At 43.0% G+C, this 144,179-nt stretch overlaps 2 protein-coding genes across 4 annotated transcripts; both read right to left on the reverse strand.

The window, feature by feature from the left end:
- Window positions 1-839: 839 nt before the first annotated feature.
- APM1 (aminopeptidase M1) lies at window positions 840-53,709 on the reverse strand. The gene is made up of 19 exons (XM_087376648.1): window positions 52,970-53,709; window positions 27,988-28,133; window positions 27,719-27,821; window positions 26,874-27,060; window positions 26,635-26,728; window positions 16,397-16,550; window positions 16,179-16,283; window positions 15,720-15,836; window positions 13,719-13,832; window positions 13,425-13,607; window positions 13,033-13,345; window positions 12,804-12,925; window positions 12,595-12,692; window positions 12,165-12,342; window positions 11,916-12,030; window positions 11,729-11,796; window positions 11,556-11,633; window positions 1,497-1,574; window positions 840-1,390 (listed from the first exon to the last, which is right to left on the reverse strand). The coding sequence occupies exons 1-19, from the start codon at window positions 53,282-53,284 to the stop codon at window positions 1,205-1,207; spliced, it is 2,754 nt and encodes a 917-aa protein (XP_087232774.1). The 5' UTR covers window positions 53,285-53,709; the 3' UTR covers window positions 840-1,204.
- Window positions 53,710-111,413: 57,704 nt separating this feature from the next.
- On the reverse strand, window positions 111,414-139,859 carry LOC147906143 (spermidine copper dependent amine oxidase 2-like). Of its 3 annotated transcripts, none has more exons than XR_015541284.1 (13): window positions 139,417-139,859; window positions 139,167-139,276; window positions 138,782-139,087; window positions 138,445-138,557; window positions 137,991-138,321; window positions 137,661-137,876; window positions 137,208-137,444; window positions 136,807-136,992; window positions 136,580-136,720; window positions 136,221-136,489; window positions 112,423-112,504; window positions 111,832-112,022; window positions 111,414-111,699 (listed from the first exon to the last, which is right to left on the reverse strand). XR_015541284.1 is itself a non-coding variant. In XM_087376658.1 (12 exons), exons 1-12 carry the CDS (start codon window positions 139,658-139,660, stop codon window positions 111,682-111,684), a joined length of 2,256 nt encoding a protein of 751 aa, XP_087232784.1. In that variant the 5' UTR covers window positions 139,661-139,859; the 3' UTR covers window positions 111,414-111,681. The 3 variants fall into 3 exon arrangements, 1 of the variants encoding a protein (XP_087232784.1); XR_015541283.1 differs by having other exon boundaries at window positions 136,580-136,723; XM_087376658.1 differs by lacking the exon at window positions 111,832-112,022 and having other exon boundaries at window positions 136,580-136,723.
- Between the last annotated feature and the right edge of the window lie 4,320 nt (window positions 139,860-144,179).

Raw genomic sequence — 144,179 nt, forward strand, 5'->3', positions numbered from 1 at the left:
CTTAACATATCTTTTTTCTTTACTACTTTTCTCAAAATATGCATTGTGTTCACTCAAGCCTCCAACCATGCAACTTTCTCTTAGTAGCTGTCCCACCATGTATACCTCATAATCAGTTGATAGGAAAAAATACTTTAAAAACACCCAGCTCGATTTAAATACCGAAAGTAGTAATTTGAGTAGGAGCTTTTGGACTTCACTTGTGCATTGCAGCTGGCTCATTCTAAACATTATTATATTGCAAAAACAAATAGCTGTTATGATCTGCGGTTTTGACAATAGTAATACATAACAAAGAGCCAAACAGCACCATTATAACACGAAAGATGAGAATTATATCAACTACCCAGTGATCAATAAAAAGCAGCCCAACTTGTCATCATGGTTAGTGTACAAAGTTAAAAAACTACAATGTCACTTTATCTTCCTAGATTTGCATGGCAATTATGATGTTTACATTGGATTCAACATACCACATCATCACCTCCTAATATTCAGCCAAAGATCTGGACACACAAGGACAACATATCGAGCAAAACTCTGGAAATCACTCATCCTACGCAACATTAGTACAGATACTCATGCGCGTGCACAGTTTTTTTTGTTTGTTTTGGAAGATTGTTTTGCTTTATATTACACAGTAGCTTCCCCCGAAAGGAGAGCTCAAAAGTACATCAATTATGCACACACACACACACACACAAACACACATCCAGTTGCTCAAGCACAGAGTAAATCTATAGAGACACTAATTGACCCATATCCTTACTCTCCCCACCCATTTGCTCGCTCCAAAACTTACATCTCAAATCCTCTAACCCAGTTTTTTCTCGAACACTCCATATAACTCACAACCATGAAACCAACATCTTGTTCAATGGTCTGAAGCATAACAAAACTAACGGCATCCCACATCAGTCATATGACCTGCTGCATCGTCTTGCAAGAACTCACCATCGATAATTGAAATTACTACAGAACACAAGCAATCGTACACTAGTTTAAAAAATAATTTAGTCAGGCATTATCACTGTGCCCAAGCTTGATTTTATTTTATTTTACTTAGGAGACTACGTCAGCAAGGAAGTATTTTAAATTTTTTTTTAAATATTAAAGCGTATTGACACTTGAAGGGACTTCCGACAGTCCACACAAAATTTACTTCCATATGCTTTATACCTCAGTTGAGCTTCCCCCAACAGACTCAATAACAACGATACGATAGCTCTCTGATAAATTCCAGTAAGCCATTCTCTTCTCGTATATGTTTAGCCCACTGTGCATTGATACGCACCCGTTCTACACTTTGATTAACAGTACGTTCTATGGAAGGATTGCTCCGGGCAGTAAAGAAAGCCTCTATCTCCTCTGCTTTCTCGTCACTTGAAAACTGCAGTTTACATTTTGTTAGAAGTGAAAGATTCTTGTTAGTGTTTGGGATTAATTTTGGAAAGAAAATTGGAACATGCTAAGGCCTCTTTAAACTTAACACATACCTGTAAGGTAGTAGACGAAATAAAACTAGTTATAAGAAAACCTTCACCCCAGTTCTTCCATACATAATTCCAGTTTTCCTGCAGACGGTAGAGGAAAAGTCAGCTTTTAAAATCCAGCACCCAACTCAATGCTACTAGTGCACCATCTATATACAGGTGCTCCCTAAGAATCCGGGCTTTCCAAAGGTCTAAAAATTCTTAAAACCCGATGGCCTATTGTAATATCTTCAGCACCAGCAAGGTGGCATCAACGACCCAGCTTTGAAACTCCGTAACAACCAAGCAAAGGATCACAAGGGACTACATAATGAATACACTGCATATGGACTAAGTACTATGGTCCCAATCTTAGAGGCTTTTCAACTAAATGGTTTGCCCTGGTTTTCCCCACGCCTAGACCCATAACACCACCACTCCCATTCACAACACAGGAGATCCCATGAGCTTGAAAAACTATAGGTTGGGCATATCATGTCCACGATCTATGCATCACTGCCTGACACACAGCTCAGCCAGTTTGCAAAGCTTCAAGGACTCAGAGCTGAAGGACAAGCCGGCTTCCGGCCTGATCATATGACTCTAGATCATATCCTCACACTCAAAGGTGTCATTGAGAAGGCCAAAGCATGGAGACAAAGGCTTTACTGCTGCTTTGTCGAGAGCTCGCCTCATCAAACACTTGCAGGATCTAGGATATGGTCAAGAGACCATTTGGGCAATCATGGCACTCTATGAGAGGGTCTGGACGGCAATAGGGTGAACAGAGGAGATCAAGCGCACTATCGGGGTCATACAAGATTGTTCAGTATCATCAACCCCGTTTGGCCTATACATCGACGAGCTTGAGACGTTCATTAGGACACTTGGGGGTCAGGCTGGTCGCTCCATCTCCTTGATTCGAATTCTATTCTATGCATTACTCTCCTCTTCAGTTGAGGACCTCTAGCGAAATTTAGATGCACTCCATACATTCTGGAAGACAAATGATCTGAAGGTCAACCTTGGTAAAACCAAGGTTTATGATATTTAATGCATCTCAGGCAGCCACGCTCAGAGAGCACTTCACACTCGACGGATTACTCGTGGAGGTTGTCGCATCCTACACATGTTTGGGGGTCCTTGTCTCTAGCTCAATTTTCATGATACAACAAGCGATGCACGCCCGACTAAGTAGGGGATACACCGCACTTGCTACACTTGAGCAGCAGTGCTTTCACTCTCAATTACAAGATCCCACTTGCTACACTTGTGGATTTCAGCAAAGCTTTTGATACAATGCCGAGAGCTCAGTTTATCATTCGTTTGCAAGAGTTGGGGTATGATCAAGAGATCATATCGGCAGTCATGGCACTTCATGAGAGAGTCTCGGGCAAGGTTCGGAGAAGTGGAGGGTGGACAAAGCAGATTATGAGTACTATTGGGGTCAAACACGGTTGTCCACTATCACCAACCTTGTTTGGCCTCTACATAGACAAGCTTGAGACTTTCATTGGGATTCTTGGGGGGCTGGCTGCTTTCTAGCCAAAACCTTCTCCTATATGCGGATGACGTGGTCCTACTGTCGTCAACAGAGGGGCTCCAATGCCTAAAGGTCAACAAACCAAGGTCATGATCTTCAATACATCCGTGCAGCCATGCACAGAGAGCAATTCACACTAGATGAGTTATCCATTCTTGAGAGTTCTTTTCTTTGGCCCGATCTTCACAATGCGTCCAGCATTGTAGGCCCGACTGAGCAGGAGATACACCGCACTTGCTAACATCATTTTCACTCTCATTCCAAGATCCCTGGACCAAGACTTTTCTCTTTGACTCTTTGGTCGACCAGCAAGTATGTATGGCAGCCCTTGTTGGGGACTAGACCTTTCAAATACAAATTGAGTTCAGGCTTTAGGTTACCATGCTCTCCATGGTAAGCCTTCAGCCCCACATCAAATAGTCCTAGCTGAGTTCGTGACATCCCCACTACAGCTTAATGAGTAATCTCATATCTCTACCGCATCAGGCAGTATGGGATCTTGCACTATGAGGTGATGCAAGCTACTATGGTTGGCCATTTCCTCATCATGGCTTTGGCAGCTAAGGGTGTCCAGAGATGCTGGTATGCGCATACATGCAGAGCCTATGGCTCCACATAGACAGATTATCCCTCTTCCAGTATAGCATGGAGGCCCCCTCAGTCCTCCTCAGGTATCACGAAGTGAACCAAGTTATTCAAGAGGATCTCTTACAGCTAGAAACATTCTAGACCTGATTGGCACCCCGTGACTGTGAAGCTCAACTTTTATAGACCATTGCTTGCGAATCTCAGCAGAGAGCTCCGTCGATCCACGCAGATACACACGGATCCATCTCCCCTAACATCGTATTGAGAGTGGACAGGCAGAGGGCATACCCAAAGAGGGTCGCATCTGCACTTATATGACCATGAGATCGAGTCTGAGGAAATTTTCAATTTCATAGGACACTATCACTATCTTTCAGGGATAGCTTCAGACCCTTACATATTCTCTCGTCCTACCCAAATCAGAGATGCCTGGTGGCCTCTATCCATAAGGCTGTCTGAACAAGGAGCATTTGCACAAGACACATAGACGAGATCCGTGCGTACAACCAAACTCCTCTCAGAGCATGACCACAGAGTTCTTTTAGCAAGATAACACTAACCATCAGGGCTCAAAGAGACTGCGGATCCAAGGACCAGGGCAAGAAACATGGCAGACCCGCTGATGGGCCTATTTTTGGAGCCAAGAAATCATTGTAACTATTATATCACACATAGGAGCACCAATAGGTAGGTGGGATTAGCACTGCTAAGCATAAATCCAAACTAGTGTGGATTCACTATAGGCATGGGAGCTAGGAAGCAACAAAAGAGAACTTATAAGAGTTTTTTGTTTTTCTTTTGTAAATAATCGTAATTTTCTTAATATGATTTTGTGGGGAGACCCTAGGGATGATGAAAATAATGGGCATACCCATAGACCTCTGTCGGTGGACCTTGGGAAACTGGCAGTAGAATGCATGTGTAGGAGAGATGCGGACAATGGAGACTAAGAGTAAAATTGGAGGTCTAGAGTCTACATGGGTGCTTTTCAGCTAAAAGTAGAGGTATAGGTCGTTTTTTGCATGTAGAAGCCACTTTTAGAGGTGTCTAGCGCCGAGTTCGTTTTTTGCAAGTGGACACTGATTGGGATTTGTTTTTGAGAGCTAGCTTGCGCCAGAGCGCTGTGAGAGCCAAGGCAGCTTATACATGCAGTTTCAAAGGCTGACGAGGGGTGCAGTGATCATATCTGGAGTTAAACACCGAATTTCGACCTATTATCTTAAAGGAAGTTGTAGAGAAATTCAAGGGCTACAACTTCGGTTTTTAATGTGTATCAATCCGACTTCAGAAGCAAAAGTTATCACTTCTACCAGGACTGGCAAGTGTTGTTGAGATTTTGTAGCACAAGATTCTAGAGGTTGTTATGGAGCAGCCAAGAGCTCTCCATTGTTTCTGCAAGCTACTGACTTGCAAGTTGTTGCCAGATATTTCATGCATTGATCCGCAAACATGAATGCAGCATCCTGCCAATTCTTGATTAAGCATGTGATTTCCAACTGTTCCATGAACTTTGTAGCATCCCCACTGGGTGTCCTATGAAACAAGGGAAAATCCTGAGACATAACACCTCTGTGGATTGTCGTAAGCAATAGTCACGCTAATTGTAAACTAAAGGTCCGGTGAAACCCATCCTCTGTGGAGGCACCAAAAACATAATGGGACAGGTAGAGCAACAAGAAGACTGCCTTTATAGCTACATACACATGTCCCGTTTCATATATTTCTTGGCTATAGAGCACACATCAACCTTTTACACACCACAAAACCCATGAACATCCAAGCAGAGGACGTGATACTCTAAAGGAAAACACACAACCTTGGAGAAAACCCCACAGGATCAGGTAAGGCTTTTATCCTCCCTACCAAGGCCAAGAGTACACTGCATAAAGACCAAGTAAAGGGCCAGGTTTTGAAGGTACAAGTCCAAGGAGAGGAGCTTTTCCAAGGCGATATGAACCGTATCAGTGTTTCAATTGCCGAGACTGGGGTCATACTAGTTCCAATTGTGACAAGCCACTTCGAAGAGGTGGGAATATGTTCCCATTGCCAAACAATCTAACCAATCAGGCTAATGATTTTGGGATAGAGATTAGAGATAAGCGTAGTTCAAATGGGATGAAGTGGGAATGTTGGTTTTAGAGAAGGTGGAGGAAGAGGAGGGTTATGTGGGGCACTTGGAGACTAAGAGAAGAGAAGTATGGAGGAAATGGAGACTTTTTGCGGAGCCAAATGAAGACAAGCTTTGTATATCTGATTCCAACAATGGGAGTTCCAACGACAGTGATGATGACTATACATGTAATACCGATGTCTTTGTGTGTGAAGAGAAGGGTTTTGAGCTTGAATTGGAGGAGTCCTTGACCAACGCGACCGTTCACAGTAGACTCTTCAAGCATCTTGATGAAGAAGGGAAAAATCATGGAACAAAGCGAGGAGGATTCAAGGTTGAACTTAATACAACTGGTAGAAGAAGTTGAGGTAGAGCATAGGCAAGGTGTTCAAGAGCACAACAATCGTCAAAAGGATGGCATCGAAAAGACGGAAGCAAATGTAGCTGATGAAGAGGGGGACCTTGATGTTTTTGGAGTTCAGGAATAGGAGGGTACAAATGTTTGTCCAATCCATTCCATACATATAACGATGAGTATGACTCTTTCCAATTCAATCTAGCTATAGAACAAGAGAATGCTTTGGGCAACAGGACTCTAATCCTTCTCCTAATGCAATGCATTATATAAATCTATATGAATCCCGGAACATGACAAACTCATCCTCTAAAAACACAACAATGTAGTTTCAATCTCATGATAGTCACTCATGACGTTGAAAACCATAAACTCCATCACGCATAATAGGGACTAGCTACTATGACATCCCCACTAACGTCATCAACACCCAACAAAGGGTGTAGACCATAGTATGCAGAGAGAGATTTGACAATCAAACCTTGGGAAGACCAAGTTTATGATCTTCAATACCTTACGTGCAGTGCTCCACTGACATAGCTTCACTTACAGAGGTAAGCCAGTGGAGATTGTGCGATCTTATACATACTTGGGGGCAGTCTTCATAGGCCTAGTTTTCACAATGACCCAAGCAGCCAGGGCACAACTCACACAAGGAGAGGGAGCTTTGGCTTGACAGGAGAGGCAGTACTTTGAAGCACACTTTCAGGATCCACCAACGAAGGGCTGGCTTTTCGACACTCTAGTGAGGCCACTGCCATGCACGCAGCCACCTTTTCCGGGGAATGATCTATGGACAATAAAGTGAGCAGCTACAAGTGATTATGTGGTCCAAGATGATTTGATGTAAGCCCTCAATTCCCCATCAGATAGTACAGGTGGAGTTCATCATGATACCTCTTCATGTGGATGCCATCTTTCACAAAGTGACATTTAGTATCAAGTCATAGCCTAGAGGCCCTCACTTATAACTATTTTCTAAGATATTGTATGGGATTGAGAGTTTGGGCCTTACAACATTGAAGCTACCGAGGCTGGCACTAGAGTCATCCAAACTACTAGCAGAGAGCGAGGTCGGCACAGTATGGTATGCACACGTATCCACATGGTTTGCCATGGTATTCAAATGGATCGGCTTTCCCCCTTTCAATACAGTATGGATGCACTACCTGAGTTGATCCCAGGAGATGAGATTAACCGTATCGTACGGTTAAATCTCGTCCAACTCATACGTCTTGAGCAGGGGGGGAAGGGGGAAACCAAGAGTTCCCCACCAAGATCCAGTTCTGTCATGACCACTTCCTAAGAGTATTGGAGGACCGCCTATTCATCAGACCCCAATACCTCGAGATCAGAGGAGTCTCACATGCACTAAGGATTGCCATTGGACAAATGCGAGTCTCTTCCCATAACTAAGGATTGCTACAAGAATACCCAAAGAGCAACAGATCTTGCAGGCTATGCACATTGGGGGGTCAAGCTAGAGGAGCATTTCTTATGTGCCTACCCAACCTACTATGAGATTTGAGGACAATACCATTGCCTCTTTCAAGACGGACACGGTTTTGACCCACTCGCACAACTGATCCACCTCCATGACTAGGTCTGCATTGGGCTCTATCTGATTGAGATGCAACGACACAAAGAGACACTATTGCGACAAATCAAAGAGCAGCAGGTGATGACCGAGCCGCAAGATGTCATGGTAGACCGAGCACAACGACATGTCATGGACTTCTATGCATTTGAGTCAGCTCTAGGACATGGTGGATTGGAGGAGGAGGAGCTAGCTGACATGAGGACATTATGGATCAGCGGGGAGAGAAGACGCAACGCTGTCGTGCAAGGGATGCAAAGACCACACGTGACACGGAGAGTGACTAGAGCACGCACGATGAGGTCCGGCCTATTTGGCTCTCCTCAGAGGAGACCGTCGGAGACGAGGTGGCGTACAGAGGTTCAGGAGACCACATCCACAACCACAACGAGAGACAGCCCAACAAACGCAAGATATTTTTGCAGCTCATCGGAGAGCCACCACCGTGCCAAGCTTCAGCTTTTGAGTCTCAGGGTTCAGTTTTTCAGTTTTGTTTGAATTTTTGTTTTGAGCTCGTGAGCTCTTAAGTTTAGAATAGCATTCAGCAAGGGCCCTAGCACACCTTTTGCTTCAGCACACCGAGGCTTGTATGGGTTCCCCTTTTTTGGTGTACTTTGTCCCATAGGCCCATGAGGCCTCCCTGGGACATTAATCTCTCTCTCTCTCTCTCTCTCTCTCTCTCTCTCTCTCTCTCCACTTTATTTAATCTTTATTAATCCGTACACATTCTCCATGTATTATCCTTTTTCTTTCTTAATAAAACAGGTGCACCCTAGGATGATTTACTAGGGCATATATACCCCATCTTTAGGTAGTCCTGAAGTTGCTTAGCCAACTCATCCTCCTCTAACTGGCTCATCCTATAAGATGGAATATGTTTTGATTGGAAAAATACACAGTTTGGAAGCCACAAATGTGGCATTGGTGAGCGAGAAGACACACGTGGACAAAACCCTTGCTGAGGTGAAGAAGCAAGGGGGAAGGATACAAGAGGAGTGGAAGAAGGAGAAAATAAGAGAGAAGAGTGGCAAAAAGAGAAGGCTGAGTGGGAGCTAGAAAAGACCAGCAGCAAAGAAAAGACGCAAACCATGGAAACGGAGCTGCAACAGCTCAAAGAAATGAAGGGGTCACCCAAGCTGCCATGCAGGTAATGGAGGAGCTAAAATTAGAGAATGCAAAGCTAAGGAAGGAAATGGCAGCCATGCAGGCTACTATGCAAGGGAAGCACGAGGAAATTGTGAAAAGGATGGCAGACAAGCATGCTGAATTCTCGCAGCAGATAACTAAGCAAAGGGTAGAGAGGCTAGAATAGAAGGAAGAAAAATTTAACCTCTAAGGCAGTGGCCAATGCAATAAAAGACTAGTGGCACTTTTTCCCTTTATAAGGCTTATCCCCAAACCTCTGTTAAAGGTTGAGTCTATGGGTGAGTTAGTCACCACACATGATTTGACCCTAGTTAGGGTCCATCCTAGAGTTTTGTCTCTATGACTACACTGTGTTCTGGTTGCTGCAATCTCATTTCACAGGCCTATTCCACGGTGAAGAGAGAAAAGAAATCTCTCGTCTTGCCATGAATATAGGAGCCAAGTCATGGCCTTCCTGGAACCGTCTGGATGCCACCTCATCCTTCCAACCGTAGCCAATGCATGTGAAGCACCCAGAGAACACAGCGCCAGAACTACTCGGGATTTTCCACCCCCTTCAAACCTCTGCCTAGACCAAGCCCCCCCATGAGAGGATTCCCAATAGAAATAATTAGCAACAAAGGAGGGAAAAGGAAGCTAGAGAACTGCAATGCAGGAAAAGGAAGGCTTAGGTGATAGCTACAATCCTTTCTGCACGATTTAGTTGGAGCTCTCTCTTGATCCATAGTTCAAAGCTTCACCAAGCCAGTGAGAAACTCAGAAACAAAGAAACATTGCAAAACAAAGAAATGCAAGTACATAGGCAAAGTTCTAGAGAGCTCTAGTGGTCTAGTAGATGGTAGAAGGCATGATAGACGATGCTCAAAGTGTTGTAGAACAACAAGAGACAAAGCAGAAGGTAGCAAGGTATAAGGTAGAAAATCCAACAAAGCAAGTAAAGGGACTAAGAAAATCACAAGATCCTTCCAAGTTAAACTCTGGTACCAATGATGTGGCCTCACAAGCACTCTAAAACACTTCCAAATAACTCATAGAAGCACTCCATGCTCAGATATGAACTTGAATGCAGACTTCATTACTCATAGAAAAAGATGAAAGGCAGAAGAGCTTGTACAACAGTGAGGCTAGGTGGCCATGAAAGGCTCAACAAATTAGCTAGAATGGAAAAGATGTGTATATACCAAGAAACTAGCTAGTATAAAGATGTGTATAGACTAAGAACCCTTTTCTGCAAAATGATGTTTTTCTGAATACTTGCTCTAGGTGAGCAAGACCCTCAAATAAGGCGCTTAGTAGGTCTACGTAGCTCCTGAATCTACTGCCAGTCTAGCTGTAATCTGCTGAAATCTAGGATCTGGAGTAGGTCTACGTAGCTCCTGCATCTACTGCCAGTCTAGCTGTAATCTCCTGAAATCTAGGATCTGGAGTAAATCTCAAGTGTAAAAAGTTTTCAACGTATGTACCAACACAATCCCTGAGGTAAGGTACCAAAACAAGGCTCTGTGTGCTGCACCCTCTGAAGGAGACTCCTATTCTGCCAAGTGCCTCTGTGATAGGCTTCGGTAGCTCAGCACTCAGGCAAAGATATGCTCCAATGTGTACTGCAGACAAAGCTCCCTTTGTTGCATCCCCTATGCTCTCCTACTGTGAGCAGGTCCGCACCTAGCTGTGTTGTAGATGTCTGGATTTCTGCCCTGCAAGATTCATCCTCTGCTTCTCACCCAAGATAGTGACCTGCAGGTGAGACTCCAAGAATGACTGGACCCCTGCTAATGGGACCCTATTCTTTGACTTCACCTCCAAGCGCAGAGTGGTCCAGACGGCATCGATATTGAGGGTCATGCTGGAACCAGCCAACTGGCTGGCTGGTTTGGCCGATCACAGACTGTAGCCAACCATGTGCCCACTGACCAGCCAACCAGGTCCATGGGTCTATCACTCAGAGAACCTTGACGTATACCAATTGACAATGTTACTGCTTGGCTGCCCACTGCAGTCCTGTGATGGGTCACTACTTCCAGCAACACTAGTGGCCATCTGATTCAGCATTTATTTATGTATCTAGATGAACCAGGAACATGCCCAAACTCATCCTCTAAAAACACAACATAGTGCAGTTTCAATCTCATGATAGTCACTCATAAGGTTGAAAACCATAAACTCCATCACACATAGTATAGACTAGCTACTTTGACATCCCCACTGACATCATCAGTGCCCAACAGAGTGTGTAGACCATAGTATAAACATATGCTCTCACACATACAAATCCACACACCCACACATACTTGAGCATCCATTTATACAAAGTCTTTGTCTTAGTTCATTCAAGCTACAACTTCTTGTGAAGAAGATAAGTATCGCAATACCAGCAGGCCGCAACATGGACACTTGCATTCTAGCTGGAGTTCTATCTGAAGCAAGATCAAGAGGGATCTCGCAAGGCATCTGCACATCGAGAGCGCTTTCATGATACCTGACCTGCAAGCCTCTTTTTCTATTGTATATGAATACACGTATCTGTCGGTCAGCCTGGAACAAGCTGGTCCGCAAAGTGCCCTTGTGAACAGGTGAGTTTTATCCATTTTTCAAAGCTTAATCAGAAGTTCCTATTTCGCAACCCACCCATAAAAAAACAACTTCCAGCATCTAAAATGGATAGTCATAAAATTCAACTAGTCCATGGCATCCTACACATTACTAAAGGCCAGATACAGTTCTTTGATTCAAAGTAAGAAAGATACCATAAGCCATTGCCAAGCAGTTTCCCGCCCCTCTATACTGATTCCAGCAAAAACAGACATGGTATCCTGGTTGCGAACCTGTACAACAATATATGAAGCAAACATGTCACTGAAGAGACACTTATAAGATGTCTGCATAACTGCCAGCTGACAGTAAGGAGCGTCGTATATACCTCTGTCGAAATAGAGAAATCCAGTGCTTCACGAACAAGAGCTGGATCTGGAGAGGCAGCCATGTTCCCTGCATTGATGATTCAAATTTGTCTAAAGTGTAAGGTTCACAATCAATAGTCCACTCAGTAAAATTATGCAAAATCATAAACCGTTTCTCAGAAATGTTCTAGTTGTAGCAAACATTACTTAATATTCGAGCTCTTTCTTGGCTGAGGTCTGTCTCTCTGTAGACTTTTAGTAAAGAATCGTAGCCAAATTTGGTAGAGGAAGTAGACTTTCTGATGATAGCTTTGTATGCCGCCTGCAATCCATGTTAACCGACAATCAGAAAAAGAACAGACAGCTGGCACAAAAGAAAATTACTACAAATCAGCATCCATGCAGCTGTTCCAAACCAAGGACTTAAAATGAAACAAGATCCTAATTCGGCCATACACTTCTTATGTCTGCCGGTAGCAAAGGTGTTTCTCTATCTTGCAAGAAAGCTTCAAAACGATGGCTTGCTTCTGTTATCACATCTTCATAATCAAATGATACCAAAGCTCCCCAAATCTCTCCTCTCAACATTGTGTCCAAATGGTTCTCCTCTTCTTTCACCTCCCAGCCCAATTTCCTGCACGATACGTAACACAATGATAAATGTATTCTTCCCTTCAAGGCAAATGATGCAATCTGTAAGATAGATACACAAGATTTAAGAAAAATTCCCTGCAGCTGGCCTTCAACACTTATAATGTCATCTAATTTTGAATATCATACCATGTAAACCAGTACAGCTAATGTGCAATGCAATCAGCAGCACATCAAAGAAACATAATGGTGAGAACTCCAGAAAAACAAAATACCACATGCCAGGAAAACTTACTCAGCAGCATAATGAAGAAGCTTCCCACAGAACCTCTTGATGTCAGGTGTTGCTTCCGGAAGAGCATCACTAATCATTAATGTTACCTTGTATGCCATCTGCGATACCACACAGAAAGACAGATTCAGGATTTGGCAATTGACCAAACAAATCACTGTCATCTATACATTTTTTGAATATTACACAATTGAAAGAATGTATGAGTTTACATTGATCAGGGTTGTCAACACACTGTAATTCGTTTCTTCTCTGAAGACATCCATTAAAGATAGTAAGGCAGCAAGTGGCAGTTTGCATGCACTACACAAAGCAAATGTATCATCGAGAATCCCTACAGTGAAAGCCCAGCATATGTTCAGTAATAGAATGATAAAACAGCATCAGAAAAAGACCAACAATGTACCAAAACAAGATGCCAGTTTAAAATATAGGTCTCACCAAACCTATCTGTAGCATCCAAAGAGCCGGAAACTATTGCTGCTCGAAGTCCTTTAGCAAGACCTTCATCATACTGAACACGGTAGAAGCCAGTCTGCCCAACATTAAGCTTGACCCAGGAAGATGAAGGTGGCCTTTGATCGTGCATCTCCTTAAAACTTGAGATGGTCTCATTGACAGGATTTGGCAATGTCACACTGCAAACCCTGCCTCTGACCAGGGATCTTGTGACTGCCAAATAAGAGCCGTAGCAGAGTGTAACTGGGACAACCCACTCCCCACTTCCAGGAAGCCCGCTTGAGAGAAATTGAGACTGCAAAAAGCAATTATATCAGCTGTTTAAAGATTTCTAATAAATATTTTAAAAGCACGAAAGGTAAGAGTCTTGCAACCTGTTCCACTTCCAAAGAAGAACCTTTCATGGTTACTGCAAGTACAGGATATCCCTTCTGTTTTGTCCATGAGTCCATTAGCTCTTTTACAGGTTCCCCAGACACCTCCGCAAGCGACATCCAAAGATCATTTGTGCTTGCATTTTGGTATGCGTATCTCTTGATGTAAGACACCAAACCTTTCTGACATACAAGAAACCTATTTTAAACTTGAATCCCTCAGCATGATATAACACTGAAGTACTGGTATCACACCTCCAAACCCAATGTCTGTCAGCGTGAATGAATACTTACTTGGAAAACTTCAGCACCTAGGTATTTTTGTAGCATCTGTATGATGGAAGCTCCTTTACTGTAGCTGATTGCATCAAATATCTCGTCAATTTCTCGTGCATGCCCTACTTCAACCTGAAAGGCATGATAAGAAATAACATTAAGTGCAGAAATGTAACTATCTGTTTTTGCAAAGTGTCTTGGGAACCAACCAAAAACCTTACATCTCGACGGAGATAGAAGACTGTTCCATTCAATATAATTCAGAAAAGTATTCATCACAAAAAATCTACAAAATGTCCCTTAAGTGGTAGCATATTTAAAAGCAACTACCTGCTACAGCCTGGGCATCAATCCCTATGCCTACAAAATGGGTTCCAAGCAGCTCAATAAATCCATACATAATGGCTATACCTCCTGGATCATGAAAATAATAAAAATCATGTCTGGATGTCCTACATATTGTGATCATCTTGCAAACACTCAGGCAGAGGAGGGCAGGGAAAAACAAGAAAAAAGAACACATGAATAATTGTTGTAGTGACTACGATGTTGTAGGTTTCTTTCCAGCTGGCTTTCTGTGATCTAAACCTTGCTTATATATACTGCCCCTTGCATCTCTCCTCCCACTTTTCAGTGATGTCACATTGATTGAAGATAAAGACATATAGACAAAGAAGTAGCAACTAGAATTCACAGGCATCATCACATAGGCAACCTGGATTAGGAAGCACATAAAATTTCCTTATCCAAAACTAAGTTTTCTATTTTAAGTCTTTTGCAGAGACTCACAAGAGAAACTGACTATCCCATATGTTCCCTTCCAAAGCCCTTTCCTTGAAGGGATTCAAGAACTCCGAATAACGACTTGAGAAACATTATTTAAGAGGAAAGCTGAACCTTGCACACCTATGCCAGTAACTTTTGCGGAAAGAGAGACTTCAATAATTGGGTTTTCCAAAGAGAAGTAAATCCTTTCAAAATAAACTCAATTACGTAGACGTCACACATCAGCCATAACAATCTGATGTAAATAAGGAAAACGAAGAAGAAACACCTTCCATGGTTGCTCCAACCTTGAACATGGCAGTCAAAGCAGGCTACCCAAGTGGCAAAAGCTAAATGAAAAGGACAATAAAATATACCCTTACTAGGCAATGAAAAGCAAGCCTCAAGGGGGATAATGTCATGTCATGCCTTGCTGGCCCATGGAGAACATGAAGTCTTGTGATTAATGACACAGAGAGGAGATCAAAAGGCTCAGCCAGACGCCACTCACACGATGATCACCGATTGTTTCTAGTCAGATAGCACGGACCGGCAGTCCCCAGGGACCACAGACCCACCAACATGTTCATACAGAGATGGGCCTGCATCAGGTAGGAACTCGAAGATATTCGAGTTCTCTTTGCCACAAGCTCCAGGCTCTACCTTTCCTCTTCACAATTTTCCCCTCTTACACTCCTGCCTCAAAACCTCTGTTCCCCTCCTCATGCAAGACCTTGCCATCTCCTGCCCACTCTGAGCCCCAGCAGATTTCTTCTTTGCCTTCTCAAAGCCTGTTCCAAGACTAATTCGAAGCATTAATACAGTTGAGGCTAACAGAACGAAGATGATTTCAAAAGGTCTCCATTTCATCCTAGAGCCAACCCCCTCCCCCTTTTCCCTCTCTTCTGGCACGGAAATATTTATAGCTTTCATGATTTCAGCATGATCAATTGCAGAATTCAATGAACATGATCGTAATATCTCACCTATACAGAAAGACAACGTTGCAGCTAGTAGACCTAGCAGTTCCAGCATAAATTGTTACACAGTCCAAGGACCATAAATTGATCAGCAACCTTACCCCAAGAATAATAAAAAATAGCATAATCTGGCCAATTGGGCTAAGCTTCTCTCTTTCCCTTGAAGTATTACAGGATTTACAGACATTATCCTTACCAATCAAGCGTGGCATCTACATAGGCCCTTACATCTTCTCACAACAGAAATACAGGGAAATAAAGGAAAAAAAGCAACCTCGATAGGATGAGATTCGACAAGCCCATCGAGTCTGAATGCAGACCCTGTTTGTTGAATGAATTGTGTCCAGATTTTCCAATCAGGAAACAAGTGGTCTACAGCCAAAAAGCTCACCTGCAAGGAAAAGAGACTTGATAAATATGCCAGCATCGCATTTGTCATGGAACCCACACTAGGAAAGGGAACACCAATTCAAGACAGAAGTCTGGAAACTACAAACCCCCTTCACTACAACTTTTCTGCTCCAAACCTGACAGGCAAGCTATCTTTGCTAGCTTGTCTACATTCCACAAAAGATCATAATCACTAAGCCTTTTATACCTTATTCGCTCACCAACTTCTAGCATGGAAATCTTGAAGTACAAAACATACTCTTCGAGAAAGAAATATTGACCAACTCCCACAAGAATGAGAGGCTATCAAGCTCGCGAAACCAGGACAAATAATATAGCATACCCATGTAGCAAAACCTTCATTGAGCCAAAGATGAGTCCACCAATCCATTGTCACAAGGTTTCCAAACCATTGATGTGCTAGTTCATGTGTAACAACAATTGCAACCTGGGTAAAATCCACAATAAAGAAACCATCATTGAGACAATAGTGTTCGTTCATAGTCCAGATTGTGAAAGAAGGAAACACATCAGGAGACAAAAAAGTGCTTCTTGTCTTACTCTTTGTTTATTTGCCGCTGCAGAATTTTTATCATCATACAGTAAGGCAGACTCACGGTAAGTCACAAGACCATAATTTTCCATTGCTCCAGCTGCAAAGTCTGGAATAGCCACCATGTCCATTTTTGGAAGAGGATATGCAGTTCCAAAGTATCTGTCCAAACAAAATAAACCGTTGAAGCAGGCTCATGATCAAATCCAGAGAGCCAGACACATTCAACTGATCAGACCATAACTTTAACAACAAGAAATCCACAGACCTACCCAAGTTAAGGTTATTGTCCAAACAGGAAAATTATGCTACTGCTAAGTTCATACTTCCAATCTACTCAGCTATATGTACTCCAAGACAATGGTAATAAAGACTCTATCATTCGCCAAACCCTACCAGGGGAGCACTCAGCAATCTCCCATGATGGACTAGACCTCAGGCTCAAGGGTGGATCGCATATGGCTGGGTGGTGAGCCACTACCTCCTGTCCATATGGATTGCTCATGATCAAGTGCATGGAATCCCATGCTTTGACATGGAATGGACACATTCTCACAATGCAAGTTATACCATGGAGTGGACGGATTATTACTTAAGATGGTCACCCCAAGTATGGGACTTAAAAATTGGTATCAAAGCCAACCTTGAGTCGTTTTGCAATCATCATTGATCTTTTGTTTGGGCACCTTGTTATTTCAAAACTTGATTAATTCTGTTTTTCTTTGTATGGCCCCAGCCATGTCCCTCCTGAAAGAGACAGTGGTATCGTCCTCAAATCTCGTAGTAGGCAGCGCAAGTACATAGAAAATCCTCCTCTCTGTCTCCATCTCTGCCAGCATGCATAACCTGCAGATCTGTTGCTCTCTAGGTGTACCTATGGCTCTCCCTGCCTGGATCCTCAATTGATGGGACGAGACCAACATCCGTCGTGTGAGGCTCATCTGTTCTCTAGATACTGGGGTATAATCAATCAATCCCCTGACACCGTCACGAAGTGGTCGCGGTAGAACTGGATCTTGGTGGTGAACTCTTGGTCCCCCCCCAAAAAAAAGTCAAGACATATAGAGCTGGAGTAGGTCCAACCATATGATACAGTTGATCTCATCATGTGGGACCATGGGATTAGGGGCATCCAAGCTATACTGAAAGCAAGAGAGACATTCCATCTGAATACCCTGACTGGCAAACCATCTGGATATGCGTGCATACCAGGCCGTCCTAACCCCACTCTCGGCTACTTGTATAAATGACTCCGATTTCCTAAGGCAGTGGCCAATGTTATGTAATAAGGGACTAGGGTCACTTTTTCTCTTTATTAAGATTTTGTACCCCAACCTCCATTAGAGGTTGAGTTTGCGGGTGAGTTAGTCACCACACATCTTCTGATCCCAGTTAGGACTCATTCTAGTGTCTAGTCTCTATCCCTACTACAAGTCCAAGGCTGGGCCTCTTTTTGAGCACTCTGGGAGCTTCTTCTGGGCAGGCGCCCTCATTTCGGACCTGTTTTCAACAAAAACAGACGGCCAGCTGAACCTGTTTTTTGTGAGATTTGTTGCTGATTTTCGAACGCAGCATCATTCCCAGACTAGGCGGCTATTTCTTGAAGGTTGGACATGCTTTTTGAGATGTAATTCCAAGCTGCTTTGCTGATTTGAGGACGGACTATTTTGGGGCTTCCGATGCCTTGTACTTGCTGTTTTCAACCAATTTCAGGTCATTTTTGTGCAAGGACAGCCACTCTGAGTACATTTTCGGTCCGCATAGTTGGGGACTTGTTCTTCTTTTTTTTAACAGAGAGAAAAATCAATCATTTATTGCTTGCTAATGCAAGCATACTCGAAGGAAAGCACGTATACTTTGTGGGAGATCTTTTTCAATTCATCTTAGAGCTCTTTTTGGAGGCATTTTGCAGCCATTTGCTTGGGTTTTGCACTGGTAAGCTTTTAGTTTTGTTAGAGCTTGCATTAGAATTCTTTTCCCGTTCAATTTCTTGCGCTTGTTGGCCCTCGGGCCTCGTGCCTCTAGGTTTGCCTTTGCAAGTACAATCAAGCATTCAGTTGGATTTATGCCTTGTTGAGCCAAGCTTTGGCTGGTTTTTAAGGGAAAATTCTGAGATTGCAGCACATATCCCAACAGGGATCTTTCTGGTATATTTGAGGAGCATCCTCAAGCGTAGTATAGGCTTTGGCAAGGATATCTATTACTTGAGCAAGGCGTTCACAGCACGTGAGCTTTGTTGAGATTTCTTTGCCTCATTTTGTTTGCTCAACTTGGATAGCACCAATTACCCTCTTTGTTGTTTTTTGATTCGCAATCTATTGGTTGCCAAGGGCGTTTGGGATTATGTTACAGGCGATGAGGTCGGCGGTCTTGGTCCTAGCTTGCCCAACTGGGGCAGCTGCTTGTCCCTATTGCACAAGACCTACATCACCACCACACCCCCCCCCTATAGGTATTACTCTGAGCAAAGGGGTGGGATACACGTAATACTCAAGCCTTGTCTTTGATTTCATTGAATATCAAGAGGTTTATTGTCCCTCACTTCACATCCTACTGGACTGCTAAAGATGACTAGGATATTTTGAAAAACATGTATCAAGCTCTTAGGCGAGACACTCATATTTGCATGGAGATCTTGATAGCGTGCACATGGATGAGGGTGACCCTACGCAAAGAACATGTCACCAGGATTCAAGATTTGCGATAGCAACTCTTGAACATTTGATGAGATCATTGCAGACTCAAAGCTTGTTAACATTACTTTGAACTCCTTGCCACAGTCTTTTCTTTCTTTTTATACGTCTATCAACAAACGATGCAAGGGAATTAAATCACCTTACTTTTCAATAGTTGGTAGCCCTCTTATTGCAAGAGGAGCAGATGCGAAAGAATATGGCTTCACGTTCTTGTAGTGGGGAGCATGCTTTTTCAGCAAAGATTAAGGGAAAAAATAAAGTTCAGCCATGTCATGCCTCTAGCAATGGTTCTGGACATGCAAATGCAGATGGGAAAGATAAACAGGATGCCTCAAAGCCTTTCAAAAAAGGCAAGTGCCATTATTGCAAAAAGCCTGGTCATCACATCAATGAATGCCCCAAGACGCTTACAAAAGAGAAGAAGAAAGAGTCCGATATGGCAATTTCAGGCTCAGCTCATCATGCAGGTTCAAACGATACTTTTGCTCATTTTGTTGAGCATGTTGGGCCTTCTTTACTTGCAATTATGATGTTTCTTGGGAGTCACGCATTTTTAGAGTGGCTGAGACATGGTATTGTTTGAAAGCAGTGCTTGCCGCCATATTACCTCACATAAATGTTTCTTTGATGAGTTATCCAATGCTAGTTGACAAGTCAATTTCTTCTGCCAACAATTCTTCTTATCCACTTAAAGGGATTAGAGAACTTTTACTCACAATCGCGGATGGTTCAGATTTTTGCCTCCAGGATGTTTTGTACGTCCCTAGGATTAAGAAGAGTTTACTTTCTGTCTTTTTCTCTTAAAGAGGTTCAGGCTATCTTTGAGGATGAAAGGAGAGAGATCACCGGCACATTATGTCACGAGTTATTCCAGCATGATGCTTGTGAGAAAAGAGCATATTCAACTTTTGTGGCTTCTAACTCTGCCATGCAAGATGTAGATTTATGGCATACCAGATTTGGGCATGTAAATTATGGCAGCCTTATGTTATTGCAAAAGCTTAATATGCTTGATGCCTCGCCTCGATTGGAGACTCCTCCAAACAAAATATGTGAGGGCTGTAATTTGGGTAAAATGCATCATTTTCCCTTTCCCAAGAATGGTGCAATCCAAGCTACACGAAAATTACAGCTCATCCATACTGATGTTTGTGGACCCATGCGCACTTCGTCTCTTGGACGCAATCATAGATGACTTCACATGTTTTACTTGGGTATTTGCTCTTCAGCACAAGTCTGAAGTTTGCAATGTCATCAAACACTTTGTGGCTTTGGCTGAAAATCAATCAAAATGCCGGTTGCAAACCCTCCATTTAGATCGAGGGAAATAATATCTATCCAAAGCATTGCAACAATTTTTTGCTAAGGAGGGCTTACACATCAATTTACGATGAGGTATACTCCTCCACAAGATGGGAAGGGTGAAAGGAAAAGTCGTGTTAGAAACATGGTGTGAGTGAGAGAGAAAGATAGGCTAGGGAGTGAGGAAATGGTAGGCAAATGAATCCATGGAGGCTTTCATTCATTACATGAGACAAGTGCAGTACAAGCCTTATAGGCTACACACACACACACACACACACTTGCACCAAGTGCATATGGAATAAACACCTCCCATGTGATAGTGACTTCTTAATCAACTTGCGACCACCAAGGACGAACCATCACTCATCACCCCCCCTTACTCTGAACTGGGTGGTCAATATCATCAAACCAAAGTAAAAGACAATACATTCATTTTTGGGGGATAACCCATGGAAGAGTACCTCTTATTGACTCCAAATACATTCAATTTAGAGAGACAACTCAAGGTTGAGAACCTTTATTTGACTCAACACAAACACACATAGCATAGAGGGCCTAGAAATCCCAATCCGTGTCGTAGGGGTCCTCGTCCTCAAGATTGGCATGGTGCTTCTCTTATTCTTGCATATAATACAACTGCAGGAATCTAAAATCAAAAAAGCCCTAATTTTTGAAATTAGGAATTCTCAAAATTAGGGTTTCTGAAATTTTCTCAGAAACATGCCGAGACTGTAAACCCTAGTGCAGCAGAGGCCAAATATGCCAAAATCCCCAGAAAAAACTGAAATCTTGAGCTGAAGTTGCAAAAGTCAAAAATCACAGTTTTAAGTGTTTTTCGCAGATTTCAGTACCAAATGAACCTAGATTTTCTGTTCAGGGTGTCGACCAGTAGTAATAGATGTGGGCAACAGTAGAGATGAAGGTGTCAGCTGAAAACGGCCTGAACCAAACCCTAAATTGGCAAAAAAACAATGTTTCAGCAGGGGCGGCTTGTTGAATACTTGCTGATGGTCAAATTCTGCTGTAGCAGCCTGCAAACCCTAAAAACCGGAATGGAACAGCTCTGAATTCAGCTTGTGTGCAGGCATCTCTTGGAAAACGAGCCAACCAGCCCATAGAAAAGGATAGATTGCACCGACTTCAGCTCCAAGAGGCCTAGATGCTGCTCCACAAGCTCTGAATAGAGTCGGCTATGTTATGGAGAGGCCAGGCGGGCAGAAAGGAGCACAACAAAGGCCGCAAAACAGAGAAAAAATGAGGGCAGCAAGGATGGCAGCGGTGCAGAAACCCAAAAGGGTAGAAAGGAGCTGAAAGGAGACGAAAATGAGGCAGAATCTGAGGCAGAAATGAGCAGGGATAAGGCGGCTGCCAGAAGAAGAGCTTGAGCAAAATTAGGGTTTTGGGTTAGAGTTAAGTCTGGGATGATGTGGCAGCTATGGCAGGGTGGACCTAATCTGATACCATGTTAGAAACATGGTGTGAGTGAGAGAGAGAGATAGGCCAAGGAGTGAGGAAATGGTAGACAAATGTAGAATCCATGAAGGCTTTCATTCATTCATCACCATCATCACTAAATGAGACAAGTGCAATACAAGCCTTATAGGCTACACACACACACACACTTGCACCAAGTGCATATATAAGTCCCATAGTGGCACATGGTACTCACACAATGACTAGTACTAGATCTCCTAGTACTACACACCAACACATCACATCTCCCACACACTCTTTGGCTATGATATCTCCAACAAATCGGTCACTTTTGGAGATGGGATGATGTATGCTAAAAGCAAAAGGGTTGCCACACAAATTTTGGATGAAAGCCATCATGTGCTCGAATCATATTCTGAACAAGTGTCCCACGAAGGCCCTTAAGGTCAAGACACCTTATCAAGCATGGTTGGTCGTAAACCCGACGTTGGGCTATCTCAATACATTTGGTTGTGTTGCATATGCACATTTGCCTCAAGAATTGCATGGCAAACTTGATGACAAGGCAAAAAAGTGCATCTTTATTGGCTACAATAGTGAAACCAATAGACTTTATAATCATGTGACCAAGAAGGTTCTCAATAGTCGTGATGTCAGGGCCTTATATACAATACCACCACTTCTACATATAGCTTTATGGGATTAATTTCCCCATAGACATGTGTCATGCTGCGCCAAAGAGCTCCATTAACCCATAATTCACACAAGGGGCACCCAAGGGGGTTAGCCCATATTCAACAACCCACGTGGGCTAAGCACCTTCAAAGGTAGGCTTGACCAAATCAAAGGCCAGCCCAACCATGTAAACTAGGGTGACGTGACAAACGCATGGTATGACAAACCAAAATCGTCCATATCTCAAAGTCCACGTCACACCAAAGAACCGACAGCAGACAGCCGCCGGTGCAAGCAACCACCATCGGGATAAGTCAAACTGAATGCATGTCACCGCAGATCCCGACACCTCTGTAGCCGCAGTCCACCACCAAACACTCCCGCACGGGTCACCACTTCTCATGCCAGACCAGACGCCAGACCACTGTAGAAGCCCAAACGACAGTTGCACAATCCACAAGTTCTTGCTCTGATACCATGTCGAAGCTCCAAAAGGCGCCACGGGGCCAAATGTGCCGGGTGCGGGTCCCAAACTACCCCATAGCCACGCCTCCTCAACACCCCAAAAGGGTCGACCAGGGATGATGTGAGGTCTTCATCCAGGGCCTTATATACAAGGCCACCACTTCTACATATAGCTTTATGAGATTAATTTCCCCATAGACATGTGTCACGATGTGAAGAGCTCTATTAACCCATAATCCATACAAGCCACACAAGGGGCACCCAAGGGGGTTAGCCCATATCCAACAAAAAGGGCAAGGCAAATAGAGGCGACCAGGTGGGGGAAGGTAGGAGCAGCAACAGAAGAAATGCTTGGCACAATGAGTCGCGTGGCTCTACTTTGACTGACCATGGTTTTTGACATTTTGCTAGAGCCGTGTTTTGTCAGACTGTTCTACTTCGAAACATTACTTCATGTTTTTCCCCAAGAAAACGCGTTTTACAATGAGACTGCCAAGACCACATTGTTTTTTTGTTGAATATTTTGAGTCTTCCACGTTTGAACCACAGTAACAGTAAACTCAAATGAACACTTCTCCTTATAGTCAAATTTAAAATATATCGTGAGGATATTCACTGACACACCAAAGCCGTGAGACCGAACTCACTATGAAAATTTGAGAAATTATGTCCAACAGGTTAACACGTATTGAATAAATCTTCATGTGGGGCAATTGTCTTAGGCCACATGTGATAATGGAGTGGCCTTGCCCTAAGGTTTGGAGGGATGACTAGATTATGTGACGTGATGACTCTTCAGTTGCAAAGTTTGTAGGTCCATATGGTCCACAGCTTCTAAGTCTATGTCAACTCTCATGTTGAAAGTCAATAAACACAGTAGTGGTGCGCCACCTCAGACAAATGTAATACAAGGAGTTTTAATTATTTTCCTGTGTCAACCATATTTTGCTCTCTTTTCATTTCATGTATTAATCGAAAGAGTGAGCTGCGTGTTTATTGCAGATTGTGACAAAGAGCATTGAGTAGTGTGTGAAAAACGTGTTTATACTCAGACCATTCTCTCATATATGCACACATATATACATACTCATACAAGAGCATAAATGAGTTGAGGTCAGACTAGTTCATAATGTAGGCTACCATGTGGATGCAAGGCTTCAATCTCGAGGAATGTATATACCTAGATGAATCCATGAACATTCCCAAACTCATCCTCTAAAAACACAACATAGTGCAGATTCAGTCTCACGATAGTCACTCATAAGATTGAAAACCATAAACTCCATCACGCATAGCAGGGACTAGCTACTAACGTCATCAGTGACCAACAATGGGTGTAGACCATAGTATAAAAAAATGCTCTCACACATACACACCCACACATACCTGAGCATCCATTTATACAAAGTCTTCGTACTGAGTTTTTGTTGGCACTCCGGAGGTGAAGGGCAAACTCAGCCATGACGAAGGCTAGCACTAAAGAAGAAGGCTAATCAAAAAGTAGTCCAAAAACTCTTCATTCAAGCTACAACTGCTTGTGAAGTCTAAACGATTTCATTTTAGTCTCTCCCAAACGAGCATCTAAATCTAGCTGATAGGACAACGCACCATTTAAGATAGAAAGAATTATCGCAATACCAGCAGGCCGCAACTTGGATGAAAACTTCACAAGGCGAAATTTGCATGTCCGCTAATACGGCAGAAGCATATACCTAGATGAATCCAAGAACTTTCCCAAACTCATCCTCTAAAAACACAACATAGTGCAGTTTCAATCTCACGATAGTCACTCATAAGATTGAAAACCATAAACTCCATCACGCATAGCAGGGATTAGCTACCATGACATCCCCACTGACGTCATCAGCGCCCAAGAGTGGGTGTAGACCATAGTATAAAAATATGCTCTCACACATACACATCCACATCCACACACCCACATATACTTGAGCATCCATTTATACAAAGTCTTCGTACTGAGTTTCTGTCGGCACTCCAGAGGTGAAGGGCAGACTCAGCCATGACGAAGGCTAGCACTAAAGGAAAACGCTAATTAAAAAGTAGTCCAAAAACTCTTCATTCAAGCTACAACTGCTTGTGAAGTCTAAACGATTTCATGTTAGTCTCTCCCAAACGAGCACTTAACTCTAGCTGATAGGGCAGCGCACCATTTAAGATAGAAAGAATTATCGCAATACCAGCAGGCCGCAACTTGGACATAAACTTCACAAGGTGAAATTTGCATGTCCACTAATACGGCAGAAGCATGTACCTAGATGAATCCAGGAACATTCCCAAAGTCATCCTCTAAAAACACAACATAGTGCAGTTTCAATCTCACGATAGTCACTCATAAGCAGGGACTAGCTACTATGACATCCCCACTGACGTCATCAGCGCCCAATAGTGGGTGTAGACCATAGTATAAAAATATGCTTTCACACATACACATCCACACACCCACACATACTTGAGCATCCATTTATACAAAGTCTTCATACTGAGAATCTGTCGGCACTCCGCAGGTGAAGGGCAGACTCAACCATGACAAAGGCTAGCACTAAAGGAGAAGGCTAATCAAAAAGTAGTCCAAAAACTCTTCAATCAAGCTACAACTGCTTGTGAAGTCTAAACGATTTCATTTTAGTCTCTCCCAAACGAGCATCTAGATTTAGCTGATAGAGCAACGCACCATTTAAGATAGAAGGAATTATCACAATACCAACAAGCCGCAACTTGGACGAAAACTTCACAAGGTGAAATTTGGATGTCCGCTAATACGGCAGAAGCATATAACTAGATGAATCCAGGAACATTCCAAAACTCATCCTCTAAAAACACAACATAGTGCAGTTTCAATCTCACGATAGTCACTCATAAGATTGAAAACCATAAACTCCATCACGCATAACAAGGACTAGCTACTATGACATCCCCACCATTGACGTCATCAGTGCCCAACAGTAGGTGTAGACCATAGTATAAAAATATGCTCTCACACATACACATCCACACACCCACACATACTTGAGCATCCATTTATACAAAGTCTTTGTACTGAGTTTCTATCGACAGTCCGCAGGTGAAGGGCAGACTCAGCCATGACGAAGGCTAGCACTAAAGGAGAAGGCTAATCAAAAAGTAGTCCCAAAACTCTTCAATCAAACTACAACTACTTGTGAAGTCTAAACGATTTCATTTTAGTCTCTCCCAAACGAGCATCTAAATCTAGCTGATAGGGCAACGTTGTTCTCTTTATAAAAAACCGGGAATGCACATTTGCCTTGGTCAATCTGTCCACCTCCTTTCTAAAGCGGTGGAGGAAAAGTTGTGCCCAGGCCAATGCTCTTCATGCCGGATCCACCCGTAGGTGCTTGCTCAAATATTTAAGGTTTTATTCTGGAGCCAGATGAGCTCCAGAAAAAATGGTAACAAGGCACCAACCTGGGATCGGCCTGAAATCCATGAAATATTTGCGCAATAGTTCACAATCTCTTTCCAACACCAAGTTATTAATAAACGATAAAACAGCACAAATACAATCAAATTTGTTGACACATTGATGATGGCATACAGTAATATGTGCTATTATAACTGCAAATACCAAACTGAGGTAAAAGCTCTAAAGATGCAAACACGAAATCAAGGCATAAATGACAAGGCAAGCTTACTGTTCATAGAATGGCAATGTCTTCGTAGCAAGATCCAGAGCAAATTTTCCCTGCTCCGTTTTACCAGCTTCACAATAAACCCTCACCTTGTTTCCTAGTGTCCAAAAAAATATGTCTTATGAAATGGTGACTCATTGATAGCTCTAGATGATGAGAAAATCATCCACTTTGTACTTCCAAAAAAAAAGTCTTAACTCAAGTTTTCAGTAAAAGTCTTAAGTTTTCAACAAACTATTTACCAGTTGGTGTCTCGCTTTCTACATATTCCAGCTCCCCAACAACAAGAGCCACCAAATAAGTTGACATCTTTGGGGATTCTTGAAACGATACAACCTTGGTATTTCCAGCCACTTTTTCTGCTTCCACTGGCATGTTGGACAAGACAACCCGGTCTGCGGGAACTTGCACAGTCAACTTGAAGGTAGCCTGTAAAAATGCAATAATGGATGTAAACACTCGTTCTTATGAGGGTGTTAAATAAAATGTAGTAGCTATTTCAGTCCATGGATAGAGTAACCTCTTAGGAATTTTGTCACTCCTCTTTAACTAAAACATACTTATATCCCACTCAAATATACTTATACTCCTATCCATATAGTTTATATGATTGCCTCTCCTCGTTCAAATACACCATATCTATGTACATTTGCATGTGTGCGCATGGGAAGGTGCCTGATCCCATGTGAAGCTGTTGAGAGCCTAAGCGCACATGCGCACTGGGTGTCGCATGGGCATGCAACTGCCCATGAGTGTGCACAGAGCATACAGCATACAAAATTCAAACGAAAAATGCAGTTTTAAACAATGAGCTGCACCAGGCATAGAAGAAGCTAACTAATACAACACCTTCACAAGCATTAAGTAGGATCAAATACAGATCCACCTAAAAATACAAATTTCCACACCTAAAAATACAGATCGACCTATCCAAAACCGTATGTCCACATTCTCAGAGATTTATAATTGAGTTCCATAGAAAGCTTTGGAGATGAAGGGCAGAAATCATGATGTCGACTGGCACTTTCTATGTGTAAACACAGTAAAATGTGATAATCTTGCACAACGATCAGGCAAAGGCATTGACCTTAAAGGCAGGCTCATCCCAACATGGAAAGCAGCGCCGAGCATCTGCAGGCTCAAACTGTGTAACTGCCATCCATCTCTTCTCTCCGTCCTTCATATACGAGCTGCACAATACTTGAAAACCAACGGGCTCAACCACCACCAATAAACATTGCTATGACAATTCTAGCCTTGATATCAGAACCTCCTTGAGAAACTGGTAACCCCATGTCATTCATACATCAAGACATTGACAAGCCTACATAATTGTGAACACTTTTCATTTCATACCTTCGATACAAACCCTTCATAGAATCATTCACATTTCCTTGATAGTCCATGCAAAGGATTGCCTCCCCTACTGGTAAAGGTTGCTCAAATGAAAGCACCAATATTTCATCCTCCTTGTCTATCTCAACTGAGATTGGCCATAGCACCTGGCACACAGGAACCTTGTTGGATGCATGCTTCTATTTGAATTTTCTTCCCACAATAAAGAAGCAAGCTAAAACATCAAAAATATAATAAATAAAAGTCAATGAGTTTGGTCAGCACTTGGAAACTAAGCCCAAAATAGCTAAACAGGAAACTGCAGCTAACACATAAAAGCCAAAAGGTAACATTCGCCAATGCATGTATTGGCCAGCCTCACCAAGACCAGAAATACTGGCCCATAATGTGAACTAATAAAACAATATCTACTCTCATTTGTTAAATTCAAAGTCAACCTTACTTTCTTATATTTGCAAACTTGTAAAAAAACTTCACATTTATTCAATAAATATGTAGAGTGCGAGTAGTTGATAGGACTTGGACCTACGAGGACATATATAAAGCCAGTACTCCTACTATGTGTTACGCTCAAGTCGAGGTAACATGACCTCGGAAGGGTCAGTCGGCATTTTCCTTTAAAGGATCAATGTTTGTATTATATTTGTTTGGGCTTCATGTAAATGATCAAAAAGGAATAAAGGTCAAGGTCCTTGGTGAGGGTGATATGGCACTAGACTAGGTGGATCTAAGACTAAAGGGACCTAAATGCATTAAATGTGCCTAGGGGCAAATGGTTTCAATGATATCCCAAGAGAGGGGTAAATGATGCATTAAGGAAGGACCCTAAAATAAAGACATGTGGCATACTAGATCCATCTAGGGGATTTTGGGGAAAGGTGGAATTTAGTAGGCAGGAGCTTCACGTAACTGTTGATTTTGCTGAGAGCTTGCTACCACCGAGGTTGGCTGGGAGGAAAATTGAGGTGCCTATGCCCATGAATCAAGAATCAGTTAGGAGCAAACAAATTAAGTTGTGTCATTTGGTATCAAAGGTTCAGGTTGATCACAAGAAGTGGGGCGGAACTGGCTGGAAGAGCTATGACCATATGGTCGTTGTAACCAGACGCTGTCGTAGGAGTTGGAACTCTGGCTTTTAATATCCACGTTACGTGATGAGGAGTAGTGCTGATGAGCAACGCACGACCAAAGTTATTGTGTGGTCACGGAACTAGCTGTTGTGATTTACGGCATTAATTGTTCACGGACTTCATCGCGGCACTGGTCACTGTTTGGTGCTCCTTGACATCGCGTGAGGAATTTCGTTAGTTCTGAAGACTGGGCTCCTTGGCGTCGCAGGGGCTAGCTGTTGTCATATTTACGTAGTAACTGGCTGGCGAAGCAAAATACCAAGGTGCGCTCCAGCTGCGGAACATAGAGCCACTATACGGCTTTGCTGCGGGAGGGCCGTTACGATTCAAGAGAGCCCTGGGCCACACCGATTTGTTCTACGTCGATGATCGCGATATCAATTTCAAAGATGTTATTGAGTCTCCTTTGCCAAAAGCACCTATTGATACTTCTGTGGTCACACATTGGCTAGCAATTGAAGGAGTACAGCCGGTTATACCTGAAAATGTCACTTATGAAATATTTTCATCTTCATTGAACTCCAAAAAGGCAGATACTATACCTTCAAAAATAAAAGACGAAGACTTTCCAGTTGAAGTCAAACTTCCTATCAGACATGGTCTATCCAGAGAACTGCAGCTTTATTTCGACAAAATAACGGAGCTTATAACGACTGGGGCTGATTCTGTGCTATTTAAGGATGCTTTGAGAAGTTTGGCAACTGATTCTGATCTCCATCCTCTGGTCCCATATTTCATACAATTTATTGCAGATGAGGTTACTCGGAGTTTGGATGACTTAACACTTCTCTTTTCACTTATGCGAGTTGCACACAGCCTCTTGCTCAACCCTCATGTACATATTGAGCCCTATATTTGGAGTGGACTACAGGGACTAGTTGATCTCGTCATGCAGCAAGAATTATAACCAGGGAGCTCTCTAAGCCTTCTAAGCTTTGTTGGAGCATATGCTTGTTTATTTGCCTCCGTGTTTGAGTCAATTTAGATTGCAGGAGTTTTCCCTAGTACAAGGAAAAGTGGTTTTGGTTACAGTGTGATATATGCTTGGTTAGCTGTAAATTTGGAAGTTGGACTTTCGAATTGTAATTACAGTTTCAAGCGGTGTTTTATTGTTTTTTTTTTTTTAAATAAACACCCATTGACCTAAATGAAAGTAGAAGAAGAAGCTTCTAGGATGGATCCCGTAGAGTCGGGAGTCCGGCCGACCCCACAGGTGTTGCGCCCAGCAGGTCATACACTGTCTGGCTGTTAGAGGATGCCTTGCAACAGATTTTAGCACACCAGTTACAAACAAATGTAGGGCCGTCTGAGCTCAAGAAAATGGTGCATAGTATGTCTGCCAGACCATCTCGTGAGGAGAAAGGTAAATCTCCGATGGAACCGGAGTCCAGTGTTCGTACGGTCGAGCCTAGGAGGGCTAAGGTGCCTAATATTGCCAATTATAGGCCAGAAAAGTATTCTGGTCGGATGTCTGACCGTAGTTTTGATATCATTGAGACCTGGCTACACAAATGGGACGAGGCATTCGCCATTTGTGAAATCATGAATGATATGAAGAAAATCCGCGAGGCCACCCATATGTTTAACGAGGCAGCGGATAGGTGGTGGATAAAACAACCAAAAGATGGAGTAGCATCCACTACTCGGGAGGGGTTTAAAAAGGAATTTAGAAAACACTTCTTGCCTCCTGACGAAGCATCCCGAGCTTGGGATCAGTATCGAAACCTTCGTCAGAGAAATTTATCAGTGACGGAATACACTGATAAGTTCAGAGAAAGTGTAATGAAGGTTGATGAACCCCTACCTCAGTCAATCCAAGTAAAAGATTTTATCTTTGGATTGAATGATCGGATAAAGATGGAAGTTTGGGCTAAGTATGCGAACACGCTAGATGAAGCAATTGCCATAGCCCTGAACTATGAGGATGCAAAAGGGAACAGACCAAGTGGGTTTGTGCAGGTTGGGACTCAGTATGGATCCCCGAAGAAAACTGGGTTTAAGAAGAAGTGCATTAGCAAAGGGAGTGCCTCACAGCCTAGTGGTCAAGCCAAGCAGGCGAAACCAATTGAGACCCCAAAATCAAGTACCACCATTGGAATGAAGAGAAAAGTAACACCAATGGCAGCCTAGGCTTAATCGAAGTCTTCTTTGAACCTAGAGCAAAGGAAAAAAGCGAGGAGAGAAGGCTTGTGTTTTGGTTGCCTTCAGCCTCATCAGTGGAAAGATTGTCCACGAAACAAAGATCGTCGGATGGCTGAGATGGTGGTCTCAGAATGCGACGTGGAAATGGAGGGAAGTCCCAGAGCAGAACAGATGCAGATTCAGCTAGCAGGATCTTCTCAAAGGTTAGTACCTTTTTTGTTATGTGTGTCTGTTGCTAAGTTAGTAACTAGTGCACCTGATAATATCCTGTCAAAGCCCGCAGCAACGGTATATACAGCCTTTAATGATACGGAGTTAATTAAGATGAAAGGGCAAGTAGCTAATCATGATGTCATTGTGTTGTTTGACTCAGCGTCAACGCACAATGTAATTAACTCCAAGCTTATAAAGAGGCTGAAACTAAAGACTGGCCCATCTGACTATGCATATACAGTCAGGATGGCAGACGGAAGTTCAACTCAAGTATGGGACCAAAGGGTTACCCAGTTGGAGCTTCGAATTCATGACTATGCTGAGAAGCTTGATTTTGAAATGACTAAGCTTGCTCATGCAGACATAGCCCTGGGTAAGGCTTGGCATTCTAGGAAGAATCCAACCATAGATTGAAAAAAGCACATTTATCAATTCAAGATGAATGATGTGATGTATGTCTTACGAGGTAAAAAGGATATACCTCAAGGACCATTGGTTTCCGTGATGGAAATTCGAAAAGCTCAAGAAGAGTTTTTGTTTCTTTGTACAGCATCGGTAGAGCCGGTTGATGATTCTTCCGTTGACACAGATGTTGTCCAAAATGGAGAGATGGCCAAGCTGGCTGACCAAATAACAAAGGAGTTCTTTGATTGTTTTAGGGATGAGCTACCTTATGGGTTACCTCCAGAGCGGAATGTTCAGCATAAGATTGAACTAATCCCGGGGGCAGAACCTCCCTATAGGTTGAGTTTTACTGAAGAGGCGGAGGTGCAAAGACAACTGGAAGAATACCTCAAGTTGGGACAGATTCAACCAAGTTTCTCACCTTTTGCTTCGCCAGTGATATTAAAGAAGAAGAAAGATGATACTTTTCGCCTCTATATAGATTACAGAGCATTGAATAATATCACTATTAAGCACAGGTATCCGATGGCTCGCATCGATGATTTGCTAGATGCATTACATGGGGCCATAATTTTCAGTAAGATAGATCTTAAGTGTGGCTACCATCAGATCCGTATTAGAGCCGAGGATGTGCATAAAACCGCTTTTAGAAGCAGGTTTGGACATTATGAGTTTTTGGTAATGCCCTTTGGACTTACCAATGCTCCAGCTACATTCGTCATGCTTATGAACGATTTACTACGTCCGTATATCGAAAAGTTTATAGTACATTTTATTGACGATATTCTGGTATTCAGTAAGAGTATTACTGAGCATTATGAACACTTAAGAATAGTGTTCAGTACTTTGAGGAAAGCCAGTCTTTATGTAAATAAAAAGAAAACTATACTGTATATGGTAAGACTTGAATATTTAGGATTCATAATTACTCCTGAGGGGGTAGAAATGGATCCAAAGAAACTGGCTGCGACACTGACTTGGCCAATCCCTCAGAGTTTGACCGCTTTGCGATCATTCTTGGGATTTGTCCAATTTTATCGAAGGCATATCAAAGGATATTCCAAAATAGTATTGCCATTGACTGATCTGACCTCAGATAAAGTACCTTTTATATGGGGACACAATCAACAGGAAAGTTTTAACAGCATAAAACAAGCTGTGGTCTCAGGACCAGTGTTAAAAATAGTTGATCCCCAGAACCCGTTTTTCCTTGAAACCGATGCAAGTGGCATTGCGGTAGGAGCAGTTCTTCTCCAAGAGGGAAGGCCAGTAGCTTTGAAAGCAAGAAGCTTTCTCCCTCTCAACGAAATTGGCCAACTCATGAGTTAGAGTTGTATGCTGTTGTCCATGCTCTGAAAACATGGAGACATTATTTGTATGGATCAGAGTTTTATGTTGATGTTGATCACGATACTCTGAAACATTTTTGTAAGCAACCTGACTTGAGAGGCCGCCAAGCTAGGTGGGCAGAACTCATGCAAGAGTTTAATTTGACGATTCGGTACCGAAGAGGGAAGGATAATAAAGTTGCTGATGCGTTGTCACGCATTATGCATAATATGAGTTTCACGGTATTAGACAGTGCTCTAATGACCGAGATTAGAGAAACTCAAAAGGTGGACGAGTTCGTCCAAAGCCTTTGGCCTAAGGCTCATGTATTAAAACCCGGGGAAAAGGATGACCTAGCATCCAGAAAAGGCCAAACTTATGCAAGATATGCCATAAGGGATGGTATGCTGAAAAGAAACGGCAAGGTAGTAGTACCTAATCAGAATGATCTCAGGCAGAGAGTCATTCAACAATGCCATGATAACCCATGTGCGGGACATCCAGGAGTCGAGAAGACATATGATCTCGTGAGACGAGATTTCTTTTGGCCAAAGATGAAAAAGCATATTCATGAATATGTGACACATTGTTTTTCGTGTCAGGTAAGTAAGGCAGAGCAGGTGAAGCCACCCAGAGTTTTACAACCTTTGGAAATACCACTAGGTAAGTGGAAGAGCATTTCCATGGACTTTATTGTAGGTCTACCTACGACACAAGGTGGATATGATTCTATCCTTGTGGTGGTTGATCGTCTTACCAAGATGGCTCACTTCATTTCAACTAGAGAGTCTGTTAGTGCCCCGCAAGTGGCAGATTTGTTTATTAGACATATATTTCGTTTGCATGGATTACCCAAATCCATAGTGTCAGACAGAGATGTCAAATTTACTGGTCATTTTTGGACTGCGGTATTTGAGACACTAAGGACTGAGTTGGGAATGAGTAGTGGGGATCATCCAGAAACGGATGGTCAGACGGAAAGAATCAACCAAATTTTAGAGGATATGCTTAGAGCATATGTGTCATTGAGGCAACATACATGGGCCAAGTGGTTGCCATTGTTAGAATTTGCCTACAATGATAGAAAACATTCCTCTACAGGGTTCAGTCCTTTTGAGCTGAACTATGGTTATAGGCCAACGAATCCAACTATAGTTGGAATACCTCAGAAAGTGCCTAGTGCCGCGAACTTTGTGGTTCAGATGCGGGAGATACTAGCACTTGCGAGAGCGAACATCCGCCAAGCTATGGATAGAGCTAAGGCGTATGCGGATGAAAACCGATCCACTAGAGAATTTAAGGAAGGAGAAAAAGTTTTTCTCAGAGTTCCTTCGCACTCTAAGTCTTTGACTGCAGGAGAGTGTGCTAAGTTATCACCTCGATATTGTGGGCCATGGTTAATTCTAAAAAGAATAGGCAAGGTAGCCTATAAATTAGAATTGCCACAGGGTTGTAAGGTGCACCCAGTGTTTCATGTTTCTCGTTTAAAGAAATTTTTGCATATAGGTGACTCACTAATCGAGGGTGTTGTTTTGTTTCAGGAGATAGAGGATAATGCAAGATGCAAACCAACAGGAATCCTGGACCGAGGAACAATGCAAGTACGCAATCGGAAGATACCCACGGTGTTGGTTGCATGGCATGGTCTACCTCTATCAAAAGCTACCTGGGAATCCGTATACCAGTTGCGGAGAGTGTTCCCAGACTTTATCATCGAGGACGTTGATGCCTAAAGAGGGAAGGAATGTTACGCTCAAATCGAGGTAACATGACCTCGGAAGGGTCAGTCGGCATTTTCCTTTAAAGGATCAATGTTTGTATTATATTTGTTTGGGATTCATGTAAATGATCAAAAAGGAATAAAGGTCAAGGTCCTTGGTGAGGGTGATATGGCACTAGACTAGGTGGATCTAAGACTAAAGGGACCTAAATGCATTAAATGTGCCTAGGGGCAAATGGTTTCAATGATATCCCAAGAGAGGGGTAAATGATGCATTAAGGAAGGACCCTAAAATGAAGACATGTGGCATACTAGATCCATCTAGGGAATTTTGGGACTTGATGGAATTTAGTAGGCAGGAGCTTCACGTAACTGTTGATTTTGCTGAGAGCTTGCTACCACCGAGGTTGGCTGGGAGGAAAATTGAGGTGCCTATGCCCGTGAATCAAGAATCAGTTAGGAGCAAACACATTAAGTTGTGTCACTATGCAACCCAACTTGATTCACAAAGAACGGTCCTAGGACTGCCCCTGCGCCACCGCCAATTGCACCTTCCACTTGTAACCCTTTTTTAATTTTTGAACAAACGGCAACACACGGTTCTCACATGGCAATACATGGTTCTCCCTCCCCAATCCTGGCGGTTTTCTTATCAAATCCATGGTATTCCTTCGACTTCCACTTTTCAAATTGAAACCACCTATGGACTTAGGCATAGTAAATGCACATGCCACCTCAACATGGCTTGGGACCACAAAATGGAGCATCTCGTTGGTGTACCTCAAATCCCTCACTACTTCCTTACAATTAGAAAAGACTAATTCGGAGCCTTTTTAAGACTCCAAACCTTCCCTAATAACCCTTTTCCCATTTAAAAATATACACAAAGATCTATGGGAGCCAGAGTGTTTTAGGGGGGCTGCACGAAGTCTTTGTTAGAAATATGGTTTCCCCAAGAGAGCACACAAATGAAATCCATGTATTGCATAATGATGAAAACTGAAAACAAACTGACTTTTATAGGTTAGGACTGCTGAACTCTAACCCTAAAAATTAGGGCTTGGGACATAAACCCTAAAATGACAAAACCTCACTTAAACTCACATAAACCCCTAGACTGACACCTAAAACTCCGTATTTCCAACATTCCCTCCTACGGAGTGAGGGCGGAAGGTATGTGAGACATCTTCAATAGCCATGGTGATGTACGCTATAAGGACTCAAATAGTACATGGTCTTGAAACAATCTCAGAGGCAAGTAAGCATAGCGCAGAGGCTGGTGAGCATGGTACAAAAGACTCAGAGGCTCACCAAGTGTGGCTCAGAGGCTTATCATGCATGGATGTACAAAGACTCGGTGGTCTAGTGATAACATGCCTGACCAACATACATCAATGAACTCACATGCCCCCCCCCCTCTTGCTATAACCAATCGATCCTACAGTGGTATCAGAGCCCGGATCTACTTCCTGTCCCCATATAGTTCTGTACAACTACCCGTACATTTTTCGTACCAGCTGCCCCCGTACATCTACCTGTACCTGCGATCCGTACACTCGCCGTACATTGCTGTACATGTGATGTCGTACAACGTACATGCGTCGTACGTCCGTACCTGCATACAGTACTGTGCTTCATTGCGCTGCACTTCCCGTATAGACGTACGCTGTGTTCCGTACATGCCTCGTACCTGTATCCGTACAATAGTACTGTGCCGTACAATTTTCGTACAACATACCAACACTGTACCTGTTCAATACACCGTACTTACCTCGTAACTGCATCCATACATCCATACGTTGGATTCAGTTATCTGCTTCGTATTGCATTCAGTACATCGTACTTGTCCAATACCTGCCTCCGTACAGGCATCGTACAGCCTCCGTACAAGCATCGTACATGTTTCCATAGTGGCATCCATACAGTTGTATTTGCTCCGGGATTTGGTACAGCATTTGGCACGTGTGAAATTTCTTGCAGTCTTACTGTTTTTTGACAGTTTTTACTGTCAAACCCTAATTTCCAACAGAAAAATTTAGGGCTTTTGACATCTGGACCTTCAACCTGTCAATACAATACTTTGGACAAGGTTGACAACTGAAATCCTTCCAAAAATTTAAGTTTTCAGTTAATTTCAGGTTCAGGACTGTCACATTGTGCCACGTCATCACTCAGGTCAACAAAATTTGGGGCTTTTGTGTTGGAAGCTCAATTTCAACTGGTGTTTGGGACAGTAACTCATACTTTTGCAGTTTCAAGCCTTGAGGCTATACATTGGGTCAGATTATCATACATTGGGTCACATTTGCAAAACAATTCAGCAAAATTTGGGGCTTTTCTGCATTTGCCCTCTTTTTGGCCTATTTGCCCTCATTAAATTTGGGGCTTTTGCCAGATTTGCTGTTTTTGCAGTGAACATGTCACCTACAGATATATCGGGGTTGTCGTTTGTAGTATATGTGTAGCTTAGGACTTCGAGTCGTGTTCCGATGAGAGACGTAGGCTTTTTCTGCAGTGATAGCCTTGAGGCTTTTGGGTTTTCAGGTCTTTTTCAGGGTATCACATTTGCTATGGTTGGGAACAATCAAGATCTATTTGGCGTTCTTCGTGAAGATGATAAGTTGGATGGCACCAACTATCCGATGTGGTCTTATCTCATGAAACATATTCTTGTTGCAAAGCATTTGTAGAATATTGTTTTTGGGGTTGATCTGAGGCCAGCCAATGCTCTACAGTGGTTGCCTCTACTGCTGGTCCCTCTGCAGGGGGTACTCCTCCTGATGCCTCATATTCTAGCACTCCTGCTGCTGCTCTTCCAACTCAGGAACAGTCAAGATGGGATGAAAGAGATGCAAATGCACATTCATGTATTGCTTTATCATGCAAGAGAATCATTATTCCACACATCCGGTCTTGCAGGACAGCAAAGGATGCTTGGGATAAATTGGCTTCTCTCTATCAGATTCGCAATGAGGCACGTGTTGCATATTTAAGAAGGCAATTCCAGGAAGTCAACATGAATGAAGGTGACTCTATGGATGCATACCTAACAAAGGTCAAGGACCTCATGGAACAACTTGCCAACATTGATAAGGTGGTGCCAAATTCACAGCTTGTCAGCACCACTACTGGCAATTGTTTTTTGCTTGGCAATTCATGTATCTCTTGGCTCAGCAAGAAGCAACCAACAGTTGCCACATCTAGCTGTGAGGCTGAGTACAGGGCAGCTTTCACCGCTACAATAGAGTGTGTTTGGCTTCGACAGTTACTTACAAATCTTGGTATTCGCCAGACATCCTTCACTATTGTCTACACTAACAGCCAGAGTGCTTTGGCCATTGCGCGTAACCCAGTGTTTCATGCGCATACCAAGCATATTGAAGTTCATTATCATTATGTTCGGGAGCAGTTGTCAGCAGGAGACATAGAGTTGTCCTATCTTCCCACAGAGGACAACATAGCAGATATGTTTACAAAGCCACTTCCTCGTCCCAAGTTCGAAGTCTTTCGACAGGCTTTACACTTGGTTCCCTTTGTTACATGATTTGACATCCCTTGTACATTCATAGGTGGCTATATCCTTTTGGATAAACATGTGCCACCATGACCAAAAAATACAAGGTATTGTTGAGAGAGTGGTATTTTACGACACAAGTTAGAGTCAGAGCCCGTCCCAGGATCTCATGCGCATGTACGAGGTTCCCTCGAGACCCCTTTCACATCCCCGTCGCACAATACCTTCCTTTGTTGCTATGCGGAGCGTCCTTTTAGACACCCCTCCCAGTACAGCCTCGTCCTCGCAGCTTTTCACTCCTAGTTTATCCAGATCTTTTGCGAATGCCGTCATAGATTTTGCTCAGTACCCAGACAGGCGTGAGGATTGGGAGATCCTAGCAGACGAGATCGAGCGAGAGTATCAGTCACCCACGCGGACAGGCACCTCGTCGCAGATTCTTCCTCTCCCTCTCACCTATTCCAGGAGCAGAGTCAGGACGGCTCAGCCCCTTTCAGCTCTTCTGACTCCTAGACCTCACCCCAGGATGGTTGACAGAGATCTGCCCGTTGAGTTTTGGCCCTTTTTGGCTCGGGGGGTTATCACAGACTCCCTCACTCGATTGGAACTTCTACCGGTGTTTTGCCGACGGTCAGAGGAGGTAGAGGAGTACTTGGGATCTGTTACTCTCTCCAGAGAGGGGCACGTTCTTCGTTTCTCTGCAGGTAGCTTTCGATCTCGGGGGAGCGAAAGCTGGTCAGCTGAGTTACTTGACAGCGAGATTGCTAGACAGCTTATGAGCATGACTCAGTTTTCATCGGTTCACCGTATTGTCGGCTCGCAGATTCATTCTTGCCCTAGGACTCTTCGACCTGGCTTCAGTGGCAGGGCCTTTCTGTTTCTGTTCTTTGGGATTCAGGGAGACTTTGACGAGACGTTTCCAAAGTACTTCAGCCCATCCCATGGAGGGGGGTTTGTAGGCCATCTCCTGGTGGTTCTAGTAATGCCCTATAGTCCATGGTATGTGCCTTGTAGGCATAAATATAGGCACTTGTAGTGTTAGTGCCTTTTAGGCCACATAGGACACTTAGTCCTAGGTCTAGGTACAAGTACCTTGTACTCCTTTTTTTCACTATCCTAGTTTGACGTGACGGCTAATCCATCGACTCTTTTGCAACCTGCACTCTCTCTTTTCAATCGATCCTACAGTTAGTAGAGTCATTTTATGTTTGTAATAGGCCAATAAACTCAATAGAGTTGAGGCAGAAGTTTGGTGGAGAATCTACGTTCATTTTGAGTCAGTTTTGACATCTTTCGTCGTGAGTAATATATCCAATTGTTAAAAGCTTCTTTCAGCGTTTATGTGAGGAGTGGATCTTACGATATAGAGCTGTGCATTCATTTGATATCCAACATTTGGTATTAGAGCAGGTGAGAGAGCTATTTTTTAGTTCGTCTAAGATTTCGAGCGTGTCCTGTATGTCGAGACGATTCGCCAGAAGAGTCGCTACTGAGCTGGTTGTATTTCCACAAATAGTTAAGAGACCAAGGAGCAAGAGAGTTCAACAACGAAGGAGATCTGCCTTGGATATTTTGGATGAAGTTTGTTTTCAAGACCAACTGGGTATAGTCACACAAATCTATGGAGTCGGTGAAGAAGACCAAGACTTTGGGGTCGACTGTCAAATTCAAAAGAAGGAACTTTGCAAGCTGGCAACTCTCCACCAAGCTCTGGTTCATGCAGAAGGGTCTTTGGGACGTGGTGTCTGGCAAGGAGAAAGAACCAACGTCAGGAGAAGCTGAGAAACGGGCTTGGAGGAAGCAGAATGATAAAGCCATGGGAATGATGGACCACGCTTTGGGAGAAGAATACTTTCATCACCTGGAAATGACGAAGTCTACTGCAGCCAATTGGGTAATACTTGAGGCACTATTCAGGGTGAAGATGCGCCATTCCAAAGCCAATTTAAAGCAACAATTGTATGACCTGCATATGAATGATAATGAGGATCTCGCCACCTTTTTGAATCGCATGCAGTCAGTGTTGAAGCAGCTCCAGGATCTTGGATCGAAGACCGAAGATGATGATTAGAAAAGCAATTCTCTTAAAAAGCCTTCCTTCCAGATATTTCGAAATAGCACACATTCTAAGGCTAGATGATGAAGCTGATTTTATCGATTGCGTTGGCTTGCTTATGGCTAAGGAGAACACATACACCGGAGATACTGCATATGCAGTAAAAGATAAAAGAGTTTCAACGAAAGATAAGCGGGCCTGCTACTATTGTGGTAAACCGGGACACATCGAGAGGTTCTGTATCAAGAAGCAAAAGGACGAAGAAATGAAAAGAGAGAAGACTAATGCGTGTCTAGCAAAGGAATCGACATCTGAAGAAACTGCAGGAATGGTCATTGATAATCTACCTAATCAAGATTGGGCATTCTGAGCTATGGATGTTTGGGATTGATTGGCTATGATGCCAAATATTTCCAAGCTTTGATGCTTGGAAGATACTGTGTCTGAGGAGCTACGATGCTCCAGAATATTACGTGTTTTTGAGTCTTGTTGTATTGGCAACAAGCCTGGTAAGGATGCGCCATTTTTTATTGTGTTTATTTCTCCCTATTCGGATCAATAACTCAACCAACCCAAGCAGGGTTAAATCTATTATATCTAAGGCTCTATGGATAAAGGCTACTATAGCAATGGAGGTTAAAGAAGAGGCCTCAAGGGTGGATCCCATAAAATCGGAGGTCAAGCCGATCTAGCAAGTGTCGCGTCCAACGGTGCACACACTATCAGGTAGGATTGCTCTATTAGAGGATGCCTTACAACAGATTCTACCTCAGCAACTACAAGCAAACTTAGCACAATCCGAACTTCAAAAAATGGTTTACAGAATGTCTACTAGACCATCCCATGAGGATAAAGAAAAACCTCGAATGGAGAATGAAAGCAGTGTTCATACGGCGAAGTCTAGAAGGACTAAGATACCTAATATTGCCAATTATAGGCTACAAAAGTATATGGTCGGGTGACTGACCCTAGCTCTGATGTCATAAAAACCTGGTTGCACAAATGGGAAGAGGCTTTCGTCATTTGTGAAATCAAGAATGACATGAAGAAAATCCGTGAGGCCACGCATATGTCTAATGAGGCAGCGGATAGATGGTGGATTAATCAGCACAAGGATGGATTGGCATCCACTACTTGGGGGGTTCAAGAAAGAATGTAGAAAACATTTCTTACCATCTGACGAAGGATCCCAAGCTTGGGATCAATATACAAGCCTTCATCAGAGAAAGTTCTCAGTGGCTCAATACACTGATAAATTTAGAGAATGTTTAATGAAGGTTTATGAACCTCTTCCTCAGTCGGCACAAGTAAAGAATTTTATTTTTGGAGTGAATGATAGGATCAAGATGGAAATTCGGGCTAAGTACGCAAACTCTCTAGATGAAGCAATTGCCGAGAATGTGCATAAAACTGCTTTTAGAAGCAAGTATGGACATTATGAGTTTTAGGTAATGCCGTTTAAACTTACCAATGCTCTAGCTATATTCATCATGCTTATGAATGATTTTTACTACACCCATATATCGGGCAGTTTGTAGTACATTTATTGACGATATCCTTATTTTCAACGAAAGTATTGCTGAGCATGGTAAATACTTAAGAATAGTGTTCGGTACTTTGAGGAAAGCCAGTCTGTATGTAAGTAAAAAGAAAGCTGTATTCTGCATGGTAAAACTTGAATATCTAGGACTCATTATTACCCCTGATGGGGTGGAAATGGATCCAAAGAAAGTGGCTTCGATACTGACTTGGCCTATCCCTCAGAGTTTAGCCGCCTTGCAATCATTCTTGGGAATATCAAAGAATATTCCAAGATAGCATCGCCATTGACTGATCTGACCTCAGATAAAGTACCTTTTATATGGGGACAAAATCAACAAGAAAGTTTTACGCCATAAAACAAGTTGTGGTCTTAGGGCAAGTGTTTAAAATTGTTGATCCACAAAAACCATTTTTCATAGAAATTGATGCAAGTGGCATTGCGGTAGGAGCAGTTCTCCTCCAAGAGGGAAGGCCAGTAGCTTTTGAAAGCAAGAAGCTTTCTCCCTCTCAACGAAATTGGCCAACTCATGAATTAGAGTTGTACGTTGTTGTCCATGCTTTGACAACATGGAGGCATTTTTTGTATGGTTCAGAATTCTACATAGATGTACATCATGATACTCTAAAACATTTTTGTAAACAGCCTAACTTGAGAGACTGCCAAGCTAACATGACCATTCGGTACCGAAGGGGGAAGGAAAATAAAGTTGCCGATGCGTTGTCGAGCATTATGCATAATATGAGTTTCAAGCTATTAGAGAGTGCTCTAATGACCGAGATTAGAGAAACTCAGAAAGTAGACGAGTTCGTCTGGCCTAAGGCTTATGTGCTTGAACCCCGGGAAAAGGATGACATGGCATCCAAAAAAGGCCAAACCTATGCAAGATATACCATAGCGGATTGTATGCTGAAACGAAATGGCAAGCTAGTAGTACCTAATCAAAGTGACCTCCATCAGAGGGTCATTCAACAATACCGTGTACAGGACATCTAGGTGTCAAGCTCGTGAAGCGAGACATAAATATGTGACGCTGTTTTTAGTGTCAAGTGAGCAGGTGAAGCCACCTGGCCTTTTACAGCCCTTGGAAATACCATTAGATAGATGAGAGAGCATTTTCATGGACTTTACAGTTGGTCTGCCTACAACACAAGGGGGATATGACTCTATCCTTGTGGTGGTTGATCGTCTTACCAAGATTGCTCACTTCATTTGAGTTGTCCCTCTAAACTGAATGTATTTGGAGTCAATAAGAGGTACTATGCCCTGGGTTGTCCCCCAAAAATGAATGTATTGTCTTTTACTTTGGTTTGATGGTATTGACCCCACCCAATTCAGAGTAAGGGGGGGGTGACGAGTGATGCTCTACCCTTGCCGGTCACAAGCTGACTGAGAAGTCACTATCACACGGGAGGTGTTGGATAGTTGGACTGAATGTATTTGGAGTCAATAAGAGGTACTATGCCTTGGGTTGTCCCCACCCAATTACTTTGGTTTGATGGTATTGACCCCACCCAATTCAGAGTAAGGGGGGGTGACGAGTGATGCTCTACCCTTGCCGGTCACAAGCTGACTGAGAAGTCACTATCACACGGGAGGTGTTGGATAGTTGGACTTGCTCTTTGCAGTATTGCGGTGGAGGGGGGATCGGTCTACTCTTTGCGTGTTAGGTCTCACACTCTTTGCTCTAAAGGGGGGTGTTGGAAATATCATAGCCAAAGAGTGTGGTGATGTGATGTGTTAGTGTGTAGTACTAGGTGATCTAGTACTAGTTCATGTGTGTGAGTCATGTGTGAGTGCCACGTGTCATTATGGGACTTATCCCATATGCACGAGGTGCTAGTGTGTGAGTGAGTAGCCTATATAAGGCTTGTACTTCTCATGATTATGTATAAGATAACCTTTCATTATATTTTCATTCATGTATCATTTCCTCACACCCTAACCTTCTCTCCCTCTCCCTCCACCATATTTCTAACACAACTAGGGAATCCGTTATGCCTGCAAGTGGCAATACATATATTTCGTCTACATAGATTACCCAGATCCATAGTGTCAAACAGGTACGTTAAATTTACTGGTCATTTTTGGACTGCAGTGTTTGAGGCACTAGGGACTGAGTTGGGAATGAGTAGTGGGGATCATATTGAAACGAATGGTCAGATGGAAATAGTCAACCAGACTTAGAGGATATGCTTACAGCATAAGTTTCATTGAGGCAACATACATGGGACACGTGGTTACTACTATTGGAATTTGTCTCAAATGATAGAAAACATGAATGAGTCCGTTTAAGCTGAGCTATGGTTATAGACTAGCAAATCCAACTAAGGTTGGAATACCCCAGAAAGTACCTAGTACCACAAACTATGTTGTTTAGATGCGGGAGATGCTCGCACTTGCGAGAGTTAAACCAAGCTATTGGTAGAGCTAAAGCATATGCAGATGAAAATAGATCTTTTAGGGAATTTAAGGAAGGAGAAAAAGTTTTTCTTAGAATTCCTTCACACTCCAAGTCTTTGACTGCAAGAGAGTGTGCTAAGTTATCACCCCAATATTGTGGGCCATGGTTAATTCTTAAAAGAATAGGCAAGGTGGCCTATAAATTGAAATTACCACAAGGTTGTAAGGTGGACCCAGTGTTTCATGTTTCTCATTTAAAGAATTTTTTGCACCGAGGAGACTCATTAATCGAGGGTGTTGCCTTGTTTCAGGAGATAGAGGATATTGCACGACACAAACCAATAAGAATCCTAGACCGAGGAGCAATGCAAGTACGCAATCGGAAGATACCCAAGGTGTTGATTTCATGGCATGGTCTACCTCTATCTTAGGCTACCTTGGGAATCCGTGTACCAGATGTGGAGAGCATTCCCAAATTTTGTCATCGAGGACACTGATACCTAAAGGAATGTTATGCTCAAGCCGAGATAACATGACCTCGAAAGGATCGGTGGACATTTTAGAGGACCAACTTTCGTATTATATTTCATTGTGCTTCAAATATATGGTTAAAGGAATCAATGTCAAGGTCCTCGGTGAGGGCGAATTAGCACTGACTAGATGGTTCTAAAGGTCATGGTCCTAGGTGCACCAAAATGTGTAAAGCCAAGGGGCAAATGTAATAAACGTACTCCAAGAGGGGTAAAATGGTGTAGCAAGAAAGGAACCAAGAATATTGACATGTGGCATGTAGAATCATCTAGGAAACTGAGGGCTTTGTGTATAGCATGCAGGAAGAGCACACGTGATTTTCATTTGAGCTTGCTAACACAGAGGTTGGATGGGTGGAACAAAAGCGTGCCATTGCCCATGATTGGTTTAGGTTTTGTTGTTGTCCATTTCAAGTAGACGAACAGCACGAACTGAAGATAGTGGTATGAAACTGCAATGGCACCTATGGTCCAATCCAAGCAGTTTTCAGGGACTTGCACCGACAAAGAGATGATATTCTATACTGAGACACATGAGAGTCCAGAGAGAGGACTAGCCATGGTCCACAAGATACACTTAGGAGTCAACCCACAAACAGGACATAAGGAGAGAGAGTGGATTACAAGGTTCTAGAGGGATGGTAGCTCTTTTCCAATCACTTGAGACCATTTATCCCTGTGATGTGGAAGGACGAGCACCCACAGCATATGTCAGTGTGGTTTCAGCCACCTAATACAAAACCACTCTTTATTGCAATATATACCTAGATGAATCCAGAAAATTCCCAAACTCATCCTCTAAAAACACAACATAGTGCAGTTTCAATCTCACGATAGTCACTCATAAGATTGAAAACCATAAACTCCATCACGCATAGCAGGGACTAGCTACTATGACAGGGAACCACTCTTTATTGCAGTATGCTACTTCCCCCCGAACACATCATACGCGCATGAGGTCACTACACATGGTCATAGCCTGTATGAGACGATATTTGAGGATATCATGGAGTTCTCCAAGACGGGAGAGGTTCTCCTCCTAGGTGACTTCAATGCACGCACATGAAACAAACAAGTGGAACTGCTTGATTTTGAGTCACACCCCCTCAGAGTGCCAAAGATGGATGCAGAAGAGCTCGGGATAGTGAGATACTCGAAGGATGCACCGCATGTGACAAGATATGGGAGACACCTACTAGAGATGCGAGTAGTACAGGATCTGGGCATATATGACGGTCTTCAACGACGGCCATTGTCTAGAGGGTTTACTTGCTTCCCACACGGAGGGGGCACTAGCACTGTGGACTACGTATTGGGCTCCTCGGCTTTTGTGACACGGGTACATGACTTTGTAGTCCCCCCCCCAAACCACATACCTGTCATTTAGCATCTCGACTACACTACCAGCAGATGCAGGGCTTGATCCCCCACCCACGTCCAAGTACGCTTCGATCATGCTCCTGATGTAATAGTATACATGAGCCACTTATCCCATGGTCTAGACCACACCTAACAGTGATCATACGAGAAGTAAAAGCAAAGTTCTCATCATAATCTACGCCTTTCTTCTTAGCACGTCCTTTTGCAACGAGAGGGGCTTTGTACCTGTCTATGGAACCATTTGACTTCGTTCCAACTTGCATACCCATTTTGTTCAAATCGCTTCCTTGCCAGTAGACAGATCCAGTAACTCCCAAGTGCGGTTTTAAGTTGCATTAAGTATGTGAACACAGCGAGCTTCACTAAGATCGAGTCTAATCTTAGTTTTTCCTTTAGAGACATACATGTTCATGATCATTATTTCAGCCATATTTGGTATGAGGTACAAGTAGGGGCACGCCCTGATGAGCCAAGTGGTCTTTTTTCAATTAAGATGAAGCAAGTGGTTTAAGCTCCGAAGGAAAAGAAATTCAAGAACAGTTATTTGTTTGGAACGGTTTTTTAATTGGAAAAGGTAATGTTTGCGTGCCAGAATGTGATGACATTATTTGTGCAAGACATCGTGATGTCATGACATCCTTGTGTCCGGAAATTCCAAATAAGAAACAGGTAAGTATCTCCATACCTCATCTTTGCTGGATAAGAGGTCACTAGGACAACTGGAGTGGCCATCTCCTCGTGGAGCTTCTTGCATTGCGAGCAGTCTTGCTTCCTATGACCTTGGCACATGCCTTGGCATCCAAGAAACCTTCATAGCCATTGCTGTCTTCTTTTGCCCACTTCTTACTAGACCACGGTCGTTTCCCAGGCTTCTTTCTGGCTAGAGCTGTTGTCTCCAGAGAAAGTCGAGTCTTGATACTTAAATCACCTTGCTGATTTTTGACTACCAGAGCAGTCTCTGTGCTGTTTGAGAGCTCCAAAACGAATTCGTTTTTGTGCCAGGAGCCTCCAAAAGAATTCAATTTTGTGCCAAAGAGCCTCCAGAAGAATTCATTTTTGGGCCAGGGAGAATCGAGGATTGAATCGCCATCAACCAGGGAGCTACCATGTGAATTCGCCTTCAACCAGGAGTAGCCAGATTGACTCGCATGCCTCCCAGGAACCTCCAAATTCATTCATTTTCTTCTGGAAGCAACTCTGGACAGCAGAGAGTTGCTTCCAGAATTCCCTATCAGACAAGAGTCAACTTCGTCTCTCTGTCAGCTAGAGTATCCCCAGGAGGGCAGCAAAGGTTTGGCACTAGTGACAGACTGTGAGAGCTGCGTGGCTGAGTCGGGCTGCTAGTAACAGCTCCGGGCTGTGCGTAAACCTTGTGTGTCTGAGGGATTGATGCTTGGACAGCCAGGAGGGTGATTCTGCCTTGTAGGTGTTGATGGGATTTTGGAACTGTTGGCCGGATTATGCACTTCCCAAAGGGCTGAGGAAGAGAGCTGTAGGTTAAAGGAGATCCCACCCTGTATGTTTAGGTGAACAGAGGCAGACTGCTGCTCTTTTCCTTTCCCCTATCTGCTGCTGAAGGCCTGCTGGTGCTGCTGGAGCTGCGTGCTGCAGAGGGCTGTACTGAGGCTGCAAGCGCTGATGAATAATGGTAAACAGATCCTGGAGAGGAGATCTCTGCTAGAGCTAGCATCCTCTCGCTATCCTTGTCCCTTGGCTGGCAGCTGATATTCAACCTGTTAAACCTGTCTTTCATGCGAATTATGCATCAAGTCGACTGTTGGATCAGCTTCCTTCTGCTCTGCTGTCTAGGCAGCCTGCTGGATGTCAACCTCTGCTTCACTACACTACACCTTCTCTCACTGTCTACACCAACCAATTAGCCATGCTCCTAGTAAGCTTGCTTCCAAGGGATTGCTAAGGGTCGGTGACGTCTCTTACCGCTGGAGAACAGGTGAGGGCTGGGCCAGTCGTTGCTTCAGAAGGAATCACAGATGAAGTTGTACGGCAGAAAGAAGGATGACGATGGCAACAAGAGCAAGAGTGGAGTTCCTGACAGTGAAAACAAGAAGAACAAAAAGAACCAGCAGAAATGCTTCTATTGTGACATGCCTAGATATTTTGCCAAAGATTGAAAAGGAAAAAGGTGGACCAAGCAAAGATGGAGGACCAAAGACCCGGTATCAGCCAATGTGGTAAGAAAAGAACTTTTCTTTGATGCAACACCATGTCCCATTGAGATAGAGTTTGCAGACCCAGGTGTGACAATGTTCATGAGAGACATCTAGGAGTAGAGTACAGAGCTAGACTTTGTGGTGGAGGATGGAAGGTGTTGCTCACGCCTCTCTATAGTCGCCCTGGAGCTTGGAGTCCCATGCTCCCAAGTGGACCATAGAGTGTAAATGATATCCTGCCAGATGGCAACTAGGGTAGCCGAGGGTGGAACCGGGTGCTCACCCATCACAAGACTGCAACAAGCCACCCAAATGTTCCAAGCCATGATGCTGGCTACCACCTCCCAAACATTGTCCTCCCTAGGAGGAGGAGCTAGGCTGTCAGGAGGGACTGCCTCGTGGAGTGCTATCCTCAGGATGCTCTGAACCTGTATCCGCCGGTAGGCTGGGGAGATCTCATCAATTTGAAACGCGTGTCCTCCCTCTATCAACAAAGCCACCATCCCCAAGGTGTAGTCTCTCTCAAGACTCTGCATACGTGTCATGATCCTCAGGGTTCCCATCCAAATCCTCGCTGCGCTACGACAGCTCCACAGGCAGTGCGGGATACTCTCCAGGACACCATCGGAGCAGCAATGGCACTGCCCCTCCACTCGCATCTGCTCCAACCACGGTCCGATGGGCACACCTCCGTGGGCAGCCAGCCAGAAGAAGTATGAAATCTTCCTAGGCCGCAAACTGGACTACAACCGCGTCCAAAACCTGGAGCGAACGTCCCGAGGCACTCTCTGGGTCACCCAATGCCTCTCCCTGGAGGAAGTCCACCTCGACGAGTCCATTTGAAGCCTCCTGCCAATCCGTAAAAGAAGGGCACCTCATCCACCTGCTCGGCTAGGCCGCCCCTGGAAGGCCAGAACCACTCTCACGGATCCCACTGGACCTCCCTCAGGGATCTACCCTCCCACAGCCAAAGGCGCCATCTAGAGGCGTCCTACTCTGAGATACTGGGAGGATCAATGTGCCACTCCTTCCCCAAATGTCCCACCACTCTGATCATCTGCCAGTGAATCCCATCAAGACTCCCATCCATCTCAGGGTCTCTCTCAGTGAGTGGCTAGAGTAGGCCTCCAGGTCATACACGGAAGAAGCCAGGGTGTGTGCTGCCTCGCAGCATCAACATCCTCAAGGGAACACCAGTACGAGAAAATTGCCCCAACCATCTGCTGTCTCTTCAAACGCGAAGTCCTTCCCACCAGGACTCAGGAATGGCTAAGTCAATCTCGCCCATCCGCTGCCCTGCCCCTCGCAGATGCGCTGGGGCGTCAAGCCTCGCCTCTACCTCCATGGGTAATCTGCTCCAACGGCCAAAGGACCCTGCTGGACCACTATCCCATTGTGCCCAACCAATGTGAGTCTGCTATCCGAGCATATGTCCCTCCTGATCTCTAATCTCTGGGTGCCATATAAGGGGCTAGCGCTCAAACTCCTCTCTGCATCTCGGCGGAGCACGGATGAGCCCCCCTGCCAGTCTCTACCAGACCCTGTGAAGGCTCCTCATCAAGGGGTTGGCGCATACATTCCCACCTCAGAGTGGCCACGACCTAAAGTTTATAATAATTCTTGGTGAGAGCTTTCATTGACGAGAGCATCCCATCACCAATGAAAAGGTTTGCCTTACTTAAGCGCATCGCTCAATGGGACTTACTGTCAAATTGATCATCACAAAGGGTGAATACACATTGCTAATCAAGAACATTATCGTCTCTTTCCTCTGCTATTCATCACAAACTATTATTTTAATAGTAGTCTCCTAGGAACACATGATAAAATAACACTTGCGATAATTGATTGCAATATGTTCAAGAGACATGGCTTAAAATATCAAGACAAGACTGCACTTTCTTTCCTTCCTCATTTTTCTTTCACTTGCAATTTAATTACACATTACATGTGACTATCTATTCATATGGGAAAGACTTTCTACATCAAGTCGTCCAAGTTGTGCCCTTGCACTCACAGACCCCTCCACTCCGTCCTACTACGAGGGACCACTCCTCTGGACCTCTCCCTAGAAGAAGGTGATGACGTCGTCTAATGTCTGCAGCTGAAAACATGTGCTCCTGAATCATAAGGATGTCCACTGCCCACCCTACCATTGCCCTCTGCAATTCCTACCGGAGTATCAGGTACTGCGGCTGGCTACGAACATGGTCGTGGAGCCCGTGTACGTTCCAACTCACTATGGTCCAGCTCATGAGGACAGGGGTGTCGAGCACAAGGCTCTCCTGTGAGTGTGCATGTCCCAGCAAGATTGCCTTGTGTGATTTTGCCGGGGGTTTGGAGGGCAATTAATCGGTGTCTGTGCAGCGACGTACTAGGGTGGATACCGGCTAAATACCGATCTTCCATGCCCACTTCATCATGAAGAAGGCTTCCACCCCTAACAGCTCCGCACACTTCTGGAGGGACCAGAGGCATACATAATCCACCTTTGCCGCCAACAGCAATCTGATAACTCATGTCACCAAACCACACACCGGCTCCTCGTGCGTGAAGCTCAGCTGAAAGTTCACCTTTGCGCCATGGGCGTGCCAAAGGTCCAATCCCTGTGGCCCCATCCACTCGTCCATCATGCATGTACATCAGCATCAATGAGTCTCCTCTCCTTCATACCCTATCACTTTTATCCTTCCCAAAAATGGCCGCCAATGTGCTGCCCATAGTTGCAGCCTCTTTCTCTCTCATCAATCCCCCTACACACAAACAAGAATCACTCCCCGCTCTCATCGGTCCCCAAAACATAAACAAGCGTAACCCCCCGCTCTCTCCTCACATGGGGGCTTGTATGTGAGGAGTTAATTACACACTTCTTTTTTTGTAGATACTTTAAATTACTGTGTGCAAAATCTCAAACGAGATCAAAACCCACCATAAAGGACAAAACGGGAAAGTACAAAAGCAATGCCTGTCGAAAGAGAACAAGTTACACACACACACACACACAGTAGAGGCAGTTAGATGCACCATTTTCTTTTGACAGGCTAGAGGCAGCAATCGAAGTTATGGCTGATGGGACAACCGCAAGAGAGATGGTTTCGGCTACAAGTTCTACGAGACATTTTGGGACTGCATAGTCCAAAATAACTCACCGCTTGGCAAGAAGCTTTTGAGCTTGGTTGCTTTTCAGAAAAAGCTTAATGGTGGGATTATTCAATTAATTCCAAAGGATGGGTCCAAACACGAACTTAAAAATTGGCACATTCTGAGGTGGGTCCAAACACGAACTTCAGAATTGACCATGCTTGACTGCAGCTATAAGATTTTTGCCAAGCTCTAGCTTTGAGGTTGAGTGACAAAATGAAATTTTGAAAAGGAGCAGCACAAGGGATTTACTCATGGCAGACACGTTTTAGATCGTCTCTTTGTGGAGGGTATTGGGTTTGCCAAAGGAACTGATCCATATGTTTGCTTCATTAAGGTTGATTTTGACAGGGCATATGACAACTCTCATTGGCAATTCATTCTGCAGTCCCTTTCTGATATAGAATGTGGAAGAGGATTTATGGGATGCATGTCTCTCTTTTGCTCTAATGCTAATGCTGAGGTGTGTTTAAATAGAGAACTCTTTGGATCTTTTCTATTAAAACAGTCAATCAGATAGGCATGTCCCATTTTCCCCTCCTTTTTGCCGTAGCAGCTAACAACAAATGGGTTGCAAAAAATAATAATGACACGTTTTTAGGCTACCGGGATACTAATGGGGTTCGATGTTTCTATGAAGCAAAAATGGCATTGGGTGTCTACCAAAATCCGATTAAAGTTCAAAAGAGGGATGAGTCACCAGTTGAATCTTGTCAGCATGTCGCATCACCTCTTTATCGTGTTGCAAACTTTTACTGATGTTGATAGCTTCCCACCAAACAAGGTAATCAGATGAGGGTTCTCCCTAGTGAAAAAATTTGGCCAGTTCACATGATTTCCACAGTAAAGATCAACGTCTCTATTACCGGTTAAGTTGGAGCTCTAGCAGACTTTAAAATGAAATGCCAGTTCCACGATGAGCATGCGTGTGACGAAATCATTTATCGTCGACACGAACACAAGATACTTATTCTGGATCTCAGTATATCTAGGCATTGCAGACTTCCCATCCTCAAATTGTAACAGCCAGGACAGAAAAAGCTCTCATTCTGCAATCCAAGACTTCAACTCTTCTCATCTCCTTGGATCGTTTTCTTTGCTTCGATAATCGATGAATCACGCAAATCTGTGATGAAACGCTATCGAGCCATATTCTGATTCTCATCTGTGAACGCAATGTCGTGTGCGTTGGTGCTTACTTAGACTATGATTTGCATGGGCTCAAATTTTATATTGCTTCTATTCTCGTCCGCTAGAACATCTCAAAGCTCAAGGCTTGGAACGCATTGATCAAATTTAAAGCCTCACCTGACGGGTTTCATTGCATCGAAGCCACACGGTACCCTCCCGGATCGTCAAGTCGAAGACGTTAAGAACTAAGTGAGATGTTTCCTTCAAAATGTCCAATGTGATTGCCACTTTTCCATCGAATTTAAACGCAGTCAAGTCTGGTTGGAGCTCCAGGTCGTAGCGCCGGGGCAACACGAAGGTAGGTAGCCTGGGAGAACCCTTGAACAAGCCTGAGTAGTTTCTTGGTTTTTTCCCTCGATTGCGGAAATAGGAGACGAGTGCGTAGGAAGTGGCCAAGACCAAAGCTGCGGCTAACGCCACTCGGGACGCCATAATTGTGATCGAGGACGGCAAGCCTGATGCGAAAGCTAGAGAAGCGATTGGAACGGAATTCTACAGCAACCACACAGGATGGCACCGGCGCACAGAAGCGATCGGATCGTGTGGATAAGCAGGGACAAATAAGGCGAAACCCAGGCCCTGATCCGAGAGACTCGGAAATGTGATAGAGCTGTGAAGAGGGAGGGGTGTGTCAAGGTGCGAAGAAGTGGACCATGTAGTGAACGAACTTGAAGCAGGCACAAGAGAGGGAAAGGAAGAGGATGGAGTAAAGGATGCGAAAAGCCATGGAAAGAGGAGGGGAAGGGAGGGTTAAAGAGGAATGAGGCAAAGATAGGGTTTGGCTATGGCGGGAGCTCGAGGTCTGCGGCTATGGCGGACGAACCTGCACACACACACACGCACACACAATCCCCCCCCTCCCCCCCCAAAAAAAAAAAAAAACTCTGCCTTTGACGTCCGACCCGTTTTGGCCTTTTTGCCAACCCCTTTTTCGTCGAATACAGAATATATATTTATCCGTGCCCTTCCACGTGGCATCCCCTCGCCCTGCCACGTGCCTCGCCTTGCCACGTGGCCGTCATCGCCCCCCCTTAGCTCCGGCGTTGGTAGCCTTGCCACCGATTTCCCCTGCCACGTGGCACCCCTTCCTTTTTGTTGAACCCCACCCAACGTTGTTGCGCTCCCATTGGCTAGCCTTAAACCCATTCTCTTCTTCGTTACTTTTTTTAAACAGCGGGAAGATTCCCTCTAATCCATTATTTCCTAGGCTCCTTTTGGACTTTAGTGCCACGCTTTTGACTAAATTCCCACTTTCCCACACAAACTCATCTCTAACCAAACACCTACTCAACAAGAAACCTTTAAAAAAAGCCAAGGTAGGATTGGTTGCATCAACAGAGTAGCCCCAAAATACGCACTAGGAGACTCAATTTTTATGTCTCCTACAAGGTGGTGCTTCATTGCCAATTGCCACATTGTGGAACCTAGATTATAGGGGCAGCTTGTGGGAATGCTCTTGGCGTAGAGATAAATTGCCAGATAGCCCACCCAGGAGTGAGCTTTTAGTATTTGCAAATCACTTAGCATTGGATTCATGACCCACCTAGTGCCCACCTATATTGTAAGCACCAACCTAATGCAAGGCATGGCATCTTTACATGAGGTGCTTTGTATCCATGATAGGGCCACTATGGGCAACAACTATATCAATATTGGGGAGTTTACAACTATGTCCACCCATGCCCATCTAGGTCACACACAACACCCTAATGGGCCATCCTCATACTCAAAAAGATTCGCAAGGCTAGGGATTGGGTCCCCCATTGTTATACCTAAAATTCCTACATTAGGACCCATTGTTCACTTTCTCTTTTTCTTTGTGGATTGTCCTCTTTCTCCACAACTCCTGAACATTTTCACTAATAGAACAATTGCATATGTTCCCATGTTGCCTAATAGCATTCAAGCCACAAGTTAACCCTCTCCTTTGCCCTCCCATCTCGCTTCGTCTTTCCTTCCAACATCTCCTCACTTCACTCTTTGTTGTATATTGTGTACACTCTTTAAAGATTGACTTAATATGATAGATTGTGTACACTCATTCACTCACATGACTTTTGTGATAAATTGTGTACACACATTCACTCACATCACTTTGAGATAGATTGTGTACACTCATTCACTCACATGACTTTGAGATAGATTGTGTTCACTCATTCAAACTTGTCCTACCTAACCTCTTTGCTTCTTGATAATCCTATTGACTGAGGCGTAGAATAACCACCTTTACGTAGATACCTTTAAGGATCCTACTTGCTTAAAGATTTAGGTGTGCATCATTGGCATTGGATGCACAATTTTTCCTAGCACTCCATGTTCAAAGTCACCCGATTTAGTTGCTTTTTGTGTGATGGCAATTGTGAGTCATAATCAAATATAAAAACTACAAGCTACTCAATCAAAGGAATGTGCGCATTTCTTATGTTGTTCCCTTTCACAACTAGGTGTTACGCATCACAACACGAAGATGGATGTAAGCATATTCCAGGCCAAGAACAAAAATGGAATCAAATATTTGGTATTGTTTAATTGAGCTAAAGTTCAAAGTCTTGTAGAATTTATTTAAATGGGGCACTTCTATCCAAAAGTGGGTACACATGCAAAAACTTTCTCGAGCATTCACACTCAATGTTTCATATTCCACAATATAGTATTTGTATTTAAAGCTCTACATAACTTTCATCGCCAAGAAATACAATATTTTGAAGGATGAAGAACTACATCTTTTGTCAATTCAACTAGTAGTTGAATTTGTTAATTGTTTACTAATGAAAATCGTGTTTTCAAAGTTGCAATCTAAAAATCATGATTGAGTGATGGGATGTTTTAGGACTTACTTCATTCTCCCCTATGCATAACTAGTATGAAACGTGGTAAAACATATGGCAACAATTGATCAAAATCATGGGGTCAAGGTTCTATGATTAAATGCATATTTTTTCAAGGGGTGACAAGCCTCAACATTTAAGAGGAGATGACATATATGACTTACTAAAGTTTAAGTGAATGTGATGTCTCAATCTTGACAATGTGAACATATCATGTTTTCAAAGATCTCTAAAATCGCTCTACAAACTTTCACAAATATTAAATGTGTGTTGAAAAAGAATGGGTATTAAATGTAGTGTAAAAAATTGTGTGCTTTCATGCATCTTTTTGGAAGTTGTATGAGGCTTTAAAAAGTCCCATTACTCTGTCAAAAAATCTAGGTTGTTTCAATGGATTCCTTTTAATGGATCAAATCTCGATGCTCAATACAAAAAAGTGCCAAATTATGACAACGGTGAGCTTTTATTCCAAATGGTGGCACTCTATTCGTCACCAACATTTGTGGCTAGGTCTTGTTTTCTTTTTTTCATGAATGTTGCGCTTCTATTTAGACTTTGGAATTTGCATGAAACAATTTTCATTCATCACACAATTTTCTCCCCACATAATCACTCCTTGATAGAGATCACAAAATTTCTCCATTAGTTTTTCTATATGTACTTCCCATCTACCTCTACCTATTCTAAAGGCCCTTAATCTCGACAAATTTTTGAAGGCCTTTATTTTTCAATTGAGAAATTCAATGGATTTCTTAGGTGAAAAGGTGCAGTACCCTAATGAAGCTCACCATAAACAAGCCATAGGCTTCCATGATTTTGGCTGACGCAACATTCCCTTCCCCTTAAGAATGATTTATGTCCTGAAAAACAAGATTATGAAACCTTCTCTAGAGATTGCTTACTCTTTCCCATGTCAAACTCTCTTCAGGCATGTCTTTCCACTTAACCAAACGTTTTTTATATATTTCCTATCTTATTCTTTTTTCTTGTCTATCTATATTTTTTTGGGTTCATCTGGTAAGGATGCAGGTCCAATGAATTTAACTAGGACTTCATTTCCAATGAGAATGTGATTGTCTCCTAACTTCCTTTTTAGCCTACTTACGTGAAAAATTGGTTGTACTTTACATCCTTCAAGTAAGGATAACTTGTAAGCAAGTTTCCAATTCTCTGAATTATGAACCATTCTTTGGAGATAACTTTGGACATTTACCCATCTTTAGGGTTTTCAAAGATTAAGATAGATTTTCTCCTATGGTAGTCATTGATTACTGGATTGTCAAATGAAAACGTATTAATGTGTAGTGGGTACCCTGAATTGTGCCTTAGAGCTCTCTTGGTGAAACTTGGGTAGAGGAATTGATATTTGAGTCCTTCGGGAGCTCGAATGAGCACCTTCCTCTCTATGCCCAGGATGCCATTGGGGTTGGAATATCATCCTTTTTTGGTGTGGCTGCGGTGGTAACAACTCATGGAACCATAGGGTCAGTCGATTGCTCATCGCCGGCCTTCATCTCTTCACAGGATGGTGTAATTGAAATTTTGGCATTGATCGGAACCACCAAGGTGCAGCCATCATAGCCGTTCATTCTCGCTAGTCAATCTAGCAACTGACTATCCAACACCATGTCCTCTGTCTAATTATCTTTTCATCCATGGAACCTACCTGCATAACATAAAATCAACTCGCCACACAATGGTTGTTAACTGACAAAGGAATTTCAGCATAAATGATAGCGGGGGAAATCTCACCATTTACATTATGAACGATAATAGTTGTGGGTTCTAGGGTTACCTTGAAGGTCAAGAGCTAAGTGCATAATTGAAAGTCAGCTCACACCCTTGTGGGAGACCCTGTCAAGTCTTCCATGGGGTGTAATCCTTCCATGAATACTTTAAAAATAGATATAAGTCTTGAATTCTTCACCTTGGCCTGACGGTCGCTTCATACATTCAACCTCTAATCTTAGCTCCTTTTCCTGATGGATGGCTTGTAAGGTCTATAATGTCAAGGGATCGTAGTAGTACTTAAGCTTACTACCATTATTGTAGCCGTCCATCTCCGTGCCATCAAGAGTTGCAATTCTGCAGGACCCTTGTGGTGTCATTTCTACCACTCAATAGGGACCCATGCCGCGATACTTGAGCTTGTGCTTGGTGTTTCTAATGCTATATAGAAGAGCGAGATCACCTTCATTAAAGTTCTTATTGTGCAAGCTGTGATCAAACCATTTTTCCCGGTGCAACTTCTCCATTGCATGCCATAGGCGGGCCTTAGCCTTGTCTCATCAAACTTTTCAAGCTCGATTAACCGCTTGGGAATGGCTTCATCGGATATGTGATTTCTAATAGCCACTCTAAGGTTGGGCACGATAAATTCCATGGGCATTACTACTTCCACCCCAAACGCGAGGCTAAAGGGTGCATACTTTGTTGCCACCTTGTAGGCCGTTTGATAGGCCCATAGTGCGGTAGTGAGTTTATGCTCCCAATCATTGCGGTGGCTGGCCTCAACCATACATGTCATGATTTGGCACAAGAATTTGTTTGAGCTCTTGGCATGTCCATTTGCTTGGGGGTAGTAGGTTGTAGATTTCCTATGCACTATAAGGAAGCCACTCATTAGTATCCTAATTGTATCATTCACAAAGTGTGGCCCTCTATCGCTCACAATCTCAAGTGGGAGGCTGAAGCGGGATATCACATTCTCATATAAGAACTTCACAGTGGCCCTTGTATCTGCTTTCCTAGTGGCCTTGGCCTCTACCCATTTAGTGAAATAATCTATGGCCACAACAATATAACGGGCACGAGTTCCCTTTGTGGCAAGACTGATAGGACCAACAATTGAGTCCCCACTTTTCAAAGGGATGATCAGTGAGGACTTTGTTCAATGGCATGTAGTCTTGGTTATGAGGTATGGAGATGCATTGGTAAGGCTCATAGAGCTTGATAAACTCAGCGGCATCCACGAAGAGTGTTGGCCACCATAATTTGGTTGTAATACCTTGCGGGTTGTAAGTCCTGTAGTGAAGTGGCCACCAATGATGCCAGAGTTAGCTTCCTCTAGGACTTCCACAAATTCATCTTCCTGGATGCATCAGTGCATACCTCATTTGGTAGAGTTGTCTAGCTGTCAATTGGTATGGGGCTGCATCCTTGCTAAGCTTTCTAGCCCTATCCTTATTGAGTGCTTTGTCTTAGGGGAACCCATTTATTAAGAAGTGTCTAATTTCCTGTGCCCATTCATGAACTAGATCTACTAAGCACCTGGGAGATCATCTTCCACTCATGTAGCAAGCTCACCATTAGGGATCCGAGACATGTGATCTACCATGAAGTGTGTAGGTCCCTTTTTGACTGCTTCTGTAAAATCAAATTCCAAAACGATAAGCATCCATCAGGTGATGCAACCTATCATGCATGGTTTATTGACCAAGTAAAGGAGGGCCGGATAATCAACGAAAAAGACAAACTTCTTTCCTAACAAGTAAAGCCTAAACCTTTTAACTGCATATACCATGGCCAAGCCTTCACGTTCAATGGTGGTGTAATTCATTTCAGCATCGTTCAACTGGCGACTAGCAAAGTATATGGGATAATCCAAATTAAACTTACTCGATTGTGCAAGCGCACACCCTATCACCAATTTTGAGGCATTGATGTGCACATGAAACTCTAAATACCAATTGGGTGCAAATAGGGGCTGATGATGCCAAGACCAACTTAAGGGTCTCATAAGACAATTGACATTCTTCTATCCAATGGAATATAATCAACAATTTGTACATGGGGCGAGCAATCTCTACATAATTGTAAATAAATTAGCGGTAGTAGCCCATATACCCAATGAATTGATGTACGACCTTTGCATTTGTGGGTGGGGGTAATTCTAGAATTAGTCTGATTTTGTTGTAATCAATGGTGGAGATCCCATTCTTGGACACTATGTGTTTAAGTATTACCCCACATTTTACTAGAATCGACACTTTAAGGGATTGAGGAGGATTCTATAGAGATGACATCTTTTGAATACCAATATCAATACTTAGGATGACCATCCCAATTAGAGTGAACACATAGATCATCCAAGAAAACTTCTAAAAAATCCCTTGAGTATTCCTTGAACACAATGATCATTAGCCGTTGGAATGTTGGGTGTGCATTAGTGAGTCTAAATATCATCAATTTTGAAGCATAGACTCCCCATTCCATGGCAAGTGGCCATTTTATACTGATCTTGGGGTGCTATGGACACCTGGTTATACCTTGACAATCCATCCAAAAATCTATAAGCTTCTTTGCCTATGACGCTTTCTAGGACGTGCTCAGTAAAGGTCAATAGGTAATGATCCTTATGGGCTGCGGCATTTACCTTCTTGAGATCAACACATACTCTAAACTTTCCATTCTTTTTTAGCACTATAACAATGGGAGAAACCCAATCTGTATGCTCGATCTCATATATGAACCCGTGGTGATCTGCTTTTGTATTTCCTCTCGAATGATCATTGCATATTTCGAGTTCCTGGGGTAGGGTCATTGCTGTACTGGTCTAATGTCGTCCATCATAGGGATGGTATATTGCACTATTTCCAGCGACACGCCCTTCAAGTATGTGTACTTCCAAGCAAAACAATCTTGAAATCAATGCAAGAAGGCAAGCAAGGCACGTTCTTGCTCGAAAGTTATATCGTTAGCTATGTAAATCAGCTTAGGATCCTTTGATTCCCCTCCCACAACTAACACTCTTCCATATTTCTCCCCCATGTCCCTAGATTCTCTCCCTGCCCTGCCATCACCTCCGACACTACTTGTGCTGCCATCAACAAAAAATCACCAATTATTTGATTTTGAATATCAAGATCCAGATAATCCAATTCACACTCCCATGCTAAATTCCATTGATGGGTATGATTTTGATGTCGTATCAGTTTCCAGTAACCCCATCAAGGATTTCTGGAGAAATGATCCTAATCTAAAAACTCAAGGTGGTGGTGGACAACTTCCCTACTAACTTTTGTCAGCATCAAGTTAGTGAAGCTTGGGTCAACAAATTGGATCCCCAACCTGATTGGTGCCACCCGAAGCTCTTTGATGTAATCTTCTTTAAAGAGTACCTGTGTGCACCTCCATGTCTTAGAACCCATCGTAAGTTCTATGCAGTTCCATGACATCACAAATGGGTGGCCAACATACACACTTTGGGTGAAGATCGCACTATTGGCCAAAGATCGAGCCATACTTTAGTGTAATATGGAATATCCAAGGCACACTCATTCGAGCATTCAATAGCATGAGCAATAAATGCGCAGCAACATTGATCGCATCCTTCGCCAAAGTGCTATCTTCTATAAAACATTAGAATACATTCTGGCGGGGTCCCCAGCCACATCAACTGCCATTTGCCTCCACGCAATTTCAATCCCAATGAACAGATGGATTGATGCTCAAACTACAAGCCGACTCTATCAAAGAGTCATCTTCTTAGAAGCATGTCACATATCTTTGTTTGAACAAATGGCAGATACAGGCTACCTGGAAATAGAGCAAAAATTATATGACGATAAGGCTTTACAGCAAGATCCACTGGCGTGCCACAAGTTCCATAGCCACAGGATTACACACATGGCATCCCAACTCCATGATCACAATCAGCCATAACCCGAGGACGGGGAATAAAATGGATCCAAGAGTATGTTGTCTCTGTGCTAACGTGGACTTAGGTAGCACAGAATGTGTGTGTAGAGTAGTGGCAAAGCTCTACTTGTACTTGCATAAGGCTAAGAATAATCTCTCTTAGGAATCCTCAACATGCAAGTTCTACTTGCAATTCCTACATGCATGTTCTACATGCAAGTCCTACATGTGATTCCGACATGCATGTTCTACATGTGATTCCTACATGCATGTTCTACCTGCAAGTCCTACATGCGATTCCTACATGATCTATATGCTAGTTCTACATGCAACCTGCAACTACTACATGCAAATTCTACATGTAGAGAGAGAATGTCTTACAATTCCTACATGCAAAGAGAGAAGCTCTCTAACTTGTATAAATACCTCATAATGGAATGAAGCCCAAACTCTTTGGGGCATTGTGTTGAGTTCTACTTTGGTATTCCAAAAAAAATTCTCCAACTATCCATGCATCCTTGTACTCCACGTCCAAAAGCATGTCCTGACCTTGCAACTCCTCCTCCCCTCTCCTCTGACCTTGCAACCCATCCTCTCCCTTCTCCTCCCTCTCCTCCTTCCTTCTCCTCCCTCCTCCTCCTCCCTTGCCAGTAGATAGTGCCAAAATTTATTAACACTATACACCATTCCTAGGGCTTCTCTTTTGGTGGTAGTATACTTGATTTCTGCATCATTGAGTTGTCCGACTGGCGAAGTAGAATGGGTAGTCTTTCTTATGTTCACTTGGTTGACAAAGCACACTCCCAATTGCATACTTGGATCCATTAATATGAACATGAAAATCAATATCCTAATTGGGAGATATAAGGATGGGTGCTATGATTAGGCACCACTTTAAAGGCTCAAAGGCTTGGTCGCACTCTTCTGTCCATAAGAACTCCACTAATAATTTGTACAGTTGTCTGGCTACGATGGCATACTGCAATATAAATCTTCTATAATAGCCGGCATGTCCCATAAAGACTTGTACATCTTTGAAATTTGTAGGAGGAGGCAATTCCATGATGATTTTGATTTTGTCCATGTCTGTTGCAATCCCATGTTGAGAAACGATGTGTCCCAAAACAACTCTGTGGGTGACCATGAACTGGCATCTTGTTGGCTTTAGGGAGATGCCATACTCCCTGCATTTGATTAGTACTACTTCAAGCCATTTAAAGTGGTCTTTTAAGTTCGAGTGGATGCACAAATCATCCAAGAACACCTGTAAAAGCTTATTCAAAAATGACTTGAAAGCTGTGAACATGACTCGCTAGAATGTGGCCAAGGCATTACAAAGGCCGAATGGCATGACTCTATATGCAAAAATACCCCATTCTATAGCAAATACTATTTTTTATTGGTCTTGAGGAGCAATTTGCACTTGGTTATAGCCACTGAAGCCATCCAAGAAGCGATATATCTCAGAATTTGCCACTTTTCCAACACTATTTTCATTAAGGGTAGGGGATAGTGATCCCTAATTATGGCAACATTCACATTCTTTAAGTTTATGCATATTATGAGCTTCTTGTTACATTTAGGCACAATGATGATGGGTGAAACCCAATCAGTGTGCTCTATCTCGTAGATGAATCTGGCATCTAGGAGCTTTTCCAGCCATCATAAACCATGGTGCCATACTTAGGATTTGTTTGATAAGGTCCACATACCTTAGGGTGTGCACGTTCCCTTATAGGTATCGTGTGTACTGCCACATCTAGTGAAATTCCTTTCATCTCTTTGTATGACCATGCTATGCAATGTTATGGATAAATTTGACCAATGAAAAAGGCATAAATATGTGTGTGTGCTTGTATGTGTGGCAATAGTATAATAAAATATGGAGTGCATAGGGCCCAAGGTTGAGGTGGCAGGGCATGACCATGTGCCACCCTTCCACATAAGAGGACCCATAAGGTGTGTTGTACATAATCCATGGTAGTAATATCATAAAATGTTAAGGTGGCATGGCTCCTCCATGTGCCACCCCTCCACCTAGGCTACCTTTAGTGAGATATGGCTCAAAGTCCATGGGAGAAGTAATATAAAATAGGTGGAGATGGATATTATATTGGGTTATTCCCTCCATATAGGATAGGCCCATGTGGGGAAGGTATAGATAGTCCAAGGATGCAAGTTAAATAATGGGGAAAGTAGGATGAGGTGGCAAGATTCCTTGTGCCAACCCTCCACTTGTCCTCCTAGATGTTTGAACTTATTATAAAATTGGGAAGAGACCAAGGGAGTATCATAGACTTGGGATATGGGAGTTGATATTTGTGGAAAAATGTGGCCAAGAATTATCGCACACAATTGAGAGTGCGTAACCGCCTAGCCCACATGGGAAAATCTTCCACACACACCATGCATGTGGGAGGATGCATTTATTAGGAGAGACTCCCTGTCTTGGCTATAAAAGGAGGGGGTTATTCCTTGATGGGACACGCTCATTCTTGTAAAGCCACCTAGCTAGTACTTTGATTTCTCCCTTCCCTTTCTTTCAAAATAAAGCATGGTCCTCTTCCCTTGATGTCTCCATCTTTACATTCCTCCTCCCATCATGTACATGCTTCTCTTCCCCCTCTCCCTTTCCCCTTGTGTCATAGTCTCCCTCTTCATTCTCTCCCCTTCTAATTCCTTTTCCCCTCCCATGATAACGTTTTGCCCTCACGTTCTCCTTTCCCCCATTGCCCTTGAGCGTCGCCATCTTAGCCTCTAGCCTCTGGTCCTGATTTCTTTTCCAACTTATAGAATGGTGTGGCTAGTGGGATCGAAATCTCCATGGCTAGTGGTATAAAATCTGTTACTCCTATGACTGGGTGCGATACTACGGCCTCTTCCTTGCACAGTTCTCTTCTTTTGCACCTCCAAACTGTGTGCCTTCCCTGTCTCTATAGTTGCAAAACTGCCCTGCTTCTACGCTTCCAGTCGGCCTGCTTTCCACTTGCGGTTTCCACGTGTATTTTGGTGGCGAATCTTTTGCTCGTGTCGATCGCAGCTACAGAATTGCAACATCTGTGCTCCCGCGCATGCATTTTGCGCATCCATTGTGTACACCCATGCGCATCGCGAATAGATCGCGATGTTTTTCTGGGCTCCTGCGTCTTCTGGTCGCAGACTATTTTTTCGGGTTTCTACAAAACTGTAACAGATCCCGCGCCCCCCCTCTCTTCTCTTTCTCTTCTCCTTCTCCTCTCCTCTCCTCTCTTTTTATTAAAGAGTGGGATTTGAACCCAAGACCTCCCCCTTCATAAAAGGGAGACTAACCATTGGGCTAGCAGATAAGAAGTGATGAAAATGTAATGATTCTTGCTTATATATTGAAATTTCAAAAACTGTAACTCTCTAACCATAGGGAGTCTTCACATGCTGTAAAAAGCAAAAGTACTTCACTTCACGTGATCTACTCATATCTCCTACTAGATCGCAACTCTGAACTTTTTCAAGTTCGCTTCACAGACGCACACCACACGAAGAGGGTGGATATTTATGTCACTTCTCGACGAGTTCAAGGATTTGGTGCCTGGTCCTCCATGCCTTACGACTACCAATGGGCGAGATCTCTTTCTTGATCTTCATGTTGATCTAAAACAACTGATTGTATAGTGCATTACTCAAGGAGACGACAGGTGGGATGATACACCGTGGATGATTCAAGGTGAAGAACTACTGATACACTGGGAGAACTTTGATTTCAATTTTACTCATTGTACAGTGATCGAGCTACTTGCTATTTCGGAGGTAATTAAAAGGGTGTCCTTCTTCAAAGGGTGGGATGCTCCCCAAGCTTGGGGGGAGATTTGGCGCATCTGCTTATTAATTCCTGTGGATAAGCTCATCTTGAATGGTTTATTCTCAATCTCACTACAAAGGTTTCTAGGCCTCGGCTATGGTTGGTAATGTTTCGACCAAGGAATCCATTTGTACCTAATCAATCCTTTGTGCCTCATTTTGAGCTTCAAGTTGTAATTCTTTTTGGTCCAAAGATAAACTATCAACAAAGGATTGCCAGTTTATTTGGTGCTGAATGTTTGGCTCAAGTATTGAATTCTCCCCACCCTCTCCTTCTACCTATCTTGGACTACCGAGAAACTTGGGATGCCTGGATTTTAGTCTTGGTGTGATGACATCTTGGATCCTTCAATTTGATGGAGCTTACAAACCTTCGACCAAGGCTGCTGGCATGAGTGTGAAGCTTACTTCACCGGGTGGTGAGGAGTATTGTTATAGCAAGTGTGCACCTGCAAGTACATGCAACCAAGCTGAGTACTCGACACTCACTCTTGGGCTACAAAAGGCACAAGAGGATCGCATCAAGCAACTTGAGGTGCAAGGAGATTCTCAACTAGTGTGTGAACAAGTTAGTGGAAGGTGGAAGGTGCGGAGCAAAGGCTTGGTTCCACGACATCAACAAGCATTGGAAATGTGCCAACAATTTGAAGAGGTAAAAATTCAACATATCCCTCAAGCTCAAAATATAGTTGCTAATTTCTTGGCACGTGAAGCTTGTACTTCAATCACGCATGACACGAGTGGAAGCACCACCCCAACAAAGCTGCAAGCCACGAAGGAGGGTGATCATTTGTAAGGAATGCAAAGGTTGTGGTCATCACGAAACTAAGTGTTGGGCATATTTGATACGAGTTTACCAACTTCGGAAGATCATTAGAAAGGTCCTCAAGGACATTGCTCAAAAGAAGGATGCCAGACCGCACACCCCTTGAAGAAATAGCATGGCGACTACGAGAACTGGAAGAAGTTGAAGGTGATGTGCAAGCTCTCCAATTGTTGACATTTGTCATGGCATTGTTGTTTGCCTTGATGAACAACCTCATGCAGCGCCGCGTCTCTAACTCTCGCTTGTAAAGATGGCTACGATATCATGAGAGTTGGTCCTTTTAATATTGTCTATGAGCTATTCTATGCTGAAAATTCTTCCCATGTAGTATTTCACAATACACTAGTCACACCCTACCTTGCCTATGTGTGCTTTGTGGATGTATCTTAACGTGATTTTCAGTTCAAGCTACCTCTTTCCATTGTTTGCCCATAGATAAGCCTCATTTTGTCTCTCTCTTTTCCATTTTCCGAGCATGGTTCACATTCCCATGTTTTGTGAGCAGGTTGAAGAAAATCCAAGTGAGTATCTTGTGGCCTTTAAGCGCTGTTGTGTTTCTCTCAACTTTCTTACTGAAGATAGATGGTTGTTGGTTCTTCCCACATTCTTAGATGATTTTGCCAAGATGTGGTACAAGAGGCAGACTGATGAAGTTCAAGAAAGTTGGCCCCATTTGATTGTAGTATTGGTCGAGTATTTCGACAAAGAAGAGGAGCTCGAGAATGTTCATTTGTTGATAGTGAGGTTGAGGCAAGAAGAAGGAGAGACATATGGATCCTCAAGTGCATCTCATGGAGAATTCCAGATCAGTTATTGGGGAGTCAGATAATGATGAGATTGAATGTGGTAATGATAGTGAATCAATTCCCTTTGAAAGCTGTAGTGAATCCGTAGATGATAATGAGCCATATGGACTTCACATACCCTACCAATTGCATTGAATCCTTCAGGTTCTCTTTCTCCTCCTTTGGATTTTTCTTATGATAAAGAATTCGAGGGTCTTGATGGACTGTTCAATGATGAAAGCATCAATGAGCTCGAAGTCTTGATAGTAGGGGCCGACAACGGTGAAATCCTCACCCCTTCTTCTCCCCTTGATGTTGTGAGTCTCTTGGAACCTGATGTGATTATATGTGGTGACAGCATGGTAGAGATGTTTGAAATGTGCTCAAAAGATGCTTTGATGGATATTGAAGAACAATGTAACCAACTATGGGCTGAGCTTATTGATGAGAAAGTCATGGTGTTAGATGAAGTGTTGAGCAGTAAGGATGAAGTTGAGGCCAAGAAGTTGATGGATGTGATGCATGTTGAAAAGGTCTTGATGGTATCTCTTGATGATTTCACAAGTTATGATCCCATGATTGATTTGGAAAGGAGCTCCAAACTATTCTTGCAAGAGTCAATGTGGGATGGCGTTTTCTATCAAATGATAGATTTCCCTCCATATGGGGGGGGGTATGTTTTGGAGGTCCTTCCATCCCAAACTGGGGGGAGTGACCTGCTCTTGTGTGCTTTGATGTAGTATTCGGGCTTTGTGGCCCTTTTGAGTAGTAACCGATTTGTATTTGATCCAGGGCGTGAGGAGATGGCAGTGACACCACAGATTGTTTTTGATCGAGGAAATTATAACGGTAAAGGAACACAGACTCTTGGATTTGTTGAGGTCCAAGATCATTTCCAAAAACCACATGAGAGGAAGGTGTTCAACAAAAGGGATCTCAAGCTTTTCCTTGTTGTGTTTTTTTCCCCAGGCATGAAATGCTGTGCATTCCCTGCCTGGGGGGGGAACTGTTATGGATAAATTTGACCAATGAAAAAGGCATAAATATGTGTGTGTGCTTGTATGTGTGGCAATAGTATTATAACATATGGAGTGCATAGGGGCCAAGGTTGAGGTGGCAGGGCATGATCATATGCCACCCTTCCACGTAAGAGGACCCATAAGGTGTGTTGTACATAATATCCATGGTAGTAATGTTATAAAATGTTAAGGTGGCATGGCTCCTCCATGTGCCACCCCTCCACCTAGACTGCATTTAGTGAGATATGGCTCAAAGTCCATGGGAGAAGTAATATAAAATAGGTGAAGATGGATATTATATTGGGTTATTCCCTCCATATAGGATAGGCCCGTGTGGGGGAGGTATAGATAGTCCAAGGATGCAAGTTAAATAATGGGGAAAGTAGGATGAGGTGGCAAGGTTCCTTGTGCCAACCCTCCACTTGTCCTCCTAGAGGTTTGAACATATTATAAAATTGGGAAGAGACCAAGGGAGTATCATAGACTTGGGATATGGGAGTTGATATATGTGGAAAAATGTGGCCAAGCATTATCGCACACAATTGAGAGTGCGTAACCGCCTAGCCCACATGGGAGACTCTTCCACGCACACCATGCATGTGGGAGGATGCATTTATTAAGAGAGCCCCCCTCTCTTAGCTATAGAAGGAGGGGGCTATTCCTTGATGGGACACGCTCATTCTTGTAAAGCCACCTAGCTAGTACTTTGATTTCTCCCTTCCCTTCCTTTCAAAATAAAGCATGGTCCTCTTCCCTTGATGTCTCCATCTTTACATTCCTCCTCCCATCATGTACACGCTTCTCTTCCCCGTCTCCCTTTCCCCTTGTGTCATAGTCTCCCTCTTCATTCCCTCCCCTTCTAATTCCTTTTCCCCTCCCATGATAACGTTTTGCCCTCATGTTCTCCTTTCATCTATGGCCCTCGAGTGTCACCATGCTTAGCCTATAGCCTCTGGTCTTGATTTCTTTTCTGGCTAATAGCAGCCATGGTATTCCATTAGGAGTGCTTTGAGTTTGGTTTCATCTTCTTGTCGAAGTTGTTTCCCAATAAAAACCAGTTTTTCTTCCTCCCCTTCAAGGGCAAGGTTTATTGTGCTAGTTTTTGCCGGTCCCACATAGATTGGAGTTTCTCCAATGCTATCGGTTTCTTGATTTTCAGATTCTCTTAGTGGTCTTGCATTGCTATGGGGACACTGCCACCACTTCTGTAATTATTGAAGTATTCTGACACTTGTCGAAGATCAAAGGCTCTGATGGTGTTGAACTAGCCTGACATGTGCTATGGGTACTGGGTGGTATAGTATCAGTAACCAATTTGGTTAGGCTCTTGGTGACTTTCTTTTTTTGAAGTCTCTTGATCAAGCTTCATCCGCACATGTGGCTTATACTTTCGAAACTTCTTATGTTGGGAACTGTGGAGTAACTTTTCCATTGGTAAGGTGTTCCCAACTAAGGGTTCATTTGCTGCGCCTGCTCCTTCCAGTCCCTTAGGGGACCATTCAAGAGGAGGTGGCTGAGATTTTGAGGGAGCTGGCTTTGCAAGATACAATTTGACCATCCTTGTTTGGACTCATTCAAATTCATTGAAATGTTCGGCCTTGGCTTTTCTACGATTTCCTCCTTCAGCTTTCTTGTGAGATCTTATGCTATTATTCAACTTTGGAGGTTCAATTTTTGGAAGCTTGACTACCATTAGGGTATGCAGAATGGCTGTGTCATTGTCATAGACTTGATCTTCAATTTGAGAATTCTCAGCCTTAGTTTTGAGGTCCCAAGGAAAATCTGAGTCATCATTGGTATGGGTACCTTCTTTAGGTTCATTATCCCACTTGAGGTCAGCCATAAAGAATGGAACCTCTAGATCGATTGGTTATTCATGTGTGAGTTGAGGATCTACTTGTATCACCTTAGCATCTATCTGCGAGAAGATGGGGTCTAATGAATGGTAGTTGTCAATGGTTGCCAATGTTTGTATCCAGTTATTAACATTGCTTTGTGAATCGCTCGGAAGAAACAAGTCGGTGCAACCTAGGTCATACAGATCTAGGTCATGTGGAGTGGTTCGCGTCTCTTTCCTTGATAAAAAAGTTACACTACCTTTGATAGTAACTACAAAGATTGCTGCCATAGTGCCGTAGAGTAGCCCCTAGGTTGCACCATCATCCTTTTTTGCTTTTGAGCCATTAAGTTTGATCCACTAATTTTATGTAGAATTATTCTACTATATGTTCACATGTCCTTAATAGGATCTTGATATAATCCCTTCCATTGTAAGTACTTTTACTTTAAGTTTCACATATCCTTAACAAACCACTAGGCTTCAACACAAATTCATTCTTATGTTTCAAGCCTCAAACTCAAACATCCTTGTAAAAGGGATAATGTAGTAAAGCTACATTCAATCCATCAAATCTTTTGAATAACAATTCTATTGAAAATTCATGTATCATCAATAGGATTTCATCCATTATATGTTCATTTGTCTTTAATAGTATGTCTAAAAATTCATGTATCTTCAATATTATTTCTCTCATGTGTTCCAATATCTTCAAAAGGATACCTTTATTTATGTCCAAACTTGAGCATTGATTTGTATTTATGAAACACAATTTCACTCCACCTATTCTTTAGAATGAAAATTTTTCGCCAAATGTAAGGTCTTTCCACATATTCTTAAGAATGAAAATTTTGGCCTTACGTTGGCAAGTCTATGGAATGAGGGTAAGGCCAAAGTCTCTGGTACGGTGCATTAGGTCTTGATTAATTCTTCTTTAGGCTTGAATATTTAATGCATTAACTTCACAACTATTATTTATGCTTGAACTTGTAATGTATTAATTTCATGACTTAGGATTTTATGATGTTATATCTAACATGTCCCAAATTTAATGGAAATTAATATTTATCCTATATAACACAACAAAGTATCATCATATCCCTTCCCAAAATCAATGCTACCTAGCAACTCTCCTGGCATTTTCATTGCCTTGCAGTTGAGTTAGCTATGATGAAGAATGTTGCCTGCCTTTGGAACCTCTTAGAGTTACTGTTAGCATGATCTAATTTCATGTACCCCAAAACTTGAGACTTGGAGATTCCTATATCGGGCCTATATCACACTAGCGGTAGCTATTTTGTCCATTCTCAATGCTAGTAAGAGCTAGGCCCCATAGACCGGTAAAAGAAGTCTTTTTGGAGGTTCAATTTTTTCCCTCCGTCTTCTATAGGCCCCATGATGAAATAGGATATATTCATCACCCTACATTTAATGCAAGAATTGACACAACTTTTTTGGACCTGACTATGTAGTTTACATCCCAAAATTGGTGCCAAAATTGTAGACTGGGAGATTCCCATATCACACCAATGGTAGCTATCTTCTCCACTCTCAACACTAGTAAGAGCCGATACCCATAGACCAGTAAAAGAAGTCTTTTTGGAGGTTCAATTTTTTGCCTCCGTCTTCTCCGGCCCCATGACGGAATAGGATATATTCACCACCCTGCATTTAATGCAAGAATTGACAACTTTTTTTGGACATGACTGTGCAGCTTACATCCCAAAATTGGTGCTAAAATTGCATACTGGGCATCTCCATTTGCCAGGGTGTGTCCCTTTGGACTTGCTCTATTTGTCTAGTTGTGTCTCTCCACAAAAATCGGAGTGGGGCCTATTTTCCCCATTTAGTAAAACTATATGCATCAATATGTATGTATGTATGTATGTATATATATGTGTATGTACATACATACATACATACATATATATATGTGTGTGTGTGTATATATATATATATATAATATGTGTGTGTGTGTGTGTGTGTGTGTGTCTATATATATATGTGTGTGTGTGTGTGTGTGTGTGTGTGTGTGTGTGTGTGTGTGTGTGTATGTATGTATGTATGTATGTATGTATGTGTGTGTGTATGTATGTATGTATGTATGTATGTATGTATATATATATATGTATATGTATATGTTGATGCATATATGTATATGTTGATGCATACAATTTTGATATATGGAGAAAATGGACATGAAAACCATCTAAATTGGTTCTTGTCATTCGATTTGATATATGACATGATCCTATTTGGATTTATAAGTCCAAAGATATGGGGTCCTACTTTTAGGGCTTGAATGCCTAAAATAGGCAGCGCGTTAACACACTACCTATTTCATGCATTTAGGCCTCAAAAGTAGGACCCCATTGGCAACACAATGGGGTCCTACTTTTGAGGCCTAAATGCATGAAATAGACAGCGCGTTAACGCGCTGCCTATTTTAGGCATTCAGGCCCTAAAAGTAGTACCCCGTATCTTTGGACTTGCATATCCAAATGGGGTCATGTCATATATCAAATCGAATGGCAAGATCCAATTTAGATGGTTTTTATGTCCATTTTCTCCATCAACTAAAACTATATTCATCAAATAATGTTGTTGATCAATTTTTGGCATACCCCCCCAAAATCAAGACCCCCATTGCAAAGAAAGGTAAAGAACACAAGTGCTTGTTCATATGCTCATGAGACAAGGAAATGCATGACATGGGAAACCAATGGGGTCTTACTTTTGATGTTTGTATGTATGTATGTATGTATGTATATGCATGTACATACATACATGAGAGTGCTCTCAACGGAAGCAAGAATGGAAGAAGGAGAGAGAGAGAGAGAGAGGGAGACAAGTTTGGTGGGTGCAGAACCACCCTAATCTTCTTTTTTCATTCATTTATATATGTGTTTGAGTATTGTACATAACTGGGGTTAAGGCACAGTGACCTTTAACCCCCACAACCTCCCACTTAAAGGACAATGTGCCTTTAAGAGAGAACAACTAGTGAGCATACTATCCAATGCCCATCAATACACGACAATACTCAAACCGCTGACTAGGTAGACTCTTCGTCAGCATATCTGTAGGGTTATCATCTGTATGAACCTTGACAAGCTCTATGCGCTTGTCCTCAAGTACCTCCCTAATGAAATGGTACCTGACCTCAATGTGTTTGGTCTTTGCATGAAAGACCGGATTCCGTGCTAGCTGAATAGCACTCATGGAATCACTATGCAATGTCGGTACACCTGTATGAATCCCCAAATCTCCCACTAGCCGATCAAGCCATATAGCCTCCTTGCAACCCTCTGTGGCTGCAACATACTCAGCCTCTGTGGTAGACAAAGCCACGCACTTCTGTGCACGAGACATCCACGACACTGCACCACCTGCAAAGGTGAACACATAACCAGAAGTGGATCTCCTACTATCCACATGCCCTGCATAGTCTGAATCTGTGTACCCAAGTACATGCATGTCTCCTTTACCAAAGCAGATGCACATCTCCTTGGTACCCTTCATGTACCTCATGATGCACTTAACTGCCTCCCAATGCCTCTTTCCTGGATTAGCCATATACCGGCTAACAACTCCCACTGCAAATGCAATGTCTGGTCTAGTAGCTATCATAGCATACATAAGACTCCCAACCGCTGATGCATAAGGAACCTTGGCCATCATGGCCCTCTCCTCATCTGAGTTGGGACTATCTGTATGACTCAGTTTCACATATGAAGGCAATGGAGTACTCACTGCCTTCCCCCCCTCCATATTGAAACGCTGCAATACTTTTGTAACATACTCTTTTTGTGAAAGCCAAAGGAGTTTCCTACTCCGATCACGCGTGATGCGCATACCAAGAATATGACCTGCAAATCCCAAATCCTTCATATCAAAGGCCTCATGCAACTTGGCCTTTAATGCATCTAGCTCATAAGTATTCTTGCTAGCCAATAGCATATCATCCACATATAGTGCCAAGATTATCAGGCTATTATCCTTAGCCCTTTTAGTGTAGAGACAGTGATCAATTTCACTCCTTCTAAAACCCTGGGACCGAATGAAAGCATCAAACTTCTGATACCATTCTCTAGGCGCTTGCTTAAGACCATAGAGACTCTTTTTCAGCTTGCAAACTAAATGCTCTTTGCCCTTTTCTTCAAAGCCTTCCGGCTGCACCATGTAAATTTCCTCATGCAAATCCCCATGCAAGAAAGCTGTCTTGACATCCATCTGCATAAGCTCCATATCCTCTGATGCCACTAGTCCAAGCATGCATCTAAGTGTGGTCATCTTCACAACCGGAGAGAATATCTCATCAAAGTCCACACCCTTCTCTTGCTTGAACCCTTTAGCGACCAAACGGGCCTTATACCTAGGCACATCATCACCTGTGACCTTCATTTTGTAGACCCATTTACATGGCAATGCTTTCTTTCCATGTGGCAAAGAAACCAAGTCCCAAGTCTTATTCTTCATAAGTGAACTCATCTCTGATTGCATAGCATACTCCCACTTGCGTTGATCCTCATGCATCATAGCCTCTCTGTAGTAAGAAGGCTCCCTGCAATCAGTAAGCATCACATAGTCTACCCCTGGAACGAACCTATCATGCGGTCTAGACACTCTAGATGATCTTCTCAATGGCATTTCAGCTTGCTGTCCCACCTGCATATCAGCCACATTTGGCTCATCATTTCCACCAATAGATGATCCATCATCTACCCTTGATTGTATACCTGTGGGAGTACTTGGTGGCACCATTTCTTGCACATTTGGTGCATGGACAGCTTGCTGTCTATCAACATATGTAGGTGGATTCACATCCTGGAAAGTGATTCTCCTCATTTCCACATCCCTCATGGGTGCCTTATGCATCTTCTTCTCATTGAAGACCACATCATGGCTGCATATGATCTTCTTTGCTTCTGGATCCCAGAGACGATAGCCCATTTCTCCACTTTCATCATAACCTAGAAAGATGCATTTCCTAGACTTAGGATCTAGCTTCTTTCGAAGCTCTTTTGGCACATGTGCATATGCCTCACACCCAAATATACGCAAATGAGAGTAAGAGGGCTTCTTGCCACTCCATGCCTCTTCAGGAATACCACCATCCAAACTCTTACTAGGTGATCTATTGATCACATGCACTGCAGTCTTCATTGCCTCAGCCCAAAAACCACCAGAAAGACTTGCATTGGAAAGCATGCATTGCAACCTTTCTTGAATGGTACGATTCATCTTTTCTGTAACTGGATTTTGCTCTGGAGTACGAGGGGATGTAAGCTCCCTCTTAATCCCACGAGTATCACAGAAATGCTGAAAGTCATGAGAGAGATACTCTCCACCATTGTTAGTCCGTAGGCATTTAAGCGTTCTACCTGACTGATTCTCAACCAAGGCTAGCCATTTCTGAAATACCTGGAACACATCACTCTTCCGAGCTATAGCATAAGCCCACACTTTCCTAGTTGCATCATCAATGAATGTCACATAGTATTCAGCCCCGCCTAATGATCGTGTAGGCATGGGACCACATACGTCTGAATGCACCAAATCAAGCATTTCAAACTCTTTCTTTCCCCTTCTTTTATGGGCTGATTTAGTTTGCTTCCCATAGAGACAGTGCTCACAAAATTCAAAATCAGAGAAACTCAAATGCGGTACATAACCCAAACGGCATAAGAGTTTCATTCTATTCTGGCTCATGTGCCCCAACCTGCAATGCCACAAAGAAGTGCTTGGCTGCTCGGTTATTGCAACAACATGATCAAATACCCCTGATACATGTAAGGGATACAAAGTCCCACACTTGGCACCCCTGGCCAAAAGCATAGAGCCCTTTTAAATTTTCCAACTTTGAAAGCCAAAAGTGGTGTGAAAACTAGCATCATCTAGCTGACCCACTGAAATAAGACTCTTGGTCAGCTTAGGCACATGTCTCACATGTTTCAAAACAAATGTAGACCCATTTGCAAAAGAAAACTTTATGTCACCTGCTCCCACTATGTCACATGCATAGTCATTTCCAAGATGCACACAACCTGTCTTTCCACTGTCATAAGTGGAGAACCATTCCCTATGGGGAGTAACATGGAATGAAGCACCAGAATCTAAAATCCAATCCTGGGAATATGCATCATCTGAAGTGGTAAGCAACTCTGCAGATAAACTAGACATGAAGATAACATCATTGTCACTATCACGTCTGACTGCATTGATCTCCTCGATCTTCACTTTTTCTTTGTCCTCCCTTGGACTCTCTTCCTTTTGATTTGCATCCCAATTTGCATTCTTTTTCTTATCCTTTTGCTCTCTTTTCAGCTTGTAGCAATCCTTTTTCATATGGCCCTTCTTGCCACAATGGTAACACTCAATGTTCCATGCCTTGGATTTGCTACGAGACTTCCCTCTTTCTTGGGACTTCCCCCTGAACTGTGATCTGCCCCTTTGCACATTTAAGGCTGCATCCTGCTTGTTGCCATCCATAGACTTTCGTCTAATCTCCTCGGCCAACACGCTACCCACAACATCATTAAATTTCAGTACTCCACCAGGTGCAGAGTTACTGACAGCTGTACGGAAGGTATCCCATGAGGATGGCAATGAACATAAGAGAAATATTGCCTTAGTCTCTGCATCAAAATTCATTTTTTGAGCCTGAAGCTGGCTGAAAATAATATTGAATTCATTCAAGTGAGAAGCAATGGAGACCCCTTCCTTCATCTGCAACTCAAACAACCTCTTCATGAGGTAAACTTTATTAGAGGCAGTTTCCTTCTCATAAGTGGCACACAGTTTCTTCCACAAATCTTCCGTAGTCTACTCATTTACTACTGTGAAATAAACTGAATCTGCAAGATGAAGTCTAATAGTAGACTTTGCTAATGCATCCAACTCATTCCAATCATCCTCAGACATATTTGCAGGCTTAGCTTCAATCCCTGCCAAGGGTTTAATCTGCTTCTTTTGAATAAGCACATCCCTTATTTGTTCTTTCCACAAAGAAAAGTTTGTCCCATCAAACTTTTTAATGCTGAAAAACTCCTTTTCAGGCATGGAAGAGGATGCCATGATGCAAATGAAACAAAATCCCAAATGCTAGTCCCTGCAGGAGAGAATCACACCAAATACCAGGTGCACCCAAATGTGTATGTCACAATAGAGTGAAATATCACCAAAACTCAAAGCTCAAAGCATCAAAAGATGCATCTGACTCATGTGCATATACTATGCATCCATATGAGCAAATCTGGCCCAAAAGAAAATGCCAATAAGTGCCAAATGACTCAAGCATAAACACTGTCCACTGGCATATGCATCAATAATATCTCATCCAAGAGAGCATAGCACTATCAGTGCATCACCTGCAATGTGTCAAAGCTGTCCCTCAGCATAAAATAGCATCCATGTACAAAGCGTCCATAAAAAATAGCATCCCACAAGGCAATTTGGGCCTATCAGCGCATCCAACAAGGACCGCAATGCATCCAAGTGGCCTATAAATCATCCATTGCAACCCAATGCATACCACGAATGAGCGCACACTACTCAAACTACAACCAGAGTGATCTGCATAAGGTATGCTCAAGAAATCATAGTCCCACGGTAATGAGCGCTACTGAAAATAGAACCTGAGATGCTTCAAAACATGGGCGCCATTGCATAATCGGAATCAACAAGAAAATCTGCAAATATCTCTCTTCTGCTAGAACTCCAAAATCCCAACCGATGAGTGAGAAATGGGAGTCAACACTTATCCACTGCCATGTGGCATAAATCTAAGGTTTCAAAACCTTAGAATGAAAAATGCATAACAAAGAGACGAAATCGAATACACAGAGATCTATAACTCTGAAAATCCTCCACCGAATCGTGCAAGAACTGACAGGCAGGGGTTTTTGGGCGTCCAGAACGCAATGGGACAGACGGTTTTGGAAACCGTGGTCTCAATCACTGGGTCCAACACACGGACTGAAAAACGTTTTTGGAAACAGAGCTGTTTGTAAACTCCACCGGAGTGTGAATGATGAGCAACATAGCAGTTTTAGGACCTCCTGAGTCCACCGGAATTGACAGATCTGCAAATGGTTGCTCCAAACTTGAGTTCCAACACCCGGGCAAAAAACGCAGGAACTGACACAAAGAGCCAGAAATCCAATGAAATGATCCCGGATTCAAGAATGAAGGTGTTTCCAAGCTCCTGAAGTAATGTGGATACCAAAAGCAAGCAATAGTTGCCTCTACAAGTGAATACGGAGTCTCTGTCATCGAACGGAACAGGGAAAAGCTCAAAAAACGACTTTTTCTTTGAAAGCTCTTAACAGGCTCTCAAAACCACTTCGCAAAGCCAAAGTGACTTTTCCAAAGGTTCCTCCAAGGTCTCTGCACACTCGGATGCAAGTAAAGTCACCCACAAAGCTTCCCACAGAGCTTCTCCTTCCTCCCACAGAGCTGCTAAGCTTCAAGCATTTATGCACGCTCAGCTAGATCACCCGGGCTCTATTACCAGTTGAGAGTGCTCTCAACGGAAGCAAGAATGGAAAAAGGAGAGAGAGAGAGAGAGAGAGAGGGAGACAAGTTTGGTGGGTGCAGAACCACCCTAATCTTCTTTTTTCATTCATTTATATATGTGTTTGAGTATTGTACATAACTGAGGTTAAGGCACAGTGACCTTTAACCCCCACAATACATACATACATACATACATACATATATATATATGTGTGTGTGTGTGTGTGTGTGTGTGTGTGTGTGTGTGTATGTATATGTTGATGCATATATGTATATATTGATGTATATATTGATGCATACAATTTTGATATATGGAGAAAATGGACATGAAAACCATCTAAATTGGATCTTGCCGTTCGATTTGATATATGACATGACCCCATTTGGATGTGCAAGTCCAAAGATACGGGGTGCTACTTTTAGGGCCTGAATGCCTGAAATAGGCAGCGCGTTAATGCGCTGCCTATTTCATGCATTTAGGCCTCAAAAGTAGGATCCCATTGTCAACATGCGCTGCCTATTTCATGCATTTAGGCCTCAAAAGTAGGACCCCATTGTCAACCAATGGGGTCCTACTTTTGAGGCCTAAATGCATGAAATAGGCAGCGCATTAACGCGCTGCCTATTTCAGGCATTTAAGCCCTAAAAGTAGCACCCCGTATCTTTGGACTTGCACATCCAAATGGGGTCATGTCATATATCAAATCGAACGGCAAGATCCAATTTAGATGGTTTTCATGTCCATTTTCTCCATCAACTAAAACTATATTTATCAAATAATGTTGTTGATCAATTTTTGGCATACCCCCCCAAAATCAAGACCCCCATTGCAAAGAAAGGCAAGGAACACAAGTGCTTGTTCTTATGCTCATGAGACAATAAAATGCATGACATGGGAAACCAATGGGGTCTTACTTTTGATGTTTGTATGTATATGCATGTACATACATACATACACACACACATACATATATATATATATAATATATATATATATATATATATATATGTATTTATGTATATGTTGATGCATATATGTATATATTGATGTATATATTGATGCATACAATTTTGATATATGGAGAAAATGGACATGAAAATCATCTAAATTGGCTCTTGCCGTTTGATTTGATATATGACATGACCCCATTTGGATTTGTAAGTCTAAAGATACGGGGTCCTACTTTTAGGGCCTGAATGCCTGAAATAGGCAGCGCATTAACGCACTGCCTATTTCATGCATTTAGGCCTCAAAAGTAGGACCCCATTGTGTTGCCAATGGGGTCCTACTTTTGAGGCCTAAATGCATGAAATAGGCAGTGCATTAATGCACCCTAAAAGTAGCACCCCGTATCTTTGGACTTGCATATCCAAATGGGGTCATGTCATATATCAAATCGAATGGCAAGATCCAATTTAGATGGTTTTCATGTCCATTTTCTCCATGATCTAAAACTATATTCATCAAATAATGTTGTTGATCAATTTTTGGCATACCCCCCCAAAATCAAGACCCCCATTGCAAAGAAAGGTAAAGAACACAAGTGCTTGTTCATAAGCTCATGAGACAACAAAATGCATGACATGGGAAACCAATGGGGTCTTACTTTTGATGTTTGTATGTATGTATGTATGTATATATATGCATGTACATACATACATACATATATATATATATATATATATATATATATATGTATGTATGTATGTATATGTTGATGCATATATGTATATATTGATGTATATATTGATGCATACAATTTTGATATATGGAGAAAATGGACATGAAAATCATCTAAATTGGCTCTTGCCATTTGATTTGATATATGACATGACCCCATTTGGATTTGTGAGTCCAAAGATACGGGGTCCTACTTTTAGGGCCTGAATGCCTGAAATAGGTAGCGCGTTAACGCACTACCCATTTCATGCATTTAGGCCTCAAAAGTAGGACCCCATTGGAAACAAAATGGGGTCCTAGTTTTGAGGCCTAAATGCATGAAATAGGCCTTAACGCGCTGCCTATTTTAGGCATTCAGACCCTAAAAGTAGCACCTCGTATCTTTGGACTTGCATATCCGAATGGGGTCATGTCATATATCAAATCGAATGGCAAGATCCAATTTAGATGGTTTTCATGTCCATTTTCTCCATCAACTAAAACTATATTCATCAAATAATGTTGTTGATCAATTTTTGGCATACCCCTCCCAAAATCAAGACCCCCATTGCAAAGAAAGGCAAGGAACACAAGTGCTTGTTCTTATGCTCATGAGACAACAAAATGCATGAAATAGGCAACCAATGGGGTCCTAATTTTGATGTATGTATGTAAGTATGTATATATGTATGTATATACATACATATATATCTATATGTGTATATGTGTGTGTGTGTGTGTGTGTGTGTGTGTGTATGTATGTATGTATATATATATATATATATATGTATATGTATATGTTGATGCATATATGTATATATTGATGTATATATTGATGCATACAATTTTGATATATGGAGAAAATGGACATGAAAACCATCTAAATTGGCTCTAAACTCAAGAAAACAGCTTGAAATTTTGGTGACAACTTGACCTTAAACTTTAGGTAAACTCAAAGTCACAACTTGAAATTTTGGTGCCAGCTTGACCTTAAAGCTTTATGTGAACTCAAAGTCACTGGTGTAAGTTCCAATCCATAATAATTCCAAGTTTTTCCAGTAGATGAGTTATTATGGTCAATAATCAAAACCCCAAAGTATCTTGTCAATGCATTACAATAGTTCTAGGAATTGGCTAAGCTAACAGGAGATAAATTGTCATAAGAAAATTTCCTATCCTTCTACTGAACTAGTGTTAAAGAGAGTACTAACGCATTATTACATATAAGAGTTTAGTCTCTTTTTTTTAAAACTATGAAATAAATAAAAAGAAAAAGTGCTACAGTGTGTGTGTGTGTGTGTGTACACACACACATGTATGTATGTATGTATGTATGTATGTATCTATATATGTATATATACATACATACATACATATGTATATATTGATGCATATATTGATGCATATCTTGATGTATATATTTATGCATATAGTTTTGATTGATGGAGAAAATAGGCATGAAAAACATCTAAATTGGCTCTTGCCGTTTGATTTGATATAGGACATGATCCCATTGGGATTTGTAAGTCCAAAGATACGGGGTCCTACTTTTAGGACCTGAATTCCTGAAATAGGTAGCTTGTCAATGTGCTGCCTATTTCATGCATTTAGGCCTCAAAAGTAGGACCTCATTTGGTCCTACATGGGGTCCTACTTTGGAGGCCTAAATGTATGAAATAGGCAGCGCATTGACGCGCTGCCTATTTTAGGCATTCAAGCCCTAAAAGTAAGACCTTGTATCTTTGGAATTACAAATCCAAATGGGGTCATGTCATACATCAAATCAAATGGCAAGAGCCAATTTAGATGTTTTCATGCCTATTTTATCGATTTAATAAAACTATATGCATCAAATAATGTTGTTTATCAATTTTTGGTATACACCCCCAAAATCAAGACCCCCATTGGAAAGAAAGGTAAGGAACACAAGTGCTTGTTCTTATGTTCACGAGACATTAAAAAAGAGGCCTGGTAGCCCAAAAATGGTAGTACATCAATGCGCTATCATTTTTTGGTTTCCAGGACTCTTTTTTGTTGTCTCACGAGCATACATATGGAGGTTATTATACAATATAACTAAGAAGTAGTATTGAAGTAGTTCTACAATTTGGATGCATTAAGAGCATTCATATAGCAAGGAAGAATATAGTAATTGAATACATTTTTTTTCAATATATATTGCTAGTGAGACTACCAAAAAGAGGCTCTACCCCTCATGATGTCTCTGGATACAGAATATGAGATTGCTTGATGCTTGGATTGCAGCTCGAAATGTTGCGTGGGAAAAGCCACTATATGCCTTAAGTGTTGGAAATTGATGTATGGCTCAAGTGCTAGAATGTGCAAATCATGGCCAAAATCAAGACCCCTTAGAGATTCCATGAGGGCTATCCTTTTACTACTACACACGTCACCTTTAGTCGAGGGCAGAACCATTTGTCATCATAGGCAGTAAGTTCATGGGACCCCATCCCATGATCCAAGGCATTATTCAAAGACAATGTATTTCTGACCATTCCCAAATTGAGTTTGCCAATTCCTAATCTGATTGATTTCATTTATTGGACTTGCAATGCTTGCAAAGCCCTTGCTTAAGCTTGAATGAACCTCTTGATTTTGGGGGTATAATGGTCAAAAATGGCTTAACACACCCAAAATCAAGAAGCTCATTCAAGCTTAAGCAAGGGCTTTGTAGGTCTTGTTTTTGGGTGGCAAAAGCATGAAAAATGACAACACATTAAGGTGTTGCCATTCTTATGCTTCCCCCCTCCAAAAACAAGACCCCCAAGCTATTCATTAGAGACACCAAAATGAGGAGAAGGATGACGTGAGGAGTAGAGGAGCTGGCCAATGAGGGGAGGGATAGCCTTGGAATTGCTAGCAACAAGCATGATGCAAGGAGGTGAGAAGGCAAAGAAGCAAGGAGGTGAGGAGGTGAGGAAGCAAGGAGGCGAGGAGGCAAGAGGCAGTCTTGAAGGGCAGCAAGAGGGTGGAGGTGGCCGAAAGAGTAAGCAGGAAAGGGAGGGATGGAGATTGCTTGTAGGAAATGCTTGGATTAATGCTACGGATGCCATTTTTTTGTGTGTGTTTTGCAGCATGAAATTTTTATGGCATTTTTCTTTTAAAAAATACAACATTGTTGTGATTAATTGCACTACAAACAACTCAAGCCGTAAAGCACCATGGATTAGTACAACAATATACATCACAAATGGATGCATACACTCATATACATCACCGATGGATGCATACACTTATACTCACATCAATTTCCAATATTTTATTAGATGGACCCTTAGCATATATGTGTGCATAGAAGACCATTTCCTACATTGATCCCTGATTTCATAGTTAAATTATTCCCTTTCTCACATTCTAACATGTGAAGATTTAATGTACATGCATTATGGGCACATTATATTGCAGTTTATGACTAACTTTTTTTATGAATGCATGATACTTGTATATGGTCAAGGAAGGTATATTATCATTTTTGAATGACAACATTACTCTATGCTCCATTTTATCCTATATTAGAAACTATGATCACTAGATATTACATAAATGTATTGCTCCATTATATCCTATACTAAAAACTATTTTGACCCAAATACATAATGCCAATTGAGGTTAGTACTCATGACAAGTGATGAAAACAATCTAATAGTATGAATGAGATCTTGTAAATTTTGGATATATAATATGGGTACTATGTTGATTGAGCTATTTTTCTAAGGGAATATTTTCAACTTAATTACTAAATACATACTTACAATGGTGACCTGATTCCCATCTATATGTATAATCAAGTTTTACTTTGTGTTAAAAAAAAAGCTTTTGCATAAGGTTAAAATTCGAATAGTATTTATATTTGTTTAAGACTACCCATTGAGCTAGCTCCTATCCTTATATTGAACATGATAATGTTCATAAAGATTTTATGAATACAAATAGATAGCATTGGCTCTCTTTTTAGTGGTTGGGAATGAACCCTAAAAGTACCCTAAAACGACTATGTATTCCCTTATTTGTAGCATGGAAGTGATCATGGTAGAGTGGCATAATCCCTATTTTTCTTTTTTCATAGGTTCTTTTGCTACTCATGGTTGGCGGATACACCACGGCATAGATGCAAATAGATATTTGGTTTTTTGCTTCAACTTGCTTGACTAGACTTTCCTTGATGATTGTTCGATTGTGCATGATGAGTAGTCACTGGCTTATTTGATGCATTAAGTGCAATGTTTTCCTTAAAGTTTTTCATACTACAGGATATACGAGTTTGCTTATACGGGTGGAAATAGAAGCTTGTTAATGCCTGGTGCATATTTTTTGTTATATGCAGTAGGATACTAGTTACAGAGTGTCTTTGCCAATTATTTCACTTGAATCATGCTCCTCTTATGCTTGAGTTTGTGGTCACGTATTGAGTTTAACATAATAGTCTACATGATACTGGATGAGCACTCAACATACTGGTTAGATGCATTCATTTCTAGTTCTGATAGAACTATCATTTAGACATTGCTCATAATAGAAGTATGGAGGGCTAAAATCCTTTTTTGGCTCCCTAAGTTTTTTAAAGCATGGTATTGTCTAGATTACATAGGTATTTTCACTAAGCAAAATTAATCCTTATGATGAAAATGTGTTTTTTTTCTTTTGACATAGTTAGTTCTATTTCCATGTTTTTGGATCTTCTGCAAGCATAAAAGACATGATCTTCTGCAAGCATAAAAGACATGATATGTATATGTAGCACATGATCATGTTTACATATTTTCAGTCATATATTCTACCTTGTGATCTATCATTATCTTGTTGTGTGGATGTTCAATCTGAGTAGTGTTTGCTTTTTTTATCGCAAATTTTATGTATTGTTGTGTCTCTACCTCTCCACAACGACTCAAATTGATAGTATGAGGATGAAAGAAAAGTTAATTGTGAGTTTTAGGCATGCCTTCATTGTTGGAATATGTTTAATTTGCTTATGATCACATTAATTATTCCAATGATATTGAGAGGAATAAGATGCTGGATGAGGTTCTCGCTCGCTTGAAACCTATTTAATCTTGCTCGCTTATTTGGGGCTGCTCACTTTTCTCCGCTCGCTTTTTGGTAATCCTCCATGCACATTTGCCTCTACATCGACGCATCTGACCCAGCACTTAAAAAGAACAAAAGAAAAGGAATTATTTGTTGTTCTTCCATCGATTGATAGTTGGTTTAGATCTAGATCAAAGTAGACTAGATCGCCATAGAGGGGATGCTTTGAATTTCCCCAAGTTGCCAATCTAAGCCATGCCCGAAATTCCCAACTAGTACCTACGTGGAGTCAATCCATACGCTCATGGTTTCACATCATTACATTACCTGAAACCTTATGTTCAGCAGTTTAGCGAGCAAACTTCAGAGTTCAGAGGCATTGTAGATTGATTCAGTGGGCAGATAGCATTTGATTTCACACACACATGCCACCATTGTAAAGCCTATTCGGCTATCTCACGGCATCGTGCACATCATTTCAGCCTTATAAAGCCTCTTGGCTATTCCCGGCATCATTGTCACAAGCCTTGTAATACAGATCAGATTATATATACTGCAGATCAGATTTTATATACTACAGATCAAATTTCACTTGGCATATTCAGTGTATTTGTAGTTGATTCATACAGAGATCTTCATGACACTTTTGAGTACATTTCTTGCACCATGTAAACTAGCAACCTCAATCTGGAGGCATCTGCTAAGTTAGACAACTCCAATTATGGTACATGGAAATACCGAATGGAGACCATTCTTGTGCTTCAAGACAAATGGGAGTTTGTCAATGGGTCTACACCTAGACCATTGGACAATCCAGCCACCAATAGCTATACTCCATCTATTGTCACAGCACCAACAACGGAATCTACATCGGGATCTACATCTACACAAAGTTTCTGCACCAGTAGTAGATCCTGCCATTGCCCGAGCTCAAGTAGAATGGGATAAGAAAGACAAGTATGCCTATCACTTGATCAAGTAGAATGTGCAAGATGTCATGCTAGGACAACTCAACATAGTCAAGACATCAAAAGAAGCATGGGATATGTTCGCAGCTCTCTATAAGTCCAAGAACACATCTAGGATTCTCACCCCAAGAAACCAGATCAACCAGAGTTTCTGCAATAGCAGTGAAACCGGTCATGCTTATGTACTCCGCATCAAAGACTACAACAATCAACTTGCAGCAGTAGGAGAGACTATGAACCCCGCAAAAATGGTTCAAGTAATCCTGAATGGACTAGGAGAGGGATACGAGAATCTAGTCCAGAGTATTGCCATCCAATAGCAAATTCCAATACTAGAAGAACTTCAATCAGTCCTACTTAGTGAAGAATCGGGCCATTCAAGCACATAAAGGTCATTCTAATGATCAAGCATTCACATCTTCAAACAGAAGCAGACGCAGAGGCAAAGGCAGAGGTAGATCATATCAGAAAAGTGGTCATCATCATCAGCAACAAAATCAAAGTCAGAATCAGCATCAACATCAACATCAACATCAACATCAATCTCAGCAACATCAAAATTAGCAAAGAGAAAATCATTCCAACCGAGGAAGATTTCAAGGATGAGGGAATGCATCCACCAATGTGTCAAACATTCAGTGCAACTACTGTCACAAGTTTGGACACTATGAAAGAGATTGCCGCAAGAAGCAGTACGACCAAGGCGGTCAATCCAACAGTAATCGAGGGAATTTCCGAGGTAGAGGAAATCATCATGGTGGACATTCTAGTCACAGTCATTTTGCAAATGAACATGGAAATATGTTTCTTGCAAGCGAGGAATTGCGTTAGACTGATACAATGTACCTAGACACTGATTTCAATCCCAAAGAGGATTACAGGTATCAAGTCGACCAAGTGGAACAGGATCCTTAGTACATCTACAACAGTGCATCATCTCATATGACAAATCATCAAGAATGGTTCACAGAAATGAAGCCATTAGAAGGACAGAAAAATGTCATCTACATAGCAGACAATACACCAAATCCAGTTCAAGGGACAAGTGTTATCCCTATGAACAATTTCATTGGTACAAAAGGATTAGTCAAAGATGTGCTCTATGTTCCGAAGCCCAGCAAGAACCTTTTGTCAGTAGGTCAAATGATGGAACACAATTACAAAATCATCTTCGACGGTGATGAATGCACTATCAGAGACAAATTTCAACTAGTAGCAAAAGGTCTCAGGGAAGGATGCTTATACAGAATACTAGCTACAATACCAGATAAGCATGCCATGTCAGCTCAACTGCAACAAATGCCACTATCTTCAAAATGGCACAAGAGATATGGTCATGTCAACTTCAAGTACTTGTTAGATCTCAGGAATCAGAATATGGCAATTGGGATTCCGAAGCTACAGTTTCTTGGAAAGGTTTGTGAAGCATGCTGCTTCGGTAAACAAAAGCGAACCAACTTTGTCAGAAGTACCTCTCGTGCACGAGGTATTCTTGATTTGATACATACAGATGTATGGGGTTATGCCCATACCCGTAGCATCAATGGTTCACTTTACTATTTGACCTTCATTGGCGACTACAATAGTGTTTTGCAGATTTCAAGAATTCAAAGCCATGGTAGAAAACTAGACAGGCAGAAAGATCAAGGTCATGAGATCAGATAGAGGAGGTGAATACATGTCTTCAGCATTCATGAACTTTTGCAGAAGTCACGGCATACAAAGACAATTCACATGTGCAGATACTCCTCAGCAGAATGCAAGAGTTGAAAGGAAGAATGGGACTTTAGCAGACAGTGCTAGAGCAATGCTTAGTGAAAAGCATCTTCCAAATCAGTAATGGGTAGAAGCAATAGCTACATCTAACTATTTGCTTAATTGGCTTCCTTTCATATCGAACTCTACAGATAAATCTTGTTTCAATTTTCCAATGAATCTATCCTTGCTTCCTGTCACAATCAGATCATCTACGTACAAAAGTGCAATAGTAATGTCTTCCCCTTGAACTTTGTAGTAGAGAGTATGATCTGCATTGGATTGCATGTATCCCAAATCAGCAAAATACTTATCAATTCTGTTGTACCAACTTCTGGGTGCTTGCTTTAAGCCGTAGAGACTTTTCTTGAGATGGCAAACCTTATTCCCCTTTCCTCGTTCAACATAACCTGCTAGTTGTTGCATGTAGACTTCCTCGTCTAGATAACCATTGAGAAATGCATTCTTGACATCGAGTTGGTACACATTCCATTTGCTGAGTGTCGCTAGTGATATCAAGAACCGTATGGAATCCATCTTTGCTACTGGAGCATAAGTCTCATCATAGTCCTGACCATATTGTTGTGCAAACCCTTTTGCAACTAATCTCACTTTATATCTCTGAATACTACCATCTGCATTATACTTCACTTTGTATACCCATTTGTTGGCTATGGCCTTCTTTCCTGATGGAAGGTTGCATAATTCCCAAGTATTATTCTTATACAAAGCATCCATTTCTTCATTCATAGCATTTTGCCATTCTGGCTTATCTACTGCATCTTTGAAGTACACTGGCTCTTCTGTAGCCATGATGGTAGTCATAAGAGCATAGTTGGTGGTTTCCACCTGAATTGCTTTGCCTTTCAGAGCATATGTCAATCTGGCTGGAGGTCTACTTTCCCTAATAGACCATCTGTGCTGCTGTGGCTCTGCTCGAGGTGTTACTGGCAATTCTTGCTCTTCTTCATCAACCTGTTCTGCAGATGACTATGAAGTCGATGCTTTTATCTCCTGTGTAGGTGAGGTTTTCCATTCTAATTCCTCATCAAAGATTACATCTCTGGAGATAATGACTTTGCGGTTGATGGGATCATACAATTTGTATGCTTTGCTTTCTTCACTGTAGCCAACCATGATGCATTTGGGTGACTTCGCATACAATTTCGTGCAATGATCATCATGTATGTGGGCATATGCTATGCAACTAAATATGCAGAGATTCCCAATGTGTGGCTTGTGTCCAATGAATGCTTCATAAGGAGTCATACCTGTTGGGGTGTAAAGGCCCTATGGAACATTTATAGTTTGTATACAATGTGAAACTGGTTCATTGAGCTGGTTCCACCCTAACCCTAACACATGAATAAAACTCATGGGTTATGGTGTGCCCATCATCCATTCTTCACACCCACACATTGTTGACTCTCATCTCCTACTCTCTCTCACTCTCCACTCACTCGATCAACTGGTATCAGAGCCTGGGAGCTCTTTCGTCAATCTCTACGTTGAAGCCTGGAAACTCTCCTGTCAATCTCTACGTCGAAGCTCTTCGGTGAGAGTTTTCGACAATCGCAGCTGAGAGTTTCTAACAGTTTCTCTGTCAATCTTTATGTGCAACTGGAAGCTCATCTGTGGGTCTCTATGGCAAAGCTCTGCGAAGGTTGGAAGCTCTTTCCATTAAAATCTGCAAGGTGAAGTGAAAGTTTCTGACAGTCGAAGCGTTCGGGAGCTTGGTATCATCATGTGATCATTGTGTAGTGGTGGCACACCCTTGTGAGCATCCAACGGTGATTTTGTGACACTTTGAAAAACTCTCGACTCTTAAGGTACTTGCTCTCTAGGCCCTCCTTGTAAATATAATGCACTCGGGGAGTCATGGTTCATAGGTACCTATCACATTGGGCACTTTGGTAGTGAAATTGCGTGACCATCACATAACACTGTGATTGCACCAGTGGGTATGCTATTGATGGATTGAGAGCACTTTTGATGCCTATTGTGCTTGGATAGCACTTGCCGTTCAAAGGGCATTTGTGGTTTGGATGCATATGCATTTAGGAGGAAGCTATTGGATGCCGTACATGCCTCACATGTCCAGAAATGAGCTCTAATCAAGGGGCTTTTGAAGACAGAGGTGTTATTGTGCGTTGGATAAACTGCAACAGGAAGTACATGCCATAAATCCTCGTTAAAAGTGTTCAAATCAAGGGGCTTTTGCCTATTTGCAATTTTGAATTGTTTGCCACAGTTTGGGGGACTGTTACATGCCTTTTGGTCACTAATTGAGCACTTTAAGTTGGGGAAATTGTGCCATTTTTTTAGTATAACAGTAAACTATTTCGGGATAGTTTCGGGACTGTTTGAGTCTCATTTCGTCCTCGAACACTCATTTTTTGGTGTTGTACTATCATTTACTATTTTTGAATAGTTTTGGTGGAGCTTTCCTACTGCTATACTACATTTTTGAGTGCTATAATTGTCATTAAAGCTTGCTGTACCATTTATCTGGGAGTGTTTCTGCGCTTTGGAGATACTTTGCTGAGCACTTCTAAGTGCTTGCAGGGAGTCACACACTTTATTTCTTGGTTCTATTTGCTGATATCGCTTCATCAAGAGAGAGCTCATCTTTGCTCCACATCCGGAAGCTTGAGGGTGCTAAGAACTATGACATTTGGAGGACCCAGGTGTACAATGTTCTGTTGCAGAAGAGTCAGCATCTCCTTATAAGGGAAAAGGGCGTCAACCCTGACAAAATATGAAGAGGGGAGAGGAGAAGAGTGGAGATGAGGAGAGAGGGCACAGCTAGAGAGCACACCACAAATGACTAACTGTACACTAGAATTAGTTGAAAAAATAGAATATATACAAACCCTTTTAGGGTTAGGGTTAGGGGATCTAACCCTTTCCTTTATAGCACTCTATAAGGTTAGTGCTATGCACATATGATCACGTGATGGTGCTATGCACACATGATCACATGATGTTGAGCGTGAACTCTCAACACCTTCCCTCAAGATCAACATCATGAAGTAGGCCTTCCCTCAAGATGATGATTCTGGGGAATCGAAGAAGGACTGAGCATTACATTCCATCACACCCCTTTAATGGGAATGTCCTTCCTCTGCATCAAACCAAGAGCTAGTCGGTGTTTCTTGAATAGCTCTTTACCGAGTGGTTTGGTAAAGATGTCTGCAACATTTTCTTTGCTATCACAATGCTGCAGTGTGATGTCACCAAGTAACACTCTTTCTCTGATGAAGTGCTCTCTGACATCAATGTGCTTTGTCCTGGAGTGATATACTGGATTTTTGGCCAATGCTTGAGCCGATTGATTATCATAGTATATTGTTGTTGGCTTTGACTCATCAAAGTAATCTGTTTCTGACAATAGTCTTCTGAGCCATATAGCCTCACATGCACCTGTAGTGAGTGCTCTATATTCTGCTTCAGTAGAAGACAAAGAAACAGTTGGCTGTTTGTTTGACAACCATGATATAGCACCTTGACCAAGGAAAAATGCATATCCCTGTGTCGATCTCCTGGTCTCATGATCTCCAGCATAGTCACTGTCATAGTATCCATGCAACCATGGATGACTTCCTCTGTATTCTATCCCAAATTGTCTTGTACCTCTGATGTATCTCAAGACTCTTTTGGCTGCATTCCAGTGAGACTGTTTTGGATTTGCTATAAACTGTGCTAGCGAGCTTACTGCATAACAAATATTTGGCCGTGTGATTGTCAGATATATAAGAGATCCAATGAGTTGCCTGTAGTATCTGTCATTGACTGTAGGCTTTTCTGAATCTTTAGTAAGTTTCAAACTCTGTTCCATGGGAGTGGCTGCAATCTTGCAATCTGCCATATGAAACTTCTTTAGGAGACTGTCAACATACTTGAGCTGACTCATGAATGTGCTATCTGAATATCTCCAGAACTCAATTCCAAGACAATAGTGCATAAGTCCAAGATCTTTCATGTCGAACTCTGCAGATAAGTCTTGTTTTAGTTTTCTGATGAAGCTATCCTTGCTTCCTGTCACAATCAGATCATCTACGTACAAAAGTGCTTTCCCTAGTAGACCGTCTGAGCTGCTGTGGCTCTGCTTGGGGTGTTGGTGGCAATTCTTGCTCTTCTTCATCAACCTGTTCTGTAGATGACTGTGAAGTCGATGCTTCTATTTCCTGTGTAGGTGAGGTTTTCCATTCTGATTCCTCATCGAAGATTACATCTCTGGAGATAATGACTTTGCGGTTGATGGGATCATACAATTTGTATGCTTTGCTTTCTTCACTGTAGCCAACCATGATGCATTTGCGTGACTTCGCATCCAATTTCCTGCGATGATCATCATGTATGTGGGCATATGCTATGCAACCAAATATGCGGAGATGCCCAATGCGTGGCTTGTGTCCAGTGAATGCTTCATAAGGAGTCATACCTTGTATTGGTTCGGTAGGAAGCCGATTAAGCAAGTAGTTAGCTGTAGCTATTGCTTCTGCCCAATACTGATTCGGAAGATGCTTTTCACTAAGCATTGCTCTAGCACTGTCTGCTAAAGTCCCATTCTTCCTTTCAGCTCTTGCATTTTGCTGAGGAGTATTTGCACATGTGAATTGTCTTCGAATGTCGTGATTTTTGCAAAAGTTCATGAATGCTGAAGACATGTATTCACCTCCTCTGTCTGATCTCATGACCTTGATCTTTCTGCCTGTTTGGTTTTCTACCATGGCTTTGAATTCTTGAAATCTGGCAAACACTTCAGATTTCTCTTTCAGAAAGTAGACCCAACAATATCTGCTGTAGTCGTCGCGATGAAGGTCAAGTAATAAAGTGAACCATTGATGCTGCGGGTCTGGGCATAACCCCATACATCTATATGAATCAAATCAAGAATACCTCGTGCACGAGAGGTACTTCTGACAAAGTTGGTTTGCTTTTGTTTGCCGAAGCAGCATGCTTCGGAATCCCAATTGCCATATTTTGATTCCTTAGATCTAACAAGTACTTGAAGTTGACATGACCATATCTCTTGTGCCATTTTGCAGATAGTGGCATCTGTTGCATTTGAGCTGACATGGCATGCTTATTTGGTACTGTAGCTAGCATCCGCTTAGGGGGAGCATAGGAGTGGGAGAGGAAGAAGGTATAAGAGCATGGGGGAAAAAAGAGAGAGGAGGAGGAGGAGGAGGAGGAGAAGGAGCAGGGAGGAGAAGGAGGAGGAGGAGGAGGAGGAGGAGGAGGAGGAGGGAGGAGGAGGAGAAGGGAGGAGGAGAAGGGAGGAGAAGGAGGAAAAGGGACGAGGAAGAGGGAGGAGGAGAGGGAGAGGATTGGTTGCAGGGTTGGAGGAGAGGGGGGGAGGAGTTGCAAGGTTAGGACATGCTTTTGGACATGGAGTACAAGGAAGCATGGACCTTGAGACAATTGCTTGGAATGCCAAAGTAGAACTCAACACAATGCCCTAAAGAGTGTGGGTTTCATTCCATTATAGGGTATTTATACAAGTTGGAGAGCTTCTCTCTCTACATGTAGGAATTGTAAGATATTCTCTCTCTACATGTAGAACTTGCATATAGAAGTTGTATGTAGGAGTTGCAAGTTGCATGTAGAACTCGCATGTAGAACATGCATGTAGGAATCACATGTAGGACTCGCATGTAGGACTTGCATGTAGAACTCGCATGTAGGAATTGCATGTAGAACTCGTATGTAGAACTTGCATGTAATACATGCATGTAGAACTTGCATGTAAAACTCGTATGTAGGACTTCCATGTAGAACTAGCATGTAGGACTTGCATGTAGGAGTTGCATGTAGAACTCGCATGTAGGAGTTGCATGTAGAACTCGCATGTAGGAGTTGCATGTAGAACTCGCATGTAGGAGTTGCATGTAGAACTCGCATGTAGGAGTTACATGTAGAACTCGCATGTAGGAGTTGCATGTAGGAATCGTATGTAGCACTTGCATGTAGAACATGTAAGTTGGATTTCTCAAAGGAATTCTTTCTAGCCTTATGCAAGTACAAGCGGAGCTTTATCGCTACTCTACACACACTTTTTGTTCTACCTAAGTCCATGTTGGCACAAAGACATCATGGTTGAGGTAATGAATGCTTTCACCTTTATTGGGGGTTGCAAGATTTCGAAGGAGTTTAAGGATTAGAAGGAGGTTTGAGAGTTTAGAAGGAGGTTCGAGAGTTTAGAAGGCAGTTTCAAGGTCTAGAGAGAGGTTCCAGAGTTTAGAAGAGGTTCCAGCATTAGAAGGAGGTCTAATGTTTAGAAGGAGGTTCCAAAGTTTAGAGCGAGGTTCTAGAGTTTAGAAGAGGTTCCAAGGTTTAGGGTAGAGAACATGGTGGAGAACTCGTCTCCCTCGTAGATCATGGAGGTTAAGGGTTGAGGAACTTAGGGTTTAGGGGGAGCATAGGAGTGGGAGAGGAAGAAGGTATAAGAGCATGGGGGAAAGAAGAGAGAGGAGGAGGACGAGGAGGAGGAGGGAGAAGGAGGAGGAGGAGGAGGGAGGAGGAGAAGGGAGGAGAAGGAGGAGAAGGGACAAGGAGGAGGAAGGAGGAGAGGGAGAGGATTGGTTGCAGGGTTGGAGGAGAGGGGAGGAGGAGTTGCAAGGTTAGGACATGCTTTTGGAAGTGGAGTGCAAGGAAGCATGGATACTTGAGACGATTGCTTGGAATACCAAAGTAGAACTCAACACAATGCCCCAAAGAGTGTGGGCTTCATTCCATTATAGGGTATTTATACAAGTTGGAGAGCTTCTCTCTCTACATGTAGGAATTGTAAGACATTCTCTCTCTACGTGTAGAACTTGCATATAGAAGTTGCATGTAGGAGTTGCATGTAGAACTCGCATGTAGAACATGCATGTAGGAATCGCATGTAGGACTTGCATGTAGGACTCACATGTAGGACTTGCATGTAGAACTCGCATGTAGGACTTGCATGTAGAACTCGCATGTAGGAGTTACATATAGAACTCATGTGTAGAACTTGCATGTAGAACATGCATGTAGAACTTGCATGTAGGACTTGCTTGTAGAACTTGCATGTAGGACTTACATCTATAACTCGCATGTAGGACTTGCATGTAGGAGGTGCATGTAGAACTCGCATGTAGGAGTTGCATATAGAACTTGCATGTAGGAGTTGCATGTAGAACTCGCATGTAGGAGTTGCATGTAGAACTCGCATGTAGGAGTTGCATGTAGGAATCGTATGTAGAACTTGCATGTAGAACATGCAAGTTGGATTTCTAAGAGGGATTAATTCTAGTCTTATGCAAGTACAAGCGGAGCTTTACCCCTACTCTACACACACATTCTGCTCTACCTAACTCCATGTTGGTACAAAGACGACAAGCACACACTTGTTGCTCTAATTAGTAACTCAAAGTGCACACATTGTTGCTCAGCATATTGCTGCTCCTCTTTGGCCTCCTCTTGCACTAGGGAATTCTTACATGCTCTCTTGGAACCTTCTGGTTCCATAGGTGGGGGAGGAGATCCTTGTCCTTGTGACATTTTAGCAATAGAGTGATTGGATGCTGGGGTATGCATGGAGGGTCTTGAAAGCACTTATACCACTTTAAGCCATGTTTGTCATGGTGTCATAGACTCTATTATACAAAGTTATAATGCTAAGGGATGTCTTCTTTTGATGTCCATGCAATTGTAGCCAGCCCAGACCTTCGACCAAGGAATCTAAACTGCAAGCCATGGGTGCCAGGTCATCTGGCTTTGATAGTTCCAAAATGGGGTTATCGGGGGAAAATATGAAGGATTCCTAGAGAATACGGCACCAACCCCAAAATTTGAGAATTCTAGGGTGCAGGGGAAGGTTAAAAATATCATAATCATCCTCCAAAATTAGGTCCCCTCTAAAGAATGTTATTGCAATGATCAATGCATGTAATTAGAGTGCTTTTCTAATAGGTTTAGTAATGTGTGTAGTGGGAGTGGACGAGTTAGATCTAGATGATCTTGTATGGATGCGGTGGTGACTGCATTCAAGTGAAACTATAATGTGTATTCTACAATACATGGGTAAAGGTCCTGGGTGATCAGATTTGTTGATGCACCTAGAAAATTGTCGAGCTCTTGCTCCCATTGGATCCACTACCGGAGGTAATGTTGGACCCTCTTGTGCCTACTAGACTGCCTATAGATCTTAGATGCAATGTCGATAACTATGCAATATGATGTGCATTTGTTCAAAGTACTTTGTGTTTGATAGTCACCCCTACTCAGCAGCATGGCAATGTGCCCTGTAGTTCTACTCTACTGTGGCCTTATTGGTTTGGATCTCCCATTGTGTGTTATCATGTTCCTCTTGACATTGTCTCTCAAGCTATGCATTTCTGGCCTATCCTAGGGCCAATTCTACTTCCACATGTGATGGCCGCGCCTTCATTTATTTTTTGGCTTCCTGGTGTCTACTAGATGCTTCAATAAGCTCCTAGCCCATGGCTTCCTATATCTTGTGCCCGTTTTGTTTCATTGTGAGCTCTTGTTGGAGGTTGCTTTTGTCACTATGCACCAATATTAATTGGGATGAGGTATGGAGAGTCTTGTCTTCATAATGGCTTGCATGAATTTAAATTCCATATTATCAGTTCAGGTAGGACTCTCCATATGCAGCCTATGATATTCTTTTCTACTTGCATAGTTATGGTTGGAACAATGCCCAATTGCCTCCATGTACTCTACCCATTGAGATCTTGATGGTTCAGCTTAGGGTAGCATGATGGTTTCCCCCTTCATGGAGGAGAGGATATTGGCGATGATCTGTTCCACTACAATTTGTGTTTGTTCAGTGTTACCCTCTAGGGGAGTGTTGTGGAGCCATATGCTGATAGGAACCCTACTCTGTTGAAGCTCCACTAGAGGCATTGGGATCTATAACTATAGGTTTGGCATTAGGGAAAAAGGGAACTCATTTTGGGGCCCTGTAAGAAATTCACTATTTTTTTATTTATTTCTCTCCTAAAAGACCTCAAAAATAGTAAAATACGGAAACGTGGCTCAGAATTGTCAGTAAGGACTACAGAACTGTCAATTCAAAAAGGAATAAGATAATCTTTTGTCTGACTAACACGATTTTGTATTAAATATCCTCTTAGATTTTTTTTTGTTTACCAAAGATTCTGCATCTCTTTGGCCGACGTGTGCAGGCCTTTCATAAAGAGTCCATCACTGAACTTAGTGATTGCAAGTTTTCAAAATATTCGACGATTCATGTTACAAAATGACTATGAGATTGAAAAACAAACTTCGCAACCTGAGAAGCACAAAAAATGGCCGATACTAGTGAGTCACTATCTAAGAAGAAGCGATTACACCATCTTCACATCGACTTAGAAGAACAATATGCTCCAGCACAAAAAAGACGAAAGGATACGGTGCTGAATGCTCAACAGCGAGAAAATATGAGAAGAGAAGGGCTTCAACATGTTGACTTATGGTGCGATGGAAGCATATATCCAAAATGTCAAGTAAAAAACTCTACACCTCCATTTGTCAATCCCACCACATTACTGAGGTTTGCCGGCGATGGACAAAATGGACTTCTTGGTTATATTTCAGTGCAGTCTGCATTTGCGGAAACGTATAAAATGATGTACCTACAAGAAAAGGGGGCCAAGATGGAGGAGATAGCCATTCATGCAAAATTGGAGCAGCAGTTGCAGAATGAAATTGAGGAGCATTCAAAGAGTAAAAAAGAGTTGACAAGAGCAAGAAAGAAGAGAACCATGCTTGGAGACAGACTACGTAGCAGGAAGATTAAAAACATTGCAAATTTGAAGGCTGGGACTGGTGGATGCAAGCGACGAATTCAGGAAGAAAGGTTAGATTGAAATTTATCATTTTGTATACTCAAAAAGGCTCTCTTCTAGACTATATCTATTTCGTTGATTGTCGCAAAATAAGAATGGAGGTGCTGAATAATATAGTCATATTGTGTTGTTACTACAGGAAATTATTGGAGCCTGCAAAAGAAAATATGGACCCGAACCTTCTTCCTGTTAAACAAATGAAAGGATTGCTTTCTTGCGGTGTAGCAAAAGGTTTGATTGAGGAAAAAAAATACAAAACAGTCAAACGCAATGTTGTAGAGGACTTTGTATCCAATAATCAAGTTGATGGCACTATAATCCAAGAGGCTCTTGATGTTAGTGGAGTTAGCAGGAAGGGATATAGTTCGATTTTCCATGCGATATCCTCAACTTTGAAAGATCAAAGGATTAAACGAGTTTTACTGCCAAATCCAGCAACCGTGTGGAGGATAAGAGGTCATTTGAATGAAAGTATAGATGAATTTATTGGGCAATATATCCATATTGAAGAAATATTTCATGGTGTTAAAGGAACCACTGTGTATGATCCTTGGAACAATATATTTGTAGATTTGCAACAACTTCAAAAAAGAATGGTCGAGTTTTATGGAATAACATTTGAGGAGTGCAAAGGCATTTTGAAATTTGTTATCAAACTGGATGAGTGTGAGGTTGTAAAGGAAAAGAAAATGGAAAGAGTTACTATTACATTGATGAATGGAGCAATTGATACATCATTGACTGAAGAGAGTTCGAAGTATTTTAGTGTGCAGTCAGAGAAACACATATGGTGGTTAGGCTCGTTCCAGGTATGATCATGGGTTGTTTTATACTTGATTTTGGTCATTGTTTTCAAATCTGATATAGTAATCCTTTTGTTTTCTATAATCTCGCAGGTGAAGACCGAAGACCATGAAACACTAGATTGGGTGTTTCACCACATGGAAATACCAAGAATAATCAAAAGACAAGTGCAAGGCGAGAATCTCCATGTTGCAGGAAAAGGTGATTTTCAAGTAGAGTTTAAACATGGCCGGGGATCTTAAAACACTTAAGTGCATGTATAACATTAGTAAAGGAGGTAACTCAAAGTCTCCTTGTCTTTACTGCAAAGAATCAGCTCAAGTAATGGATTCAAAATGGTGGAAGAGAGCACCTAATAGAGATAAAGTTGACCCTGACTTCAAGGCCATTCTGGACATTCCACTATGTAATGTTCACATCTGCACATTGCATGGTCTATGTCGAATTATTGAGAAATTGGTATTTTTATATATTGGATTTGCTTGGAAACTTCGTCCCGAAAAAAATAGAAAGGATGCTCTTCAAGCACTGGAAAAAGTGTTATCCGATATAGGTCTGCATGGAGGAGATGTTCAAATCACAAAGGATTTTAAAAAGTCTACCAATGGCAAGGAGGTACCAATCAAGCCCTCTATTTGTGGTGTTAAGGCAAGAAGATTCTTGTCTCGACCCAAACACAGTAAGCAAGTAAGGCAAGGTAGAGCAGTTTCAAAGATTAATTATGGATTGTGGAAGCAAGTCCATAATGCTGTGAAAGATCATGAGGCAGATGGGGAAGCACGAAATAGGAAGGCAGAGGTGTGGAGGTCTCTTGATCAACTCTTCATGTTCTGTGACAAAGTAACATGGACAAAGAGTGATTACAAGAACTTTGAGGAGGCAATTAAACATTTTGGAAAGTCAATGAAAGACGCGTGGACAGCTTGCAATATAACTCACTACATGGTAAGGTTATGTCTTTTTCTTTTACTTAAGTGTGATCCTCTTTTTTTTTATTACTTACTATGCATTCTTATGTCTTACAACATATCATATACAACCACCTTCCCTATTTTGTCAAAAAGTATGGATGCCCAGCTATTTGGTCTACCCAAGGCATGGAGAAGTCTCACTACATGGCACGTAATGCATTTTTTAGACACACACAACACTATGGAGGGAGTCAGAAGGCGAATAGTCTGAAGGAAGTCTTCTAATGGTTTTACCGAGGCATACTACAAAGGCTGCATGCTAAAAGAAAAGTTGCTAGCTCCAAAATCAAGCTTGCTTTTCTTCTAGCCCAAAAGCAAAGACGAAGACAAGCTCTAGACAATTCAATTGCAGCAGAGAGACATAGACAATGGAGGGAATCGAAGATATTTAGAAACCATAAATGGACAAGTAAACATGAATAGGACTCATTTGTAACTTATTGGTGTTATGTCCACATGTTTTCAAACTCATTCAATAGAAATTTTTTTAGTGGAACAAGTGACTCTTGGTGTTATGCATGAAAAGTATTTCAATGTGAAACATATGATCTGAACTTAATACAATTTGTTTACAATTTCAATATATTGTTCATTTAATATTTAACGACACCACTCTATGTAAATGTACAAATCATTTCATCATCAACTTATTAATCATTTATACAAGATCATACCAGATATCAAAGACTTTATACAAATCAGTTCAAATTTAATATAATGTTTGTGCTATATTCGATGACTAAATCCTATTTCTCCCAGGGCCTGCCGATCGGAACTCTCTTTTTGATCTTGATTGGAGTCTTTTTCTTCTTTATTGGCTTGATGTCGACTGTCTCTTTATCCTTTTCTTCAGCTCTCTCCACCTGTTCCTCTTCTTGGACTGTGTGGCCTTATGCAATCATGGGTGGCTCTCGAAACCTTACGAGCTGGTGTTTTCCATAGCCCTCCAGATATTTGGGCTCCTTAACACCACATGCTAATGCATAAGAAGTGTAAGACAAAAAGTAAGTAGCCCTAGAGGCCTGCTTATTCACACAATCTCCAAATATATCTATGGCAGACAACCTCTCTATCAAAATGATCTTTTCCTTTTGCCATGAAAGAACATGTCCACCTAAAGCCCTGGACAAAAATTTTAGGAAGTAAACAATGGCTTCTCCATTGTTGCTCAACTGCCTATGGTAAATCAAGATCTTGGCACTGCCTAGATCATGAATATAATGAGCTAGGCCTGACATTTTGCGAAACCCAACCTGCCTGCTTCCACTTGATCTCTGGAGGAATGTGTCATCCTCAATTTGTAGCTGCAACATATCAAAGGATTGGAGTGAGACAATACACAACCTACAAAAACAAAGTTAAGCAGAATTCAAAGTATATGATTTGAAGTACCTTCTCATTTTCATCAGCAACAAGCAGTGCATCTCTCCAAAGATTTATCCCTCTCCCTTCTTGTCCAGCCTCTTCTTTAGGCTTTTCTGTGTATAGTGCTGAGAGATTCATAGCTTCCTGTGTGAGCTGGAAGGCAGCTTCATCTGGCTCTTGGAACTTTTCAGCCTCTTTGAAACAAAATGAAAGGGCCTCTACAGGATCAAACATTGTTTCCAAAGCCAGTAGTGAATGGTCATCCTCTATGCCAACCTCCTTGTCAAGCCTTGAAGCCTGGGCAATAAGGGAAATGGCATAGTCCTCCCTCAAATCAAACATACACTCTATATCATGGAGGAAAACATAATCCTTTCCACCAATCAACACCTGGAAGCATGGGCACTGCATAGTTGCTACTGTGAACATCAAAATCTTCAACTGGCTCTGTTCCCCTCAGAGTTTTTGTCCTCAGTTGAACAAGGTCAAGAGCAGCCACTTGTAGCCCCTCATCCTGAATGTTGATATCTTCTTCTTGCTCTGCCATTTCTGTGACCAAAGAAACATCCTCCTTTTCCTCTGCTTCAGATGTGTCTTCTTCTTCTATTTCCTGCCCTTGTTCATCCAAAGACTCTTGACTGAAGACAATGTACATAAGAAATGCCATGCTCTCCTCCAGCACTCTACACTTTCTGGTGTGCAAAGTACAGTTGAATTTATAGTGATCAGGCAGGCTGTCAAATCTTTTGTTCACATGATACCTCTGTCAGTTCTTTGAAGGCATCCCAATAGTCTGAAAGAAAATCTTTGTGCTGCTCCAGTACAGAGCTCATTGTGAACTCCATGTTGAAAATATTGTGGTATATATGGAAGTTACTCTGAGCCTTGCATTTGTGAAGAAACTCAAATAGGAGCAAATCTGGAGAATTGTCCTCTTCTGGTTCCATTTGTTTTTTGATGGAAGAATCAGCACTCTGCTCCAGCCTCTTCTTTTTGCCTGTTCAAAAACTTATATACTATGAATTCTATATGCTGACATATGCAATCAGTGAATGCATTGTATATCACCAGATAATTCCTTCATGACATCTCATGACTCACCTGGTGATTGCTGTGGTCTAATAATAGCAGCAGAAAAGTCAAACTTCCTCTTGAAAGGTGGGGCCTGGGAGCCAGCTGTTCCAAAACAAAAACATTTCTCATCATCAAGGAAGATTTCCACAGGGCTAAAGATAGCAAATTAATGAGGTAGAAGTGAGAACCAAATAATACACAGGAATTTGCAGCAAAATGCGATATGGGCTGTTTAGAGAATTATAAACCACTCTCCTCGCATTTTGTTGCAAATTCTCAAATTCTGTTCATGTGCATGTCAAATCAAGCACTTGGTTCATCTCAGTGATTCCTGGACACTATGATCTCATATGCAAGAGAAATAATGGAATGAGTGAAACTATTCATGAGGAATGTGTCAACAATAGGAATTTGCAGCAAAATGCGATATGGGCTCTTTAGAGAATTATAAACCACTCTCCTCGTATTTTGTTGCAAATTCTCAAGTTCTGTTCATGTGCATGTCAAATCAAGCACTTGGTTCATCTCAGTGATTCCTGGACACTATGATCTCATATGCAAGAGAAATAATGGAATGAGTGAAACTTTTCATGAGGAAGGTGTCAACAACAGGAATTTGCAGCAAAATGCGATATGGGCTGTTTAGAGAATTATAAACCACTCTCCTCGCATTTTGTTGCAAATTTCTTGTTTCTATTCATATCAACCTACAATCTAATTTCTGGGTGATTTACCACATTCTTGAACAGTATTAATTGAAAATGTAAGAAGAAGGATGGAGCTGAGTGAAGACATTGGGACATCAAAAATCCAATGGATGGAAGAAATAAATGTTGAAAAACATTGAAACCAATCTAGAATTCTAACCTTTTTTTTCCTTTTCCATGCTGATTGAGTTGCACTGGTAAATCTCCTGCTCTTTCTCTAGCTTGAACTTTGCACTCTAGGTAACCTGGAGATCTGGCAGTACTGTCTTCAGGCAGGTTGCAGTCTGGATGGAGTGTGCTGGGTAGGAAAGGATCAGAGAGAAGGAAATGGAAGATGCGAGGGTCGTGGCAGGGATGAAAGATTGGGATCCAGGGGAGGGAAAAGTGGTTATGGTATTGATGATGAAATCATGAATGGCACAAGTTCCAAGGAATAAAGTGTACTTTCACACGTGTCAAATTTCAAACTCCAAGAGATTTGGGTCCCATCCACACGTGTGAAAAACGACTACATTCCACACGTGTGGGATTTAGTGATTCTTTAATTCTATTTGCACTTATTTGTGGTATCCTGTTTTAGACCTCTTGCCCTCCAGTCTCTGCTCTCTTGCCTCCCTACCTCCATACTCTGCAGCATCAACATCTTGTTTAGTAGCACAGGTTCATCCTCAGCACAGATTACTCCTCAGCAGCACAGCACATCCACAGATAGATTCCAGGTCAGTAACAATGGGTTCTCCCCTTAGTCTCTGCAATCTTCTTGCCTAAAATAGAAAAAATACATCCTGCATGGAAATGCATAGACTCAAACCAAGACAGAGAAATCACTGTAGGAATGCAGATCTTAAAGTGTGATATTTGCATGTGATCTTCTTGCATAAACTCCATTCATACTACTTGGTTGGAGAAACATAGAAATCACTGTAGGAGTGCACCAGCATGTCATTTCAAAAATTTGCAGCAAAATGCGATGTGGACCTGTTTGAAATTCCAAACTGCTCATATTGCATTTTATTGCAAATTTCTCTATTTGGCTTCTTCCACCCCTGTGATTGCCTTTTCTTTGTTAGAACATGTTCTGGTTTTGTGACTTCCATAGCCGTAATCTTCTTGCATAAACTCCATTCATACTGTATTTGGTTGGAGAGACATAGAAATCACTGTAGGAGTGCACCAGCATGTCATTTCAAAAATTTGCAGCAAAATGCGATGTGGACCTGTTTGAAATTCCAAACTGCTCATATCGCATTTTATTGCAAATTTCTCTATTTGGCTTCTTCCACCCCTGTGATTGCCTTTTCTTTGTTAGAACATGTTCTCCATGTCTGTGATCTCTTTCCAATCCTTTGTATGCAGTTTTTCAGAGTGATTGCAAGAACCAAGTCAACTGCAAGGAAAGTTGGCAAAGGACCAGCTCTTGCAGCAACAGCAGCTGGGGCAGGTACCAAGAAATTTAGTGTGCCTCCAAAGGGAAGAGCTGCACATGGCAGGAAGGGTAAGCCAATGAGCTTGCTCAAGCAAAAGGCCAAAAGATTGAATAAGGGTGCAGGTGTGCTAAGGGAGATAAGGAGGCAACAGAAAGCTATAGGCTTTGCAATACCCAAAGCACCCTTTCAAAGACTGGTGAGAGAAATTTGTGACAGTTGGAACCTTGGGTTCAGGTGGAATAGAACTGCCATTCTTTCCTTATAGGAAATGGCAGAGGATTACTTGGAGAAATATTTTGAGGATGCAATGCTTGTAGCAGCCCATGCTCACAGGGTGACTTTGATGGCCAAAGACTTCAACACTTTGTCCAGAGTGAGATGGAGGTATGACAAGCTGGTTCATCCTGTGGAATGGCAGGACATCAAAATGAGAGATATATTGCTAATTCCACCTACAAGGAAGTTGAAGGTTGATGAGGTAAAGGTTGTTGAGGTAACACACTCAAAGAACACCAGAGGGAAGGCTGCTTATGAGGACTCACTGAAGCAGCAAATAAAAGAAACAAAATCTGTTATAGATGTGGAGACTGGAAAGAAGGAGCTACAGATACATAGAAGGTTGAAGGAGCTGGGCCCTGATGTAGTTGTACATATTGAGGATGAAGTTTCAATCAATGATTTTGATTTGACAAAACAATGCTTAGCAGCATTGGCTAATAAGAATGAGTATTGCTCAGATACTATCATTCTTGCAATGCTCTAGTAAGTGTCTATAAATTTTACATTTTTTGCAAATCAATCCTCCTTGTAACTCCTTTATAACCTACCCTAATTATTTTCTGATCCTATCCAGCATGATGAGAAGCTGGCTTCACCCCTTTGTACAACATACAGTCCATAATGTTGATCCAGCCATTTCTTCTAAATTAAGAGATGCAAAGGAGACTCCCATGAGTATTTCCAGCTGGTTCAAACACTGCAATTTTGAAGTAATTGATGTTTTGCTACTTCCATACCATAGCAGGTATGTGGGCGACTACTTCTTTTAAGATTCTTCTTTAATATTGGGAACTCTTGTAGCCTTTCATTTTCTTATTCTTTTTTCCTTATGCAGTGACCACTGGAGTTTTGTATCTATTGACATCCAGCAGAAGCAATGCTTTCTATTCAACTCTCTAAAAAACACACACAGAGAGCTGAAATTGTAAGTGTTGTGTGTGCTTTTTGAACTTAAAACTTCATTATTTTGATACCATACTAACTAAATTATACATATTGCAGTTGTATTAGAAGGCTATTAGATGCATTGGATCACTGTCCTCCAAATGTCTCTCTTTTGGATTCAATAGAGCCAATAAGTCTAGAGGTAAAAAGTCTATTAAATGCTATGTCTTTGAACTTATTGAATAATTTTGTTTTGTGCTGATGCTCACAGTTTCTAACATTTTTTTCTAACTGTACAGACACCACAACAAAATGATTCAAGTAGCTGTGGATGGAGGGTGCTGATCAATGCAAAATATATACTTTCAAGCTACTTTGAGAAGGAACAGACAGACCTGGTAAGGAAAAATACTTTTCATTTAGCTTGAAGATAATTCATAATGATACAAAGTGTTCTAAATTATCCTCTGCCATTGCAGATGAAAGAGGATAGCTTTAGCCCCAACTATGTACATAATTTTAGAGCTCATACAATTTGGAGGTTTTTGAGCTATGCCTCCCCCAAACCTATTGTACCAGCTACTGTGGATCTAGGTGAAAGCTCTAAAGTACAAGAAGGTGTCATACACCTTGATCCCACAGATGAAGCACCTAATGCTGAGGACCAGAAGCCATAGGAGCAATCACAGAGTGCTGAGGAGGAGCAGACACAGGAGCAAAGACCTGCTGCTGATGTTGAGGAGAAGGTGGAGAAGCAACAAAGAGAGGCTTCTGGGGCAGTGGAGGAGACAGGATGGAGCACAGACAGGATGGAGCAACAGAGAGAAGATCCTCCAGAAAATGTAGAGCAGCCTCTGGATGAAACTGTACATAAATAGAAAATGGATGTCAGAAATATGTTCTACAGATTCAGCTAAACAGTTCTGTACAAAATCTTACTTGATTGAATACAAAACCTTTCTTTATGGAGTCGGTGTTATCTCAATTTTTAAATTTTCTATGTCTTTGCATTTTATTGAGCTCTCTCTTCTTCTGAGTAACTACAAAAAAGCAATATGAATTAGAGTGGTAAATTAAACTAATAGCAATGCTTAATGAGACTAGGATAAATCAGATGGTGTACCTTTCTATTGTTGTAGATAAATAAAAAGTCGTTTGAGATAGAACCTTCAGTCTCAAACAGAATGTCACTGCGCAATTGAGCTAGGGAGCAACATTCTCTTAATGAGATATTGACTAGCACATCACCATTCTCAACAACATCAATATCAATAAGTTTATTTTCTGCACCAAAAGACTCTTCATCTTGATCCATTGGGACAAGCTTTGTGCCTAGCATTCAACTGCGCTTGTAATAAAAAGAGAAAATAAAATTTTGTGATGCAACCATGTACTTTAGTTGCATAGAAGGTTAGACCACCTCACAAAACACTGAACTACATGTCTTCTTATCCCAACCTTTATCCAAAAATTGTGGCATGCATGCCGAATTTGTTGCTTTAACTGTGAACATTGTTTTTGAAACCTTCACTGGAAAGGTATTAAACAAGTCTACAAAAACTGTGAGAGGCATGCACAAAGAAATTGTTACTATCCTAGTGGCAATATTGGGCCTCAGAGCTTTCTGTACTTCTGTAAAAAGCTTCGCCCTATATGCCTCTGTAACACTAGAATGTGGGTGAGGCCAATCCACCGAATTCCACGCCGGAAGGTCTTGTTTTATTAATACACCATGTGTGTTAGCTTTGTCCAGCAACTGATAAAAATGTTCAGTAAAAAATATACCCGATTGAGCTAGCTCTGTTGCACATCGACCTTGGTATTGTTGTTCTCCTATCGATCCATGCAGAACATCTATAAATCCCAGAATACAATCGATGTTTTGCCATGTCTCATACGATAAAGGATATAAATCTGAAATAAAACAACACAAGAATGTCAATAAGCTAAGAGAGAAAGCTTCATCTTAAAAATCCATACACCTCATGAAGAAAAAAACCACAATAGAAAAATATACAATTAGGCCTGTGTTGTGGAAGATTTTTTGGATAGTCTCGCAAGACAAGTTCTTTATGCATGTACACGTGCTGAATCAAAACTTCTTTCACGGATATCTTCCCTTTGGTGATTTTAAAATCTCGTACTCTTCCCTTCCACGATGCCAAGAAAATGTTTTTTGTCTGGGGTCTTTTTCTTTTGCTAGGTTGCATGAGCACCCATGCTCCTTTCGAAACACTAAGCCTTTCCCAAGTTCCTTCCGTTTTGACTGTACTTGAATTCTCTACCGACGAAATAGAAGAAGCAGGTCGACGGGGTAAGGATGTTTGGTATAATTCTGCCTTCGTAGCATTATCATCCACAGAGCGTCTTCCACAAGAACGGCCGTGGTTTTGGTTCACCATGGAGATTTTCTGAATCTGTAACAATAGCAAAGTAATGTAACTAAGATAACAATTTGAAGTTTCAAGAAAGAGAAAGTGGGCAAACAGACAGTTGACGAGAAACATCTTAGTCTACGCCAAACAGGATCAAGGGAGCAGTTTTGGAAAAGAAAGGCTGTTGCATAATGAGGCAATGGTGTAGAATGGTAGACCTTTCGCACGAAAGGCGGCACAACATTTGAAAATTCAAAGGAAGGTGGAAGCGGGAAGGATCTTGTCAGATAAAATGTCAGTTTAGATTCTATCTTCTTGTCCAAAGATCTTCTGAGAATAAAAAACCAATCTCCACATTAATGTAGCACGCTTGTACTTACATAAAGTATTGTTTCTTTTTTCTATTTTCTTTTATTTTCGTGAATTTTCAACGGTACGTTGGCCTTCTATTGATTGGTTAAGAGCTTATTTTTCCAAACCGTAAAAGGCCCCAAAATGAGCTCCCTTTTTTCCTAATGGCTTCTCGGGTGTGACATGTGACTCCTCTGTTAACTTACGAGTTGCTTTGGGTCTCTCGCTCTTGTCATCATGCGCGATGATTGTGTCCCACTGAGCCTTGGCCTACTTAGCTTCCCATTCTCTGGTGCTACATGTTTCATCCATCTGGCTTGATTCACCTTGGCCCTGTGCCAACTTTTCTTTTCATGGTCATGGCTAAGAATTTCGAGAGAGGGAGGCGGCGGGTGTGGGGGTCTAGTTGGATCGGTTCCTGGATCAAAGCTCGGGCCTTTGCCATGAGGCCAAGATCATCGCTTGGTAATGGCCAATTTTCCATATGATATATAATTGGCATGAATAACATTGGGTTGCCAATCTTCTGATTATGTTTTGTGCAGGCTATCTTCAGCTTCTTAAAAAAGTAGTTTGCCCAATTGGTGAGTTGCTATTGGGGCTAGTGGAGTGTGGCCAAATGGGTCAAAGTAATTGCATTATGGTGGTCTGGTGATAGGTCCACCTTGGTGAGAAAGCATAGTAACCGTGGGGGTTTGATGAAGTTGGGCTTTTGGAGATCTTCAAAGGGAATTCCACCCTTGTATTAACGGATGAAGTAATCCAATAGGCCCTGTAGATTTTTGTTGAGTAGTTGAAAATTCTTGAATGGCTCAGTATGAACCAAGAGTTGAAATCCACGCCAAACCGTTGCTTGATGTTCAATGTAAACATGATCTCTTGCCTTCTATAGTCTTCAATGAATGTGCTATTTGTATCGACGTTGCAATTTGTTATAAACTATGACACAAGTTAGTAGGGGATCTTGGTAGTGATCGTACTTAAGCTCAAGGCCTCTAAGTATGGTCAGACTTCCAGATCTACGGGGCATCTATAATACTTGGCACTATGGTATGTGACTTTGAAGCTGGAATCATCCTTATATTTGAATTTAGAGTGCACCACGACTCCACCCAAGACCTCGATCCATTGTGAGCCCAAGGATGTGGCAAATAAGCGTGCAACTAAACAACCTATGCGGTTGTTGCTATTGTAAAAAATCGAGCGTCGATCTGGGGGAAGAGATACTATCAACGAAAGTGCTTTCTGTCGAGACTCTGTTGTGTCATGTCTTATGGGAGATTCTATCAACAAAAAGAGGGCTGCAACTAAACTAAAGAGACTCTAGACCTGTTTCACTATTTTTGAAGTTGCTCGTTTACTATTTTAGAAGTTGCTAAGGTATAGAACAAGAGGCACAAGGTGCCGGGCACACTGCCCTTAAATATTAGTGCAGTGCGCCCGACAATGCCTCGCGCCCAACAGTGCCTCTTGTTCTATACCTTGGCACGTTGTGCCTCTTGTTCTATACCTTAGCAACTTCTAAAATAGTAAATGAGCAACTTCAAAAATAGTGAAATAGGTCTGGAGCCTCTTCTACAGCCCTCTTTCGGTTGATAGGATCTCCCATAAGACATGACACAATAGAGTCTCGAGAGAAAGCACTTTCATTGATAGTATCTCTTCCCCTAGATCGACTCTCGATTTTTGCAGTAGCAGCAACTGCATAGGTTGTTCAGTTGCAGATTCCTTGCTTCCTTAGGTTTGGGGCCCAGATTTTGGGTGCTCTCTCTCCTCGCTACGTGTCAATCTGCACAGACTGTGTGCAAGTCCTCGTTACATGTTTGCAGATTGCGTGTCGCCTTTCTCCCCTAGCAAATTGTGTGCAAACTGTGCACATTGTGTGCTCAAATTGTGGAAACGCGTCACCACCCCCAGTCTATTCCATGTTGGCAGTTGGCCCCTCCAGTTTGCCCAATATTTAATGCTTGCCACAAGGCGCTCCTACGCCTACCCAAACCGCACAATTTATTTTCCTTCATTCCGCCACGTGGTGACTCCACACCATCCTTCATCATTTGCCACGCTTGTTTGCCCTCGCGGAGCCACATGGCATTTGGCGCAACATTTAGTACGTGGTTCTCTTGCCGAGCCTATCTGCCAATCTACCATCCTACGACGACATCGCCATGTGTCCATGCCAACCGTTACTTCTAGGCCCCACGTAGGAGATGCGCTGCCACCTCGCCTTGCAATGCACCACGTCGTCTGCTTCATCAGACAATCTGTGCTTACACAAGCCACGTCCATGTCTAGGTTCTCTCTCTACTTCTCCAGAGCTACTCCTCCCCCTGAACCTCCCTCCCCCTAACCTCTCCTCTCTCCCCAAACCTCGCGCAAGCCTCCTCTTCTCCCCGAACCTCACGCGAACCTCCTTTCTTGCCCGTATGGGATTTACTGACTTTAGGAATATAAGAGAAGATTATACGATTCCATTTTAGTCTTCCCCAAATGAGCATCTCAGCAAAAAATGCTTCGACAATCTATTTGATAGGGGCAACGCACCTCATAAAATAAAAAGAATGTATCACAATATTAGCAAAGCTACAACATGGACAAAAACTTCTCAACGTGAAATTTTAAAAGTCATGTATAATGTAAATTAGAGGGCACATAGTTGGGGTGGTAATCTCATGCTTGTGCCCACTCTTTCACATGGATGACCTGTGTAGATGGATTTGTGATTCAAACAAAGCAATAGTGTATAGACGAGATGGCAAGCATCTGTGTGGTAGCCCTTTACTTGTCCACCTAATTGGCATTTGTACTATAAAATTGTAGGGTCCACCACATGACTCATCATAGAGATTGCATGGAAATCAATGCGAGAGGTACCACACACAAACAAGGCTGAATGCAAGAGAGGAGGGGAGGGTGAGAGGAGGAGCACGAGGAAGAGGAAGGGGAGGGAGAGGGAGGGCTCAGCGCAAGGGAGGGAAGGGAGTAGAGATGGTAGGAGGGGAGGCGACGCCGGTTAGAGTCTAAGGGGGAGGGCAAGCATGAATTAAGCATAGGTTAATTCAGAATTGCATAAATCGCACATAGGTTAATTGTGAATAAGACGCGCAATGGATTAATTAATTAAGGCAAATAGGGAACATATACAATTAGGGAAGTATGTATATTAGTGTGCACCTGCAAGCATGCACACGAGCATGCACATACCGTGTTGCACTTGCACATGTATGAGCATCTAAGTCCTTCGTACCAAGTTTTTGTCACTATGTATGGAAGTTGAGAGTAACCTCAACCATGAGGAAGGCTACACATAAAGAAAAGGCCTAAATTAGGTTTGAAGTAAATGAGACAAATACCTGGCTAGAGCTCTATGCTAAAATTTCGATATCACCAAATCTTGTGTGGCACAAATTCATGCCTTAGTGGTGAGTACAAATCGCCTATGTGCATATGAAAAATAGCCCCTTGGACATGATGGTCATGCATCTATGCTAATTTTCAACACTGTATCTTTCATAGTCCACACACACACGCAGACAATATATATATAGGAAAATACGTAATGCATGTAGACGACCTCACATTTGCATGCACCAAAAAAACACACATATGTAGTCATGCACACATGAGAAGCATTGTTCGTGTCTCTCATGCACCTTGCCATGGACACCAAACTTGTGATAACAGCAAGTGGCTCTAATAATTTCACCTCTATCAAGCCCAAACGTTCGCCCAATGGGAGAGCTTTGAATTAAGCCTTTCTATCAAGCCCAAACGTTCGCCCAATGGGAGAGCTTTGAATTAAGCCTTTCTATAGACCATATGTTTGCAAAATTCTAATTCCGATTTCAATGCCCATATACACACACAATCTTGTAAATGTTTATTCCTCATGGAGGTAGCAACCCCCAGCATGTATACACACCCCATCATGTGAAAGTATTCTCTCTCAAATATCTAACACAAAGCAGGCCGAGAACAGCCTTCTGTAGTCCGCAAGCATGACAGGCTGGAACCATGAACTGGCCTTCGCCTCAGACGAATGGAAATACCTGCAAAGTTAAAATGATATTTCATGAACACTCAGACAATACCATCATACGAGGGTAAATACCTGCAAAGTTAAAAATGATATTTCATGAACACTCAGCTTTGCTTTACATCTCAAATGCTATGTCCCCCACCTGATGGATCATTGAAACATGTATGGACTCATTGATATATTGCAAGCCAAAGCACTATTTTAAAGCTTTGACAAAAGGCCATGTGTTGGACTTTGTATCCCTGCTTTAGTCCCATTGCTCCATTTTGCATCTCCTTCAGGACAACTGGGAGGAACATCAATTGCTGGCGAGCAATTGAAGAACCCATGTGGCTGCAATCACCACCACACCACAAGACAACTGAACACTTCTCTCTATGCTTCCTTCAAAAAGCAGGTCCATGCTACAATGAATGCATTATGCAAAGATAGAGTTTATGCAAATCAGTAGGCAAAACACATGTCCAGTTTCCCCCTAGGATGAGCTCTTAATTCCATTGTTCAAGGACATCAGAAGCCAGGCTTGTAAAAGGCGTGGTGGTAAAGAAGTAGCAATCCAGAGAGAAAGTACTTTCCATACACATACCACCAGCATGATTATACACATACCACCAGCATGAAGCCAATCCTTTCCACAGCATGACAGGCTAATGATTATACACATACCACCAGCATGAAGCCAATCCTTTCCACAGTAGCATGACAGAGAGAAAGCTAATGATTATACACATACCACCAGCATGAAGCCAATCCTTTCCACAGGCATGACAGGCCAGTCCTCTAATCGTGGCACATGAGTGATTCCAAAGACATACCTGTCAAGACCACAAATATGCATACACATTAGTTGACAAGAAGCCGTCAGGGAAAATAACAAAATCTCTCTCTCTCTCTCTCTCTCCCCCCCCCGTGGGGAAGTTCCTCGTTGGGGACTTCAAGGCCAGGACGAGCAAGCGCCAGGCACCACTCCTAGACTTCCGAGACGACCCTATCATGCTACTAGACATGGACCTAGACGGAGCAGGTATGACCAGGACCTCATCGGACCGACACGGGCCTGTTACACCATATGGACACGCACTCCTTGATCTGGGCAGGATGCATGATCTCATCATCTACAACCGGCTCGACCTATGGCCCTCCTCAGGTGGTTTTACTTGCTTCCCACACGCGGGGGGGGGGGGGGGGGGGACTCTAGTGTAGTAGATTACATCATGGGATCCCCTACCTTCACTTCATGTATCACCGACTTCATCGTAGCACCACTCCCTCCAAGAGCTGATCACACATACCTATTCTTCACTATCGCCACCCCACGCTTAGCCACACCACACACACCACATAGGAAACACGACACCTACCACGACATACGCTTTGATCACAACCTCTCACCGGCCTACTCCGGACGCCTAAACAGACTCCTAACATACATCGATCACATACCACTCATAGAGGACTGTGCTGCCCTGTAAATCGCACACTCCACGAGGCTGCCCTCCAAATCTTTCCCCACACCACACGGTCCACTAGACCACCACCTCTTGGTTATGTACCCTGCAACAATTGGTACGATGCAGAGTGCAAGGCTTATCGCCCACAGCTCCGATTTGAAACCAGATGTCACCTCCCGAACACACCAGACATGGTACGCAAGTACCGATGTCTCGTACGTCAGAAGAAGCAAGCATTTCTTCATCGAAATGAGGAGGAGCTGCTGCACATCTTGTACAGCAGCAACTCTAAGGATTTTTGGTGAAGATTCCTTGAGCGTAGGTCCCCATCACCCCTCACTGACACGAGAGTCTAGCACATGTATGCACACCATCTTCATGATGTCCCACACCAGCCCACTCCAGATCTCATACACACGCCTCGCTCCACCACTTGCACGTTGTTCACCAGAGGGGGAGTCAAGGACGCGACATTGAAACTGCACAATGGCCGAGCGAAGGATCACGAGAGGCTATGCACTGAGTTTATCGCATATGGGATCGACACGTTAGCCCCGATCCTAGCAAAGCTATTCAATGGTGCTATTTGGCTTGGCTTCCCCTGCACCTGGACACTCAACACCATCACCCCCATCCACAAGGCAGGGGATCCCATGGACCCGAGTAACTACAAGACTAGCATGATTGGACATGTGATATCCAAGATCTATGCAGCTGTATTGGATGCATCGGTCAGCCTGTTCACAGAGATGAGAGGGCTCAGAGTAGAGGATCAGGCCGGTTTCAGGCGAGACCATGGGACTATGGATCACAAACTCACACTCAGGAGTGTCATTGAGGAGGCTAGATCACGAAAGGAGAGGGTATATTGTTTCTTTGTGGATTTCCGCAAAGCCTTTGACACAGTACCTCGAGCTCATCTCATCACACGCCTATAGACACTGGGATTTGATCAGGAGATCATCTAGGCAATCATGGCACTATATGAGAGGGTCTCAAGCCGAGTTCGGACAGGCGCAGGTTGGACAGATGAGATCCTGAGTGGTCAAACAGGGTTGTCCCTTATCACCGACCCTATTTGGCCTCTACATCGATGAGCTTGAGACTTTCATGAGGACGTTCGGAGGGATCGGTTGCTCACTCGCCGGGATCATCATCAGGATTCTTCTTTATGCAGATGACGTGGCACTCTTGTCATCCACACCCGAGGGGCTCTAGCGACACCTGGATGCACTGCAGGCTTTTTGTTTATCCCATGATTTGGAGGTCAACCTTGGCAAGACCAAGGTCATGATCTTTAACACCTCTTGAGCAAACATGCAATGGAAGCAGGTTACTTTTACTTTCGGTGGGTCACCAATTGAGATCGTATCCTCATACACTAACTTGGGGGTCATCTTCTCCAGCCCGATCTTCACGATGAGACCAGCGATGCAGGCCAGACTGTGCAGGGGATACGCCTCACTGGCTCGGCTAGAGAGAGAATGCTTTCACTCCCACTTCCAGGACCCTCAGACCAAGGCTCTTCTCTTCAACTCCTATGTCCAACCAACCGGTATGTATGGCAGCCCTTGTTGGGGGCCTAGAGATAAAGTGGACATGTCACGATCTGTGACGTATTCCTTTCTCTATACCTTAGGCTTATGGATGGTTTGATGAATGGACACTTGTGGAAGGGTATGCCCTTTCGACGGGCCCTTTCGACGGGACACTTCCTATGAGGCACAACCCTTCACAAGAGACATTCTATTGAAGAGACACTTCTATTGTAATGTACCCTCTCATCAAGGGTCACACCCTTCACGAGGAGTACACACCTCTTCATGCACATACACTTTGGAGTACACACCTTTTCATGTGTGACTCTTCACTCTCTATATAAGAGAGGCCCAATTGTATGGATGACACACTACAGATACTACAGACACTCAAGCAATACAAATATTCCTTGTTCTCAGCTATTTCAGTCTCCTTTTTTGTTCCTTAGCACATTTCTAAATATAGTAAATCTAGGATTTCTTACAGTGGTATCAGAGCAAATTTCGCTCCTGCCTGTAAGAAATGCCCCCCACCTTCTAGCGCCTACCTGATACATCTCTTTCCGCTAGAAGGATATCCGTGCACATTGTGCATGGAAGAGATGGAGAGAATGAGCGTGAAAATTTTTAGCGCCGACCCTGCCTAAAGTCATCAAGGGCCTCTTCATCTCCCACATATCACGAGTTGATGTGAATGGACATGAAAAAAATCGTGCCTTTTCATGTGCTTGGGCTGTCCCAAAACCAAGGGACGCACCTTTTCCACCATCGGACACACCTTTTGATGAAGAGTTTTGACTCCTCACCCAAGGGAGACACCCCATCATGGAAAAAAGGACACACCTCTTCGTGTGGGGACACCCCTTTTGAAAACAGGGTCACACCCCTTCATGAAAAGGTACACCTATTCCAAGGGTCACACCCCTTAGAATAGGCACACCTTTTGGCACCCAGCAACTTATAAAGGGTACCTATGTCATGTGCACGGATTGGTATCTGACATGTACTAGGTACACATGACTAGCTCAGGTTAACCTGGGGAGGCTTAGAGCTAGGCAGGCTTGATTCTCGGGTAGAGTGGCAAGGGTACGAACTATTTATAGGTCTTCGCTATTTTTGGCGCTCGGGGCCCGAGTCTATAAAGGGGCCCAAGGGGTTCAATTCTCAGTGTGTGCAGTTGGGAGCAAGTTTCGTTCCCAGGTGCCAGGTCTGTTCCTGGATTGAGTCACGGACGCGCGCCTGCATCTTAGCGTAGCCCAAGGCCCAGTGGCAGATCCAGGGCTTCACAGCGCCACCTGGTGGTATGGGACACCAGGCTGGTTTGGATCTGATTGGGAGTTCGTGCCAGTAGCTCAGCTCGTGGCTCGGAGGGGACATCTTCTAATTCGGGATCACATCCCGTAGATGTCATGGTTGGGTGGTGAGCAGCCTGCTCAGTTCTCACGTGGTGTGTGTTTGTTTGCAGATCAGAGGTTTCAGGAGTGCTGGGATGTGTCAGTTGGTATTAGAGCCAGCTCCTGAGGTAGGAACTTCTGATGCGAGAATTTTTGACGAATTCTTTCTCCAGGTATGCCCTAAAATTCGAAATTTGTTGCTGCAAATTCTGCGAGGTTCCTGGATTATCAGGGGTGGACAGTTGGTAGGGAAAAGGTAGAAGAAAGGAGGGAGAGTTTCGAAATTCCTGAAGGGGGCTGAAAGAAAAGGAAACGTAGAACGGAGAAAGCAGAGAGGAAGGAAAGAGAGGCGAGGTAACTGACAGGGCAGCGGGGAAGGCGGAGATTGGACACCAAGGTTGGTACGGAAATTCGGCCAGGGCAAGGAGAGGCGCGATGTGCAGGAACAGGGTGCGGCCAGCCTGCGATGAGGGTTGCTTTTTTCGAAAAAGCACCATCCTCCAAAGCTGGGAGGGTGGGCCTTTTTTTGGTAGCAGGGCTTCCTAATTAGGCTGCCCTGCTCCCTATATAGATGGGCAGGGTACCAGCCCAGCCATAGCCTTGCAAACAGCCTCGCTGCACCATCGTGTTGCGTGCCAGCCCTGCACCAGCCATCCGTACAGCCGTACACCTGCGTCAGCCATCCGTACCTGCATCGCCAGCCGCCGTACAGCCTGCGTCAACCGCTGTACGGCCTCTGTCAGCTACTGTACGGCCTGCGTCAGCAGCCGTACAGCCACGTCAGCAGCCGTACAACCACATCAGCATACCGTACAGCCACGTCAGCATACCGTACAGCCACGTCAGCAGTCCGTATGCTGCAGGATTCCGTACGTTGCATCCGGCAGCGGGTTCAGCCAGATTCCGAGATTCGTGTGCTTCTGGTTCGCCAGTTTCCAGCATCTCCTTCCGTCAGCATCTCTTGGGATGGTTTTCCTCTACTCCATTCTCCTTTCCACTTCATTTCACTCAGTTATTTCTCTGAGTTTATATTCAGATCAGATTTCAGTTATGTCTGATTCTGCAAATCCCGAGTTCACCATGGGAGAGCAGGATTTGGATTACACTCCTCTGGGAGAGGAGGATCAGGGTCTTTATGATGACCTGATTACGAAAAAGGCCTTCAGTGAATTTACCACTACTCTGGATGGAAAATTCGAGCAGGTTAATGCAAATCAAACGGGGTTGACACAGCAACTCCAAGGGATTCACGCGACTCTCACTCTTCTGGCTAGCACTGTGCAGGCACTCACGCATGTGGATGCCATGGCTTCAGTGCTAGGTCCGAATATAACTCCAGACCCTTTTCCGAGAGATCAAAAGTCTCGAACGAAGGAGGTAGTTGACACTTGGTTACACAAGTGGCAGGTACATTTTCAGTTCCACCCATACCCAGATGAGAAGAAGATCCAGCTTGCAGCGGGTTTCATGTCAGGTAAAGCATTGCTATGGTGGAAGGAACTCCAGCCTAAGCCCGATACATGGACAGATTTCGAAGGGGTCTTCAGGAAGGAGTTCCTGAAGAAGGAGGATGATTATGATATCGTTGGCAAGCTTAAAGCCCTCGATATGTCAAAGTTAAACTTGTCCTTTGAAGTTTATCTTCAAAGATTTCGGGATCTGCAGACCAAGGCCACAAACATGGATCCAATGACCTTGTTAGGTTTCTTCGTGGATGGTTTGCCAGATTCATACAAGTTGCAAATCAAGAACAACAAATGCACAACGTTGCAGGAGGCCATGAATTATGCGCGCATTTATGATGATACCATGGCCGGTGCTAAAGCAACTACAGTTTCCGACACGAGTGGAAAGAACAAACGCAAGTTCTTTCAGCCTACGACTGGTACTGAGAAGACGAAGTCTACGGACAACGCCTCCAAGAAACACTTGACTCAGGCTAAGAATGAAAAAGCCCGTTTCCTTCGCACTTTGAGGCTTAAGAAGGACGTTGCTTCTATTGCGAGGAGCGGGGCCACACCAAGAATGACTGTCCAAAGCGCAAGAACCAAAAGTTGGTGCTTGGACCGAAGCTCCAGGCGGATCCATGTACCACAACCAAGGGAGCGAACCAAGTCTCGATGACAGGTATTTCTGTAAATGTCATTACCTGCCCACTTTCTTGTAATTGCACTTTCAATACTTCGTTGTTTGGTTCTCATGATCTTTTCCGGGTTTATGGAGAAGTTATGGACCAACAGGTTCACATTCTCTTTGATCCGGGCAGCTCTCACAACTTTGTTAATTACAAATTTGTGCAGAAGATGGGGCTGTCCACAGTACCTAGCGACCACACCTATGAGGTGCAACTTCCAGCTGGGAAGCAGTTTTGGGACCGCAAGGTTGAAGCGCTTCCCATCCGGATTCAAGCCTACACAGAAGCTCTTACATGTTATGTTATGCCTCTGGAGCATGTAGACTTGTTGATCGGAATAGAGTGGTTTAAAACCCACAATATTCAGATTGGATGGACGGAGCATACGCTTTCTTTTGTAGATAAGGACACCCAATTTTGTATTCAGTGTGAAAAAATTCCCTCTTCTCAGAGACCTATTGTATCTGCGATGCAGCTTCGGAATATATTAAATACTTCTCATTATGATGTCTATCAGTGTGTTTTGATTCCGCTTTCTTCATTTGTTGTCTCTGTAATAAACAAAAATGATTTAAGTGTGTTTGAACACCGGGAATTGAGAATGTTGTTAGATAGTTTTAAGGATGTATTCCCAGCTCAACTGCCGGAAGGTTTACCTCCAATACGGGCAGTAGATCATCGCATAGACTTAGTCCCAGGGGCTTAACCTATCAGGGTACCACCTTATAGGATGAGCCAGGTAGAGGAGAATGAGTTAGCTACCCAGCTACAGGATTACCTGAATATGGGCTATATCCGCCCAAGTAAATCACCTTGGGGTGCACCTGTTCTCCTAAGAAAGAAGAAAGATTCTTCCTGGAGAATGTGTATAGATTATAAACGATTAAATAAAGTAACAATTAAGAATAGATACCCTCTACCTCGTTCCGATGATTTGATAGACCGTTTGGCCGAAGCGAAGTATTTCACTAAGATTGATTTGCATACGAGTTATCACCAAATCCGTATCTATGCTAAACACATAGATAGGACCGCATTCCGAACTAGGTATGGTCATTACGAGTTTCTCGTATTACCTTTTGGTTTGACCAATGCTCCTGCTACTTTTCAACAGATGATGAACGATTTGTTCAAGGATTTTCTGGGCAAATTTGTTGTCGTGTTCTTAGATGACATCTTGGTATATAGTCGAACGCTTGAGGATCACATAGGACACCTCCGGGTTGTCTTTGTTCTAAGACAGCATAAGCTCTATGCCAAGATGAGTAAATGTGACTTCTTTATGAAGGAGATCATTTACTTAGGACACAAGATTTCTTCTGAAGGTATTAGCATTGATCTGGATCGTATCCAGAAGGTTTTAGAATGGCCTATCCCTCAGACTGTGAAACAACTTCGTTCTTTCCTAGGATTTACGGTATTTCTTCGGAAGTCTGTGCGTGATTATTCACCTATCACGGCACCCCTGACAAACATATTGAAAGGTCGTGGACGCAGGTCTACTCAGCCAATCTCTTGGAATGATGCAATGAATAAGGCTTTTGAAACCTTGAAACTTTCTATCAAGGAAGCATCCGTTCTTGCATTACCCGATCCTACCCGGCCTTATGTTTTAGAGGCCCGATCTATCATGGAATACAAGATCAAGTGGAAGGATCATGTTGAGAAGGATGCAACATGGGAGACATTACAAAACCTCCAAAGACTATTTCCGGGTTTTTTAGCAAACTCAGGAGTGAGTTCTTAGAGGAGGGGGAGTATGTCATGTGCACAGATTGGTATTTGACGTGTACTGGGTACACAGGACTAGCTCAGGTTAGCCTGGGGAGGCTTAGAGCTAGGCAGGCTTGATTCTCGGGTTGAGTGGCAAGGGTACGAACTATTTATAGGTCTTCGCTATTTTTGGCGCTCGGGGCCCGACTCTATAAAAGGGGCCCAGGGGGTTCAATTCTCAATGTGCAGTTGTGTGCAGTTGGGAGCAAGTTTCGTTCCCAAGTGCCAGGTCTGTTCCTGGATTGAGTTGCGGACGCGCGCCTGCATCTTAGCGTAGCCCAAGGCCCAGTGGCAGATCCAGGGCTTCACAGCACCACCTGGTGGTATGGGACACCAGGCTGGTTTGGATCTGATTGGGAGTTCGTGCCAGTAGCTCAGCTCGTGGCTCGGAGGGAACATCTTCTGATTCGGGATCACATCCCGTAGATGTCATGGTTGGGTGGTGAGCAGCCTGCTCAGTTCTCACGTGGTGTGTGTTTGTTTGCAGATCAAAGGTTTCAGGAGTGCTGGGATGTATCAACCTAAAGGGGCTAAAAAGCAAAACCCAGCCCCATACCTTAGGCCTTACCCTAGACTACCGAAGGGTTGATTAAACCCACGCTTTAATTTTTGGCAACCACCCAACCTAGGCAGCCACACAAAAAATGATGATTCCCGTTTGAAGCCCGTACGGAAATTCATCACGCAGGCTCGCCTCCATTTCCACGCCATACGCAGCCCTCCATCAGCCGGTTTGCTGCCCTGGGTTCCTGACAGTCTCTCAGCGCCAGATCCCTGCCCATGCTGCCGCGAATCAGCCTTGGAAGCACGCAGCAAGCATCGCCACAAGCAAGCAGGCTGCCCCTTTTTTTGCCACCATACCTACCTGTTCCCAGCAGTTTTTCTGCCCCTCTATCGCGATTCAGACCAGCCTGAATCCTGCTGGCTTATCTCGCCACCTTAGCCTGTGAAAAGCGCCCTTTTGCTGCCTGCCAATTCCGACCAGCCAGGCCCAGATCTGCTCCTCGCACCCCACAGGCATTTTTCCTCTGAAATCCACGCAGGCAACGTGTGTTTGGTTCCACGCAATCTGCCCTTTTCTGCACCACGCCTCTGCCAACGCCCCTATCTGCCTCGAAAGTCTCGCCAGGCACCTTTTTCTTGCTCACACTTCAACGTGAACCTGCAAAGATAGTAAATGGACCTCCGGACAGAGATTTTCAGGCCATTCTATGCAACAAATTGGCAGATCTAATCTATGCCAGGTGGATTCTTTCCATTCTATTTCTAAGGATTCTCTTTCATATTATTATTTGACGTTTATTATCAAATTACAGCAAATGAAAGCCTCCTCCTTAAAGCATGGAAACCCCTGGTAATTCCCCAGTCCTTTCAAGGACACCTCAGGCATCATCTACCACACAATATCGTGTTCAGATTGCACAACCAGCCCATTTCGGAGCTTTTGCATCGTGGGTCTTCTGTGTCACGTGCCCTTCCCCAGTGACTTGGACCACATCCTATACCTTCTGCGTGAGGCACCTCAGTTACATTACTTCCTCAGCACAGTCCAGGTTGTGTTCCACGAGACACGTAGATACCCAGAACCCGATATTCCTCACGAGTTTGCTGTCCATCTTTGGAGAGATTTTTACCCCTCAACTTCAGCATCTCCAGGGTACTCTCCACCTCCTTCAGCTCCCAGATATCCTCCTATACAGGTGGTACCTTCCCCAAGACAATATTTACACTCTGAAGGCACTCCTCCTGGATATCCTCTACTTCCGACAGCATCTCCTTATCCCTTCTCAAATCCGTGGACTCTGCAACCTACCCCTGTACTCTCACGAGTAATAACACCCATTTCGGCATCACCAATGTTACCTCAGACAGGACCTCCTTTACCAGATTTCCACGGTTGGTTCCATCTTGCTTCTCCTGCTCCCTCCAACATGAGCAACCTCAAGGAGCAGCTCGAATCTTCTTCCAGGAATGGTACAAACTAGAGCGCAGGTTCGTGCTTTTCTCATGGGGACCTTAGATATGTGCGACTCAAGTCCAAAAAAGACCCCTGAAGTCAACTTACAAGACGAAGCACCACTGCAACTTCAAATTTCCCAGCTTCAGGACAGCATCTCCAACTTGGTCCAGAAAGTCCAACTCCAAGATTCTCGCAGTACCACACATACAAAGGATGACGTGATGCAACCAGACGACTATGTGGACTCATTCCCACCAGAGGTAGAAAACATTGAACTCCATGCCCTCTACCGTTTACTCCAAGCTTCCAAAACTAAAGGACTTGACATTAAACTTCCGGAAGACTACACTGGTCAACAAAATCGCCGAACAGTTGACCAATGGCTCGCAAAACTGCGCATGTACTATGATACTGTTGACCTCACTGAAGGCAAAAAGATTGCCTTGGCAGCCTCCCTCCTTAAGGATACAGTTTTCCTATGGTGGCAACGACGCTTAAAGGACGACAGAAGTGTGTTAACCTGGGAACATTTTAAACACGTGCTCCGTAAGCAGTTCATATCTGCCAATGCGGACTTCCAAGCACGTTCAAAACTCCGACAGTTGGAGCAAATAGGTTCCCTATCTTCCTACATCTCTCACTTCACCACATTGGTGCTGGAGATTGATGGATTAACTGATGATGATCGCCTTCATGCTTTCATCTCAGGCCTAAATCCCTCGTTACGCATTAATGTCCTTAAAGCAAACATCACCACCACAGCTAGCGCTATTGCTTACGCAGAGCACATAACAGATTTCCAAAACACAAGGAAGCAGAGTGCTAATCGAACACAGAACTCTACTATGGCCAAAGGTGCTCGTCCTTAAGATAACCCCAGGTTTAGAAAAAACTCGAGTAATCAAGGTCAGCCACAGTCTCAAGATCCCCACAAGTCTCAGAAATCATATGCTAGATTCCAACAGAAGCACTCCTCCAAGGAGCGCACCTCTTCTTCTTCACAAAGTCATCACCGTCACCCCCAACATAAAGGTGTCACCGTCACCCCCAACATAAAGGTGCCGCCACTGACAAGAAGAATAACTCCAGCACAAAAGGACTTTATACCATCTGTACAGGCGACCATAGATGGTTCGATTGTCCCAAGCGACCAAAGCAAAATTCCAATATGCAACCTAGCACTTCCCAAATAGAAGATACTACCCCAGCACAAGACAATAAAGGCAAAGCTGTTCGAATGGCAAATACCATCCATAAGCCTTGCCAGCAACCCCGAACCTTCCCTGGCCACTCGAGTACTTTGTGTTCAAGGATCGATTCATGGAACAACGGTCACTATCCTCATCCACAGTGACTGCTCTCATAACTTCCTAGCTAGTTCTATGGTCGACAAACTTCGGTTGACCACCAGTCCTAGTCTCATAGACTATCAGATTGAACTCGCAAATGGAACTATCTTCTTGTGCAACACCAAGATCAAAAACTTATCTTTTCGCATCCAACATTATACGGACAAGTTGAACTTCGACAGCATGCCTCTTTCTCCGTACGATGTCATACTCGGACAACAGTGGCTCTACGACTATGATCCATCAATAAGTTTTCGCAGCCATACTATCTAGTTTGTCCACCAGGGAAAACTTATTGAGCTAACTGGTTCTAGGGACTCTCCTTCAATCCCAGTTGCCTCTGCCCTGCAAGTAAAGAAGTGGGTTCGTAAACGTCAAGTAAAGACTTCACTTTTGTTGGTTACGACAGTAGAGGAGACACCAATAAAGGATCCTCCTGAATACCTCAACTAACCTTTTTTCTAGCCCTACCTGGATATTCTTCCACAAGAATTGCCAAAGCAGTTACCACCTCGACGACCAGTGGATCACCCAATCGAACTTATTCCCGACAGTAATCCACCGTCGAAAACCTCCTTATCGGGTTTCTTACACTCAAAATGAAGAAATCCAAAGACAGGTGACCGAACTACTCGACAAAGGTCACATCCGGCCCAGTTGCAGCCCTTTCGGATCTCCTGTACTACTTGTGGAAAAAAAGAATAAGTCAATGCGCCTCTGCATCAACTACCGAGCCCTCAGCAAGCTCACTATCGAAAACAAGTATCCATTGCCTCGCATCGATGACCTCTTCGATCAACTTCTCCACGCAACACAATTCTCAAAGATTGATCTTCGTTCTGGTTATCATCAAATTCGCATACGAGAAGGCAATGAGTACAAGACAGCTTTTCAAACAAAGTATGGACACTATGAATGTTTGGTCATGCCTTTTGAGTTAAACAATGTCCCGGCCACATTCATGACACTAATGAACGACATCTTCAGGCCTTTCCTCGATAAGTTCGTCATCGTTTACCTCGATGACATCCTCGTTTTCAGCAGATCCCTACATGAGCATTAACAACATCTTCACCAAGTTTTTGAAGTTCTCCGCGCAAATTCTCTCTACATCAACATTGAGAAGAGTGAGTTCTTCAAGACCCAACTCGAATATTTGAGACATGTTATTTCAACTCAAGGCATCTCTGTGGATCCTAAGAAGGTCGAGGTAATCCGAAACTGGCCTACTACTACGAATGTTCATGATGTCCGCTCTTTTCTCAGATTGGCAAACTTCTACCATACAAAGGTCTATCAGTTTTCCGAAATCGCAGCTCCTATATTCAAATTATTGAAAAGCACAGCAATTTTTCAATGGCTTCCCGAAACAGAGTATAGTTTTCAACAACTCAAGCAAACACTCACTACCACACCAGTTATGGCTATTGCTGACCCAAACCTTCCATTTGAGGTCATGACCGACACTTCCGTCTTTTCTCGGATTGGTAAACTTCTACCATACAAATATTCCTTGTTCTCTGCTATTTCAGTCTCCTTCTGTTTCTTAGCACATTTCTAAATATAGTAAATCTAGGATTTCTTACAAGACACCGGTAGAGCGCCTGCAGATCCTCATGCTCTCACGGATGATCCGGGGGAAACCGTCTGTACCACATCACATCATTCAGGCCGAGTTTGGTGCTTCTCCACTCCAGCTAGATGCAGCCTTTCAAACCATCACATATCTACACCGGGTTAGATCATATGGGGACTGCACATCAAGGAGACATAGGTTGCCATGGTTGGCTCTTGATTCCTCTATGAGGTTGGCAACAGAGGGAGACGAGCGATGCTGGTATGCAGGACTCACAAATGGTTTGTGAGACTAGGGTTTCACATCGATAGGATACCTCCTTTTCAGTACAGTTTAGATGCCCCTTCGGTACTCCCACCCACCATCCCGATTGGGCCACACACCAACCAGGTCATTCAAGAGGATCTCCTACAACTACACACCTTTAGGACCTGGTTGGAGCCGAGAAAGCTCCCAGTGAAGCTGAGTTTCTACAGAGATCACTGTCTTCGTATTTCGGAGGAGGGATTCATCACAGCACCGGGGTACACTGAGCTTCATATGCCTCTCACACTACGGATCTCCATCGGACAGTTTCGGGTATCATCACACCGCCTCCGCATAGAGAGCGATAGAGCAGAGGGGATTCCTAGGGAGCATCGCTTATGCATATTGTGCGACTGTCAGGAGGTTGAGTCGGACACCTCAAAGCAGGATCACAGAGTTCTTCCCATCGAGTGGCATTGAACGTCCTGTCTCTAGCCGTAGACGTGACAGAGACCTTGATCCAATGACCGCAGCACGACACACGAGACATCGGGAGAGACAGATCACTCTGGGGAACCTCCCGTCATTGTTTAGACCCGAGATACATCCCATGGGAGTCACAGTGGATGTGGTCTTGTCTCGAGCCTCATCCAAGAGACCGAGATGCACGGCACACCTTGACGGGTGCCAGCGTCCCATTACGACTGTGCACCAGCCAAGGCGACATGACATACAGAGGATTCCGCTCCGCTCCAGTCCTTTTCTTTTCTTTTCATTGTTACATCCAGATGTATTTGATTATGTATGATCAGACTTAGGGTTCAGCACGGGTGATGATGCTCGTTTCAGTAGCTCCACCCTTACTGTGATTTGTATCAGGTTTTCTTTCAATCTCATAGACCCATCGGTCTTCCGAAGACTCTAATAAAATTTCTCTCTCTCTCTCTCTCTCTCTCTCTCTCTCTCTCTCTCTCTCTCACATTTGGAGTGAGAGGATCTGGAGGAGTGGCCATTTTGTACAGAGAGCATCTCAATCGGATCATCACAGTGGAGAGAGCGGATTCACATGCCCGATTCTTGTGGGTACGCATCTGCCGCAGAGCCCCTCAGCGAGATCTTTTTATTGCAGTTTGCTACTTCCCCCCCGGCGCAGTCGATCTATTCTTCCACTGGACCAGGCCAGTCCATATTTGAGGATCTCTCAGCGGACATTGCAGATTTTTCACATCGCGGAGAAGTCATCCTTTTAGGAGACTTCAACGCGAGGACCTCAGACAGACAGGCCCTCACTTATGACTACATGGAGGATCCGGTCATACTCCCAGCATTTCACGATGATAGCCTCTGTCGGACTTCATCAGACTGCACAGTACAGCCCACAGATCAGGGACGTCAGTTACTGGAGCTCCTCACCTCGCACAGTATGGTCATTTATAACGGCTTGTCCAGGTGGCCACAGTCTTCCATGCCTACATTCTCTTCTGCTTCTGGGCGTGGTACTAGCGTGATCGACTACATCATAGGTCCCCCGACTCTAGTCCCTTCCATCCATAGCCTTACTGTTAGCCCCTTCATGCCCTCATCCACTTTACTTTGACTCCCCTCATTATCATGACCGTCAACCCTATTACGAGGTTCATTTCGACCACCAGTTCGATGATGTATATAGCCAGAACCTCAGCCGCCTACTCCGTCCTCATCTATTAGATGCTCTACCATCCACGCAGGACCGGTGGGAACTTGTACATACTTCACTCGTTTCTGCCGCTCACATGTCGTTCCCTGCCACATGTCATTCGTCTAGTCCCCCACCGGTTGGTCTTGTTCCTTGCAACGGTTGGTATGACGAGGAGTGTAAGGAACTCCGCAGGAAACTTCACCTTGAGACCAAGGAGAAGTCTCCCCTCCTTGCCGAAACCAAGAGAGACTACAAGTGGTTGGTTAGGCGCAAGAAATGCCAATTTCTAGCCCGGAATGAGGAGGAGATGAGAAGCTTGCTTTTCAGCTGTGACTCCAAGGAATTCTGGAGAAAATTCCTCCGCTCGAAGTCTCAGAGCCCCCTCACAGATCCACGTGTCTGGTCTGCATACACTTCAGCTCTATACGATGTTCCAGATCAGCCAGCCATCGATTTATCCCATTCCCCTAGGCCAGCTTCATCTAGTCTCTTCACACCAGAGAGTGTCCGTGCAGCAGTCCACCGATTGAAGAACGGGAGAGCTAAGGATCATGATGGATTGCAAGCGGAGTATGTAATCCATGGGATTGATGCCTTAGATTTTGTTCTTTCTCGTCTCTTCAATGAGTCTGTTTGTACAGGCCTACCACAGTCCTGGTTAGGCAATACCATAGTACCTATCCACAAGTCGGGGGACCCTATGGAGCCGTCGAATCACAGGACCATCATGATTGGCCACGTTATGGCCAAGATCTATGCATCAGTTTTGGAAAGCTGTATAAATGACCATGCCGAGATGACAGGACTCAGAGCCAGAGGGCAGGCTGGATTTCGCAGGGATCATTCGACACTTGACCACATCCTCACACTCAGGGCACTGGTAGAGGAGGCGAAGTCACGAAGGCAACGGCTTTATTGTTGCTTCGTGGACTTCAGGAAGGCATTTGACACAGTTCCGCAATTCAGATTGTTTCAGAGGATTCGCCAGATGGGCTTCAGTGGAGAGATACAGTGGGCTATCATGGCTTTGTATGAGAGGGTCACTGGTCGGGTTCGGACACGTGAGGGGATCTCAGAGGAGGTATGCAGCACGATTGGGGTGAAGCAGGGTTGCCCGCTCTCTCCTACTCTCTTTGGATTATATATTGATGAGCTAGAGATGTTTATACAGATGACAGGCGGTGTGGGCTCTACTCTCTCAGGATCCTCCATTCCTATCCTCCTGTACGCGGACGATGTGGTTCTCATTTCCTCTACTGCTCAGGGCCTCCAGGCACATATTGAGGCACTCCACAGGTTTTGCCAGGACAGGGGGTTGACCGTAAACCTTGGCAAGACCAAGGTTATGGTTTTCAACACCTCTGATCGTATTTATAGCACGGATGAGTTTTGCTTCACATATGACGGACAGCCCATTGAGCTTGTTAGAGAGTACACTTATTTGGGGGCAGTTTTCAGGGGACCGGTTTTCACCATGACATATGCAGCACGAGATAGGATTAGTAAAGGGTATGCTTCGTTGGCTCATCTTGAGCGTCAGTGTTTTCAGTCCCACTTTCAGCATCCCGATACGAAATCCTTGCTTTTTGATACATTGGTGAGACCAGCTGCGATGTATGCAGCTCCTTTCTGGGCAGGAGACCTCGGCGCTGCAGATTGGAGACGAGTAGAGAGGTTACAGATCATCATGTTCTCTCGGCTCATTAGGGCCAAGGCTACAGTTCCGCACGAGATCATGCTAGCAGAGTTTGGAGCTACTCCCCTTGCATTGGATGCAGCGTTTCAGTCGGTCATGTATTTGCATAGGGTTAGGGAGTTTGGAGACTCAGCAGCAGGCAGAGCTCGGTTGCCATGGTTAGCACTTGCATCTTCTATGGAGTTGGCACGATCTGCGGCCCGATACTGCTGGTACTTCAGACTCACTAGGTGGCTCACATCTCTTGGACTAGACATGGATAGACTGTCTCCCTTCCGATACAGCATAGATGCCCCTCATCTCGAGTTGACTCGCCACGAGCTTAGCCAGGTCACGAGAGCAGACTTGCTGCAACTTCATACGTATCGCACTTGGATTTATCCCACGCAGCTTCCGACGAAGATGGCCACATATCGTGACCACTTCCTTCGGATCTCAGAGGATGGATTTGTCATTCCACCAGGCTATACAGGTATCCACATGTCCCACTCACTGAGGATTGCCCTTGGCCAGCTTAGAGTCTCTTCGCATCAGCTCGAGATAGAGGCTGGTAGGATGCGACGCATGGAGGATGGACGGCGACCAGGCCGAGAGACCAGGATCTGCCCTTGTTGCACCATGGGAGAGGTGGAGTCAGAGGAGCACTTCATTTGCAGATGCCCGCTATACTATGAGCTCAGAGGTAGATTCCACTGTCTCTTCACGGATGGCTTTGGACCTCTCTCACGAGTGATGGACTACGAGGATCAGCATTGCCTAGCTCTTTATGTCAGGGAGGCCACTATGCTTCGATGAGACTACCTCAGAGACCATCAGCACAGACCGGAGCGTGATAGAGCCCAGCCTGATAGAGCTCAGGCACACGCTATACCAGAGGACAGAGACCAGGAGGAGCACGAGGAGGTCAGAGCTCACACAGGACACATGCCTCCACCCTGTGGATGTACATATGAGATGGTTTGTAGACGCCGCAGGATCTTGTTACATAGGGGACATACTCGTCGCTTCATCTCCAGACGATCCAGGATGATGGCAGCTTTTCGGAGGAGACTTACTCATGGAGATCTCGCCCCACCAGCCGCTCACCTCACCTTTGCTCAGATTTGTACTCTCATAGCAGGAGGCAGAGTCGATGGACAGGATTTCCAGTATTATTTTGGTTCTCAGACTCCGTGACACCTGGACTTGTATCTTTGCATTGGCATATTGTACTCATCCCCCCATTTTGCACCCAGGGGCGGTTTCCTTGCATCTAGTTTACTTTGTATTTAGGCTCAGATTTGACATTATGTACTTTCACTTGCATTGTATTGCGTAGCACTTAGATGATATTTGACGATGCCTCTTCTTTGTGGCACGTTGATTTTGTGCTATCTTGTATGCAGAGTTCTTGATGTCCCATGGGCCCATTTTGGCCTTTAGTGGACAATAATACACTTTCTCTCTCTCTCTCTCTCTCTCTCTCTCTCTCTCTCTCTCTCTCTCTCTCTCTCTCTCTCTCTCTCTCTGTGAAGCACATTTTTTAAGAATAGAAAAGAAACTCATTTCAAAAAGCCAATTTGGGACCAACCCTGCACACCCAACCCCCTTAAAAATGCTCCAAGACACCCAAGCTCCTAAGCTCCTACATGGGAGCTAGATGTTCACTTCCACAGTAAGCACCCAGCCCATGCATGGATTTGTACTTTCCATTATGTTTACATCCATAAAGCTGACATTAAAAAGTCTTTATGCCCTTGTAATTTTGTAAAACTGGCACCTAGGCTGCCTAGCTAGTCCAAGAAAGCCAAGGTTAAACCAAGAAGGACAAATGCTATTCTAGGAAAAGCTAGGCTTTAAGAAAAAGCAAGCTATTTGGGACATAGTCACAACAAAACGTGTTTCTTTGGTAAAGAAACGTTTCTCACGTTTCTATCCCAAAGAAACGTGGCCAAGGGTAGTATTACTAGAAATTCTACATGTTAAGCATCATTTGAACATGCCATATATATGTGGGACATATTTTAGACATTTTTGACACTAGAGAGTACAATCAGGAGTTTCGAAACTTCTGCATTTTTTGTGAATAGTTTTGAAACGTTTCATGTTTCCACGTTTCAAAACGTTTCTGGTGACTATGATTTGGGGCATGGCTTCTATAGTTGAAGTCGGACGCCAATAATAGTGGGAGCTGGGCTTATAAATATAAATGAAGATCTCCCAAGAAACAATCATTCCATAGGGATAAGGACCTCTAACATGTTGGCCAAAGAGTAAGCTTGATTGAAGGGGCATATGGTAGGACACGCTTGCCATGACCTTCAGGATCGGGGAATAAGGAGGGGGAGTTTGCAAGGAATCATGGATATTTGAAAGTATCACATGCCTTTAGCATCCAGTGTTTGGTCGAAGGCTAATTGTTAGCCTTGCATCCAAACTGATCTGAAATGAAAGGTTGCTTGAATATTTTGCCATGAATTGGACAACGGTTGTCCATATCCAAATTGTGAATTAATTTGATGCTTGCCAATGTTTGTCTTCTGCATGGCAAGAGCGATGAAGTGGCTAAGGAGTTTGCTAAAAATCTTACCTATAAGGGAGAGGCTGACTTGCAGCAAATAGCCTAAGAGCGATTGCCCAAGATGGGGGGCAGAACTGCGGCGAGCAGCCAAAGGGATGATCATGTTGGTAAACTGAAAGGAAAGAGTAGAGTGAACACAAATTCAGAATACTTGCATATAGAATGAAGAAGAGTGAGGTCCTTATGTAGGCACCTCTTACAAGCTCACTGACATCACTGATGACTTCAGAGCTCCACAATCATCTCCTCAATCTGCTCCTAGATTCTCTCAATCATCTTATGTGGCTTACCACCACCTAACTGTGCTTATGGGCACCTAACTGTGCCTCTAGCACTCACACATAGAAACCAAGGTGTTCCTAAGGCATACACCTTGATATATCCCAACAAACCCCCCCTCAAGGGAATGCCTCAGGCTATGTCAAGGATGCAGCTAGCACAAGGTGTCTCATGCCATCTCATGGTGGTCATGGATCTATCAATGGCTAGGATCTCAAGCTAGCAAGGGTTCCCATGGGTGTAAGGTAAACAAAAGGGATACAAAAAGACCTTCCAATGGTTATCTCCCCTGCATGTACATGCACACAATGTCTGCAGGAGGTACCATGGAGCAAAACAGATACACATGGCCTACATCATAAGGTGACCAGAGGTGTTTACACACAAAACACAATAGTTTATTTCATTCATTTTGGAGGACTATCCAGGCTGAGTACCTTGACTCAACATAAAAAGAGAGATCTGGAGCATACATAGAGATGATTTAAAAAGCATAATCTTCAAAGGATGCCTCATCTTGTGGAGGCACATCAACGGAAAGTAGATTGGCTTTTTCTGTCTTTGAAGTTGCTTCCTTTTTGGCAACCATTATCTTGGCAATCTTCATCAAGAAAGCCATGTTGGCATTTTCTTCCTTTGTAGCATAACAAGACATTGCTTTATGTTTTGGCTTTTCACATATTTTGCATAAGCAAAGCCACGAGAGGCTCTAACCCAGGTATTGGGCAGTGTCTTCTCTCTTACAAGGCTAGAATAACAACTGAAATGCTTCAAAATATAAGCATTTAATGCTTCACAGAGGTGGCTAAATGAAAGCTTTCCAATCAAAACCAGGTATAGTAACTCAAAGCAAAGCTGAAGCCACAGTTGTACTGATGCTATTGAAAAATTCAAAAACTCAGAAATGCTAAAGTAGCATCTCATGTAGCATCACTTGCAAACACTTGTCAAAACTGTCAAAAAACAAAGGACTGAACTTGGAGGGCTTGTTTCTCACTCTCCAGAGCAAAGAAAAAGGGGGTTTCTGATGCAAAAGAAAGCTTATATACCACAGGAGGTCCACAGAGGAGAAGGGGCGCAAATTCGCGTCAGGGCACCATAGCTGGTCTCTTCATTTTCGATTGGTTTTTCTCTGTTTTCAGCTTGAATATGCAGCCATTGCTGCTCAGATTTCAGCACAGGTTAGCTCTAGGTATGGAGAAGCTCCCTCTGAAAGGAATTAGAGAAGCATGGGGCAGTCTTAGAGAAAACGCACGAAGAGTCGACGATCTGCGTGAAATGATGACGAGCAGAGGCAATGATTCTTCAATTCGTTGCAGCCAAGGGTTCGCCCCTTCGAGGTGTATCTCCAGCAGGAAGGGCGTGGAGAATGGCAGAGAAACGGAGGAGAACAGGCTTAAGCAAGATTTGGGAAGAAGAGGAAGAGATGGTGAAGAAGAAGATGGAGAAGAAGATGATGATGTGGCAAAAATGGGATCAAAGGGGATCAAATGGCTCTGATCCCATGTTGGTAAACTGAAAGGAAAGAGTAAAGTGAACACAAATTCAAAATACTTGCATATAGAATGAAGAAGAGTGAGGTCCTTATGTAAGCACCTCTTACAAGCTCACTGACATCACTGATGACTTCAGAGCTCCACAATCATCTCCTCAATCTGCTCCTAGATTCTCTCAATCATCCTATGTGGCTTACCACCACCTAACTGTGCTTATATGCACCTAACTGTGCCTCTAGCACTCTCACATAGAAACCAAGGTGTGCCTGAGGCATACACCTTGATATATCCCAACAGATCACGCATCTAAATAAGGTGAATTGCAAGAGCCTTGGTTCAATGAACTTCATTGAACACTCATTGGGGCTGGTGAATGCTGGTTTACACCTTGGTTCACTGAAAGCTCATTGGGGCTAGTGAATGCTGGTTTACAGCAGTGGGTGGTAAATCTTTCTTGACGGTCTTTTTCCCCCCGGTTGTACAGCAAGTCACCTACTGTAAACATTAAGAGCCATTTAGGAGAAGAGCGAGGTGTATTAAAGGCAAGGGGGCTCTGGGCCCAAGTTCAAACGACCAATGGCTGTGTGAATATTGCTTCCTCTCAATGAATGCAAGAATCCTTCCTCTCAGTCTTCCTCTCTTGGACATCCGCACAAAATACAAGAAACACTCTCTGCTCATCCTTGAGACTTCATTGTAGCCTTTTTTGTCTCTTAGGCTACTTGGGTAGTTCTAATCTCTTAAGTAGTCGGCTTCCTCAGGCTCAGGCTTCTTCTCAAGGTTCAGCCTGCTCTTAAGTTGCCATTGCTCCCTTAAACGGTTTGACTGTGCATCTGCCACCGTGACCACCTTGTACTCTTACTCTGCTACCATTGCTCCCTTTAAACGGTTTGACTGTGCATCTGCCACCGTGACCACCTTGTACTCTTACTCTGCTGTGCACTACCATTTCCCCAAACCGCTTCTTGTACATCTTCCTGCATGCTCCACTCCTGCATACCACTTGCTTGCCACCTCAGATACATTCACATATCTCCCACATGCAGGTATCTTTGCATGTGGGTACCCGGGGTTAACAATCTTGGAGTCAAGGCGTATCCTAGAAGCTATCAGATCCACAGCCTCTATCATAGAGAGAAGAGTTGTTCTGCTTGGAGCTTAGCTTCGAGAAGTAGCAAATAGCAGTGCAAATGAAGGCACATGGCAACAAGACAAAGCTGCCAATGCAGATGTGTGTCAAGCTTGCTGTCCATTTAGCTGGCTGAGACACATTATCTTATTTGGCTGTTTGCTAACACCTCGGAGTAACCCTTCAAGTTCTCATTATGAAGTCACTCTGGAAGTAGTGTAATTCTATATGTTCTACCGGTGCTTTCCCAATTAAATAAATCAAGCCTCTGAGAAAGGGGTTGCAATTCGTAATGGACAGCTTTCCTTTTCTTTTATTTTCAAGCACAAAGATAAGCGTTGTAGCCTACTCATTTGGCTCTATTGCAATTAACCAAGTAGCACCCCGCCCAACTTCAGACAGCAGATGGGCATTGCGACAGACTCACCAAGGCTGGCAGACGGACATAGACCTCGCAGCAAATGCTCCCAAAATTCTTCTCCTCGATTGAGGTCACACAGAGTGGCCATCGCCTGACAAAAGAAGCCAGGCCCACTCTCCAGAGAGGCCAGATTCTGAGGCTAAGCATGCTGTATCTGAGGCACCCTCCTAGTAGCATCGTGACGCCTAGCCACTTAGACCACTTCACAATGTACACGTCCATCCTACAGAGTGGAGTAGAGGACAGGCCAGTGATAAGAGTCATGGCATGCTTTAGAAACACCAGGATCCTTGATGGACCGGAGTCACGCCCACAAGGAGCTCACTTCAATTATGGTTCTTACCTCACAAGTTATAATTCCTCTATAAGCCTCTTTGGCCTTGCACAATCTCTCTCTCTCTCTCTCTCTCTCTCTCTCTCCCCGTGTGCATTGAAAGGATTAGTGTTCTTCCTTATTAAAGCAAAATTCTAACAAAGACTTGAGCTCCACATGGTCAACAATAAAGCAGGCACCCATGAAAGCTTTGGAATCTTGACCAAGACTGCAATTTCTATGCTGACCTGTGACTTTTGTCACTCAACATCATCCACCTGGGCCCCAAGCAGTGTTGGGGTGGGGGGGAGGGGGGAAGATCAGCCAACCGGTTCCCTGTTGAATAGCAATCAAATTGGCAAATTTAAAATTCCAACCAGAAATTGACTGACAATATAACTAAAAAGTCTAAAATTTAGAACAGTTGGTTTTGACTGACAATCCAACCAGCCAAACCTGGCACCAAGTCCATTGTTCCAATCTCGTTCCAAGATACTCTTGGAAGCTTGGGTAGCCCACCTTACTCTCAAAGGCCCTCTTTCCCAGACAGGAACAATGTCCCCACATTGACTTTGTTGCCAATGCAAATAGCGGAAATAAAAGGGAGGAAAAAATAGGAAGCACTTTCTTGACTGGAAAAGTCTCGCTTGGTGTTTCGTGGATTGGCCATACAAAAGAGAGGAAACATACCATTTTTCAAATAAGTAGTTAGAGGAAGGAGGAGTTTGAGAAGCAACTTCCAAAGGGATTGGATTGAGGGGACAAGCGTAAGCCTACAAACAAGGAGAAAGCACGAAAGGAAGGGAAAGAGGACACATTGAGGATTCCTGCAAATTGTGCAACTTGGAAGCACATAGACAATCAGTGGCCAGACTTTGCGAGGGAGCCACACAACCGTACATCTTAGGCTCGCCATGGACGGTGTGAACCCTTTCGGGTTACGCTCGACATCTTGGTCGACATGGCCCATAGTCTTGGTGAATTACAATATCCTACCATTTCATGCTAACCCTGCAACCGTTTGCTAGAAATTACTTGCATAGTTAAGTGCCAATTTCTTCTGTAGCCTATCATTACAATTGCTAAGTACATCCCTTCGAAACTTTGCAAAACTCAGCAAGGAGCTATAAATTGTCATTGTGTTAGGTTTCTGGTTTCTGTCAGTTCCATGGTGGAGGCAGACTGTCATGAAGAAGGCTGGCACTTCTAACTGATAACCACTCCCTCCCTCCACATTCTTTTCATTTGAGTGGCATCTCTCTTGAATCTCTTCCAAGAGGAAAAAGAAAAGCTCCAAGCAATATTGCTTAGAAAAGGTCGCCTTGTCGAGCAACTTGCAAGACGCTCCACAAGAAATCGTTTAAAGATTTGTATGACGACTCTTAACACTTTCCCCACAAAAAAAGGAAAAACGAAACAATGTAACACTCAGAAGCTCCCCCAATAAAAAGTTAAAATTCCCAGAGTCCTCTAGCATATAACACAACTTCAAGCCCGAAAAAAGCGTCCCAAATTTCATCTCCTTAAGTCTGGCTTACCATAGTACAACATCAGCTTCCTCCAGCTTTCTATCCTGCTGCACCCAGGTCGGCAATCCTTCCCCAACACGTGGATTCTGATTTGGAAATTCACCTGCAGGGAACTGTTCCTCCCTGCTGTGCTGTGTCACCCAAAGATTGTGCATCAAAAAAGCAGCCCTTCTCAGAAATTTGGCCTCTGGACCAGCAAGGGGAAGACAATTAGAACCAGGGACCAGTTTATAGCCCGTCAACTGTCCTGTCCGATTCACAGTTCGGGTGTTCCGCACCTGCAAGAACCAAATGCAGATCAATGTCTCCACAGAGCGAAAGGAAGCCCCAAATAGCAGGAGTTATTCACATATACACAGAAGCCTTACAATCCAGTGGCGAGCAGCAAGAGGATTGCAGTCACGCATGGCATGCAGCTCCGACCGCAATAAAGTCTCCTCAGCATAAAACGCATTATTATGTATATTCTCAGGGCCTGAGTCTTCAACTTTCAAATCCACCTCCACGACCTGCTGACAAAACACACAAGCGGTACACAAAAGGAACAATATACGGGCTCAATGCACGTTAGTGAACTTCAGACCTAGAGATTTACCTGATTCGAAGCTTCCCCCAGCTTGCAGTCCACTGCCATGTTAAGGCGCGCGACAAAAAAATGTTGATGAACAGGAGCATACAACCCCGGGGCTATCACAGTCCCATGCTTCCTGGTCTCTCCAGGCTTCAAAGCCCCCAAGCTTAAAATTCCAGTCAGCTTCACTTCAGCTTCAATCTTCCCATCCTGAAGTAAGAACGATAAAACTGCTGTAAGAATGAAGAAGGAAATAATTTCTGAATACAATGATACTTGCAGTTACTCGTTTAAAGCACTTGATGGATGATTACAAGTCCAATGAAACGTGACCCATGGACCCTAGTATCTAAAGCACTTGATGGATGATTACGAGTCCAATGAAACGTGACCCATGGGCCCTAGTATCAAAACTGTTACGTAACCTGATAAAAGTGCCAGAAGAATCCATATTCATAGTTTGCCACAGTGCAGAAGAAGGAAGCAGTGAGGCGTCTCGATCGTCGCACTTCAGCCAGACCTGTCCGCCAATCTTGATGCTTCCATAGGATTCCATGATCCTCCTCGTGTAAACAAACACAGTTTTCTACTGTTTCAACACCTCCATTAAAATTTGTGAAATGAGCGTCAAAATACTTGATGTGCCCCAGGCAGTCACACCCCTGCAACAGAAAACATGTACTAAGAAGTCAAGTTCTACTAATCGTTTGGTCACCGTTGGCATTTGATAGGATGTGTACCAGATCCCAAGTTTAAAGATCTTGAAGCGTCAACCTGGAAACTGCTAATGCTAAAACGTGCTCAACCATACAAAATTTCAAACATACGACACGAAAAGCCTGAAGCAACATCTTGAAACTGTTGGAAAAGTGACTAACCCTCCTGAGGGAGTGGGCATTCTTGCCAAGTCCATCTTCCCCAGCATCAAAGGCATTTTTCCGATAATGGGGATCATTTGGATCACCATATGGGACAACCATCTCCACAAAGCTTAAGCGGTGTGCAATAGATCGACGGCCTAGACTACCATCATTATAAGCAACAGAATGAATTACTAGACCCTCCCTTGGTGTAAAACCAATTCGGAAATTCCACTGCAGCAATCATGATGATGGTATAGGTTAGTGCAGGAGGCATTTCTACGGTACACCAAAAAGTAGTTCAGAACTTCAATCAGTCTTAAGAGAATAACTCGTTATATTCAATACCTTCTGCCACTCAACAGCATAACCGTTGACACGGAAACTAGGTCCTTCTGGCTGTGTAATATAGAGAGGCTTGACATCACTTCGATCAACCCCACCACGTGTTTCAGCAGCAGTGTAATTTCGGAGAGGATCCGTAGGTGGGAGGGGTATCAGCTTACGGTCCTCAAACTCAATGATCTTCATGTTCTGCACGTCAACTAAAACATGGATACCTTCGACTGGTCGAGCATAGCCATTTTCCAAAGGGCAATCACTATCAGTTCTGCAGAAAATCAATGGCCTTGCAAGCCTTCGACTGGGAGCATCTTCTTCCTTATAATATCCAACGCACCTAAATACATCAAGCAAATCGGTGAAATTCGTCTGTTCTTGGCCAGATCTGCCACTCCGATACTTGAGGATCGTACCTATACGCTAAAAGTGGATATCACCGGCTGGTTGTGTGATGGCTTACCATGTATCTACCATAACAAGATCCATATCGTCAATCCCCCTCTTTTTCATTGCTTCTCTGAAGGGAAGAAACGCCTTAACGGTAGCCTCACATTCCGCATATTCCAATGGATCCTAGACCACATCATTCAAATTTTGTAGAGAAGCTTGCCATCAGATTGGCTGATTAATCCGCCAGAAAGTAACAACTTTAAAGCTATATACTTACGACAGATGAACCCGATGTACGTAACGCTATGCATGCAGAAATCGTTACTCGTATTCGTAATCGTAAAACCACGGGAGCACGCTTTCAAAACGAATTTTGTAATTTTTTTAAAAACACTCGGTCAGCCTACCAGAGGTGGCTGCACGTCAGGCATGACTTGCGTAGACAAAACTTTCCCGCGATGGTGACCTCCTCGAGCAGCAGCATGAACCTCCGATAACTCCACGATCCAAACACTCGTTTCGTTGGTTAGTTTGTTGTAAACGATCAGTCTTGCCTGTCTTGGCGGTAGCTGTCTCGGAATGAAAGGCCCACCTTTTCCTTTAGGAAGAATGGAATGTTGGAAAGGGGGGAAGAAATACGCATCCGCTAGCGCAACTACGTGCTTCTCTGGTTCTCTGAGTACAATCTCGACGAAGCGCATTCCATCACGCACCTAAACAGATTGGACTTGGTGAGAGTGTGGACAGCGCACCAAGTAATGCACGAAGAGAAGCTAGGGCTGATGAAGATACCTCAGGGGTGGCTCCAGCAGCTCTGACGGTGGCAATGGCGACGGCAATTTCAGCTGGGACCAGCGGATCCAAGGGATGAGCGGATTGAGGAAGAAGCACCACGCCTGGCCCTGCATTCCAAAACTTAGTGTTGAATGAGGCGCTCCCACACACAGCTGCAGGGAGCTGTATCAAGGTAGCAGCAGCATGCTACTGACTCAACGCAAACCAAACGACGGGAAAGCAACCTCGCGCAACCAAATTCGCGCACCTTTAGCTGCAGCTTTGGCGACACCGTCGGCGGAGAGCAGCGGCAAAGCAATGGCGGAGCTGTGGGGCTCCTCACTGGGCTGGGAGGCGGCAAGGCCCCAATCTGAGGCGACGCTGAGTCCGGCAGAGGCTACTTCTCGGGCCACCGACATGTCAAGCTCGCGCTCATTGCTGGGAGCGAGGGAGGGGGGAGGAGGGGAGGGCGGGAGGCAGCAAACCGTCGTCTGTTTCGGATGTGAGGCCATGTGGAGGGATTAGCGAGGGAGGGGGGGAGGAAGCCGTGCTGCGAGGTGCCAAGGAGGGAACTACCTGACATACAGCAAGGGAAGGGGGGAAGCAAAGAGGTCTGAGAGGCTATGGAGGGAAGGGAGCTGGAGCTGTGTGGCTATGGCGGAGAGAAGCTCAAGGTCTGTGGCTATGGCGGACGGAGCTCCAGTTCTGTAGCTATGGCGATCGAGGAAGAAGGGTGACAAAACAATCGCTTATTTATACTCGCCCATTTTTGGGGGCCTCATTTACACCTAACCCCACTTCCCCACTTAATTTGACTTCACACCTGGCCCTCCCTTATAGGTCGCCTTCACACACATCCCTTTATTAGATTTGTTTGCGGCGGCCTGAATGTCCCTTAGCACCCACTCCTCCAGCTTTGACGGAAGCCCTTTAAATAAATATACGCTGTTCTTGCGACTTTTAGTTCACTCACAATATCACGTTTTTCTCATGCCCAAGGCCTCCCTGACTTAAACGTCCCAACAGTCGCCGACATGGATTTGATCTGGACCACGGGCTTCCCCCCGTTCCAACTTCCAAGGACACTGGCTTTTTGCCTGCACGCCGTTTATACAAAATTTCAAACCCCTCCTACACTAATAATTTTGTAAATTCGGAGGTTTTCTATAAGTACATTTGCAAAAGAAAGAGCAAGTTTTTTTGTGACCTCGGAAAATTTTCCCTGCAATATTCTCTTCCAGTACGCTTCATTTTGCTCTCATTTCAATTCAAGCACGCTCTCATTCAATTCAAACACCTTGAGAAGCTTCCTCTTTCATAAAGAATGGATTTCAAGTACATTTTTGGGAATTATTCAACACAAGCAATTGTGCACCATCATGATGAAAACCATTCTTTAGTCATTTAACATCAAAGTGCAAAGTGCTGGTTAGCTCATTCCACTCTATCCCTGCGCACATTATGTATTGAAATAGTAGCCAAAGCATATGTTAGGTAATAACACTATAAATGGTGGGAAAGGCTCTAGTATGTGGCATGGTAGCTCTGTGGGCTATGTATACAAATGTTTGGTGAAGAGGAGGTGGTTGTGAAGTGTGTAATGGTACATGATCATGATATGTTAGGTGAAGGGGAGATTTCAGAACGTGACAAACTTAAGTTTGTCCCACTAATGTTCCAACACAAGGTTAACTACGTTGCCCTTGTAATTTACAAGTCAAACTTGACTAAGATCTTATATCTAACATTAAGTCAATAACGTATAGGGTAGAAAATGCACTAAGAAGATGTGTAGCAACAACAAAACGAAAGAGGATGTCAATGGAGAATAGGATTTGAGAAAGTCGTTGTGAGGTTGTACGTGTGTTTGTTGAGCTAACTTTGAGCCATGTTTGGTTGATAAGCAATTGGATTTGTGAACCTAGGCCTAATAAAAGCTTAATTCTCTTTGAACTATCACAATGTCCTTCCATAAAAGACAGCCAAAAATTTGTTATTGGCACTACTTATCTCAATGCAAGTGGTAGTTGTATTTAGAACGAATTTGTATAAGGATAAGCGGGGAGTTGCCCCATTGCATTATGATTTGTCCTAACAAGTCTGCATTCATTGCACGAGGAATGATAAGCTCTAGGACTGCTTAAAAAGTAAAAAAGAGAAGGGAAACCTCCTTTTCAAAATACATTTAATGATAAGATGCATGTACTTGATACCATGACATTGGGTGGTTGAGTGTGTCATCACTATGAAAGTTTGTGCATTTTGATATTCAAAGAAGGGAAATCCCCCCTTTTTCCTCCTTGCCACCCATTCATCCCTAAGAGGCAAGTTCTAATAAGGACATCTAGAGGAAATCATCCAAACTTTTTTTTGGCAACAAAATGTGAAAATTCTTTTTTTTTCATATGGTACCATTCATGGCTCTTTGGCCAATGATAATTTCATATTTTACGTGTCATAAAATGACTTGTGCATTATTGTTTTTTGCGAGGAAAAAACAAAGATTTTATTCAAATAATATAAAGGAAAATTACAGCATTTAGAGCTTGGCTTATAGAGCACGACATGCCAATGCAACAGACTCCGAAGTGCGACTGTAAAGCCCTAAAACATCAATGATAGTCTATTGGACCTCAAATAGGATATAACCACGAAAAGGACCTACTTGTCTCGCACATCCCCGTCCATATTCTTAGCAAGGTTGTCTCCCTTTCCCTAATCATTTTGATTGGTCCTTATATTACTGTGTCTCATCATTATTAGCCCAAGGTATGTGTGTCTCTTGAGGTTAACCCATATTCTCATAGCATTCATTGATACAATGATTTTTAAAATTTTATTTCATCTACTATGATTGCATATGATGTTGAATAGTGTTTTTACCAAGGTTCAATTTTCTTCAAAGTTTAATCTCTCCATTGTGACAAATCCTACTAAAGTTTGTGTTTACATAATGAGTTATGGTTTTTCCGAGTTTAAGACCTAGGCAAATACATAGACTTATATGGGAAAGTTAGAATTAATAGATGCTTCACTTCTACCAATACATCCATTATCAACTAATGAGTTACTTATTAGCTTCTATCATCTTGATTTATATTCGTGCAAAATACTCTACCTTTCAAAAAAGAACTTTCCATCTTTTAAGGTATGTGTGTGCCCAAGATTACGTTTTGAGGTTTTATTGGCATTCACTATTAAATGTATGGGTGTATATTTCATCTCTCTCCGTTAAGTGGAGGTGTATAACAATATAAAATTTTGATTATTAGTCTTAAGAATCTCTTACAATTATCACCATTTGGACATCCTTTCTTGGGATTTTAAACAAAAATTGAGATGAAAAGAAGATTGCAAATTCATAACAGGACATTCCTGTGTGTATGCAGAAAAATAGGAGAAGCAGGTTACATGAGATGTTCCCTTGTGTCTTGATAGCTTGCTAATTGCAAGTTTTACGTTGAGCCTAAAGGGGTTCCCTCATAAAATGGCTACGCTAATAGGTTGAAGGAGCACCATAGCATACGGGATGCCGATTAACACAACTAACATTGCAAATTTTTGTGATGTTAGCCGCGTTATTGGGATGCCGTGAGGCTAAGGCTAATTTGGTGAATTCGGGAGTTCCGCATTTGGCGTTAGAGCTTTTTCCCTAGGTAATCTCGCACATCACATTTGTGACCTTGATTTGTGACCTGCACAGATGTCCTACCACTGAGTGATTCCCAGATTGTGACCTTACACATCCAAAGCATTCCTGCCAAACTCATCATGGCGTGTTTCTGCCGTTAGGTGCCTATGCCATCTTTGGTACTGTCGCAAATCTGTAATTTAGTGTCTCCCGTCGTGCTTTTTAGACGGCCCTTTTGGGCTGATTATCTGCCACTGTTCTAGTTTGTAGTGCTGTTTGCTTTTAACGGTGTGCCGTCCTCGTTTTGAGCTCTTGCTTGCACGGTGACGCAGTAGGAAGTTAGGTATTAGAAACCATCTTACTAATACTTTATGGTTTGCTTTTCATACAATTTGAGCGACGTTGCTGCTGCTGAGCAGAACTTTGCTGCTCGTGCTTCTTTCTTAGAGTTTCTTATTGTGTGTGGCTTGATCTCAATTTGCGGCTTTCTGGTGATGTAGCGTTTCTTCCGTTGCTTTACGTGGCTCGCTGAGGGATTCAGTGGTGGGTATTTCTGGTGGCTCTTCAAGGCGCAAGCTAGTCGAGTGGTTTATTCTTTTCAGGAGATGCGTCTGGTCTCTGGCTTGTTATGGCCGTTGTCTCCTTCCTACCCTTACTAAACAATCTATATTGACTCGAAGCTCACGTTGGCTCCGAGATGGTGCAGGTATTGTCTGTGGGAGCCAGTGCGTTTTGTTCATTCAACACTGTAGTTGGAGACTTTTGATTGTCCTAGGAATGTTATTGGCCTTTATTTGTGAATTGTAATTACAATTATTATTTTTGGTAGAGCTAATGGTTTTTCGCCTGCCGCCAATGGGTAGGCCTTAGTAATCCTTTGGCCTCCAAAGAGTATTGAGTTATTTTTATGTTCACTTTTTTTTTGGCATGCATTGATTGGAGAAGCAATAATCGGGTTTTTTTTTTCCTAAGGTTTTTTGTGATTGGTTGTGGGCATGTGATCTCCACCTTTTCCTCCTCCTTTTCTTCTTCTTTCTTATTTCAAGGCAGGCCATTTGAACATCGTTCAACTCTCTCTCTCTCTCTCTCTCTCTCTCTCTCTCTCTCTCAACTTGCAATTCGCCCCCTTTTCCACTTACTATCTAGGATACGCCACATGATGAAATTCAAGTTGTTTTTTCAAAGGGCCTATTTGGTGATTCATGTTTTAAAAGATGTCATTAGTGTTTTAAATTACTTTAAAATTTAGTATTCTTGTTATCCATCTACACGTTGTTTAATAAAGTTCTTTTTATACAAAAAAAGAAGGAAATTTTATTAAAAAGAAGGCAAAGCTATCTTGACCTCCACAAACCTATTGCTGAAGTAGCTTACTATATCTAAAACCACTATTTGAAGAG

This window comes from Dipteris shenzhenensis, chromosome 1 (assembly GCF_047967505.1).
Source record: "Dipteris shenzhenensis isolate YYH24624 ecotype China chromosome 1, Dip_SZ_1.0, whole genome shotgun sequence".
Taxonomy (NCBI): domain Eukaryota; kingdom Viridiplantae; phylum Streptophyta; class Polypodiopsida; order Gleicheniales; family Dipteridaceae; genus Dipteris; species Dipteris shenzhenensis.

Excerpts from the sequence above, each read along its gene's own strand:
- APM1 (XM_087376648.1), bottom strand. The coding sequence starts at position 53,284 with ATGGCGTCCCGAGTGGCGTTAGCCGCAGCTTTGGTCTTGGCCACTTCC. Across the intron at positions 12,343-12,594 it reads CTTCTTCATTATGCTGCTGA|GAAATTGGGCTGGGAGGTGA; the intron begins GTAAGTTTTCCT and ends CGTATCGTGCAG. Across the intron at positions 11,797-11,915 it reads AGAAAGAGCTCGAATATTAA|GGAACATGGCTGCCTCTCCA; the intron begins GTAATGTTTGCT and ends TCATCAATGCAG.
- LOC147906143 (XM_087376658.1), bottom strand. The coding sequence starts at position 139,660 with ATGGCCTCACATCCGAAACAGACGACGGTTTGCTGCCTCCCGCCCTCC. Across the intron at positions 139,088-139,166 it reads CTGCTGGAGCCACCCCTGAG|GTGCGTGATGGAATGCGCTT; the intron begins GTATCTTCATCA and ends CAATCTGTTTAG. Across the intron at positions 138,322-138,444 it reads CTTGTTATGGTAGATACATG|GTGCGTTGGATATTATAAGG; the intron begins GTAAGCCATCAC and ends TGATGTATTTAG.